Genomic DNA, 144179 nt, shown 5'->3' with positions numbered 1-144179 from the left:
AGGCTCTTCTCCCCTGATAGCTCAGTTTGGCCGGACGGCCAGCTCTAGGAAGGGTTCTGGTCGTCTCAAACGTCTTCCATTTAAGGATTATGGAGGCCACTGTGCTCTTAGGAACCTTAAGTGCAGCAGAAATTTTTTTGTAACCTTGGCCAGATCTGTGCCTTGCCACAATTCTGTCTCTGAGCTCTTCAGGCAGTTTCTTTGACCTCATGATTCTCATTTGCTCTGACATGCACTGTGAGCTGTAAGGTCTTGTATAGACAGGTGTGTGGCTTTCCTAATCAAGTCCAATCAGTATAATCAAACACAGCTGGACTCAAATGAAGGTGTAGAACCATCTCAAGGATGATCATAAGAAATGGACAGCACCTGAGTTAAATATATGAGTGTCACAGCAAAGGGTCTGAATACTTAGGACCATGTGATATTTCAGTTTTTCTTTTTTTTAAAAATCTGTCAATATGGGGTGCTGTGTGTACATTAATGAGGAAAAAAATTAACTTAAATGATTTTAGCAAATGGCTGCAATATAACAAAGAGTGACACATTTAAGGGGGTCTGAATACTTTCCGTCCCCACTGTATGTGTTCCCAACTATGGGCAATAATAGTAAACTATCAAGCAATAGGAGCACTTGCCTATTAATCTCTTCTGGTCTGGACTTAGCATATTTTAAATGAACAGAACCTGTGGTCTCAGAAGTTCTCTGTCTCCACTTCCTCCTCCTGGGGTTTCAAAGCCAGCCTCTCAGAGATAGGAAGTGCTAATACATAGTTATACATAACTATGATATTAGCAGTTAACAGTAGAAGGCAGCACATTCCTAAAGATGATTTCTGGTTTGTAGTTGTGAGTTTCTTCAGTTTGCATGTTATCATTGCTCTTTATTGTACCCTATAGAACATTGTTGATACCTCTCTTGTAATCTAGCCTTATCATTTCTATTCTAACCTTAATGAACATTTTGAGACTTGGTCCTGAAAAATGCGTCCCAATTTAAAAAAAATACCTTTCAGCATTGCCAATAAAATCTTGTTCCATTGGTAGGTAAAGTGTGGCCATCTATGCACAAGTTTATTTTGGTGTGCATACAGGTTGTTGAAATTGATGTTCTCTCTACTAATCTGGTTATTCTGCCCATTTGTCTTTCTACATTTTATCCTACATACATGAGGATATACATTACATTTTTGTACACAATGTTGTGTAACAGTTGTATTGATTATTTTTTTTCTTTTGTAAATTATATTTTTTCTTGCATTTATCCAAGAGTTTGCACAAAAAGAATAATACTTGCCATAACAAAAACAGTATCTCTGTGTACAAATACGAACATAGGCTACAATGTTGTCACATCATGATGAACAGAAACAAGTTCTATTAACAAAGGTAAAAAAAGGGAGAGTGGAAGAGAGAAGGGGAGGGGATGAGGTAGGATGAGATAGGTTGGAGAGGAACAATCGAAAACGATTGGGCAGACTGTTCTCTTCATTCTCAAACCTGCAGTACCGAAAAAAAAGGCCCCTCTCTGATGTAATTATACGGGTCATCTTGTAATAGTTTAGGACTATTATTTAAAAAAATCTAAAAATGTATATTTAAATTAAACCCTGGACTACACCTCTCTTCACCCAATCCCTGGCATAAAATAAAAATATACCCTAAATGCTGCTTTAGCTCAGCTAAATTCATAGCCAGGTGACAATCAAGTCCCAAGTCTTTGTTCTATGCACAGGAGGCAGGGTCCTTCTTCAGGTGTACATGTCACCACATATGTGTTTTGGACTTCAAGCGATGGGCTCATCTTTGGGTCCAAAAGCAATCATGTCAGCCCAAGGTGACAGGTGGGGACCGTCTGGTTTGGGCACATCTTTGTAATGCTTGCTTACTGGTCCCCATCAGTGCTGGGAAAAGGTCATTCAGTGCCCAGGTAGAAGATGCCATGATGCATCCCCATCCTCTGGTTTAGTATGTGATTACAGCAATGTGCAGAGGGACTTATAGTAAGTGGGGCACAATAGAATCACCCTAGAGTCTATTGGACCCAGGGATTTTCCCAGAATGTGGGACAAATAAAAACAGGAGCAGCAGAAGTAGCAAATATGACAGGTGGCCTTGCCATTCACTCCTCTCCCTCCCAACATGAAAATACTGCACGGAGGGCAGTTGACCCCTCCCCCCTTCCCCTTGTTCTGCTTCATAAAAATAAGCACTTTCTCAGCTGGCGTGTTGCAGTGCAATGCACACAGTGCACACTATCCACTACGTAGCACTACCCCAATAGGGGCTGCTTGGTAAGTGGCTCTCCTACTCCTGCACAGCCAGGCAACATGCATCCTCACTTGCATCCAGACACAAGAAGTCAGTCACTTGGCTTTGTTTTTATGTTCTATTTGGGGTAACAGCTTGGATGGGTGAAGGGACTTATGGAATGCCCAACTTTAATCAAGAATAACAACAGGGGACAACTTCCTTCTTCTGTATAAAAGGTCCTGGACTGCTTTCCTTCCTGTATATACACACAGTCCTTAGTGGATTTGGTGGCAAAAGTCCATTACAGACTAGAAGCTCTCAGCCCCTCTTGGAAATCGCACAAAAAGATGAGACCAACTGCATGCAGGAGTGTATCCTCTCCTTGTGTCAATCTGCTCCCAGCTACACTGCTTGTAGTCACTACCAGCCCTCCTGAAGATATCTCAGGGCAAGGTAATAAAAGGGTTAAGCACAGCGCTGTCCTTTTAGCAAGCTCGCTACATATGGCAGTCTCTCCCTTTGAATGTCCCTGGGTGTGCTGATGTACTCACACTGTCCTCCTTGCTCCCACTGCTTTTTAGGCAAGATTCCATGTCAAACTTCTGAATGGATCTCCCTGAGTCACCCCAAGCCCAGCCTGGAGCTGGGGCCGCGCCTAGACCTAGGAGATCCCTCCTAGGCCACCGACAGTCTCCTCAGCACTCCTCCTTCCACGAACCCCCCCCCCCCCTGGCATGACCCATCCATATTTAAGGGCTCACTCAGCCACTCTGCCAGGCCCACTGCCTGAGGATTGGCCAAGTTCCCCTAAGTATGCAGATAAACCCTTCTGGCCTCTGCGCAACTTCTCAAAATTTCTTCAAACTTTCAGAACCAGGGGGAGGCACCAGAGATCTGCCTGTATGAGTCATCCAAGTCATCCAGCCTGACCTGCAATAAACCCTGAACAGATTACAGACTCACACTTGCCATGAGTCAAATAAATTTGCTTGTGCTTCACTTCTAGCACTCTAGAGTTTGCTACATTTAAAAAAACAGCACCCCCACAATTTTGCTGAAGCTGAAATTCTCAATTTTGCTAAGTGAGCTCAGGTGGAAATGGCTTTTTTATGTTTAGTTTAGGGGTGTTAGTCTTTTTGGAGGGTGTATTTAGGATAGTGTCGGTTATTTTGTTTAGCATTTTTTTGTTGGTTATTTTTTTTTCCTTTTTCTTGTACTAGTTGCTTGTTGTATAAATTTAGTTTTAGATTGCATGCTTTTCATGTACTGACATTAAAAGAAAAAAAAAAAATCACTGTCTGTGGGTTTTTTTGTGTAAACATGTAAAATATTGAGGGTAGTGAGTTATTTTTTATTTTTTTTATTTAGTACAAGATCATGTCCAGAATAGTTGAAAGCATCTTCCGTAACCATCAGTGCCCAAACTTTTCACCCTATAAAATCCCCCACTTTTCACCAAAATTTCAGGAAAAGGCTAACTTAGTTTTGGTTATTCCTAGACATAAAGCATGCAAAGAGGGGCAGCTCTGATGTATATAAAACATTTTTATTAAAATGTATTAATTAAAAGAAAAACCCACTGAGAAGAGCCACTACATCAACATTACTCAACATTTCTTCTTCCAACTGTAGGGGTCACATAAAAAACACGTAGGACTGAACTGGGCGAGGACTTGGGTTACTATCTGATGTGTGTATCTGCTGCTTTTGTGTTGTATGTAGGTGCCAAAACTTTCATTTTGATGCATGATTTTTTTCATAATAAGATAGTATTACTGTCCTTTCTATTGCGTTCTAGTGATGACAATAAAAGCAGAAGATTTCCTTTCCTTTTACAAATATTAATACCCTGCTGTCATGCTGATTAAATGGCTTTAGTTCTTTCCCAGTCACTGAACAAGTATGTAGAATAGGAGTTCTGACTTTATATAGACTCTCCTAGTCTGCATGCAAGCACATTAAAGCTTTTATTTGTTAAAACTAGCAAGAAATTAGTTGTCTTTGAATGTATTCTTTTGCACGTTTATGACCTTTTAAAAATATTTTCTATTCTATCTTTTTATTATTCATTTGTGACTGTTATTACACGAACCACATACTAACAAAAGTTCAGAACTAAGTACATCTTATCATTTACTTTTCTGGGTAAATATTAACTGCTGTATTATGGTATCTACTGCTTTATTAGGTTTCTTCATAACTACTGATACTTTTGATCTTTGGAGACTCTATAGCAAAGGTATTAAGTTCCTTAGTGTTAACCCTGAGCATTACTCAGTCTTTAAATAGTATGTAAAAAAGATTAACCCAATGGGGTTGATTTACTGACGACAAATAGATTGTGCACTTTACAAGTGCAGTTGAACTTTGGAAAGGCATTTGCTCCAGAGCTTAGTAAGGGGACTCTACAGACTTCCATCATCCAATCATGTGCAAGCACAAATGTGTTTTTTTTTTTTTTTTATTTTGCACAGTTTATTTGCCTTTAGTAAATCCACCCCAAAGTGTATCTAAGGGTAACCCTTTTTACACACAATTCCAAGTCTGAGTAATTCTCAAGGCTAACGACAAGGAAGCTGGAAAAATTTCAGCTCTGAGGGGTGGATGATTGGTGAACATATGTTCACAGATTCTTCCACTGTTGTAATCCCATAGTGGTGTTCTGAGCACTTCCAGGTTCACCACTGTCAGGTCACTAAAGAGGGTCTTTCAGGTTGTCATTGTCAGCCCCTTGTGATTGTTATGAAATTAAAGTGGTATTAAATCCTAAAACAAAATGTAATATATTGCAACCAATCAATTCTTAAATGTTCTGGCTGTATTCTTTCTTTAAGGTTTTTTCCCTTTACTTTCACCTGGTAATCTGGCCAAAAACACGCTTCCTATATAGGATGGCTCCTCTCCACCGGATGCAGCATTGTCCGTCTGGGGACAGGTTATTTTTTGAAGCACTAGCAGATTAAAGTGATTGTAAACCTACATTTTTTTTTTAATAACAAACATGTCATACTTGCTTTGTGCAACCCTGATCGCCCCCTTTTGGGGTGCCCCTGGCTCCTCCTTCCTGCTGAGTGCCCCCATAGCAAGCCGATTGCTATGGGGGCACTCGTGAGGGCTCAATCCTGAGCCTTGCTCTGTGTCTCAATTGACACGCACAGCGTTGCTTAGCCCTGCTCCCGCTCTCTCCTCACTGGCTGTGATTGACCTCTATGGCCAGTAAGGAGAGAGAGACGTTGCTCTCAGTCACAGTGCCGGATTGAGATCGGGCTCAGGGGCTTGCTGAACACAGAAGGTTTTTTACCTTAATGCAGAGAATACATTAAGGTAAATAAAAAATAAAGATAAAAAAACCTTCTGCCTTCAGAAACACTTTTTAAGCAGTTACAGCAACAGTGATTTTTTTTCCTTTTGGGATAAAGTAAAACGTATGCACCCAGTGTTAAATGGTTTGATTCAACCCTCTAACTACTACTTTTGCTGGACAGCCTGGCCTGTTATATAACACACGAGTGACCCCATTGCGAGCAGCACGCTATGGGGGCACTCAGCAGGGGTTGAGGAGCCAGGGGTGCCGGCAGGGGATCCAAGAAGAGGCAGCTACTCTGTGCAAAACCATTTCACAGAGCAGATAAGTATGGCATGTTTGTTATTTTTAGAAAAAAAGTGTACCTTTAGTATCACTTTAATAATGTATAAAGTCACAGTTAGGACATTTTTGCCTAAGTATCTTTTGCACCAGTATTAAGCAGTTGAGAAGTTGTCACTCTCTCATCATGTCGTCTTAGCTCCTTCACAGGTAAATGCTGCTCGAAAATCTTTGTTTAACCACCTCCATGCTATGTACTGACATGGTGCAATCATTATGGTAAATGCTGCTTTAAAATCTATGTTTAATCATCCCCATGCTATGTACTGACTTTATGCAATTATTATGATAAATGCTGTTTGAAACATCATGTTTACCATCTCCATGCCATGTACTGACACTCTGTGGTAAATACTGCTTGAAGATACAACAAGAAACAACTATGTTTAACTCTGGACAGGCTGCAAGCAAACCAACATTTTGTAAAGCATCTCTTACAAGTCTGATTCTTACTCCCTCTACTTTACCCTTCTTCTCCACCTCAAACTTACATATATCACCCTCACTCCTAGCCTCTTGCAAATACTTAACCCGCATGCTGGCCGCCCAAACACCAGGACAATGAGGTACTGTATGTGAGCTCATATACATCCCGCTCTCATCTTACTTTCCTCACCCTCTTTAATCTCTGAGGGTATCTCCTCTAATCCTGGCCCTTAATTTTCTTACTGTCACCCTCAAACCCAGAATCTTCCTTCCTCTGCCAACAGCCACAATCCACTTAGTTTATCCTCTATCCCCCTGCTTCCAAAAATTAACCCCCCCCCCCCCCAAGTGCCCTTCGGAATGCCCCCGGAATCTAAGGATTGCAGTAATCTATCGGTTCCCTGGACCTGTGTCATGCTTCTTTATGACTTCCCTGCCTAAATTCCCTACTTTCTCTCCTTTGAAACACCCACCATCATTTTTGGTGACTTTAACATCCTCGTTAATGTTAACAGTCTGGCTACATCCCAGCTTCTCAAATTATCATCAAATTTTAACCTAACACAATGGACACAGTCCACCACTCATTCAGATGGTAACACACTTGATCTTGTATTCTCCCATCTTTGCACTCCCTGCAACCTGACCAATCCATGCTTTCCTCTCTGATCACAATCTCATCACATTCACTGTGTCCCTGTCAACCTGACCAATCCATGCTTTCCTCTCTGATCACAATCTCATCACATTCACTGTGTCCCTGTCAACTCCAGGCAGCAAATGATTACCCATAGAAACCTTCGCTACTTCAACCGGTCTCTTCTCTAATCCTTTGGATTCTGTTCCCTTGCAAATACTGCGATCACCCTCCTGATAAATCCAAGGCCCCCCCTCCCTCACCTTCCCATCTCCTCTAAAGCATGCATGATTACCCCCATACTTAAAAAGGCCTTACCGGGCCCCACCAGCCTGAAAAACTTAAGACCCATCTCCTTACTCCTCTTTACCTCTAAACTTCTAGAAAGCCTGGTCTACAAATGTCTGAGCTCCTACCTCACTGTTAACAACCTTCTTGAACTCTTTCAGCCTGGCTTTTGCTCACAACACTCCACAGAAACTGCCCTACTAAAACTCAATGGCCACTATGCCATACTCGTACTATTAGAACTTTCTGCTGTCTTTGTTACTGTTGACCACCTGTTCCTCTTCAAAAAACTCCATCCTGTTGGCCTACAAGACTCTCCTCTTTCCTGATTCTCCTCCTACCTATCACAGTTTTCCTTCAGTATTGCCTACAACTCTGTCTCCTCTTCTTCGCCTCCTCTTTCTATTGGAGTCCCCCAAGGTTTTGTCCTCAGACCAGGGCTGATCCTGGGCGGGTGCACGGGGTGCTCTGCACCCGTTTGCCGCAGAAGGGGGGTGCTGAAGTGTCAGAGTGCTCCCCTCCCTCCTCCTCTCCTTGTTCTGTGAAGTAGCATCACTATGGGGAAGGCGGCCGCGGTGCAGTGAACACAAGCGGCCGCGCTGTGACAAGGGGGAGGCTAGCTGCAGTATGTCAGCGTATCTCCCCCGCTCGCCCCCCCTTTCCTGTCAGCAGAGTGCGGCTCTCATCTTGTTATCTGCTCAGCTTGGTGCCCGATTTTCTTCCGTCCCCATTGTCCACAGTGAAGGGCCAATCAGAAGATGCTAGCAGCGCATCATGGGACATGAAGTCCTGGAAGATCTGCAAAGAAGTCTGTAAAGTGTAAAGGAACTTTGGAAGGCTTCCTCTGCGCTGTGCCCAGTGATTGCAGGTATGTGCAGGGGGAGGGGCGGGTGAGTGAGCCTGTTACTTTATCAGTTGCCAGCAGCAGGACAGAATGTCTGTGTACACTGCAGGCTGCTCAGAAGAACAGCCCGGGAATGAAAGGGGGAGGGGGAGAGTGAATGTACCTGAGCTCCTCACTGACTTCCCCCTGACTTGGCCACCCTTACCATTAATGTAGAAGGCTGTAAGGCTCGATTCACACCTATGCATGTTGCTTTTGGGCGTTTTTGGAGGTTTTTTTTTTCATGCTTGCCACGTTTTTGAGCAGCGTTTTTGCCGCGATTTTGCCGCGATTTGCGTTTTGCGTTTTTTTTGTTTTTTTTTTTTTTAAGTTTTTTTTTACAGTCTAAAAAAAAAATTTTTTAAAAATTAAAAAAAAAAAAAAACGGCAAAAACGCATCAAAAACGCTGCAAAAACGCTGCAAAAACGGTGCACTTGCGTTTTTGATGCTTGTCCATTGAATTCTATTACATGCAAAACGCTGCATTTTGCATGAAAAAAAGTCCCTGACCCTTTCCAAAAATGCAGAGAAACAAAAAGGCATTGATGTGAACATGTTCCATAGGAACCCATGTTAAAAAATTCCCGTGCATTTCTGCAAAATGCAAAATGCATCAAAAAACGCGCTAGTGTGAATGGAGCCTAAGGGGTGAGCAGTAGGCTGACACATTAGCAAGTCTCTCAGCTTGTCCACCTGACACTCCCCCCTTACAGACAGTGGGGTGTAAGAAGTAAGTCACACACAGTATGCTATACCATCTCTGAAGACTTGAGGGAGAGCCAGGAGTAGAGAAAAGTCTCTATTGGGGTAATATAAAGGGATAGTCTGTACTGGGAATGGGGAGGGGGCAATATTTTTTCCACACTGGCCAGTGTTTTACCTCTGTGCCATGTGAATGGCACACTCCTGAGCACTGTCTGAAACACACACTTGAACCCTCTACTCCATGCACTCCTCAGCCCAGCAAAACAATCAAACCTCAGCCCAACACCCGTACAATACGCATTCCTGAAGCCTCTGCTGTCTGTGAGTATCGCACTCCTGTGCTTTCTGTGCTAAACGCACTCCTGTGCTTTGTGCTCTGTGCAGTATGCGCTCCTTATCCCTATGCTCTATGTAACACACACTCCTGTGCCCTGCAGCCTGTGCAATGAATACTCCTAAGCAATGTGTGTTGCACACTCCTGAACCCTGTACTCTGTGCACTATGGGGGGTGAGTACCTGCACCTATTCTCTGAGAAGAAAAAAGTCCTGGGTTATGTTTGAAGTCTCTGTCCATCTCTTGTATCATTTATGCAGTCTCTGACCAGCTCTTGTATCATGTCTTCAGTCTCTGACCAGCTCTTGTATCATGTCCGCAGTCTCTGACCAGCTCTTGTATCATGTCTTCAGTCTCTTACCAGCTCTTGTATCGTGTCCGCAGTCTCTGACCATCTCCTTACTATGTCTGCAGTCTCTGACCATCTCCTATACTTTGTCTGCAGTCTCTGACCATCTCCTATACTTTGTCTGCAGTCTCTGACCATCTCATGTATCATGTTTGCAGTCTCTGACCATCTCCTGTATCATGTCTGCAGTCTCTGACCATCTCCTGTACTAGGTCTGCAGTCTCTGATCATTTCTTGTATCATCATGTCTGCAGTCTCTGACCATCTCCTGTATCATATCTGCAGTCTCTGACCATCTCTTGTATCATGTCTGCAGTCTCTGACCATCTGTACTATGTCTGCAGTCTCTGATCATTTCTTGTATCATCATGTCTGCAGTCTCTGACCATTTCTTGTATCATGTCTGCAGTCTCTGACTGTCTCCTGTACTATGTCTGTGGTATGTCTAGGGGCTCTTTCTACTAGACTTTCTAACAGAAGCCCTCTCTGTGTCCATCAGAGAGACCCCCCTCCAGGCCCCATTAGTGTACTCTCTTCCTGTAATTTGTTTATTGTTAAGAGATCATGGGAGGATCCCAGGGTAACGAAGACTCTTTAGGGGAGCATCTCTGTGTTTGAGTTGTTGACATGGAAACATTTGTAACGGGGAGGAGTTAGATGACCACGCCCATGTGAGGGCGCCAGAAATATTTCTGCACCCAGGCGTCGGTGACCCTAGGATCGGCCCTGCCTAAGACCCCTTCTCTTCTCCATCTACGTCTCCTCCCTTGGTCACTTGATAAACTCCTACAGCTTCCAATACCATATCTATGCTAATTACATCAAAATCTATCTTTCTACTCCCCACCTCACCCCTTTCAGTCTCCTCTTGCGTTACTAACTTATTAACTGACATATCGGTATGGATGTCACACCACTACCTCAAACTCAATCTTTCTAGAACTAAGCTCATAATATCCCCCCTGCCTGTGGCCCCTCCCTTAACTTCTCCATCAACACCAATAATACAGCTGATGGTCCCTCCCCTCATACCAGATTGCTAGGTGTAATCCTGCACGCTGACCTGCCCTTTCAGCCCCAAATCACATAACTATCCAAATCTTGTAGACTCCACCTCTGTAACATCTCCAAAATCTGTCCCTTTAAACTGATGAAACCACTAAGTAAATCATTGATTCACACCTTATCTCTTGCCTTGACTATTGCAACTCCCTCCTGTGTTGTCATGACTTTAGTAGTGACTTGATAGCCATAATATGGAGTTAGGTATATTAGCCCATATGTTGTTACAAGCTAAGGCTCTCTTCATTGATATGTAAATAAACCAGTTGAATAGGTTTTTGGAGCAGAGGACAGGAAGGTGGTGGAGGGGCCTGGGGGTCTTTTGAAAGAAGCGTGTGGTGGAAACAAGGGAGTTGTGTTTTGGAAAAGAAAGAGCAAGATGAGGCTGCCAGAAGCTGGAGAGTTTTGGAGACTTTTTAGGACATTACATCTTGAACCCTAAGTTGATTAACTGTTTAGTTTACTTAATGCATGCATATTGTACATGCTTAAATTTTGCTAGAAAGGATACTTGGCTTGTGCATGTTGTAGGCATATTTTGTGGGCTATGAATTGTGTTGTATTGTGTATCCTACAGTTGTATGTGCAGCTTTTCTGTTTAGTAAAGCATTAATACACTACAGAAGTCTAAGCGTCCTTGCTTTTACTGCAAGAACCTTGATAGACAGAAAGCAAAACACTATGTCAGGGGATGTTATACACAACATCCAATGCAGGTGATCAGATCGCTGGGCTGCACCAAGGAATCAGGGACAAACGAGTAAATGAATAAAAAAGGTATGTTTATTGTTAATGCTAAAGACACACGTGAAATCAAGACAGCAAACCAAAAACAAGTAAATGGTGAAAACACAGCAAACCCCCAAACCCACCTAACTATCTAACTAATATAATACACGAGCAAGGAAACAAACATGAAATAAAAAATAAGGCATGGGCAAAAGCGACAAGGGAACAGGAATCAGGAATAATGAAGCAGACCAAGGAGCAGGGAACATGAAACAGGACTCAAGGACAGGAACAGGATACACAAACGGGGTCCAGGAACAAACAGGAACAGGCTGGAACAAGAGCAGGTACTGGCAGGGACAAGGGCTTAGCAGAGGAATTCTGAAGCACTGAGGCTTAGTTCAGGACGGGTTCATATAGTGCAGCAGACCCATGACAGGTGTGCTGATGGCAAGTCTGAAGTCCAGGCAGGGAGACACCTGCTGGTGGCCACTGGAATTACACCCTTTTGGTGCTGAATGTAATAGTGCCACCAGCAGGTGAAACTGGAGATGACACCGTTCCTGACAGTTCCCCCCCCTAAAGGAGTGACCTCCGGACACTCCATTCAGCCCTGGGTACGACAGTCCGAGTGGGTGCAGAAACACCCTACAAAGCTTTCCTACTGAGTCTGTGGACTTCTTCGCACTTCCAAGGCCAGAGTCTTTTAGTTCACTGGGGAACATGCCATCAGAGTCTAAAAATAGGACACGCACCCCACCACCCGGGTCAGGAAGTTTGGATCCAGAGTTGAAAATTAGCAGGGTAACGGGAAAGAAACCATCGGAGGCAGACCACACAGAAGCATTACATTCAGGCCAGGCGACAGACAGGATTGACACAGCGGCAAGATGGCCATCAGTCAGGAACAGTTTTAGCAGGCACCATGTCATCCGGCTGAGCAGAAAGCAGAGGTACATCACGCTGGGCAGTGGTACACCTGCATCGAGCTGGGCAGCAGGCAAAGGCACTTCAAGCTGGGCAGCAGGCATGGGCACTTCAAGCTGGGCAGCAGGCATGGGCACTTCAAGCTGGGCAGCAGGCACTGGTACTTCTGGCTGGAACACTGGCACCTCAGGCTGGAGGGCAGACACCGAGACATCAGGCTGGAGGGCAGACACCGAGACATCAGGCTGGAGGGCTGGCACCGAGACATCAGGCTGGAGGGCTGGCACCGAGACATCAGGCTGGAGGGCTGGCACCGAGGCATCAGGCTGGAGGGCTGGCACCGAGGCATCAGGCTGGAGGGCTGGCACCGAGGCATCAGGCTGGAGGGCTGGCACCGAGGCATCAGGCTGGAGGGCTGGCACCGAGGCATCAGGCTGGAGGGCTGGCACCGAGACATCAGGCTGGAGGGCTGGCACCGAGACATCAGACCAGGCAGCAGGTACTAGAACTTCAGACTGGGCAGTAGGCACATCAGGCAGAACAGCAGGTGCTGGCACAACAAGCTGAACAGCAGGCACATCGGACTGGATAGCAGGTACTGGAACTTCAAACCGGGCAGCCGGTACTGGAACTTTAGACTGGGCAGCAGGCACTGGCACATCAGGCAAAACAGCAGGTGCTGGCACAACAGGCTGAACAGCAGGTGCCTTGGACTGGATAGCAGGTACTGGAACTTCAAACCAGGCAGCTGGTACAGGAACTTCAGACTGGGCAGCAAGCACAGACACTGGCACATCAAGTAGAACAGCAGGTGCATTGGACTGGATAGTCGGTACTGTAACTTCAGACTGGGCAGCAAGCACAGACACTGGCACATCAGGCAGAACAGCAGGTACTGGCACAACAAGCAGAACAGCAGGTGCATCGGACTGGATAGCAGGTACTGGAACTTCAAACCGGTCAGCCGGTACTGGAACTTCAGGTTGGACAGTGGGCACAGGTGCTGGCACATCAGGCAGAACAGCAGGTACTGGCACAACAGGCTGAACAGCAGGTACATCAGACTGGATAGCAGGTACTGGAACTTCAAACCGGGCAGCTGGTACTGGAACTTCAGACTGGACAGTGGGCACAGGTGCTGGCACATCAGGCAGAACAGCAGGTACATCGGACTGGATAGCAGGTACTGGAACTTCAAACCGGGCAGCTGGTACTGGAACTTCAGACTGGACAGTGGGCACAGGTGCTGGCACATCAGGCAGAACAGCAGGTGCAGTGGACTGAATAGCAGGTACTGGAACTTCAAACCGGGCAGCTGGTACTGGAACTTCAGACTGGACAGTGGGCACAGGTGCTGGCACATCAGGCAGAACAGCAGGTGCTGGTACAACAGACAGAACAGCAGGTACTGGCACAACAGCAGGCATCGGAACATCAGGCTGGGCGGCATACAGGAACACATCAGGCTGGAACAGATCAGCTGGTGGGGAGGCAGGATTGGATACTGGCATGATGGTATGGGTTGGAAAAAACTTCCGCTTCTTTTTGGTTTTAGTCACTGGGGATCTATAAGTGGGTACAGGGCTGTAGGTAGTGAATGCAGCTGGTAGAAGCGAAGAGTGAAAAGATGGCAAAACAGAGGGAGTAGGTTTTGAAGGGAGATTTAGTGGAGCTGATGGAGGCAGTTGAGAAGCAGCAGGGGAGTTAAAGGCAGGGTAGGTGCAACAGGAGGAAACAGGGTACTGGTATTTCATTGGTAGAAAGGTATATTCGGAGCTAACAGAAGCTGAATGGACTTGACCAGGCCTGTATTAATGATTGCACTGAATCAGGTTTGCACTTAGCTTGTCTGACCAGAGACTGCACTGATTCAATGCATTTTGCAAGCACCTGCTGAGGACAAGCTGAATATTGTTCAAAAAAAAATGCTGAGTCATCCTCCAACAGCCAAACTAAAGATTCTACCTGAGCTGCACTAAAAGGGGTTGTATAGTCATCACCTCCCCCAGCGACATCAGACAGGGCCAGCTCAGTACAGATCTTAATTAATGGTTGCACATCTTCAAACAAAAAACTGCCTTGATCAAAAAAAACATGAGCTAGGCGGATGCCTTCTAACAATTGTTCCCTAGTGTACTCAGCCAATGTCTGATAACAAAAGTCTCTGTCATCAGTTGCCAGGAGCGATAAATACAAAATACTTTCAAAATCCATTTTTCAACAATAGCTGGGACTCAGGCCCCAATTCCCAGGTGCAACCAATCTGATTGTATGGCTTCAGAATTCTGTCAGGGGATGTTATACACAACATCCAATGCAGGTTATAAGATCGCTGGGCTGCACCAAGGAATCAGGGACAAACGAGTAAATGAATAAAAAAGGTATGTTTATTGTTAATGCTAAAGACACACGTGAAATCAAGACAGCAAACCAAAAACAAGTAAATGGTGAAAACACAGCAAACCCCCAAACCCACCTAACTATCTATCTAACTAATATAATACACGAGCAAGGAAACAAACATGAAATAAAAAATAAGGCATGGGCAAAAGCGACAAGGGAACAGGAAACAGGAATAATGAAGCAGACCAAGGAGCAGGGAACAGGAAACAGGACTCAAGGACAGGGACATGATACACAAACGGGGTCCAGGAACAAACAGGAACAGGCTGGAACAAGAGCAGGTACTGGCAGGGACAAGGGCTTAGAGGAATTCTGAAGCACTGAGGCTTAGTTCAGGGCGGGTTTATATAGTCCAGCAGACCCATGACAGGTGTGCTGATGGCAAGTCTGAAGTCCAGGCAGGGAGACACCCACTGGTGGCCACTGGAATTACACCCTTTTGGTGCTGAATGTAATAGTGCCACCAGCAGGTGAAACTGGAGATGACACCATTCTTGACACACTGGAGGCTCATGGCCTGGATTTGTGCTAAAAATTCAACTGAGGCTTTTCTGTGGTGTGTTTTGTAGCTTGTGCTAAAGAAAAATGCTACATAGACAGTTTAGAAAGAATAAGGCTGCAAATGTTTCTGGTGTCCAGAAGGATAAGGCGTGTATCCTTCCTACCTGGGCCAGAGATAGTCAGTGGATGTCTGTTGCAAAGAAGATGGCTATATATGCTTCTTCTTTAACCTCCCTGGCGGTATGATTATTTCTGATTTTAGGCGCTGAAAGCGGTACAATTATTTTGCATGGAAATTTGGCGTTTTATATTGTCGGTCTGTAATTCTTAACAATAACACACTTAAATCTGTCCAAACAAGAGTCTAGTAGATATCCCGGGTATGATGAAGTTTGAAACACAAAAACATAAATTATAATATAATAAATAAATATAAATAATTAAAAAAATAATAATATAATAATAAAAAAATAAATTTCCCCACGATTCACTATCGCCCAATTCTGCAAGTGTTTTAATTTACTATTGCTGTTTTCTAGCTGGTCTAAAGCCACTTTTGACATAAAGGGACACTTTTTGGTTGCTATGGACAATCTCCAGTTTCTAGGCAGAAAGAACAGTATATATAACATAAAACTGCATGCAGGGCATTGGCCAAAGCACTGGGGACAAAAGGGGTGTGAAATAATTTCATACAGTACTGTAATCTGTTAGATTACAGTACTGTATGTGTTATGGTTTTTAAATTTTTTTGAATTTGTCGCCAGGCTCCGCCCCGTGCGTCGCGACGCTCGCAGGGAACAGAGCCTGGCACGGAGAGGCTTTGGAGGAGACAGAGTCCGCAGACACAGCGGGGGACATCGCAGGATCCTGGGGACAAGGTAAGTAGCACCGCACCAGGATCCTGCAATGTAATCCCAAATGTGGCTCGGGGTTACCGCTAATGGGGACTGAAATTTAACCCCGAGCCACACTCGGGAAAACCATCAGGGAGGCTACACAGAGCTTTGGGGGATGGAGTCTCTGATCTTTCTTCAGATTTTAGTCTCAAAAGTTTTGGGTTCAGTAAGGGAGAGATACGGGCAGTTGCTGTTTGGTATGCACTTTCTGCATGCTCTACATATTGAATCTGAAAAGATGGAAAAGGCAGAATTGGAAAGAGATTTACTGAAGGAGCAGCTTGCAGTGACATTCAAGTGTTTGGAGGAAACTGCAAGCAAGGTAAAAGATTTAGAAAGTAGGGTAATCAAAGTTAAACCTGCAGTGGCTTCAAAGTGTGTTCAAACCCCTGTAGGCAGAGCTGAAGATTTTAATGAGCAGTGTGCAGCCCTCATAAACAAGTCTAATGATGCCCTAACAAACGACAAAGGCCCTAAGCCTGTAAGCAAAAGTAGGACATGTGCCACTGGTACTTCCCATAAGTGGGAAGCATGGAAATTCGATCAGCTCAAATAGAGATGGCCAAGTTGAGTCAGATGAAAGTAAGGCAAGGCCTATGGTTTCCAGGAGACACATGTGGAGTGATTTACTTAAGGTGGGGGTCCCTACAGAGGAAATAGATGGGATTCCCACTCCAGCATTGCTTAAGAAGTGGAAACAAGTGGTTGGGAATGGTAGATTCAGTCACTTTAAGTGTTTCTGTTGCAATAAAATAGGGCATGTTGCTAAAATGTGCCATGCTGTAAAACCAGGCCTGTGTTTCCAGGACAGCACGGAGAGACATGCATGTTTATTCGTTCCATTGGAATTCAATGCCTTTCCGTGATAGTGTTTCAAGGCAACAGTGGGCACCCTACAATAGTTTTGCAGTTAAAAAATCAGCAGGTAGAGAGATGTAAGCAGTTAGCTATGTTTTTGCCACAGGTGGAAGGAAAATATAATATGCTTTGTCTCTTACTCTTTTAAGGTACTGAGCATCGAGAGGTGGAGCAGAGCAGATGACCAGGCCAGATGAGAATGAGGCAGACCCGAAGATCGGATGAGAACCTAAGGATTTCCTGACTTTCATCTGAGCATTTCCTTATGATCAGAAGGACAAGGGAGGAGGACAAGGGACTTACCTCATCCGGAACTTTCTTTCCACAGACTGCCAAGGACATTGTTGTTAACCCCGTTCAAAAGTAATGTTGCAGCCTTCCAGGGTCTGACTGCCCAGAAGATACGGGAGTCGAAAGGGAATTTTTTTCTCCCATTTACAATACGGGGGTTTATTTAGCTTTTTCCTGAACAAAAGGCTTTATGAGATGTTGGAGTTTCCTATATCATGCTATAAAGTCAAGAGGTGGTATGTTGCCATGGCTATTAGTAGTGACTTGATAACCATAATATGGAGTTAGATATATTAGTCCATATGTTGTTACAAGCTAAGGCTCTCTCCATTGATATGTAAATAAACCAGTTGGATAGGTTTTTGGAGCTGAGCAGAGGATAAGAAATTGGTGTATACAGGAAGTTGGGGGAGGGGCTTGGGGGTCTTTTGAAGTAAGCGTGTGGTGGAAACAAGAGAGTTGTGTTTTGGAAGAGAGAGAGAGCAAGACATACACTTTACTGCAAGAACCTTAATAGATAGACGGAAAGCAAAACACCTCCTCATAGGCCTACCTCTTCAAATGCAATCCCCCTTTCAGTCCATCAGGAATGTAGCTGCCAGACTCATCCACTTAACCAACTGCTCAGTGTCCGCCATCCCTCTCTGCCAATCCCTCCATTGGCTTCTGAGTGCGTAACAAATGGAATTCAAAATACTAATAGCATAACCAATCTTGCCTCAATATATCGCCCAAACCATCCTCTCCATTCCACCCTAGATCTCCTGCGCTTTAGCTCCCTTGTCTCCCCCCATGCTCATCTCCAGGACTTCTTCAGAACCGTTCCCATCTTCTGGAACTCTCTACCCCAATCTGTCTATCTCCTACTCTGTCCACTTTCAGGGGATGCCTGCAAACTCAACTCTTCAGGAAAGCCTATTCTGCCTTCAGCTAACTACTGAATCTTTTATTTCCCACCAGCTCATCCCTCACAGTTATTACATTTTGTTCCACTTGCCCCTCCCTATTAAATTGTAAGCTCTCAGGAGCAGGTTCCTCCCAACTCTATTGTATTCAATTGTATTATTGCTATATTGTCTCCCATTATATTGTAAAGTGCTGTGCAAACTGTTGGCACTATATACAACCTGCATATTAATAATAATACTACAATAAAAATAATGTACACCATTAACAATAACACAATGCATATTTAATAAAAGACTACTAATGTTTTGGGTGCAACTTCAAGAAAGATTCAGTATGTATAACATGTCCAAAGCAAAATTTAGGGTATATTTTAAATTGTTCTAATGAGAAACACACCACTTGCTATAATATCCTATGGGTCCTTTAAAATTTTTACTCATGGGTGGTCAGTAGGGTTGTCCTGATACCACTTTTTAAGACCGAGTATAAGTACCGATACTTTTTTTTAATGTCATGTGACAGTTTTCAAAGCACAATACAGTCTAATGATATCGTCTTTATAATTATTAAGAACTGTAACTCAAGATATTATAAAAGAATAAAACGCTTTTATTTGCTTGTCACAAAGTTGCAAAAAACCCTAAGAATTTTCACAGGACAGGTTGATAAATACAACAAATATCTTTTACAACAATAAAATATATTATTAGCAACAACATAAAAAATGTAAAATCGCACAACAAACCAAAAGTACAAAACAGTAAAAAATATAACAGTGCATTGTTTAATCATGGGAAACGGTATGGGCTAGATTAACAGGCAATCTAGCAATTAGAATTATTATTTCTCAAACGTTAGTGGCAAGTTTTTTTTAAGGAACAGAAGCACCTCTGTATGTTCAGCCATAAGCCTGTTTCTGCTATCAGTAAGGACGTTAGAAGCTAAGCTGAACAGTCTTTCACTTTCCACACTACTGCATGGGGCAGAAAGATATTTTTGGGCCATCTTAGCCAGAGTTTGAAATCTCACTTTATGAACTGGCCAGTACTTAAGGGGTCTCTCTGAACTAGGTACAGTGATCTCTCCCAGGTAAGCTTCCAGCTGTATAGTAGCAGCTTTTGGAGCACTGCTTTCAGATGTAGATGAACATTCACCAACAATTTCTGCAAAGACACTGTCCAGACTGGTACCTGGCTGGTCACAGTGAGGCCTTTTGGAAGCTGGTTCTTCATGCTCCTCCTTAGATACAATTGCCTCTTTAGAAATGTTTTGCAGATCCACTATGAACATTTCTTTTGCCTCCCTAGAAGTGTCTGAATTACAGAAAAATGTATCGTTATACCTAGAATGAAGAAAAAAAAAACAATGAATGAATGCAGCATATTCTTTCTGTGAATTAAGAAAAAAATAGTCAGAGCATTACGCTAAAAACTCAACAAATAACGCAAATAAAATTACTCTAGTTAGCTTGCTACATTTTAAAATGATGTTAAACAACATTACATTTTTTATGTCATTATTTATGAGCAAATTTAAAGCTTTTTAAAATATTTAATAGCAGAAAAATTAACATTACCCTTGATCGAGTAAAGTTGCGATATAGTAAAGTGGGTTTTGCGCAGTACCAGAGAAGCGCTTCTGCAAAGCAGAAAGCAAAGTGTTCTTCATTGTTTTGATACCATGGCCCTCATCCACTTTTGAAGAAACTTTCTGTAGCACTGTGACTGCAGGAATTACATCAGAGGCAAACACATCTGAATAACTCACTTGGCGAGTCATCTGTTCAAAGGGAGCCAAAATTTTGATCATCTTCTCCATCAGATTCCACTGGTTTGCAGTAATGGTGGCAGGGAGTTCATGTTCAGACATATACACTTCAAGGGCCCATTTCAGAGACTTCAGAATGTAAAATGTGCTGTTTCAACAAGTCTGCACGTCTTGTTGAAGTCTTACTGGCTGACCAAGCTGTATCTGGATGTCCTGCAGCCGAGAGTATGCCAGGTTAGAATGTTTGAAGTGGCCAATTATTCTGCGCCCGACTCCCACAGCATCCATAATGCTGCACTGTGATAACATTCCCTCTGAGACAGCCAGCTGCAGTGTATGTGCCACACATGAAATACTGGGAAGTCCAGCATCTTCCATAACTTTTTATCATGTTTTTGGCATTGTCCCGGACCACAACATGAACAGAACTTTTGGGAATCATCCAAGTCTGAAGCATTTCCTCAAGTATGTTTGCTATTGCTTGACCAGTGTGGGAGCCTTCAAATTTCATAGTGTGGAGCACGACCTGATACAGAGAGAATGCGCCATCTATCCACTGCGCCGTTAAGCTGATGAGAGACAGTGGACTCACTACTGCTCCAGGTGTCAGTGGTGAAGCTAATTGCCTTTATGTTCTTCTGCAACATGATGGTAATGTGCTTTTTAACACGTTGTGGATCTGTGGTAAGAGGACCTCTGTTTTGTAGTAGCGACTGGGAATGTCATACTTCGGCTTCAACACATTAAGAAATTGATGAAAACCCATGTTATCAACAATTGAAAGAGGTTGATCATCCAGAATAATAAATTGGGTGAGCGCCTCTGTTATTTTTACAGCTCTCGGGTTGTCTCTTGACAGCTTTTCTCTACTGGCTAAAGTTTGCTGCAGAGTTGGCAGCTGAGTGCTACTGCTAGCAATAGCGGTAAATTCTCCATGCTCACTTTTATGTTTTAATTTCAAATGCTTTATCAGATTACTGGTATTGTAAGAACTGATTTCTGTACCTTCTCTTGATAATTTTGCCAAACAAAGTTTGCAGTCTGCAATACGTGGGTTGTCCAGCTGGATAAGCCGCGATCGCGTGCCCATCGGTGGCTCTTTACCATGTGATCAGTCATGTCCAATCATGGCTGATCACGATGTAAAGAGGAAGAGCCATTTATCGGCTTTTCCTCACTCGCGTCTGACAGACGCGAGAAGAGTAGAGCTGATTGGCGGCTCTCCTGACGGGGGTCTGCGCTGATTGTTTTTCAGTGCTGCCCGCCCAGGACCACCAGGGATGGCCACCACACAGGACCACCAAGTATGCCACCTTAGACCACCAGGAATATTCCAATATTCCAAAAAATGCCAGTCAGTGCCCCCAGTGATGCCTATCAGTGCAATCTATCAGTGCCCATTTGTACCACCCATAGGTACCCATCAGTACAGCCTTTCATTTGTTTTTGTTTTTTTATTTGTGTAGCAAAAAATAAAAACCGCAGAGGTGATCAAATATCACCAAAAGAGAGCTCTATTTGTGGGAACAAAATGATAAAAATTTTGTTTGGGTACAGTGTAGCATGACCGCGCAATTGTCATTTAAAGGTGACAGCGCTGAAAGCTGAAAATTGGCTTGGGCAGCAAGGGGGGTAAGTTCCTGGTATTGAAGTGGTTAATCATCGCTGGGTTTTATTTTTTGCTATAAAAAAAAGTCTCTTAGTTTCTGTCAGAAAACTTTGTAAATAAGTACTTTTTCTCCTTCACTGATGTGCGCAAATGAGGGGGCACTGATGAGGCACTACTAATATGCAGCGCTGTTGGGCATTGATAGGATTAGGTGGCACTGAAGAGCACTGATGAGGAGGCCCTAACATGCAGCACTGTTAAGCACTGATAGGATTAGGTGGCACTGATATGCAGCACTGATAGGTGGCACTGATTAAGCAGCACTGATAGGTTTAGGTGGCACTGATGGGCACTAATATGCAGCACCGATGAGCACTGATTGATGGCTGGGCACTGATAGGTGGCACTGACTGATGGCTGGACACTGATAGGTGGCACTGTGATGGCTGGCACTGATAGATGCCACTGACTGATGGGCACTGACTGGTGGCTGGCACTGAGAGGTGGCACTGACAGACGGCACTTATGTGCACTGACAGGTGGCATTTCTGGGCACTGATGGGCAGGCACTGAAAGGCAGCCGGCAATAAATTACATGAGAGGAAAGGAATGCTATGCTGCCTGCGACGCCCATCTTGGTACTCCTTGCACTCGGCTGCATAAAAGCAGCAGCGGACATCTTGTTTCACCCAGCCCAAACTATATGGGCTGGGTGTAACAAGATGTCGGCTGCTGGCTTACTGCGGCCGAGTGCAGGGTGCACCAAGAGGGGGCGTCGGGCTGTTCAACCACTGATGGTGACACGGAACGTCACTTCCATTACCGAATATGACGGCTCCGGTCACCGATCCTGATGGATAATGCGGCTGCGCCCTGCATCCCTGCCAGCTTACCTAGTTCCACTGCTTGAGGACTCGCTCTATGCTCCACCTGCTGACTTCCGGTTGTGTCGCCTCTACCAGGTATCGGATTAGGCATCGGGAGCATTTGTGCAAGTTCAAGTACTCGCACAAATGCTCGGTATCGGTCCCGGGACAACCCTAGTGTTCAGCATGGTTTACCTTTTGCAAGTGGGCACATTGTAATGATGGTATTGTTATTAGCTCAAATCCAATCAGGTTTAAAATAAGATCACAATACAATTTTGTTGGCACTCCACTCAAAAATGATCTTTTAGTACAAATGAAGCCTGGTGGCTTGATACAGCCCCTGATGTCTCAAATGTTTTTGGGGACATCAGCAATGGAATTTTTATGCATCAAAGTGATGCTAAACAGAGATGTGTTCATTGTAAGAATTAATTCACATAAATCATGTATAGTACATCATGCCACTGTTTTTTGTTTTAGTTTTTTTCTCTAACTACCTTATTCCTGCAGTGCTGTTGTGTGGTTACATGATATTTTACTGTTCTTTGGCATCTGCAGGGAAGGTGTTTTGGAGGGGCTTCTATTATTTTGCTGATGTATGTTCTCTAGTCTACACTAGGAGTGTCTGTACTGCCCTGATTGGTGTCAATGACAAAAAAAAAAAGAAAAGAATTTCGGTAGAAATTCAAATTTAAATTATTAATATCAAAAAACTGTTTTACAGCTTTCTGTAAATCTTTATTGAACATCAAATGCATATTTTTTTGTGCATTATAATGGTGTAGGCAGGGTCAAAGTGATACTCGCTTTTATTTTGTTCAAATTGCATCTACATCCAAGGCTCTTTTTTTACATTACAGGTATGAGCAATTACATTAGCTATATTTAATACTGATTTATATTAAAGCAAAGCTTTTTTATGAGTTTCTTAGTAATGTAATCCATCAGCATACCATATCCTGCCCCCATAGCTGTTTAGATAAGAAAAGGGAGGAAATGAAGAGCTTAGAGGGGAACTGAAACAGAAGCATGCTCAGTAGATGGCAACAGCTCTTCTACTCAATTTCAGGTTGCAATGGGCACACAATGGGAGGGACAGCTGAAGGCAGGATCAACCAGGTATAATTCACTCTACACAAAAGGAATGCTTTAGTGGCTTTGTGAGTATGAACACTCTAATAATTCATCTGTCACTGTATCCCGCTTTTTAGGTGTTCCTGTCCATTTTTTGCATTTTCCATAATATAAAATAAAATATTCCTCCTCAAAAATTGCTAGAAAATATAATAAAAGAAGAAATAAGGAGAAGGTATAGGAAACTGAAAGAACAGTAGTGATGAATGAGAAATTGATGTGATTTCTATTGCAAATATTATTTATTACTTTTGACATGTGTGTTTGGTGTTTATTTAATGTCTATTAATTGATAAATAACTGTTTTTTTCTCATAATGTTATCATTGTCAGTGTCTTTTAAAGTGATTGTAAACTCTTAATTTTATTATTTTAACCACTTGCTTACTAGACACATTCACCCCCTTCCTACATAGGCCAATTTTCAGCGCTGTCACACCTTGAATGACAATTGCGTGGTTATGCAACACTGTGCACACATTCATTTTTTTAAAATATTTTTTACACAAATAGACCTTTCTTTTGGTGGTATTTAATCACCACTGGAATTTTTATTTTTTGATAAACAGAAAAAAAAATTGGAGAAAAAAACATTTTTTCACAGTTTGTTATATAATTTTGCAAGCAGGTAATATTTCTCCTTCACTGATGTGCGCAGATGAGTCTGCACTGATTGGCACGGATACGCTGCACTGATGTGCACTGATCGGATACACTGATGAGCACTGATAGGCTGCATTGATCAGGTGGCACTGATGAGGCTGCACTGATACTGATGGGCAGCACTGATGATGAGGCACTGATAGGTGGCACTGGTGGGCACTGATTAGCAGCACTGGTGGGCATGGATTAGCACCACTGATCGTGAAGGCCCTCCTGACTTTTTTTTTTGTTTACAAACTTTTTATTAATGTATTTGAGCAAGTACAAAAATATAAATGTGTGGAGAGTATAGAGTGTACATTCAAAAACCAACATATGTGGTATAGTAACATTGTTTAACCACCTCAATACCGGGCACTTATACACCTTCCTGCCCAGACCAATTTTCAGCTTTCAGCGCTGTCACAGTTTGAATGACAATTGCGCGGTCATGCTACACTGTACCCAAACTAAATTTTTGTCATTTTGTTCCCACAAATAGAGCTTTCTTTTGGTGGTATTTGATCACCTCTGCGGTTTTTATTTTTTGCTAAACAAATATTTAAAAAATAATAAAAGTTTTGCTTTTGTTTCTGTTAAAAAAATTTGTAAATAAGTAAGTTTTCTCTTTCACTGACGGGCACTGACATGCGGCACTGATGGGTGGCACTGATGGGCACTGATAGGCGACACTGATAGGCGGCACTGATATGAGGCACTGATAGGCATCCCTGGTGGCACTGGCAGTGGTAGGCATTGGAGTGGGCACTGATTGGCAGCTGCCTGGGCACATAGTGGTATTTCCCTGGGGGTCTAGCGGGCATACCTGGTGGTCCAGTGTGGATGGCTTCCCTGGTGGTCCTGGGCGGGATCTGAGGGGGTGCAGTGCTGATAAACAATCAGCACAGACCTCCCCTGTCAGGAGAGCAGCTGATTGGCTCTCTTCTACTCGCGTGTGATTGGACACGGCTGATCACGTGGTAAAGAGTCTCCGTCAGAGACTCCTTACCTAGATCGGTGTTGCGGGGTGTCAGACTGACACCCCGCAACGATTGCCGCGATGCGCGCCCCCGGTCAGGAATATCAAACCACTTTGCGGCCGTCATTTGGTAATAGGGCGGGCGGCAAGTGGTTAAAGGACTTGTCTAGGTAGGATGGGTGATTGTGTGTGGAAAAATTTCTTGAAGTAGTAGTATGTCTGCTTCCAAGGTTTTATAAGATCTGAATGCTTTTTTCCTTTTGTGTGGGGAATTAAAACCTTTAAGGTTATGGGAAATCACCTTAAGACCCATTTTCTACTAGGGGGGTGCAGCTAAGGGATCAATAGGCGTCCAGGTCGAGGAGTAGGCCCATAGAACAACCAGGCGATCCGATTCCTGTCCGAATTGACAATTCGCGCTGCGATATGCGAATTGATCTGGGGTTGTCAATAACTTTGTATTGACACTCACAGCGGGTCGCATACGACAGTATGAACTGCCTGCAAGTCAGGTGTGATGCGGGAACTCGCAGTGGATTTGCAGGGTTCCCGCATCACACTAACGTGAACCGAGCCTAAAACTAAAAGGATAACATTTCGGCTACAGGTACACTCTAGGTTTCTTAGTAGCATGAGATTAAAATCTCCTGCATGGTCAAGGGATGAGAGGTGAGTGTAGTGTTGCAGAAGGCTTGGTAGGAAAGGTCCAGAAGAATTGACTTTTTTTTTTAGTTTTGGATAGAGTGGAGAGGGATTAGAACACCTGTCAGGTTTTCATTGCTGACTTTGAACCCAGTAGGGAGATTCATGCTCTCTATTTGGCCTGTTTACTTTTATCATCAAAAGTAAAAGGAAATCCCAAATTTTAGGTTGACATGAGAATAGTAATAAAGAGGAAATTTTCCAATGGGGACAATGGTTCTTGTGATCCTGGTGGCACTGTGGGATTTCCTCACTTTTTATGGATTTCCTCTGACTTCGAATTTTAGCTTTGGGACAGGAAGTGAAGGGAAATTTCCCCAATAGAACACAGATGGCAAAAAATGACAGGGTTTAGAACCCTCCCTTACTCTATCCAAAATGAAAAGAAAAAAAGTTTTGCCTTTAGTTACACTTTAAATCCTTGAATTAATGGGAATAAAGACTGAGGGTGAAGGTGTTGTTTAAATGGTTGGTAAGGAAGATAGCTATGTTGCTGCATTCATGTGTGACTGAGGTTGCGCCAGCTTACTTAGTGGCAAGCCAAAAAGTAAAGATTTTCAGCATTTAATGCATATATATAATTAACCTTTAAATACCACAACTTTAAGGCACTACAGCAAAAAATAAATAAATACCTATCTCGTAATGAAAATGATTGTTTCATAGCGTTTATCAGTTTTTAATATTGAGATTCTAACTGAACTGTGTCTATAACATGAGATTTCTTGCTGCTTCATGAAGTTCAGTGTCAAAGTCTAAATGCTTACTTGGGAGGATGATTCAATGAAGAAAGCATTATAACACTCACACACACAGGTGTCCAAAGGTTAATTGGAGTATTTTGCATGGTTAACGGTACAGATATTTAATAGGAGGGAAGTCTATATAATGTCAGTCTGGAAAACAACAAAGTGCATGCACCTACAGTACCATTACAACGTACAGAGATGAAGGGGACACGTCCAATTGTTTTTACCTTATTGGCAGTAGCATTTTACATCACCCATTCCTGCGATGCAGTAGTAGTGGCTTCCCTTGGTAAGAACACTTTAATCTGATCTACGATCTATCGATGATCTACATACTTTTACATACAATTTGGTGTGTGTTGTGTACTTCTGAATCTCTGGTGGTGATTGCAGTTCTACTTCTTCAGAGTGGTAGGTACATCTGGCATAAATTATGCCTGAGTACTCCACATAGCTTTATAAATAGAATTGTAACTCTATCTATGACTAATTGGTTTTTAGATTAAATAAAAATAATATACAGTATATTATTACAGACATGAGCTGGCTGTATACAAACTAATTGATGACAACTGAGAACGATGGCATTTTTCACGGATGGCAGCATCTATTATTGGAAAGTAATTTTGGAAAATTTGTCCACCTAAAATGGTAATTAAATTCTGGGTCAATCTAACCTGCAGGTTTGGTTGACTACCTAAAACTTTGAGGTTAGATCACAGAAATATAGCCTTCCCACATTGCCTCTTTGGAAACACTTTTTTATCATGTTATACTGTCCACAAATTACAGAAAAAAAATCCAGCAGGTGTAAGGTGAGAACATTTTTTTTCAGAGTGGATTAGAGGTGAAAACCTCATCAAAATGTTTGTTAGGCTAGAAAGATTTCAAACCCAGCAGGGTATATCCATATACTGTATGAATATTCTGTTTTTCGGGGTCCTAAGGCTATGCATGACCCAATAAGAGGACAGAAATGTTTTCATTTAATAATGCAGTGCATAAACTCTTCTTGGAAGTAAAGCAACTTATGTTTTACCACCATGCATGTGACTACTGTCAATACACTATGTTCAAGAACAATGCCTCACATTGCCTAGTTAGAGAAAAAATTACAGGTTCTCCTTAAAGTATATGTACACCCAACATTTGTTTTTCAGTATGCTTTCTATTATGACTCCCTGTATATCGTTTTCTTGGGGAAATCATTTTTTGTGACTCTATTGGAAAGTTTTTTACCTGGAGATCCTGTCAGTAACAGCACTGCTTGCTGCAGGTTGACAACACTAAGCCACTGCTCTTCAGCATTTTCACCCTGCTCTTTCAGTTGACCAATCATCAGACTATCTATCAGTTGTAAACATCCTAACAGCTCCTGTCCTATCCTTCTTAAAGCTTCAGCTGAATGTGATAATTTGGTTTTATAAATAATGTACGTAATTGAACAGAGTATTGGTCAATACCTGGCATACTTGGCAAGCTTGTCTCCTTTTAAAAACCCGAAACAGAAAATGAAGTAAGATTGTGGCCCATATGTAAGCAGCCAGATTGTATACTTTATTTTCTTATCTCCACTAAAATAATATGACTACCGAAGTGTGGCTTCTAAGCTAATGTGATTTGATCTAGTGCTTGTAAATTATTTCATTTGAAATTTGTAAATGCATAAATGTACTTAAAATTAGATGACAACAACAATTTAATAATGATAGTTTAAGTATTTTCTAGCCATATTTAGAAATGGAATTCACAATATCACAATCAATACAAAGAGGTAAAATATACCCGGTTAGAATCTTGATCTGAAAGCTTGTAAAGACCTTGAAGTTACATTTTCCAAAAACTGGGAGTTTTATGCCATTTTGTACTATGTTGTGACCTATTAATATATAAATTAACTGTATCAGCACAGAATGTATGAGTGAGAATGTGAGTTCATTACAAACTTACCATTTAGAAAATTATGGAATATGATAATTTTCTGGCAAAAGAACATACCAGTGTAAGTGACTCAGAATGACGTTCTTGATTTTTGGGAGGGATATATACACTACGTACAGTATTGCCTATATCTGAGTGTTTGTAACCAGTGGTGTACCTAGCACATTTTACCAACCAGGGCTGCTAAAAAAAATTTAGCATTTTGCCCTCCCCCGAAAAATTGGCAAGAACATTTAAAGCAGTACGCTTTTGCATGCCATGCCAAGTTATGGCTGTGGCTAAATTGCAGTGGGAGAAGCTTAAAGGGGCATAGTTAAAGCATATCCTGCTATAGTATCTACTTGTCTCAATCCAGAGCACTAAGTGTCATTTTTGTCTGCTGCCTTGTTCCTTTGCGATCTGCCAAGTTTTCCTGACACCAAGAGGTAAAAAGGTGACAGGAGAAGAAGCTCCAGCACACATCCTGTGACTTACAGCCTCAGCTCTGTTCCTGTGTGCTATGTGAAGGGGGTGTGTCCTTTCCATCTAATCAGCTATCAGAGTTCCCCTCGCTGATCTCTGCAGTGTGTAACTTCAGTCCCCCGCCCACTGCATTCTAAAAGCGTAGACAAGCTGTAAAAATTCTGCACTTTGAATGGCTGTAGAGGAGAGATTGCTGCAGATAAACAGGTACAACTTATGTAGGAGGATTCATTTATCTCTGTGTATCACCCGAGGACAGTCACTTTACTGGGTATATGTAAGGGTTTACAACCACTTTAAATAAAAGCTGAGCCTACACCCCCTATACTCAACACACATATACCATAGTTCTTTTACCCACAAAATATGTTCTATTGACTGTGCCACAAATGAGAGATTAACAGACACATACAAACCTCAGCAAACATCCTAATAAAATGAAACCGTTCCATTACACTTGTTTTTCTATACACAGCCTTCCTTATAGAAGAACTTCAGGAGTAATGTACCTAGAGTACAATAGTCAAGAGATTGAAATGTAAAACATAGTGTCTATAGTACAGGGATCAGGAGTGCAGAACGCATAAGCCACTTTACAGAGTACAACCAAAATTACCCCCTCTTCCCAGTACAAATCACCCCCACAGTACAGATCTCTTCTAACATTCCTAAATCTCCCAACCTTGCCTACCCCCTCAGTACAGGGTCTCTGTCCAGCACAGACCGACCCTAAACACAGACTCCTCAGAACAGACCAACCCCCCTAGCACAGACTGCTCCCCCTCACAGACCCCTCAGTACAGATGCCCCCAGCACAAACCCCTCAATACAGACAGACCTCCTCAACATTTCTAAATCCCCCCCTCCCAGCTCCCCTTCCCAATACACAGCCCTCAGTATAGATGCCCCCCCCCCCCCCAGCACAGACCCCTCACTAAAGACCAACCCCCAGGCACAGACCAAACCCCCAGCAAAGACTGCCATCTGTCCCAGCACTGACCCCTCAGTACAAACCCCCCACAACCCCCTCTGTACAGACTGCCCCCCCCTAACATTCCTAAACATAAGTACCGACCCCTTAGTGCACCTACTCCCCATACCCCCGTTCCATACAGAATCCTCAGTACAGACACCCACCCCCATCCCATTCGGAAACCTCAGAACAGACACCTCCCATTCCTCCCAGTCCATACAGAATCCTCAGTACGGACACCCGTCATACCCCCCAATATCATATATACATATATAGTCCTCAGAACAGACATTCCATACCCCCATCCCATTTAGTGTCCTCAGTACAGACCATCCTATACCATATACAGTAGAGTCTTTAGTACAAAAAAATCACCCCCCCCCCCTCTTCTTGCAGCCCCGCATATAAAGTCATTAGTATAGACAGACAATTATAAGGGAACCACAATAGTAATATCCGTTTTAGCCATAGACACGATATCTAGGTTAGCAGGAAACACACTGGTGCTAGCTTACACTGAACTGGTATAAAAACAATGGTGTAAATTATAATGTAAAGAAAAAGAGGAAGAGAAAAAGAGGAAGAAGAAAGGAGAAAGAAGAGGAAAAGGAGAGGGGGAAGGGAGGTACCATGGGGAGGTCCAGGGCAAAATTGAAACCCCAGACGCCGTTGGAGATAAAGCAGTCAAAGTCAGAGGAAAATCTAAAATGAGACCATACTGTCCACATAGGTTTATGTGAGTCAGATTTATCATCATTCCATGCAATCATACATTACATGAGCTCGATCTTGTCCAATTCACAAGCCCATTCAGCCATTGATGGAGCCTCAGCCTGGCTATCACAGAATGAGCCGCTGTGAGAAAGTGCCTAATTAGGTTTCTTTTAATTTGTTTATAAGAGCCTTGCAACATGAATAGCACTGTAATCTGAGGTGTATTTGGGATGCTATCTCCCAACAATCGATCAAACAAGCGTAATATTTTATCCCAAAATATGATAATTTTTGGACAGGTGCCCCAAATATGGGTCATAGTGCCAGACTCCAGTAAACAACGCCAGCAAGTATCTGGGATAGATGGATCAAGTTTATGTAATAGTGTAGGGCAGTGATACCACCTAGATAGTCCGATGATGATCCGATAATTATGTTCTTGCGCGTGAGAAGATATAGAGAGTTTGTATAAAACAGCCAGTATTTTGTCCCAGTCCATATCTTCTAATGATATTTGCAGTTGCCTGTATTATGCCATTGTAGAAAGGTGGGAGGACGGAGACAGCCAGGTCTGTGCAATGAGCTTGCATGCAAGAAAACAGCAAACACATCAGCAGAAATTTGGACGAAGATGGTTCCACATCCTCAGGGATAATGCTCAGGAAAGTCAAACAGCAGTTGAATGAAGCGCGGGTCGTTGATAGTTTGGAAGACAGTTGACCAGTATCGAAGGACACCGCCAGAGCATATGAATTAAGATACTGTAGTGCCCTCTTCTAGTAAGTTGCTAAGTAAATTTAGTTTTTGGCCCTCATTGCAGTGAATGGGTTCTGTTCTGGGTTTCCTGAGTTGAGAGTTTGATTACACCCACTTGCTTCTAGAAGAAGTATCCAGAGCATAGGGCCGGGAGCTTCAAATGATCAGTTGAATATTTATCATGCTCCAGCCAAACCCCGGAAGGAGGTGTCCAGAAGGCAGCTGGGGAGGTGATAAATGTGCAGGAGGTCCGTGTTTTTTCCCTCAAGGGTTTGTGGCAGGTTATCTTAGGGCTGCTGCCCCTGGAGGCAGTGGATAGCAGCTGCTGGTCTGAGGAAGATTGCCTGATGATTACATTTGTTAGAGGGCTACTAAGAGAGTAGAGTATATGTTCCCTATTAAACCCTTTTTTGGCAGTACCTGACAGAGCCACCATTTTGAGGATTAAGGAAGGATTATAAACCATCTGGGATGAGTGTGATTGCTTATCTAAGGTGTGGTGAAGTTGTAGGTATTTGAAAGAGTGACTTGAGAGCTGGTATTGGTCGACAATGGATTGGAAAGACAACAATATGCCCTTATCATACAATTGGTGCAGATGGCTACATCAGTTTTTTTTTTTAGGCTTGCTTTCTTCTATTTTCATCTGGTGATCAAGGCAGTAAAGCTGATATTTTTCAACAGAAAAGCTCTCTTGCAGTTATAAGGATAAGACAAACCATTTAATGATCAGCTTTTTATTTATTTATCCTAAGAGGAAATAAAATGTTAGCTGTAAATTATAATAAATGATTACCTAGAATTCAGCTTCAATTTGCTAGAGTATGTAAATCTGCTGTTACTGCTAAGCCTCCCCTGCCCCCAGACTGACAATGCTGCTGTCCAAATCTGCCCCCTTGCTCCTTGATCCAGATTGGTGTCTGCATAACACAGGTGTGTTACTGGCCAAATCACCAGGTGAAAACCGAGGGAAAAAAGCCTAAAAAAAGAAAACGAGTGCAGCCACCACATCTAATGACTGGTTTTGAGTTGAATACTGCTTTAAAGTTTCCCACCCAGCAATCTGCTGGAATTGGGAGGCCAGATGATATAATTTGGGGTAAGGAACTGCCAGTCCTCCACCATCTTTTGCCGATAGGAGAGCTTCTAGCCTCATTCTAGGCCAGGGGTGTCCCAACTTTTTTCAAAGAGGGCCAGATTTGATGAAATGAACATGCGTGAGGGCCAGCCATTTTGCCTGACATTCTTTAAACCATTAAAAGTGTGTTCGTCCGAGCACTAATACACTGCCCAACAAGAATTCTCTTGCCTTTGTGGCTGTGTGTGTTGAAGAGATGAGCTTGGGCGTGTTATTTGGATATACCGTATTTATCGGCATATAACACACACCGTCACTTTAAGAGGAAAGTTTTAAGAAAAATTTTTAAATAAGGAACTGTGAAGCAAAATAAGGGTCAGTGCCCATCAATGCAGCCTAATCAGTGCCCATCTGCAGTCACAAGTGCCATGAATGCAGCCCCACCACTGACATGAATGCAGCTCCCACGTTGCCATGAATGCAGCTCCCCCGTTGTCATGAATGCAGCACCCCCGTTGCCATGAATGCAGCACCCCCGTTGCCATGAATGCAGCACCCCCGTTGCCATGAATGCAGCACCCCCGTTGCCATGAATGCAGCACCCCCGTTGCCATAAATGCAGCACCCTCGTTGTCATGAATGCAGCACCCACATTGCCATGAATGCAGCACCCCCATTGCCATGAATGCAGCACCCACATTGTCATGAATGCAGACTCACCATTGCCATCAGTGCAGCCTGATTGATGCCCATCCATCTGCAGCCTTGGAGGAGACATGGAGGGAATGGATGAGCGCCAACAGACATACAGGAGAAACTCTTGTTCTCTCGGCAGCCTCTTTAATAGAAAGTCCCATCTCCTATGATGGACAGAACAGTCGTCCAAAGGCAGCGCAGGAGACGGGACTTTCTTTTACAGAGGCCGCCGTGTAAACAGGAAATACTCCTGTATGTGCTGCACTCTTCCCGCCCCCTCCAAGGCAGCCAGCATATATATCTTTTGTGGCCCCCGGCACTCTGGGATTTGTTGGGGGCCGCAAAAGATATACATGTCAAAATTACCAGGCGGGCCATCCAAAACCAGAATACGGGCCGCGATTGGACATGCCTGTTCTAGGCCTCCTTCCTTTCCAAAGTAGATCCCTGAATATCTTAGGAACTTCAGTAAAAACAAATGTAAAGTCTGCAGCTACAAGTACTGTACTGTAAATACACTGAATTGTAAAGACACTTACTAGCCCAAAGATCAAGCGCTGTCCTCACCCGGGCCAGTTCCTCACTGGTCTTTGGGTCCCCAGCACCACTATGTTGACTATGCGATAATATGCGAGCCGTACTGTACTTTCTAAATGGCCCAACAGCCTCTTGGGACCTGTGACATGTCCCAGGAGGTGATATGGGGGGGGGCGCAAACTAGAATGCCTAGGCAATCCGAGCTCAAAACTAGGTACCTGTGCTCCCAGCAAAATATATAGTTACCATTAATGGCAGGGAAGGAGGAGTTAGAGCAGAACTGCCTGTAGTAAGTGGAAATGTAATAGGCATTGCAAAGCACAGATGCAAATAGAAGACAAATAGCTCGTTATAGATGACAGATTCTCAAATTACTCTACAGAATTGTGAGGGAGAATGAGTTACTACTGAATGTATAAGAATGGATGCACATATAATAGAAACAAATTTAAAGGTTTTAGATTTAGGTCTCGGGCTCTGCAGAGCCACACTAAAGCTGGACAGGACACTAGATGATTTTCAAACAAATATTTATATGAACATTTGTTCGAAAATTCTCAGTACATTCGATGACTTAATAAATGTAGTTCAAAAGTCATTCAAAATTTGCAGCATGAAGATCGGTATCCTGTGAAAAACAAATCCCTTGCAGCAATTGCTCCAGTTTGAAGCAAAAAACAAGCCGAGCGCAGAGCTGCTGCGGTCGAAAAGGTGGTATCGTCCTTATGAGTGGGAGATTAAGCATAGTGAACCGGAGAACTAGATGTCTTTGATTGGAGTCCTGTTTGGTGAAAAAGGGATAGAGACAAGTTTCCCCATCGGTGTTGCCACGGCGTGGAGCCATCCATCTGGTGCTTGATGCTGGTGCTGCTATACAGATCCTGGTTATATGCATGTTTTTTCTCTTCTTCTGGTAAGGAGATTGAATTTATACTGCGGTGCGGTGTGCTGCAATCTCACACTGAAGCAGTTGCTGGGTTCTCATCTCTTCCTTTTACTAAACTCTTATGGACTGCCATTTATTTGTTTTTTTAGCGCTGCATATGGACTTTTCATGTATTTTAATTTGCTAATCAAACAAATTGAAAAATATTGAATATTATTCTACTAGGAAGAAAATCCAAAGCACACAGTTGAAGGCAGGGTTGGGGGGGGGGGGGTACTGAGTTGGAACCGGACTGGAGAATCTTCATCACTCGAACAGGACCCACAGTTAGTGATCCATGCTGGGCATTTTATAGCTTCTTGTTCCCTTTTCAAACCTACAATCAAAGCACCCAGCAGAGGGATATCTTCTGGTCTTCCAGCACCAATCTCTTTAGGCTCTGAGATGTCATGTGATGGAATGCCAAGAGCCGAAAAAAAAAAAAGACGCTGATGCTGAAAGGTGTGTAAAACCTAGTTGCCAATATTTCAAAAAAGTGTTTCTGGGACACCATTTTTTCACCTTTGCACATCCATTATACGTGGAGAATGTGCTTTAATCAGGGGCAGGGCATTCATTTAAAATGGGCATAGTTCTACAAGAGGAATATTGTTCCCTAATGCCACATATATAAGGGTACTTGTACACGGTACTGATGTTTGAACATTAGTATTTCTGGTTGAAATGTCTTCCTTTTATTTTGCACATACAGGTGCATCTCAAAAAGTAAATTTATTTCAGTAATTCAGTTCAAAAAGTGAACTCTGTGTTACACACAGAGTGATATATTTCAAGCATTTCTTTCTTTTACTTTTGATGATTACAGCTAGTGAAAACAGTATAGTATGCACTCAATACTTAGTCAGGGACAGGGCTCCTTTTGCATGAATTACTACATCAATGCGGCATGGCATGGAGGCGATCAGCCTGTGGCACTGCTGAGGTGTTATGGAAGCCCAGGTTGCTTTGATAGCGGCCTTCAGCTCGTCTGCATTGTTGGGTCTGGTGTCTCTCATCTTCCTCTTGACAATACCCAATAGATTCTCTATAGGGTTGAGGTCAGGTGAGTTTGCTGGCCAATCAAGCACAGTGATACCATGATTATTAAACCACCTCAGCAGTGCCACAGGCTGATCGCCTCTATGCCACGCCGCATTGATGCAGTAATTCATGCAAAAGGAGCCCTGGCCAAGTATTTAGTGCATACTATACTGTACATGGATATACTTTTCAGTAAGCCAACATTTCTGTATTGAAAATCTTTTTTTTTTTATTGGTCTCATTAATATTCTAATTTTCTGAGATACAGAATTTTGGGTTTTCACTAGCTGTAAGCCATAATCATCAAAATTAAATGAAAGAAATACTTGGAATATATCACTCTGTGTGTAACGCATCTAAATAAAATACATGAGTTTCACTTTTTGAATTGAATTACTGAAATAAATTAACTTTTTGATAATATTCTAATTTAATGAGATGCACCTGTATATGCGTGTACGCAAGTAAAATAAACCTAAGCTCACAGAATGCAATTTTACCTTTTCATACCAAATTTTACGCGATATGCATGAGCAACATACTGACCAGCAACTCAGATTGCTTTGTATTTTTGTATTTTTTATACCCATCTGTATGCAGCACGTTTACACATCTGTGTGTACAGGCACACTGAAAACAATGTGCTGCATTTAGTAAAAAAACCAAAACAGTGAGTTTTTAAACAGCAGCGTGTAAGAGGCTTAAGAAAGCTGTCATTATAGGGCAAAAAAACAGCAAAAATAGACAAAACAGTAAACACAGATCCAAGGTTTTAGTGGAGGACCGCAGGCATTACCAATCATTCTGCACAGTAAAAAAGTGTAATAACACTACGTACATTAAAATGAAATTGAAATTTAGCTAAAAGTTATTTTTTGCTTCACAGCTTTAGTGATCCAACATATTGTAATGAAAGTATGTCCCACATCATGCAGGCAGCTGGATCCTGGAGAAATATTTACTAAGGGATGCCTGTCCTCTTCCTGTCTTGGAACCACACCTCTGCACCCTCCATCGATCTGCCACCAATGTCCCTCCACACACCTCTGTACTAACACACCTCAGCCACCATTGCAGCACTGTACTCCTCAGCACATGTCTGCCACTTCTGCACTCCCAGTACACCTCTTCCAACAATGTCTCCCCTGAGCACCTCTGTACCCTAACACACTTCTGCCACAACTATACCCTCCAACAAATCTTTTGTCACCATTGTCCCACCTGCACACCTCTGTACCCCCTAACACACTTGTGCAACCACTGTGCTCCCAGCACATCTCTGCCACCAATGTCCCCTCAGCACACCACTGTACCCCTAACTCACTTCTGCCGCCACTGTACCCTCCAGCACATCTCTGCCACCAACATCCTCAGCACACAACTCTGTATCCCCTAGCACATCCCTGCCACCACTGTACCCCTGCACACCTCTGCCACTAATGCCCCCCAAGCATACCTCTGCAGCCTCTCTAACCCCCCCCCCCCATCCGCACACTTGCTCTACAGTCACTGTAACATTCCATAGTGGGAGCATGTGCTCAGTGGGAAAGGGGGAGGCATGGATGTGGTGGCCAGCTACCTAGCTATAAATGACAGAACTTGGTGCTAGAACAGGGACACTGCAGCTGTCTCTGTGGCCCTGATCCCAGGAAAGTTGGTAAATAGGCAGCATTCACTGATGGCACTGCACATCAAGGATGGAGAGGGAAGTCCTGGGCAATGAAGTGTGTGGACTGTATTATTACTGTCAGCAATGAGAGCCAACGCATGTGCAGTAACACTTAGCGAGCCTCATGCTGTGAAACAGCTATCATGGGACAATTAACTCAAAAGCCGGATTGTCCTGTCAAATTCAGGTCAGCTGAAAAGTATGATAAAGATATGTTACAATTTCACAAAAAAAACATGTTCCTCAGGAGCACCCACCTTTCCTCATTCCTACCAATCATTGAGACACCATGGCACACTTTTCTTTATGCAGCTCACAAAAATCTGTCTGTACAATGGGAGGGCTATCTAGTTGTGTTTGCCCTCCGGGCCAAAGGTCGCCAGTCCTCTGGGTCCCAAGGCAAACCCTTGGTAAGACATTTGAAAGAAAACAAAATGGCAGTCTATAACATGCATTCAAAATTTTACTGAGAAAAGCAGTAAAGCCGTAAGACTGATGCAGAAGCGTTATCAGACCACAAAGTAGCAAGCCTTGTTAACGATGTACAGTACAGAAATAGGTGGTATATCTTCTATAACATATCACTGAAGAGTTATATGATTTTAAATTCTCATGACCTGTAAAGAAAGTAATATACATTTTTTTCTAAGTATTTTTATCTCTTTAACATCTCATTTACAAATGGACTAAAGGACATTCCATTTTTTTGTGACTCATCTTTTTCAGTTTATCTGTAATTTTTCTTTTTAAACCAAAGGTCTCATGGAACAGGGCTTGTTGTCTTATATATCACACATAACCTCAGTAGAAGAGTAAAGTGCACAGATAAGTTCTGGGAAATTTAGGTTAGGTTCACATTATTGCGATCTGCATTCTCAGTGGGGGCGGCAGCCCATTCAATTTAAATTGAATTGAATGGGCTGCCCTACCCACAGAAACATGGGGAGAAATACCCAACCCGTTTTTTTCTTTTTAAATAGCGCAGCACTGAACTGCATAGTGCATGTTTGCTGATCAGGATTAAGGGCACCCAAGTGTTTGCTAAAGAGCAGCGAGTTGACCTGCGGTTTTATGCATGTTTTTAACCCGCAATAACCCATCTCATACTTTTTAAAGGCCAGCAGTTTATCAAGGCCATCATGAATAGATGGAAGGAGGGCTTTGTATATATTGGATAAAGGCTTTGCATACAAGTAATCTCGTAGTATGCTCTCCATTCCAGATTCTACAAAAGTAAGTTGAAGTGGAGCTTGGGTCAGTAAACAGTTCCAAGAATGACTAGTAGGTAGGTCTGCAATGCCACACAATACACAATGCCACGAAAATGTGAATAATATGAGAGATAAATTGTGCCAACCAAAAACAATTGTACAAGGTTGCCAGGTAACACTAAACTGTGAAGACAACATAATAAACCCCCTACTAACTAGCTATTACCCCAACAGAACTGACTAGTCAGTTGGTCCCAAAACAAGTTCAACAAGGTCCTCTTCTTCTGTGAATTGTGCAAAATGTACCCAGCGAAAGTCCCTCCATTGGTTGTAGATGAGTAGGACAAGAAGGCCAAAGATTCGGAAGAACATGGGCACCTGAGAGAGCTACAGTAATGGAAGGATCCTAAAAATGTCCCCTTCTCCGAAAATCAGGCCACAGCTTAGCAGCAATGTAAGAACATACAGAGTAACCAAGTAAACTGTAACACACATAAGACATTGCGACCCTAACTCCTTCCCTCCTAAAAAAAACAACCCAGGCGTGGACAAGCTTACGCACCCAGTGAGGAGGGAGATAGGAATAACATTTCAGTATTTGAAGGTTTTCCAAAATTTGGGCAGTGTCTGTAACCAATAACTGAGATGTCTTAACCTTCCTGGCGGTATTCCCGTGTGGCTCGGGGTTAAATTTCAGTACCATTAGCGGTAACCCCGAGCCACACTTGGTATTGCATTGCAGAATCCTGGTGCAGCATATTTACCTTGTCACCAGGATACTGTGATGCCACCCTGCTGTGTCCTCCGCTTGGTCCTCCGCCCGATGTCCTGTGTTCTGGGCTCCGTTCCCTGCGAGCGCCTCGACGCATGGGGGTGGAGCCTGGTGGCAAATTAAAAAAGTACATAAAACATACAGTACACTGTAACCCTACAGATTACATTACTCTATCAAATAATTTCACATCCCTTTTGTCTCTAGTGCTTTGTCCAGTGCCCTGCATGCACTTTTATATTATATATACTGTTCTTTCTGCCTGGAAACTTGAGATTGTCCATGGCAACCAAAAAGTGTCCCTTTACGTCAAAAGTGGTTTTAGACCAGCTAGAAAACAGCGATAGTAAAAAAGAACACTTGCAGAATTGAGCGAGTAGTGGGGAAATTCATTTTAGTATTATTTTTTTATAATTATGTATACAGTAGTTATTTATTATATTATAATTTATGTTTTCGTGTTTCAAACTTCATCATACATGGGATGTCTACTAGACTCTTGTTTGGACAGATTTAAGTGAGTTATTCCTAATGCCCCGTACACACGGTCGGATTTTCCGATGGAAAATGTCCGATCGGAGCGTGTTGTCGGAAATTCCGACTGTGTGTGGGCTCCATCGGACATTTTCCATCGGATTTTCCGACACACAAAGTTTGAGAGCAGGAGATAAAATTTTCCGACAACAAAATCCGATCGCATCAATTCCAACCGTGTGTGGCCTGTTCCGACGCACAAAGTGCCACACATGCTCAGAAGAAATTTCGACACGGAAAAGCTCGGTCTGGTAACATTAGCGTTCGCAATTGGATATAGCACTTTCGTCACGGTGCAATGTTAAAAATGGTTTAATACAGCGCACTCTCTTCTTCTTTATAATGTGACAAGAATTAAGTAGTTTTGCTGCTCATATTCACACACACTTCTCACAAACTTCTTTTTTTGTTTTTTTCTTGGGATTCCCTTAATATATTGTTATTTGTCACATCTAACAGAATTTTTTTTTTTTTTTTTGGCTTTAAAGCCATTTTTGGTTTAGATTTTATGTTTGTATTTTTTCCAAGGCTGATCTTTGTTTAATCTTATTTTTATTTTTACTCCAGACTATTTTTGTGTGTGTTTTGTGTGTCAAGTTACCACAACACCATTGATATCTTTTATTATTTAATCTCAAGGAGATTGTTTGTTGTTGGTGTCCCTTGTTAATTTCACATTGTATTTTTGTTATGTACCTGAATCCTCACAAACCAACTGTCCTTTTTCAAGTCAAACACACATAGGAGAGTATAATTCCAAACAAAAATCCTTTATTAAGGGCTCAGAACCAAACAAAGAGGGAGGCAACACTGGATCAACAGGAGAAATTAGCGAAGCCTGGGACCCCCAGGGCAGACAACAATTCTTGAACATCAAAATTGGTGGCCTGAGGAGTCCATATGTAAGGGAGGGCAGTCTGGTCCAGAAGTCGCAGAAATCCGGAAAGCAGCAGATGACATCTGTGTCCCCAGGCTGTGGTACCCCAATGGCTGCATCTTTTGGCCGACCAGACTGGATCCAGGGTCATCACTTTCTGGTCTTCCTTCCACGCTTCATTCCGGGCTGTGGCTGTGCTGTTGGAGATGTGGCAGGAGGAGGAGTAGGACCTGGAGGAGGAGGACGACTGGGAGGACCTGGAGGAGAAGGAGGAGGAGGAGGACCTGCAGGAGGAGGAGGAGGACCATCTGTGAGTTCGCAAAGGTGTGTCTGAGATGTAATTTGGCCCCTCATACCTTTATTAAGAGCCTCCAATATGAGCGACTCACACATGAGTTGTTGTCCCTCCTCCATCCTCTGCATTTTTGAGGCAATGATGGCAGCAATGTCCTCCTCCACGGTGTGTGGTGCTCCCAGGGCCTCTGTAGCCCTCCAAAAGAGGCCTATGGCAGCCTCCTCTAGGGCACTCCTCCTCCTGCCACTTTCTCTTTCCAGGTGTAGGGGAGGGACCGGCATATCAGGCAGCCGGCTCGGCCCGGCCACCTCCTGGCTGCGACTTCCCTGTGTATGAAAAAGGGACATGGTTTTAGTTTTTGCATCATCAATCACAATCATAAATTAGTACTCCAAACTAACATCTAGTTAACATCATTGATTGGACAACCTGAACTATTTAGAGGAATGCTATACCTGGCTCAATCTGGGCTCCTCCACATGTTGTTGCCTGGAAGGCCCAGGTTGGGCGTCAGAAGCCTAAGCTGGGGGGGAAGGAAGCGTGGAAGGAAGACTGGAGAGGGATGGCCTGGGTTCAGTCTGGCCTGCCAGAAAATGCAGCCTGTCATAGTACCACATCCTGGGGAGATAGATGTCATCTGCTGCTCCGGATCTCTGCGAATCCAGGACTTTCTGGCGCTGCCCTACAAAATTGCTCCTCAGGCCACCAATTAAGATCTTCAAAAATGTGATGTCTGCTGTGGGGATCACCTGCTTCACAATTTCCAACAATTTATCTAGTGCTGCCTTCCTCTTTGTTTGGTTCTTGTAATGTGGGTTGTTGATCTCCCACAGACATGGCAGCTCCCTTAACATATCAATGAATAGTGACATGAAGTCATTATCTTTTAATAAGATATCCATGTTCACTGCAAGACACAACACAAGACAAAGCCTAATGTCAGACAAAACTCTCCTAATCTTGTTACAATATAGGCCTCAATGTAGAAGCAGTATAGGCACAAGTTTGGCTCTTACCTTCGTTCTTACGATCGGCGCGTCCAATGCTCCTTCGTCCGCTCACAGATCGTACGTACTACGCATGCGTGTTATGCTTTATACACACTGCGCATGCGTGTAACTCCGCCCCTGACATTCTTTCTAGTCTATTCCCCGCCCCTTTTCGTTCGGCGCAGTAGGTGAAGAGCACATGGCGGAGTCAGAGCAGGTGCGTTCTAATTATAGCAACGAGGAGGAGGAGGAGGAAAGCCCGGATCCGGACACGTCCCGATCCAGAAGGAGACGATTTAAGGCCACAAATATGTCCTTTGGGGAGATGTTGGAGATGGTGGACATCCTGAAGAAGGCCGACTATGACGGGAAGTATGGGCCTTACCCCAACCCCAATATCAGAAAGGCCAAGATCATGGCGAAAGTGGTCAAAAGTCTGCACAGGAATTTCGGGGTACGACGATCGAAAGATCAGCTCAGGAAGCGGTGGTCAGACCTCAAATTAAGAGAGCCCGAGCAGTACCGAAAGATCCGGAGAGTGCTGCAAAAAAGTAAGTAGTTGTGCTGTGTTCCTATTCTTTTTGTGTTTATTACGTTCGTGCTGCTCCATATGCTTTTCTTAATTGTACAGTTTAAAATGTAAATTTTAATGTTCATGGGCCCATTATTCGTTCGTATCAAACATTTTTTTTTCGCCCTCTAAAACACCATTGTTTAGGCCATATGCATTTGCCAACATTTTTTAGGGCCTACTTGGATGCAAAATATTTGGTTGTGTAGATGGGTTTGTTACTAGAATGAAATGCAAACTAGATTCTGTGTAAGGAGAGGACACTGAGCAGCTGTTTTCACATCTGGACACTGGAGCACTAGTGTGGGACACAAGAACACCATTTTTACAGGGGGGGCACACAGGTGCTCCAGTGTATACTATAGGGGGGTCTCCATCTGTGAAGCTTGTACTAAACAGGTAAGTATTGCAGGTTGACAAAGGACAATAAAAAAGCGACATCTTGGAACTCTGCTAAAATTGACAATTGTACCCCACTTCCAAGCAATGTTTCTTATTTATAGTTCTGCCATCAAATCACTGTGTGCTAATTCTACCATTTTTGTTTTACATAGGGGAGAAAAGACTCGGAGGACACCCCTCATCCGAGGAGACCAGAGACCCCCCCACCTGTGGAAGAAGGTGAAATACCCCCAACCCAAGTGGAGCAGGAGGAGGAAGAAGATGTGGTGGAAATTGGCACCACAACAGGTGAGTGTCTGCGACCACAGACTCAGGTAAGACATGGATGCTGGCAGATTTTTGATACCTGTTTTTGTTTGGTTTCTCTCTTTTTAGGTGATCGTGATGTTAGGGATCGAGATCCTTTCACATCAGAAAGTGCCCAGATCTTGATCGGGGAGATCATGGGGTGTAATTTAGAATAAAACATCAAGACAAAAATCAATGATGTGATTCAAAAAAATAATAACATCATTGATGTTTTGGGGCGAATTTAATACCCCACAAAATCACTTTTGTTTTTGTGTGGTACAATGTTAAAATTTTTTTTGCAATGTTTCGAAAAGAAAAGAAAGAAAAATTTCTATGCAAAACAATGTACCGCTTTGAGATTAAAACATCTGACATAATTATACCGCCAGGGAGGCTACATGTGATTCTCTCGCAACAGAAACAGGAAGAAAGTCTGGCACGCTTACTGCAGGGTAGAAAGCCAGGCATCCGCCTTGGCTTGGGATTTAAAAAATCGGACTGATCCAAAGTGTTGAATCTGGAGGCAACTGGGATACAGCATACTATATTAGATGTTCTTCTTCCGGAGATGACGACGGACATCGTTAAACGTTTTCCTCTTCCTCTGCAGCTCTGCTGAGAAGTCGGGCAACAGGAATACAGAGGTATTACTGTAGGATAGTGTGGGATGTTCGCTTGCTTCTAAGAGGATTTTGTCACAGTCCTGGTGGTTGATAAACAAAATCAGGAAGGGGCCAGGATTATTACCCAGAATGTAGCCTCTGATAGGTACACAGTGAGCGCGTTCTACCAAATATATTGGAGACAACTCTGTAAGACCTAATAGGTCTTAAAAGAAGGATTCCATAAACTCTGCTGGAGAGTCTCTTCGCTTTTGGAAGCTCCAGGAAACGCACATTATTGCACCTCAATCGATTCTTGGTGTCGTCCAACTTGGCTACTAGGGCATCTCCTGTGAGTGGCCGTCAGATCCTTTGTGGCAGAGATGTGGGTCTCAGTCTCTGTAAGTCCGCCCCGAATCTTATCCAGATCACTCTGGATAAGATTGCACTCCCGCCAGATGATCAATGCGCACCAAAAATATAGATCTTACTTTGTTCTATGGCCCAAAAGAGGAAGCCACACCCCCCACCTATAACTGGCCATTGCAGCAAGCAGTATTGAAAGGCAACATATTTTTAGAAAAAAAGCCAAGGATAAATCTAAGGAAAACTCCAAGTTCACTTACAGACCAGCCCGCGGACAACCAAATTGACCGGTCTAACAGTATGCGGTAAAAACAGGGGTTTAGTCTGCACACATTTGCAAATACATGCGTAAGCTACAGGCCCCGCCAAGGCACCCTGGTATCTGTAGTCCTATCATTAGCTTATGAGTGACTCCACAATGGAAGCACATGCATTCTGATGGATAGATGGAGAGCAGATGGACTGAAGGGAGTCCACCCCTTCTTAAAGGTACAGGGGCACACTGAACACCCAGCACATAGCACAATGGCTGCAAAGGTGTCAGTGCATTGCCTGACCAATATAACAATAATACAAAAAAGGAAGCCACTGCCCCCACCTATAACTGGCCATTGCAGCAAGCAGCATTGGAAGGCAACATATGTTAGAAAAAAAGCCAAGGATAAATCCAAGGAAAACTCCAAGCTCACTTACCGACCAGCCCGGGGACAACCAAATTGACCTGTCTAATAGTATGCGTTAAAAAACAGGGGTTTAGTCTGCACTCATTTGCAAATAAATGCATAATCTACAGGCCCCACCAAGGCACCCTGGTATCTGTAGTCCTATCACTAGCTTGTGACACCACAATGGAAGCACAGGAACAGTGCTGTCCCATCCTGATCAGCTGGGGCTGGCGCCACGGCTGCAGATTTCCCGTCGGTCTCCATCCTGGTTTCAGCCACTGTAAGCACGTTCCCAATCTTCGGTTTGTCCTCCAAGTGAGTCACCAGACCATTTTGAGAAACTAGCCTTCCCCTTGGCTCTCTTCAGCAAGGTGCCTCCCCTGGGTCTTCTCCTTGGCCCAGCTTCCTCCAGACCAGGCAGGACAACTTCAGGACCACTTCAGCACGTTAGGCCCCAAAACAGGCTATCGGGCCTTACAGCAGAGCTCCAACTAGCAACACTTAGTGGATATAAAAAGTCTACACACCCCTGTTAAAATGTCAGGTTTCTGTGATGTAAAAAAATGATTCACGTGCTTAAAAAAAAAAAAAATCCCGCATTGGAATCCATGTGTTCGGCACCCCGCATGTAGATCAGTGCACCCCTAATAAACAGGCCGCCACTGGTCTGAACTAACTACAGCCCAGCCAAAAACTAAATTGTCATAGCAGTCCCTGTTTAGGACAAGGATGCTACACTAGTAAAAATGGAATTTTTTATGCCAATGACCAGTCAGAGGGGTGTAAGGGAGGGATGGTAGGGCATTAATGTTTTGACCAGAGTTGGAGTATAATTTTCCTTGTACATGACAATTTTTTGCAAAGTGAATTTTCACCATATTCACGAAAAAGTTAAAATTTCCCTGCAAAGTGAACATTCTGCTTTAGTAAATCTGCCACAATGAGTCAATGGAAAAAATCTAAGGATACCAAAAGTTTTTAAATACTTATACTCATACAACAATACCAGTGTCAGTAGGAATGGACAATTGGGCTGTAATAGCTAGGGGTTTGCAGTGCATATACATTTGTATGTAGGGAAAGGCAGCAATTTTGTTGTAATCTATAGTGTAATACCTATTATCATATTTCAAGCTGTTTTAGCTTGACGCTATGCGTATTTTTGAACATGCTACAAAACTGGTGAGAATTCACTTGAAAGTTTGTAAACTCAAAAAATATGATTTTTTTGAGTTTGTAAACCCACTTTGTGATCAGGGCTGTAGATATGGTGATGGCTTTTGGAGTCCAACCCCCCCCCTTCCCCTGAGTGTCTATCTGTGGTGCAGGCACAGCAGCTAGGTACATTCATATTGCTCACACAAGTGGTTTTTAACCACAGGGCTGGGGCTTCCCTTTTGCCAGGCTATGAAATGTGCTGTCAGAGGTGAGCAGTGTTGGAGGATGGTGGCATGAGGCTCACAGGTAAGAAGCGTTGAAAGTGTGTGGCAGGCAGTGCAGTGGTGAGAACCATTGGAAGACGATGGTAGGGGATGCAGAGGTGAGCAGTGTGGAAAGAGGATGGCAGGGGACGCAGACTTAAGCATCAATGGAAGAGAGTGGCAGGGGATGCAGAGGTTGGCAGCACTGGAAGACAGTGGCAGGTGGTGCAGAGCTAAGCAGTGTTTTTAGAGGGTTGCAGGGGATGCAGAGATGAGCGGTGTTGTAAGAAGGTGTCAAGAAGTTCAGAGGTGAGCAATGCTGGAAGGGTATGGTTGTGGATTCAGAGGTGAGTGGTGTTGAAAAAGGGTAGCAAAGGGTGCAGAAGTAAACAGTGTTGGAGCAGGGTGGCAGAGGGTGCAGAAGTGAACAGTGTTGGAAAAAGGGTGCCGGTATAAACCCTGTTTCTAGGTTTGTTCACAGTGTCTCAGAAGCTGAGTTTTGGACTGTCCCAAGGTACCAGGTTCCCCTCTCCACCTGCAGTGGCGTGATTACAGGAATGACACAGGGAAGACCTACAATGAATGATACAAACCTTTCACTGGATTAGCTGTACAGATATGTCGCCTGCTTTGTGTTTGCTAAGTTTATCTATTATTAGCAGTCATATAATGATTACAGACATTAGAACAACAGACATACACAGCAGACACAAGGCAGGCGAAAAAGTTTATATTCATGTAATAAAAGTATGGGAATACAACGTACATATTTTGCATTCCCATATTTTATGGTATGAATATAAATAAAGGTTTTGGAATGCAAAATATGTGTTTCCATACTTTTGTAGTATTTTGAATTGGCTGCCTTAATTTAAGGGCTAAATTCACCTTTAATAACATGTTACACCCGTATCCAGGGTGTAACATGTTACTCAGCGAGCAGCCTTGACTTCCCTGCTGATTGCGGGTGCAATGCTATACAGGCTCCTAATAAATGAATAAAAAATTTTTAACCTGCAAAAAAGGCGTTCATTCATTATTTTTTTTTATCAAAGGTGAACCTATCCTTTAAAGCGCAACATAATATTTTTTAATGCACTATGATGAAGTAGATGGGCTCTTACTGATGAGGCATGGAAGGTTTTCGAAGCAAAATACCAGGCCCTGATCTCACTAAAGCTGAGAATCCCTGCTCTTTACCTAGCATAAAATGACTGCCTAATAAGGTCCGAACAGCATACTACAGCGTAGTAGTAGGTCACGAAGTTTAAAAGCTGGTACTATTGCATGCAGACACTTAAAAATACCCAAGCACAGGGCACCCAAGGTCTTCAAGTTCATTTCTAGGGAAAATATATAAAATATTAGAAAAGCAACATGATCCATGTTGGGTAATTTGAGCAATCTGTCAATAAACTTCGGTATATGATAAACACATCATTGAAAACATCACATGCAATATACAGCATTAATAACTATACAGCTTTAACAAGTGTTTGACTTGTGAGATAAAACAACATGAAACCATATAGATAAAATGGCTATTTTAGGTGCATTGGTATCTCAGATTCCTATCATACAGGAATGTGAACCTGGTGACATATGAGGTCTCTGCAAATCTTCAATAATAGGTGATCTGTACTTTGATATGATCTACACAAGGTACAATACACCTGTCTGTGAACTGTCTGACATCTTCACTTGGTCTGGCCTGTTCTGTCTATTAGGATGATATCTTATGTGGCAATCCTTGTATACAGTTGAGATAGATCTCTTATAAAGATTCCATAGTATAAGGGGAACGAAGGACGCACTACAGACATGGGACAGCAGTAGGAATGAAGAGAAACTTGTTACTAGTGCTGTTTTTCAGGGCAATGGTTTCTTAAATGAAATACATTTCAGTCACATAATAAATAAATGCCTGTGATAGCAGGATAGCCATCCTAATAGGCACTGTCTTTTTTTATTTTTTTTGTAAAAATGACCTTTCCTTTACAATCTGCAGCTCTGTCATTTTCTGTAAAGTGCAATGCAATATGGCTACCTGGAGGTGTTCTGTACACAGTATGTGGCTGTGTTATGATGAGCAGTTCCGTTAAAACAAGGCAATACATCCCTTGCTGCAGTGGGATCATAAAGATCTGAGCCGGAGGAATCCTGCTCAGCTGAGTCGGAGGAATCCTGACGACCTTCAGGAGGCTGGACTGGTGATGATGAGCCGCCCGTGAAAGGAACCGGTTATTCGCTGTCCCGTTTGCGTCTCTGACCCCCAGGACTGGTGTGCCCGCTGTAGCTGTGTAGCTCCTCTTCACCCCCCCGCTGGTGGGCGGGGCCATGCTGTGCCAACCCAAACTGGAGGCCCTCAGATCCCAAGTGGATCTGGGTGTGATGGGGTCACCGGTCGCTCTACCCGACTGGCCGTGACCCACGGCGCGACTCCTCCCCCGCTGAGCTGATCCTGGCACTGTTACCGGCAGGGATGGGGCCGCACTCTCTCCGGTCTTGGACTGGGGGTTGGGTAGGGCTGCGTACCCGTCCTACTGAGGTCCGCCCCCCCCACAGGGATTCCTCCCAGCACCCGAGCCCATTCCAGCCAGGGGTGGCTGGGCCAGCTGGGCTGGAGGGTCCGAGTCCGGGCTCCCATTATGGCTCTGAGCTTGCGGGGATTGTGAGGGGCTGAAGCGCTCCGGGGGGCGCGCCCGCAGAGCACGTCTCACCTGGGTGCCGGACGGTGCCACGGTGGTCGTCCCCTGCAGGGCTGCGATCTGGCTCTGCAGCCAATCGGTCCCCATGGGTTCCGCCATCGAGCGGAGCTGCTCAGCCAGGCACTGTGGATCCTCCATCAGGAACGCAAGGGAAGGGCTCAGCACAGAACGATTTCCTCCTCGTGTCTGCTGGCCGGATATCCTGTCACCCCTGACCTCCCTCACTCCAGCTCCTGCAGTACCTCCCCCCACCACTTCATTGGCCAATCTATGGCCTGCTCTAGTTGCCTAGCAACAGTATTAACCCCACTAGCCTGTCTCCCTTGTGCCGCTGTTCATGCAGCCATGCACTTTTATTTTCTTTATTTTGCTACAGGCTGTGCTGCAGTCATCGTTTTTGGTTATATTGTGAATCATTGTTTAACTGTGCTGATTGTTTTTCACATATATTGAACCATATCTGACCACCCCTCTATTTTAACTAGGTCTCCTGGTAATGTTGCTATATCCTGTAGTAAAGCTATTGCCCTGCTTAGTTTTGTGTCGTCACCAAACACCGAAATTGAACTTTTTATTATACTTCTCTACAATAATACAATACTTCTCTATATTGTTTATGAACAAGCTAAACAGAATTGGCCCCAAGACAGAGCCCTGGGGCACCCTGCTCACAACTCCAGAGCATTCAGAAAATATGCTATTAATCGCTAGTCTCTGGATACGCTCCTGCCATAAGTGTTCTATCCAGGTACATACCATATCATAAATGCTAAAAGACCTTAATTTGTAAATTAACCTTTTGGGGTACTGTATGATATGCCTTAGCAAAATCTAGATACATACTATTAACAGTCCTTCCTCTATCTGAATTAGAGCTCACCTCCTCATATAATGTTAAAAGACTGGTCTGGCAAGAATGGTTCTTGATAAAACCATGTTGGTTACTACTAATGATACTATTTTAATCAGAAAATTCTTGGATATAGTCCCTTATCATTTCTTCCAATAGTTTACATACTATTGATGTTAAGCTGACTGGTCCGTAATTTCCAGGTGTATATCTTTCTCGTTTTTGAATATTGACACCCCATTTTGCTTTCACCCCATCTGCTGGCACCATTCCAGTCAGTAAGCTTAAAGAGGTTGTAAAGGCTGATGTTTTTTTACCTTCATGCATTCTACGCATGAAAGTAAAAAAACCCTCTGTGTGCAGCCCCCCTAATACTTACCAGAGCCCCAAATTGATCCAGCGATGTGCACAAGAGCAGCGGCTCTCCTGGGTCTCTCTCTTCTCATTGGCTGAGACACAGCAGTGGAAGCCATTGGCTCTCACTGCTGTCAATCACAGCCAGTGAGACCATAGCGGGGTGGGACAGAGCTGCGTTCTTGGTGTCTTATGAATACACACAGGTGGCTCGGGAGTGGGCAGGCACGAGTGCCTCCATAGCAAGTGCACAAGTCCAGAAATCCAAATAGAGAGAAGAAAACACCACCGCTCCAGGCAGATCCACTGAGACAGATAATTCTCTTCTAGAGACAAAGAGCCCCAGTTGCTTGCTAATGCATGTACAAATGAAGATAAGCAGAAAAACTCTGGACAGCCGCACTCCAAAGAAAGTTTCTTGTGCCTTTTATTGAAAACTTGGGATCACATAGTACAAACCACAGCAAAGCGATACAGGAAAAACTGACGCGTTTCACACTATAATAAGTGCTTACTCATAGCTCATAACCTCATAGCTCACAAGAAAATGTCTTCGGAGTGCGGCTGTCCAGAGTTTTTCTGCTTATCTTCATTTGCCTCCATAAGAAGCGGCTTGCTATTGGGGAACTTGGCAAGGGGGAGGGGCCAGGAGAGCCAGTGGGGGGGATCCAAGAAGAGGAGGATCGGGGCTGCTCTGTGCAAAACCACTAGACAGAGCGGGTATGTATGACATGTTTATTATTTTAAAGAAAAAAAAACATGAGCCTTTAATATCATTTTAAGGTTTTCTTTAAAAATTAGGAAAAATGGTTAACATGGCCAAAAAGCTTATCCCTTTCTTTACATTTGTAGCACCCTCTAGTTAGGTAGGTGCTAGAGGTTAGATTTTTCTTTTGAGCAGCTGGTGGCTAGGCCTGTTTGTTTTCATTCTGGGCTGGGTGTGGCTCAGGGTAGGGCTAGGCGACTCACAGGTAGCATCACTGTCACCTTCCTCTTTTCTGGAAGGTGCTAGAAAGAGAGGAGGAGAGGAGAGGGGGAGCTGCCTGGGGTATTCTCAGGAACCTTGCCCAATCCCCAACTTGAATTAGCAGGGGGAAGGTCTCCTTAAATACCCAGAGTCAGCCCAGCTGGGGAGGAGTTGTCGGGTGGAAGAGCTGGAGTGAAAGAGTGTGGAGGCTGTCGGGGCCCACAGGGAGCTCCCCAGTCTAGGGGGGTGACCTTGGGCCTTGGCTCGGGTGTAGCCAGGAGGAGAAGAGATCCTGGAGGAGAGGCACATGAGAGAGCATAGAGAGGACAGCGGGAGAGAGCACTGCTAAGAGACTCCAGAGAGGACAACTGGTCCCAGCCAGGAGGCCTGGTGAGTGAAGCACAGTCAGGCATGCCTGAAAGAACTGTGAGTTTGCAGTTTAAGATGGGTGCAGAACCAGAAGAGTGGACTGTGGGAAGGGCAGTGGAAAGAGGCAGCTGCAGCCAAGAAGGCTGGCAGGGACTGAAAAGGGTTTACTGGGATCAGTAGCCGAGTTGAGGACAGTTAGCACCAGAACTATTTCTACTTCATAGGGGCCCAAGGCTTCAGGCCTAACCATGTGGTACTAGCTGGTCTGGGAATCTACAGCAAGTGAAGTGCTGGAGGAGTAACGTTCTGCAGCAAATGAAGTGCTGGAGGAGTAAGGGAAAGAAGCCTTAAGCGTAAAAGAGTTGTGCTTGAGAGAAGACTGGGGTGTATATACAGGTGTGTATATAGTAGTCCCAAGCAATCTTTCTAGGCATCCCATAATTTCCTTTTCCCATCCAAGTTCAATCCCTTCAATAAAAACAAAAAACAAAGCTTATGGACTGTTCTATGTCTCTGAGTGCCTGAGAGATGGATACCAGGCTGGGCAGGGTGACAGTGAACCACAATATTCAGCAACCCCTACAGGGGTATGGCTACACATTAATAGAAGTCAAAAAATGCTAACGTGAATAACATGGTATGCACTTACTCATGCTATAAGGTCAGAACAGGATACTACAGCGGTAGGGTCACAAAGTTTAAAAGCTGGTACTATTGCATGCAGACACTTAACCACTTAAGGACCGCCTCACGCCGATGTACGTCGGCAAGGCGGCACGGGCAGGCAGAATCACGTACATGTACGTGATCTGCCTCCCGCGGGTGGGGGGGTCCGATCGGAGCTTTTGACCAGCTGGCTTTTGACCAGCGGCGATCGGAGGTGAGGGGGAGACCATCCGTTCGTGGCCCCCCCTCGCGATCGCCGCTGGCCAATCAGATCATTCCTCTGCTGCTGTATGCTAAACAGCAACAAAGGAAGTGATGTCATCTCTCCTTGGCTCGGCATGTTCCGTTCCGGCGCCGAGGAGAGAAGACTTCAATGTGAGTGCACCAAACACACACACACAGTAGAACATGCCAGGCACACAAAACACCCCCCTTTACCCCCAATCCCCCCCGATCACCCCCTAATCACCCCTCCCCCCCTGTCACACTGACACCAAGCAGTTTTTTTTTTTCTGATTATTGCATGGTGTCAGTTTGTGACAGTTAGTGTGTTAGGGCAGTTAGGGTTAGCCCCCTTTAGGTCTAGGGTACCCCCCTAACCCCCCTTAATAAACTTTTAACCCCTTGATCACCTCCTGTCGCCAGTGTCGCTAAGCGATCATTTTTCTGATCGCTGTATTAGTGTCGCTGGTGACGCTAGTTAGGGAGGTAAATATTTAGGTTCGCCGTCAGCGTTTTATAGTGACAGGGACCCCCATATACTACCTAATAAATGTTTTAACCCCTTGATTGCCCCCTAGTTAACCCTTTCACCACTGATCACCGTATAACTGTTACGGGTGACGCTGGTTAGTTCGTTTATTTTTTATAGTGTCAGGGCACCCGCCGTTTATTACCAAATAAAGGTTTAGCCCCCTGATCGCCCGGCAGTGATATGCGTCGCCCCAGGCAGCGTCAGCGCCAGTACCGCTAATACCCACGCACGCAGCATATGCCTCCCTTAGTGGTATAGTATCTGTACGGATCAATATCTGATCCGATCAGATCTATACTAGCGTCCCCAGAAGTTTAGGGTTCCCAAAAACGCAGTGTTAGTGGGATCAGCCCAGATACCTGCTAGCACCTGCGTTTTGCCCCTCCGCCCGGCCCGGCCCAGCCTACCTAGGTGCAGTATCGATCAATCACTGTCACTTACAAAACACTAAACGCATAACTGCAGCGTTCGCAGAGTCAGGCCTGATCCCTGCGATCGCTAACAGTTTTTTTGGTAGCATTTTGGTGAACTGGCAAGCACCAGCCCCTGGCAGCGCCAGGTTAGCGACAGTACCGCTAACACCCACGCACGCACCGTACACCTCCCTTAGTGGTATAGTATCTGAACAGATCAATATCTGATCCGATCAGATCTGTACTAGCGTCCCCAGCAGTTTAGGGTTCCCAAAAACGCAGTGTTAGTGGGATCAGCCCAGATACCTGCTAGCACCTGCGCTTTGCCCCTCCGCCCAGCCCAGCCCACCCAAGTGCAGTATCGATCGATCACTGACACTTACAAAACACTAAACGCATAACTGCAGCGTTCGCAGAGTCAGGCCTGATCCCTGCAATGGCTAACAGTTTTTTTGGTAGCGTTTTGGTGAACTGGCAAGCACCAGCGGCCTAGTACACCCCGGTCATAGTCAAACCAGCACTGCAGTAACACTTGGTGACGTGGCGAGTCCCATAAGTGCAGTTCAAGCTGGTGAGGTGGCAAGCACAAGTAGTTTCCCGCTGCCACCAAGAAGAAGACAAACACAGGCCCGTCGTGCCCATAATGCCCTTCCTGCTGCATGTGCCAATCCTAATTGGGAACCCACCACTTCTGCAGCGCCTGTACTTCCCCCATTCACATCCCCAACCAAATGCAGTCGGCTGCATGAGAGGCATTTTCTTTATGTCCTCCCGAGTACCCTTACCCAAGGAACCCCCCCAAAAAAGATGTTGTGTCTACAGCAAGCGCGGATATAGGCGTGACACCCACTATTATTGTCCCTCCTGTCCTGACAATCCTGGTTTTTGCATTGGTGAATGTTTTGAATGCTACCATACACTAGTTGAGTATTAGCGTAGCGTACAGCATTGCACAGACTAGGCGCACTTTCACAGGGTCTCCGAAGATGCCATCGCATTTTGAGAGACCCGAACCTGGAACCGGTTACAGTTATAAAAGTTAGTTACAAAAAAAAGTGTAAAAAAAAAAAATATATAAAATTAAAAAAAATAGTTGTCATTTTATTGTTCTCTCTCTATTCTCTCTCTATTGTTCTGCTCTTTTTTACTGTATTCTATTCTGCAATGTTTTATTGTTATTATGTTTTATCAAGTTTGCTTTTCAGGTATGCAATTTTTTATACTTTACCGTTTACTGTGTTTTATTGTTAACCATTTTTTTGTCTTCAGGTACGCCATTCACGACTTTGAGTGGTTATACCAGAATGATGCCTGCAGGTTTAGGTATCATTTTGGTATCATTCTTTTCAGCCAGCGGTCGGCTTTCATGTAAAAGCAATCCTAGCGGCTAATTAGCCTCTAGACTGCTTTTACAAGCAGTGACAGGGAATGCCCCCCCACCGTCTTCCGTGTTTTTCTCTGGCTCTCCTGTCTCAACAGGGAACCTGAGAATGCAGCCGGTGATTTAGCCAGCTGACCATAGAGCTGATCAGAGACCAGAGTGGCTCCAAACATCTCTATGGCCTAAGAAACCGGAAGCTACGAGCATTTCATGACTTAGATTTTGCCAGATATAAACAGCGCCATTGGAAAATTGGGAAAGCATTTTATCACACCGATCTTGGTGTGGTCAGATGCTTTGAGGGCAGAAGAGAGATCTAGGGTCTAATAGACCCCAATTTTTTCAAAAAAGAGTACCTGTCACTACCTATTGCTATCATAGGGGATATTTACATTCCCTGAGATAACAATAAAAATGATAAAAAAAAAAATGAAAAGAACAGTTTAAAAATAAGATAAAAAAGAAAAAAAATAATAAAGAAAAAAAAAAAAGCACCCCTGTCCCCCCTGCTCTCGCGTAAAGGCGAACGCAAACGTCGGTCTGGCGTCAAATGTAAACAGCAATTGCACCATGCATGTGAGGTGTCACCGTGAACGTCAGATCGAGGGCAGTAATTTTAGCAGTAGACTTCCTCTGTAAATCTAAAGTGGTAACCTGTAAAGGCTTTTAAAGGCTTTTAAAAATGTATTTAGTTTGTCGCCACTGCACGTTTGTGCGCAATTTTAAAGCATGTCATGTTTGGTATCCATGTACTCGGCCTAAGATCATCTTTTTTATTTCATCAAACATTTGGGCAATATAGTGTGTTTTAGTGCATTAAAATGTAAAAAAGTGTGTTTTTTACCCAAAAAATGCGTTTGAAAAATCGCTGCGCAAATACTGTGTGAAAAAAAAAAAATTAAACACCCACCATTTTAATCTGTAGGGCATTTGCTTTAAAAAAATATACAATGTTTGGGGGTTCAAAGTAATTTTCATGCAAAAAAAATAATTTTTTCATGTAAACAAAAAGTGTCAGAAAGGGCTTTGTCTTCAAGTGGTTAGAAGAGTGGGTGATGTGTGACATAAGCTTCTAAATGTTGTGCATAAAATGCCAGGACAGTTCAAACCCCCCCCAAATTACCCCATTTTGGAAAGTAGACACCCCAAGCTATTTGCTGAGAGTCATGTCGAGTCCATGGAATATTTTATATTGTGACACAAGTTGCGGGAAAGAGACAAATTTTATTTATTTTTTTGCACAAAGTTGTCACTAAATGATTTATTGCTCAAACATGCCATGGGAATATGTGAAATTACACCCCAAAATACATTCTGTTGCTTCTCCTGAGTACGGGGATACCACATGTGAGACTTTTTGGGAGCCTAGTCGCGTACGGGACCCCGAAAACCAAGCACCGCCTTCAGGCTTTCTAAGGGCGTAAATTTTTGATTTCACTCTTCACTGCCTATCACAGTTTCGGAGGCCATGGAATGCCTAGGTGGCACAAAACCCCCCCAAATGACCCCATTTTGGAAAGTAGACACCCCAAGCTATTTGCTGAGAGGTATAGTGAGTATTTTGCAGACCTCACTTTTTGTCACAAAGTTTTGAAAATTGAAAAAAGAAAAAAAAAAAAGTTTTTTCTTGTCTTTCTTCATTTCCAAAAACAAATGAGAGCTGCAAAATACTCACCATGCCTTTCAGCAAATAGCTTGGGGTGTCTACTTTCCAAAATGGGGTCATTTGGAGGGGTTTTGTGCCACCTGGGCATTCCATGGCCTCCGAAACTGTGATAGGCAGTGAAGAGTGAAATCAAAAATTTACACCCTTAGAAATCCTGAAGGCAGTGATTGGTTTTCGGGGCCCCGTACGCAGCTAGGCTCCCAAAAAGTCCCACACATGTGGTATCCCCATACTCAGGAGAAGCAGCTAAATGTATTTTGGGGTGCAATTCCACATATGCCCATGGCCTGTATGAGCAATATATCATTTAGTGACAACTTTGTGCAAAAAAAAAAAAAATGTGTCACTTTCCCGCAACTTGTGTCAAAATATAAAATATTCCATGGACTCAACATGCCTCTCAGCAAATAGCTTGGGGTGTCTACTTTCCAAAATGGGGTCATTTGGGGGGGGGGTTGTGCCATCTGGGCATTTTATGGTCTTCAAAACTGTGATAGGTAGTGAGGAGTGAAATCAAAAATTTACGCCCTTAGAAATCCTGAAGGCGGTGATTGGTTTTCGGAGCCCCGTACGCGGCTAGGCTCCCAAAAAGTCCCACACATGTGGTATCCCCGTACTCAGGAGAAGCAGCTGAATGTATTTTGGGGTGCAATTCCACATAGGCCCATGGCCTGTGTGAGCAATATATCATTTAGTGACAATTTTTTTTTTTGTCATTATTCAATCACTTGGGACAAAAAAAATAAATATTCAATGGGTTCAACATGCCTCTCAGCAATTTCCTTGGGGTGTCTACGTTCCAAAATGGGGTCATTTGGAGGAGGTTTTGTACTGCCCTGCCATTTTAGCACCTCAAGAAATGAGATAGGCAGTCATAAACTAAAAGCTGTGTAAATTCCAGAAAATGGACCCTAGTTTGTAGACGCTATAACTTTTGCGCAAACCAATAAATAAAAGCTTATTGACATTTTTTTTACCAAAGACATGTGGCCAAATACATTTTGGCCTAAATGTATGACTAAAATTGAGTTTATTGGATTTTTTTTATAACAAACAGTAGAAAATATCATTTTTTTTCAAAATTTTCGGTCTTATTCCGTTTATAGCGCAAAAAATAAAAACGGCAGAGGTGATCAAATACCATCAAAAGAAAGCTCTATTTGTGGGAAGAAAAGGACGCAAATTTTGTTTGGGTACAGCATTGCATGACCGCGCAATTAGCAGTTAAAGCGATGCAGTGCCAAATTGGAAAAAGTCCTCTGGTCCTTAGGCAGCATAATAGTCTGGGACTGAAGTGGTTAAAATACCTAAGCACAGAGCACCCAAGGTCTTCAAGTTCATTTCTAGGGAAAATATATAAAATATTAGAAAAGCAACATGATCCATGTTGGGTAATTTGAGCAATCTGTCAATAAACTTTGGTATATGATAAACACATCATTGAAAACATCACATGCAATATACAGCATTAATAACTATACACCTTTAACAAGTGTTTGACTTGTGAGATAAAACGACATGGAACCATATAGATAAGATGGCTATTTCAGGTGCATTGGTAGCTCAGATTCCTATCATACAGGAATGTGAACCTGGTGACATAAGATAATTGCGGTTTCTGAAAATCTCAGTCTTCAAAAATAGGTGATCTGTACTTCAATATGATCTACACAAGGTACAATACACCTGTCTGTGAACTGTCTGACATCTTATCTCGGTCTGGCCTGTTCTGTCTATTAGGATGATATCTTATGTGGCAATTCTGGCATACAGTTAAGACAGATCTCTTATACAGATTCCATAGTATAAGGGGAACGAAGGACGCACTACAGACATGGGACAGCAGTAGGAATAAAGAGAAACTTGTTACTAGTGCTGTTTTTCAGGGAAAGGGTCTCTTAAATGAAATACCTTTCACTCACATTGATCAAGACCCCAGAAATAATGCCTGGGATAGCAGGATAGCCATCCTAATAGGCACCATCTTTTTTTTTTTGGTATATTTTTTGTATATACTTAAAGGGTAGCTCCACTTTCATGGGGGAAAAAAAGCAAATAAAAAAAATAATATAGCATATACAATTGGGACTTAAGTCATATTGTAATTGAATGTTATTAAAATGACCTTTCCTTTCCAATCTGCAGCTCTGTAATTTTCTGTAAAGTGCAATGCAATATGGCTACCTGGAGGTGTACAGAATGCTCCCCCAAAAACATAATTTTCTGCTTGTGTGACTGGCTCACTAATTTTCCCAGAAGTCTGCCTACGATACAAGTCAGATTTTTGGCATCCCCTGCAACAAAAATTTATTTTTGGTAAGATACTCCCAATAGGAAATAAAGTCTAAAGGGATGCAGACCCTGCAACTTTCCTCATTAGAGCCCTGATTCTGCAGCAGCTGGTTGATAATTATGAAACCACTCCCATTAGACTCACTTAGCACAAGGGCACAGAGGAACAAACAGTGATTTCTTCAGAATAACAAAAGGTAGGAATCTGCAACAAAGCTTGTTAAAATCCCAGCAATGTACATAGATCACCCAGAAGGGAATGCTTTTTTCTCAACAAAAGTAGAGTTACGTTTTAAAAATAAATTTAATAATTTTCAAATTAAATTGCATTGGCATGATATTTAGAAGTAATTATAAGAGTTTTAGGGATTACTGTGTCATGATTAAACAAAAAAATTTGAAAAATTAATATTATGGTCTAATGGGATATTTTGTTGCTTGTATTTCACAGAGGCCGAACAAACACCCAAGTACTGGTATGATCAGGCCAAGGAAACTTTAGCAAATGCTATCAAACTGCAACCCAATACCAATAAAGCAAAGAATCTCATCTTGTTTCTAGGAGATGGTAAGTGCAAAGAAAATACATATGCTGTATATGAACCGTGAGCAGTAAAAATATACTTGTCAAATGAAATAGTCATCAGGTTATACTAGATAGACTACCCAAAAGTAATACTGAGTCAGAGAAGATCATGGTGTGTGTTAGTATTGCTGTTGGTTGAATGAGGACAGGCTAATCTCTATACATTTTTTAGGGCTGGGAAAATTAAAGATTAATTCCTCGATTAATCGTTAATTTTTTTGATCGATCAAAATTCTTTTGATCGGTACTCACCTCTCCGCCGGCTTCCGGGTCTTCAGGGAGTGCCATCGGAGATCCGGTGATGTCACGGACATCGACGTCACCGGACTCCTCCCCCCTTCCCCAAGTGCCTCCGTCTGCTAACGAAGGGAAGGGGGGAGGAGTCCGGTGGCATCGATGTCCATGAATTATAAATTGAGGAAGACAGATCGTAATGATTTGATTGATCTCACTGGTCAAAGTATTCAGATAAACATCTATGTAAATCCTGGACTTGGCTATGAAAATCAACATATCTGAGGGCTTTCCTGGCTGTAAGTCAGTTTGACGGTAAAATGACATTGATTGGTTATCCAGCAATCAAGGAACATTTATGATGAGGGCACTTTTTTTCCAAAGAGCTGACACTTTGCTGTCTCAGCAGGTGATGGATGTCTCTGGCTCTCCATCGGTCCCCCTGATGCACAACGGTGCTATTTAAATAGACTGTAGGGTGACGCCGTAGCCCCGCCCTGCTGAGGAAGTTCTGATTGAACGTAACGCGTACAGGGGAGGAGCTACGCATGACGTCAGCTAAAAGTAGTTGGATCTGTATGTGCGTTATAATTAATCAAAATTAGACGATTAATTGATTAAAAAAAACTGATTAATCGAACACAAAAATTTTAATCAGTAACAGCCCTAAAATGTTTACATTCTTGTGATAGGTGTGCTCCTTTATAGCTACCCCTACAATATTATCCAAGTCACCCAGTATTGACCAGATTTTAAGGCCGGTTGTTACAACCCAAAAAGCAGTTTCGCAAGACATTTACATTTTTATTCTTCCTTTTCATATACCAAAATAAGTATATATTCATGAGGTAATGGGCATATAGATGTATGGATTACTCCTGCGCTAATGGGTAATAAATACAATCATCACAATCTCTTATTAAATACAGTTCATATGTGAATATATATGTGAATTCTTGATTGCTGTGAACATCCGTTCATAAATCATCCACCGCAGTGCTCCTCTCATTCTCTATAGATAATGCTGCTTGTGAATTTGTGCACACCGCCACCAGCCATTATACCTGCTCACCTCATCAATGAGTCAGACAGACTGAGATCAAAATCTTTACTCCCACTTCACTATGGTCGCTCTCCTCCACAACTGACCAGCTCCCTTAACTTCAGCTCGGGTGATTCCAATGGATTAAATCAATAATGATCTCTCCTGCATAGATCCCCACTTCCGGTTCTGGTTTTTTAACACTTGTTACAGCGATTTTACATGCGAGTGGATATTGTTTGTTTTATGTTACCAATAAACGGAATTATGCTATATTGCTTTCTCTGCCATCTGTTCACATCTCATGATGGTACATTGAGAACCACCCACGCTCAAGGTCAAAACACAGCCTGTAGAACTACAAAGCGCAACCATTTATACAAGCTCTTGTGACTTCTGTCATGGCAGTCAGACATCTGGGGGGTGAGGATGCACAGAGGGGAGCACGGATCGCACAGACTGTGGTTTTTCAGCACTTGGCACTTTTATTGCATAATTGAATATTTGAAACTGCACTGGAAAAATATGAAATTATATTTATCAACTTTATAAGAATTTATGATTTTTTTTTATGGACTAATTAGTTATGATTATGGTTTGTTATTAATTTATTGCACTGTGGTTAATGATTTGTTAGTAATTAGCATTGGGTAGCGCTCTTATATTCTAAGTATATATTCATCTTTACCATTGTTTTGCTCAACCTAAAGGGTCTACTTTATAGCCTTGTATTGGCAATTGATGTATTTATAACATCAGATGCTAGAAAATTCAATTGGCCATATTGGCCATACATATTAGGAATGGTACAATAAGTAAAATATGTTATAAAAGATAAGATGGTTATAGTCTCTATTTTCTGCATCCATCTCTTTATTGCTTGACGTTTTGTTATAGGAATGGGTGTCACCACAATATCTGCAGCTCGTATATACCAGGGACAATTGGAAGGGCAGCCTGGAGAGGAAAACATTTTGGAGATGGAGAAATTTCCTTATGTTGCACTTTCTAAGGTAAACAGTGCTGTAAACCTCTTACAGCATCCTCATGGATTATTGTCGGATCATGATTTCTGTGGTTCTTATTATGTTATTTTTAAATATGTACTTGCAAAAGTGTGTCCATTTATTGCAGGGAGTGGAATACACTGTACACTCATCACACCCCACTATGCACTCCACATTTATCATTCCTCCCTGTGTACCCTATACACTCAGTCCACTCCACTGTACATTTAGCTCACCCTACCATGTACTAATATACCTTATATACATTTTATTATCATACCCGAGAACTTGCTGGAATTGACCTGGCCATGCAGGACTTTTGCTCCAGTTGATGGGTCATTGCCAGAATCAATTACATCTCCAGAACGTTGATTCCGGAGATATAAACAATGCAGTGCACCTCTATGTACTCAGCACAGAACACCATGCACCCCTTGTACACTCAGCACACCCATTATGTACCCATATATAGTCAGTGAACCCCACCATGCACCTTTACTATACTCAGTACACTTTACTGTGCACCCCTATACATACAGGGCTCCTGTCAGAGGATCACCAGGCTTACCTGTTCTAGGCAGATCAGTATATCCTGCCCAGCTGCCTTCATTTTTTTCAGGCTTCTCTATGACATGACGTTCCTACACCTGACTTTTTTGCCCCTCCTAGTCTTGTTCACACTAAACTCAGTCAAGTAATGCCCTGTACACACGGTCGGACATTGATCGGACATTCCAACAACAAAATCCATGGATTTTTTCCGACGGATGTTGGCTCAAACTTGTCTTGCATACACACGGTCACACAAAGTTATCGGAAAATCCGATCATTCTGAACATGGTGACGTAGAACAGGTACGTCGGGACTATAAACAGGGCAGTAGCCAATAGCTTTCGTCTCTTAATTTATTCTGAGCATGCGTGGCACTTTGTGCGTCGGATTTGTGTACACACGATCGGAATTTCCGCCAACGGATTTTGTTGTCGGAAAATTTTATAGCAAGCTCTCAAACTTTGTGTGTCGGAAATTCCGATGGAAAATGGAGCCCACACACGGTCGGAATTTCCGACAACAAGGTCCTATCACACATTTTCCGTCGGAAAATCCGACCGTGTGTACGGGGCATAAGAGTGTGTAGTGTGTAGTGCTACCTCTCATTCACCTTTTAGTTTTTATATTTAATATAATTATGGGATTTTTGTATTTTTGCATTAAGGCTAGATTGTGGACAAATAGTATGAGACAAATTCAAATATAACTTGAAACAATGGGGTTGATTTACTAAAACTGGAAAGTGCACAATCTGCCGCAGCCCTGCATAGAAACCAACCAGCTTCCATTTTTTTTTTTTTTGTCAAAGCTTAACTAAACAAGTGGAAGTTAGAAGGTGATTGGTAACTTGGTAACCCGTCGTGAGCCACAATGAGTGGAGTGGGCAGATGACAGGTCTGTGTCCACTTTGCACATACAGAGCGGACATGGACACAGCCCGCTCTCCTCTATGGGTCCTCCAATCCAATCCACCCAGACGGAAGGGAACGAATCCCCTTCTGTTTTTTTTTTTTTATTGGATTGGAGGTAGGTGGGTGTAAACAGACACCAGTTCGTTTACATTTGCCTCTTCATAGAGATGAATGGAGGGTCTGACTGGGTCCGCCTGAAAAACGTACAGGTGGACCCGATCGAGACAGTCATATAAAAAGGGACCTAACGCTGCTTTCATACTGATGCGCAGCGGTTTACATATACAGCAGGTGCAGCGCATCTGTGGCTTTCCTGTGGGTTACCTGCACTTTGCAATAGAATTCTATTATATCCTGCAAGTGTGGCGCACTTTCTGAAAGCGTACTGCATTCAGGAGTTTTGATGCGCTTTTAGAAAGCACAGAAAATTCTCAGGTAATAACAGAAGTCTATGGTTTAGAGCAGGCAACCCACAGATCATTTTGAAAGCAGCCCAGAGTAACGAGTGTAGAGAACAGATATCCTCATTGCTGTTTGATTTTAATAAGAAAATTGGCCTCAATCTTACTCAGGATTCCTACAGGTATCTGTCCCAAGCTGTTGCTGTCCCAGGCAAAGTGCATTTGATATCACTCTGCCTGTGACAGGAGGCAGCGCTATACCAGAAGCATCTGCTATGCTCTCTACTGCAGCCGCATGCTTCTTCTACCGCCGACTTCATTCTTACCACTGATGCTCTGGGTTGGATTGGGTCAGGAACCCAAAATCTGGGCTTGCCAACCTGCTATCCCAGAGCAGGAGGTCCAGCGGTTGGACACCCCTGCATTAAGGAAATCAAAAAGCCTTCACTCTAATCAGTGCATAGCACAGTGGAGCCTTCTTAAAACAGAAAGTATTCACATGTCTCATTCCATCACATATCTGAAAAATAAAAGGATTATTCCTCGTTTCAGGACAGTGGTCAGAGCCATAAAAAAATCATTGCTTTTCACCCCAAACAGCCAAATGTACATTCAGAACTGTTGGTTTATGGTGCAACTATAGCCTAATATTATACAGTCATTTATACCAAACGGCATCCAGTTGTTTCAGGTAACAAATTTTAGAACAGTGGGTGTAATCATGCAAATCATTCTTTTATGCTCCAAACAGCCAAATGCACACCCAGAACTGCAAGCGTTTAGTGCAACTATAGCTGAATATTATAGAGCCATTTTTTTTCTCTTTTTCTCTTTAAAAAAAAATGCCTTTTTTTAAAAAGTTATTTTTAAAAAAAAGGCATACAATACACTTTTAAGACATCAAATTTCATAAATAACTTATCCTGGAGGATGAGGGTGTGGGAATGATATCTAATATCCTGTAAAATCATAATAAGATGAGAGGGCCTTATGAATTACAACATTAGAGCATTAAATGGTCGGAAAAGAACTTCTAAAGCTAGACTACTTCATGGGAGCCTCTTCTAGCAGGCCTTTTAAAGAGAGAAGATCCTCATCTCTCCTTGACACCCCTATTGGGATCATACTGTGCCCGGGGAGGGAATCTCCAGTCTCCATCTCCTGTAGCTCCAAGAGCCTCTCATCCCAAAAGGTTTGACTTAATAAACAAGGTTCCAGTTCATCTTGTCCATAACTTTGCTTTCTAAGAGGTTAAAAAAAAACTGTGTTCCCCAAAATCATTTCCAGGAATCCCATCTTATAATAAAAAATTAAAAAAAAGAAGAAAGAGGATAGAGGAGGAAAGAAAAGGGGAAGAGAACTGAAGGTACGTGCCTAACCTGAGACTGTTGTGGATTAAGGGAATACTGGAGCATCTTAAATTGAGAGATATCCCAATATAACTAGCCCATGGTTCCCAATTTTTTTCAAATTTTGGGATTGTGTTAATATACTAGCTAATTTTCTTGGGTCATTATCCATTATATTTTCTGTTTGGCTTCTGAGAGAAAGGGTTTAGGTTTCTTCTACAACTTAGCTATAGTTATCTTGGCTCCTGTGAGAATAAAATGGATTAATATTTGCGTAGCCTTAAGTATTTGAGGTATATGGGCATTTAGAAGGGTTACAGACGGGGACCTGGGAATCTGATAATCAGTCACCTTGAGGATCAAATTAAAAACTTTGCTCCAAAAGGGGCGTATCCTAGGACATTCCCACCAGATGTGGGCCATTGATCCTGAAAGTTGACAACCTCTATAGCAAGACGGGTCTACTAATGGGTATATGGCTGCTAATTTAATGGGGGTATAATACCATCTGGTTAAAACCTTGATATTAGCTTCCATTAGGAATTCAGGATTCCCTTAAAACACTTAAAGCAAGCCTCATGCCAGGTATCTATTTCTCAGCTGCATTGTAAGTCTGTCTCCCAAGCTGTCATATAAGAGGATTTCGCTGTAGGGTGAGTAAGGGACGAATATATCACAGAGATGCCTCCCCTTAGCTCCATGGCCTGTTCACACCATGTTTCGTATTTTGTGAATTGTGGCGGTAACGGTTTATCCCTCCAAAGTTGATTTAAGAATTGTAAAATTTGACTAAAGCAAAATCTTTCAGAATCTGGGAGCTCCAAATTTTTGATGCAGTAGTTAAGGGTTATAGGACCTCCAGAGTTAAATAAATTTCCTATACGGTATAGTGCCTTGTCCACCCACCATTTGAATGCTGTGATATCTAATCCCGGGGGAAAATCAGGGTTATTGAATAGGTGTGCTAGAGCGCACCCTGCAGAGATAAGAGCCGGATGATTCCTAAAGCTGTCCCATAGCGCAAAAGATTGAGAAGGGGCAGGAGCCCTTATGGATGGCCATTTTTTGGGTGGACACCATAAAAGATAATCAAGGGAAAAACAGGGTACTGCCTGGTTTTCAATATTGATCCAATCAGGTTTTTCAGACTTGGAGTAGGTCGAGGAAAGCTGTGCTAATCTAACTGCTATAAAGTATTTGTGTAAATCGGGAAAGCCTAGTCCTCCCTTTCGTCTATGAAGAAATAGAGTGTTTTGGGGTATACGATAGCCCGAGGTTCCCCAGATATATTTGAGTATCTTGCTCTGAAGTGATTTCAAGTGATTTTTTTTTTGATAGGGATGGGGAGAGATCTGAGGGAGAGATCTAAACAAATAAAGAATTCTTGGGAGCAAGGTCATTTTGATTGAGTTGATCCTGCCTAACCAGGACAATTCATGTTTGGACCAGGTTTTAAGATCATTTTCCAATTTCTTATATAGTGGTGGATAGTTGTGTTCATAGAGTCTACATGTGGGCTGTCAGAGTGATGCCTAGGTATCTGATTGAAGAGTCATTCCATTCAAAATTGAATGATTGCTTCAATAGGGAAACACTTGAAAGGGGGAGCGAGACGTTAAGGGCCTGTGATTTTGTGAAATTTACTTTAAGGCTTGATATCTTAGAAAAGTTATTTAGGCTTGGCAGATGTTTGGTAGTGAGATCAGTGGAGATGTTACAAACAAAAGAATGTCATCTGCAAACAAGCCGCATTTATGAATTTGGTCTCCACAGGTTACCCCCTGAATGTTTGGATTCTGACGAATAGCTATTACTAAAGTTTCTTACTATATCTATTGGTTTAGAGTAATGTCCTTGAAGACAAATTAGAGCCTTAGGATGAGAATAAAGGGAATACAGTAGACCCTTGAAGCGTTCTCCAAAACCCCAGCGTTCTATGAGAGTGAATATATAAGGCCAAGAAACTGTATCAAAGGCCTTCTGAAGGTCTAAAGCCAGAAGAAACCCCTGCTGTCTTGCACCCCCCTCCCAGTTAGATTGGAGTATTGACATCACATCTATCGCCCGTCTTATTTGATCTGGACCTTGTCTGCCTGGGATGAAGCCTACTTGGTCTTTATGTATGTATGTATTGATAAAGGAAGCTAAACGATTGGCCAGAATTTTAGTCATAATCTTCACATCATTATTGGGAAATTGGGCGGTAGTTGCTAATTTCTGCAGGGTTTCTATCGGGTTTAGGTATAATTGTGATATATGCTGTGTTGAGGTGGGTATCTAAGGGTTCTCCCAGTGTTTTAGCATTAAAAAATTTGGTCAAATGCGGTGCTAATGTTTCTGCAAAGGCCTTATAATAGGGGATGGACAAACCATCAGGACTTGGTGCCGAGCCTGTCTTGAGGCCTTTAATGACCTCTATAACCTCCTCTACTGTGAAGGTTGATTCAAGTAAATCTCTGTGAGAGGTGTTAAGGGTTGGGATAGGAAGGTCATCTAGGTATCTATTGATTAAGTCCTTATCAAATTGAGAGAGTGAGCTGTAGAGGTTGGAATAAAAGTCTTGGAAGGCATTTAGAATTTTGATGGGGTTGGCTGTGGGGGGTTGGCCAGATATTCTGATTTTAGGTATAGAGTTAACCCTGACTCGGGGGGAAAGTTTAGTAACGAGTAGAGACCCCATTTTATTTGCATGTAAATAGAATTTGTTGCTGGTCCAGCGAATTGCCTTATCTGCTTGTGTAGTAAGGATTAAGTTAAGATCTATCTATAAGGGAAATGAGTACCTTGGAGGGATCTTTTTTATTAATGGCTCGTAAGGATGCATACTCCATTTCTAAATGCTCTATGTCAGCCTTGCGTTCCCATTTAATTTGTGTGGATATCTGAATAATTTTACCCCGAATGAGGGCCTTGTGTGCAGCCCAAAGTGTTTCAGCCGAGGTTTCTATGTTGTCGTTAAGAGAGAAGTAATCCTGAAGAGCCTTATGAATTTCCTCAACTCAAACTGGATTAGAAAGGATGGATTCGTTAAGTCTACAAATACCCCTTTTTCTGCCTAGTGCTTTAGAGCGAATAGATATGATTACCAGCGAGTGATCTGAAAGGGCCGTGCCTTAGATATGAGCACTAAGTATGAAAGGGAGAAGGGGCGTAGGGGTTAAAATATGGTCTATTCTGGCATATGTATTATATGGATTTGAGAAGTGTGTGAAATCCCATTTTGAAGGGTTCAGTTCCCTCTAGGAGTCGGTAAGATTGTGTTTTGGCAATTTTGTGGCTTTCTCTGGTTGGTCGAGTTAGTTGGGCCCTGGGGGGTTTGGATTTGTCCAAAACCTAATCAAATGCAGTATTTGAATGTCCCCCAAAAATGATCATGCCTTCAAGCATAGGGTTAAGTGTATCCATCACGGTTTTAAAAAAGGCAGCTCGACCCTTATTGGGGACATAGCAGGACACTAGAGAATAAAGGTGTCCCTCTATGGTACCTTTTATTAAAAGAATTCTCCCTCAGGGTCAATGTACTCAAAGGTCTTCTCAAATTTATAATACTTTGAAAATATAATGGCTACCCCTTTGGTTTTATTTTTTGCACTAGCTAGATGAAATTGTGGGAAATGCGGATGTATGTATTTGGGACTATACCGTATAGGAAAGTGCGTCTCTTGGAGTAGGAGTATATCGATTCCAAGAGATTTATAGTAGTCTAAAATGTTTCTCCTTTTGGTTGGAGAATTTAGTCCCTGAACATTGTGCGAGGCTATTTTAAGGTTAGATTGTGTGGTGTCAGCCATGGAGATCAATAGGGATGCACTCATTATAGACATTCCCACTCACCCTCAGAAGTCTTCTGTCTGGAAATAATTTCAGGTCTTCCACTATCAGGTAAGTAAGATGTATGATGACCATTGTAAGCCTTAAATTCGAAGTACTGCAATATATTTGCAAATTAGGCACGTAGAGAAAAGGGGAAGAGCAAAGAAGGGGAAAGAAGGAGAAAAGAGAGAGAAAACAGCAAAGTCTCCTAGCATATAAGCCGGGGTTCGGGAGGGGAGACATCCCCCCCAAAGCCCTACAATAATTAAAATCAATGTCTGACCCTTGGGTGCAGACAACCTATCCCTCAGAAACCAACTGGCCACCAAGGGGTAGGTAGAGGCACATGTGGACCACCCTTGCACAGTGCGCCCTTAAAAGAAGTTAAATTTAAGTAACAACACGGCAATACATTTTTTGGTCTGAACTCAAAAAGATGTCCCCCGTAGACTTGTGAAAAATCTGTGAACCAACCCCTTTCAAAAATTAGGGGGGGGGGGAGGTGCTAGGTGTCCCTGGTCTTGCTTTATAATTGCGCATAATGATCAATATAGAAAATGATCCTTCGTTGAATCTTCACAGTGGGCCGTGGAATCTTGTTCTTTAGCCTTGTATGGTGGGTGTTCTTCAAAGACATGAGGCTAAGATCATGAAGAATACATAGTTTGACCAAGTGATCTCACAGTAGTAGTAGTTCAAAAACAACAAAAGTTGAAAATGTGAAAAGTGAGTTCACAGAACTGTGAAAAATCACGGAGCAGACATGGGGGGCATATTGAACATGTAAGGGGGAGAACACCAAACAATAATCACAGATGGGTGATCAGACTCTAGGTTTTAGATAGAATCGTGGTAAAAAAGTAGGAAAAAAAATTCTTCGACCAGGTGGGTCCATTGTCCTTAACTTTCTTTGCCTTTCCTCTGTTCAACAGGGGGGATTGTGGACTTGTCAGAGTGGGTCTTTTAGTCGCTTGATGGGAAATTAACTTTAGTTGTAGTAGTAGTCGTTCCCCTTCCAGAAGATTGGAGAAGGAATAAGATCTCCCTTTATCAGAGAACTTGACTGCAAATGGGAAAGCCCATCTGTATTTGATTTCCTTCTGTGTCAGGACCAATAATAATGGTTTTAATGCCCTTCTGCGCTGAATAGTAGAGGGAGAAAGATCCGTGAATAATTGGATTGGGTGACCTTGGAATGTCACTTGAGGGGAGAATCTGGCCTGTTTCATAACTTCTTCCTTCACAGAAAAAAAAATGGGTCTTGGCAATAATGTCTCTGGGTTTTCCTTCTTTCCTAGGGGGTCTTAGGGCTCTGTGGGCCCTATCTAGTTCCAGGCCGTTGAGGGGGTGTATTAAGAAGCATGGCTAGGAGTAGGTCCTGGACTGCCGTGGAAACATCTAGAACAGTTTCTGGGAGCCCCCTAATCCTGATGTTATACCTGCGGGACCTATTTTCAAGGTCATCAATTCTGGAGATGGCATAATCCAGTTGTTCCTGGACTGTGTGTGTATATGTTTCATATTTTGGTTAGATGCAGCCATTGTTTCTTCCATTTTATGTTCAATTGAATCAATTCTTGACCCCAGGTTTTGAAAATCAGCTTTCAGATCCTTTGTAATTTTGGCAGCTGTTTGTGCCAATCCCTTTTCTAGTAGGTCTGAAAATTTTTGAAATAAGTCCGCCATTTGAAATGTCTCCTCTCTATGAAAGGCTTCTGAGGTAACAGAAATGGTTTGGACTGCAGTATTTTGCCCCAAGGAGGAAAGTGTATATTCTGGTAGTGAGTGGCTATTGAGGGTCTCAGAGGTGGCTGGAGTAGTGGTAAGTACCTGAACAAGTCCCACCTGGGGTCCTGAGGTGAAGGTCGGTGCTGCTGAGTGGGTAGCCTGCCTTTGTTCTGTGAGGTAAAGTGTACTGGAGACTGAGTGCTGTGACGCGCGGCCATTTTGGATTTTTCGTCAGGTATTAAAAAGCGAAGTTGTGGCCGTAAATCCTCATTAGCCGAGGTTTTATGTATATGGGGGTGTTCTCCGTTTACCCGTGAGTCAGGTGTGTCGTGTTGGGGGTTGTGGAGTCACCGTATAGGCTGTCGTGGGTGCTGCTGTAGTCGGCTGGAGCGGAGCTCTCGGCTCAGGCGGCCATCTTCAGAGCTCCACGCATGCGCACTTGAGACATTTTTTTTAAACTACATACAACAGTTTAAAGTGGTTGTTAAGGCATTATTATAAGTCTATGCCAGCTCCTCTATTAGAGGCTGGCATAGCACAATGTGTAAGTTGTACTTAAAAACGAGCGCTGTAAATACTGAATATCAGCTGTCTTCAGGCCGGTCACATTACTTGCGCCAGCTCTGATAGATGTCTTCTGCGGGATGGCCGTGATCTCCCTCTGACGTCAGAGGGAGATCATGTGGCCGCTCGTCTCCTCTGCAGAAGCCACCCACCGGAGCTGGAAACTGGCCGCGAGTCAGGTGACCGGCCTGAAGACAGCTGATATTCAGTATTTACAATGCTCGTTTTTAAATACAACTTACACATTGTGCTATGCCAGCCTCTAATAGAGAGGCTGGCAGTAACAAATTATATATTTTAATATTTAAATAATAGCAACGGGGCCGGGCCGGAGACAGACAGAGAGGGCGCTGACAGGGAGGAGGGAGGGGGTGAAGGGGGAGAGAGGAGAGCAGAGAGCAGGCAGCCTATCAAGGAGGGAGGCACTTTGACCACGGTGATCAGGGCGGAGCTGCCCTGGTTATCGTGGTCTGTTTAGAGAGGGCATACAGGACGTGGTAGGTTTAGGTTTTTTTTTACAGTTTAGAGGGAGGCAGATTACATAGCACAAGCACTGTGCTGTGTAATCTGCTTTAAGGGACCAGAATTTACTCTTTTTTTTGGGGGGGGGGGGGAGGGGGGGTTAACAAAAGCTTTAAGGCTTTCTGGCCATCATCAGTGCAGTGTATGGAAACCATGACTTCTATGAAGTAGGGCCTGGGACCCAAAAAGACAGTGTATCCATACAGGTAATGGTGAGAGGGAACTAATGGAATCAAAAAGCCTATACTCCAATCAGTGCATAGCGCAATAAAGCCTTCTTCAAATAGAAGGTATTCATACTTCTCATTCCATCACATATCCCAAAAATAAGAGGATTTTCCTCATTTCAGGGCAGTTGATGATGCCATGCAAATCATAACTTCAAATTCCAAACAGCCAAATGCACATCCAGAACAACTGGTGTATAGTGCAAATATAGCCTAATATTATAGAGCAATTTATCCCAAAAAAAGGAAGAGTCCTATTATCAGAGTTCAGGTTCTGGCTTCATTACCTTGACTGGGTACCATGTGTTCCTAGGAGAGCTACAAACAAATGGCCACTGCCCCTACCTAGGAGAGCTACATCTTGCAGCAGGCCCTCCTGCTAGTTCCCATGTGGAAGAGCATCTCTCTAAAGTTATGGGCCACAGAGACAGGACCATGAACACCCAGGATAACAACTACCTTCCTACCTCTCTGGGTAGCCTGCTAACTCACATTACTGTACAGAAAACAGTAAAATAGACATTTACCTAATACCAGAAGTGTTACCAGTAACATGTTACACATACTATAGCAGTGCCAATACCACATATAGCAACACAAATAAACTTTATTCTACACCCTAACACCTGTAAGCACCTGCTTACAAGGGTGCTGTTCTGAAAATTTTATAGATAGGCAATGCCTATCCTCATATTTATCAGTGGTTCCAAATTAATAATACCTACTGCAGTAGGGAACAGACACAAAAAGCTACACTCAGCATCTTTACAAATAACTGTTCTGTTTATTAGGCACAGTTGAACTTTCTTATACACATGCTTGTGTAGGTATCACATTAATATTACGATTGTACTTTTTAGGTAACAAGAGGAGTTACATAGGCAGGCTAATTTCTTATCAGGACTTGAAAGAATGCAAATACGTAATCAAAACATTATTAGTGCCATGTGCAGCATTAGTGCAGTGTGCAATACATATGCAAAGCTTAATTTCTTTTACAGGTGCCAACCTAGCTACACAGCAGCAAGATTGTCAAAAAATTGTAGTCATTCAATCGATGCATGTTGTTTTTTTTTATTTCTGTTATTGTAGGTGTACAATGTAGATGCACAGGTTCCGGACAGTGCAGGTACAGGAACAGCCTATTTGTGTGGGGTAAAGACTAATTCTGGGATGCTGGGTGTGAGTGCAGCTGCACGGCATGGAGTCTGCACTAGTGCCAACGGAAATGAAGTGACCTCCATACTTCACAAAGCAAAGCAAGCAGGTGAGTGGCTACTATGCAAATCTGTTATCTCTACAGACAGTGATCTTTTAAAACCATTTCCTGTTAGTATTTTTTTTGTCCTGTTAGAGCCAAACAAATGTGGGCATGCACAGAACTGGGAATTATGGTATGGAGATCTTATAGATATTGCTGCTTGGGTGGACTGACTGCTAAGAATTGCACGATCATCATTATTTATGGACTTGAAATACAGCAGGATTTGTGACTCTCGACCAACTATGGTGGAAAAGAGTTGCAAGTATATACAAGGGCATGCAGATGAATTTCCTATTAACTGCGCTGTCTACCCAAATATTGATAAGGACACATTGTTCTAAACAATATAAAAGGTGGACAGTGCTGTTGACTGAAAAATGTTAACACTTCATGTCTGCATAGGCAGTGTGCGATGAGTTGGATCCACCTGAGACTACCTGCAAATAATTGCCAGGAAAAGGGGTAAAGGCAAGACTGCTTTTCTTCTTACATCCCAATGTCATGTGATATATCACATGTTAAGCAGGCAGACAGAGGGTACAGTTTAACATCATTCCCAGATAGGAGCCCATTCTGGTAGGAGTTCTGAAAAGTAATGTAGCACCTCAGAGCTTGCCCCCTTCCCAAGACCCTGATGAAAGAGAGGTGTTAGTTCCTCTCAGGACACCATATTCCTCCTCCCCAGATTTCTTCCTCCTACTGACATCACCAACACATTCTAACAGTGTGCACCTAGTACTGTCTCCACCATTGAACAGCACTGCAACTGTGGACTTTGCCAATGTGACCACCACTGCAAGCAGACATTCCAGTCTAAAACACATTATTGATTTGTCAGAGTTCCCTCACGCATAGGGCTCACACATACAATTGAAGACTTTAGCTAGAACTGGGTGAGCTGAGCATTTTATCTACAAATTTTCACCCATTTATTGCAACATATGGTCATTCATGTTTTTCCTATGGTCTTATTTTTCCAGGTAAATCAGTTGGTATTGTGACAACCACTCGTGTCCAACATGCCTCTCCAGCTGCGGCCTATGCTCACATTGTCGATAGAGACTGGTACTCAGACAATGAGATGAATGAAGCTATGATTAGCAGTGGCTGCAAGGATATTGCATACCAACTGGTGCACAACACGGATATAAATGTAATTACACTGGACAAATGGGATTTGGTGAAACACAGTGACTAGACTTTATTTTTTAACAAAACACATAGACATTTTAGTAGTATTGTTGATCCTTTTAAGAAATTTGTTCAATATACAAATTTATAAGAAGGTTATCCTAGAATGTTGGTAGGGCTGATGTTACATATTTGGCAAGGTTGAATACAGACACCAGTCAATCCATGTACACTAATAGGTTTCTTTTTTTAAATAATTTAGACATTTATTTTCACTTTTTAATGTTCATTTCCTGTAGGTGATTCTGGGAGGTGGGAGAGCATATATGAATGCCGCGAAAACACCTGATCCTGAATACCCAACCAGCACATCAAGTCAAGCTCTTCGTAAGGATGGGCAAAACCTAACCAATATATGGCTGAGCAAAAGACAGGTAACTTAACAATTCCGGAGTGCCATATTTATATTTGTACTTTCCTCCTATCTATGGTTAGATTTGTTTATCTTGTTTATATAGTTATAAATCTGCATGTTCTTTATTTGCCCATCTCTCTTTCTTCTTCCTCCACCTGTGTTTTCTTTTGTGGACCTTGCTTTTACTTACACTACCACAGTGTCCCCTATCGGTTATGTGACCAACCTGGTAAAATGATATTAGTAATCTATCTAGATTTAGGATTTAGGATAGAGAGTAATGCCCTTGTGGCTGCTCTGCTGCACTTAGCTAGAGAAACTAGAGAATGTTCTGTTGGTCCAGGATAAGGTAAAGCCACCATGCTTATGTGTGCTTCTCACTGCTAATGGAGGAGGAGGGGGGAGACATCACTGTCATCATTATCAACAGAGCTCAGCAGCTTCACATAGATTTAACCCCACAGCTGCCAGGGAGAGAGCTGAGCAGGAGGATACAATTAACCCCTCAATGGCTGGGCACTTTTACTGTGTAACTACTACTTGAAAGTGCCCAGCCATTGAGTGGTTAATTGTATCCTCCTGCTCAGCTCTCTCCCTGGCAGCTGTGGGGTTAAATCTGTGTGAAGCTGCTCGGCTCTGTTTGGCTCCCTTACCATTACAGTCAGTCAGGTCTTGGCATACAAGCTGAGCTAGTGTGATTGCCAGGGGAAGGGGCAGTGTACAGATGGGAAGGGAGTCCTGTGATGTGAGGACTCCGCCTACCGAGCTCCTGCCTGTAGACACGCTCATGGACTGGTGTTTTTCAGAGGGCTGTGACAGGCACAGGAATGAGAAAATGCAGGTACAATGAGGCCTGGTTCACACCTATACAGGTTGCAGTTTGCATATTCCGGGTGCTTTTTGCGTTTTTCAATACACATTTTTGATCCATTGAAGTCTATAGAACCAAAAACCAGAGAAAAAGTCCCTGGCCCTTTCCATAAAATGCACAGATGTGAACGTGACCCATAGGAAACAATGTTAAATGGACTGTAGTGTGTTTCTGCAAAACTGAAAATGCACAAAAAAAAAAAATGCATAGGTGTGAACCAGGTCTTAATGTACTTTTGATCTTTAAAGAAAGGGCTAACCCATGCTGTATGTATCTCTATTTGTTGAACATAGGGTTTACATCCACTTTAATATTAAAATAAATCAAATAAATTCATCAAACCAAATCCTCATCAATGAAAAAATGTGTGCAAAAATAAATAACCGCCCAATTAATGTATATAGTCCATGTTTAAAAGTTCTATATACAAATAAAGTGCAAGCGCAGTCCTTCAACCAGGTGGTTTCACTGATGTCCAAAAAAAATGTGTCATTAGATGGAGTCCAAAAACAAAAAACAATCTCCTTTTATCTATTAACACACTAACAGTTCCCTAATCTGATGGAAACTTCCTCTGCAGCTCACATAATCCTCTCCAGCAGTGGCGGCTTGTAATGCAGGGCACATAGGCGCCGCCTCCCCTATCCATGTGTCTGGCCCCCTAATCTGCATGCACGGCGTCAGACGCATTGATTCCAATCAGGGTTTTTTTTTTTTTTTTTGAAGCACATGATCAGAGCCAGAGGTTCTAATAGGCTTCAAAAAAGGGTGGGCTCATAGGGCAGAGCACTGCACCCCAAGCCCACCCAGTTGTGTGACAATAGCAAATATTGCTATTGTCACTCTGATTCTCCTCCTGGCCAATCAGGAAGCGGGTCTGAGACCCTTTTTCCGATTGGTCAAAAGGAGAAGTGTTCCAATTGGCCTGGGAGGAGGGAGGAGACATACGGCGAAGGCCCCCCCCGCATCATAGATGCGGTAAGTGCGGGCCTCGTAACCGACCTCCCAGGGGGTGGAGCGGGTGATGCTGAAAGGCGTATAGTGTGGTTTGGATTGTGACGTTACCCCGAACAGCCTGTCCAATTGTGGCTCAATGTTACCACCACCAGAGCCAGCAGTGCACAGAAAGCAAGCGTGTATACCTAAGTGTTGGGCTGACACTCCAAGATGTAGGTGGAATACTTTTTCATGCAAATAAAAATGTAAAGCTTTTTTGCACTATGAGCGCTCTCTTCTCCCCTCTATCTCTGCATGAGAGTTAAAGACACAAGTGGATAAGCTTATTTCCATCTTTGCTATGTTGGAGGGGAACATGAGGGCTGAAAGTGAATGAAGAGCTTCTTTACCCTTTATGTACTGGAGAAGATTATGTGAACTGGAGAGGAAGTTTCCATCGGATTAGAGCACTATTAGGCAGACCATAGACAGTTTGAATCTCACCCGGCTCCTGCTGAACCATTAATTTGAATCATTAATGGGCTAGCTGAATGTACCAAGTTGATCAATTGATCAACTTGGGTACAACCAGCCTGTCGGATTCACTTACAAGCGACTGCTGTAGCCTCTAGCGATAATCACTGTCTTCTCCCGGCGGGGATGGCTTCCGATGTACATTAATTGGACAATTAGTTATTTATGCACATGTTTTTTTCATTGAGGATGATTTAGTTTGATGAATTTATTTTAATATTATGGAAACATTCATGTGTAGATAGTTACATATAGTGCGGTTGCATTTGATATTATTTACAAACACCTTTGGGTCACTAGTAACTGCAGCTTATTTTTATTTTTGCTTCATTTTTCACACTCACCAATTGATGCAGAATTTCTATTTTATAGATTGTTCAATTTAGCATATTTGAATTACACCACAGAAGGGTCACTGCAGATAGAGTGCATCCACCCATTAAGGCTGCATTCACACTTCAGCGTTTTCAATCGCGGGCAGATTTGAAAGCATTGATGTGTGAATGACAAATCACGGGACTCACATTTGAGATGCCATTATTTGAATGACACCTCAAATCACGGTTCGGGTCTGCCACGATAAATCGCATTGCAATAGAGGAAAAACCACATTGCGGGAAGCATATTGTCCAAAAAAAGTTCAGAAGCTACTTTTGGGCGACATGCTTTATTTAAAAATAAAAAAATAAAAAAATCCCATGTACAGTGGGAACGTAAAGTATTCAGACCCCCTTTCATTTTTCACTTTTTGTTATATTGCAGCCATTTGCTAAAATGATTTAAGTTCATTTTTTTCCTCATTAATGTACACACAGCACCCCATATTGACAGAAAAACACAGAATTGTTGACATTTTTGCAGATTTATTAAAAAAGAAAAACTGAAATATCACATGGTCCTAAGTATTCAGACCCTTTGCTCGGTATTTAGTAGAAGCACCCTTTTGATCTAATACAGCCATGAGTCTTTTTGGGAAAGATGCAACAAGTTTTTCACACCTGGATTTGGGGATCCTCTGCCATTCCTCCTTGCAGATCCTCTCCAGTTCTGTCAGGTTGGATAGTAAACGTTGGTGGACAGCCATTTTTAGGTCTCTCCAGAGATGCTCAATTGGGTTTAGGTCAGGGCTCTGGCTGGGCCATTCAAGAACAGTCACGGAGATGTTGTGAAGCCACTCCTTCCTTATTTTAGCTGTGTGCTTAGGGTCATTGTCTTGTTGGAAGGTAAACCTTCAACCCAGTCTGAGGTCCTGAGCACTCTGGAGAAGGTTTCCATCCAGGATATCCCTGTACTTGGCCGCATTAATCTTTCCCTCGATTGCAACCAGTCGTTCTGTCCCTGCAGCTGAAAAACACCCCCACAGCATGATGCTGCCACCACCATGCTTCACTGTTGGGACTGTATTGGACAGGTGATGAGCAGTGCCTGGTTTTCTCCATACATACCACTTAGAATTAAGGCCAAAAAGTTCTATCTTGGTCTCATCAGACCAGTGAATCTTATTTCTCACCATCTTGGATTCCTTCAGGTGTTTTTTTAGCAAACTCCATGCGGACTTTCATGTGTCTTGCACTGAGGAGAGGCTTCCGTCAGGCCACTCTGCCATAAAGACCAGACTGGTGGAGGGCTGCAGTGATGGTTGACTTTCTACAACTTTCTCCCATCTCCCAACTGCATCTCTGGAGCTCTACCTCTCTCACTAAGGCTCTTCTCCCCCGATAGCTCAGTTTGGCTGGATAGCCAGCTCTAGGAAGGGTTCTGGTCATCCCAATCATCTTCCATTTAAGGATTAAATGCTCTTAGGAACCTTAAGTGCAGCAGAATTTTTTTTGTAACCTTGGCCAGATCTGTGCCTTGCCACAATTCTGTCTCTGAGCTCTTCAGGCAGTTCCTTTGACCTCATGATTCTCATTTGCTCTGACATGCACTGTGAGCTGTAAGGTCTTATATAGACAGGTATGTGGCTTTCCTAATCAGGTCCATTCAGTATAATCAAACAAAGCTGGACTCAAATGAAGGTGTAGAACCATCTCAAGGATGATCAGAAGAAATGGACAGCACCTGAGTTAAATATATGAGTGTCAGAGCAAAGGGTCTGAATACTTAGGACTATGTGATATTTCAGTTTTTCTTTTTTAATAAATCTGCAAAAATGTCAACAATTCTGTGTTTTTCTGTCAATATGGGGTGCTGTGTGTACATTAATGAGGAAAAAAAATGAACTTAAATGATTTTAGCAAATGGCTGCAATATAACAATGAGTGAAAAATTTAAGGGGGTCTGAATACTTTCCATCCCCACTGTACGTAAGTATTCACAGCCTTGCTCAATGCTTTGATAAAGCACCTTTGGCACCAACTACAGCCTCAAGTCTTTTTGAGTATGATGCTGCAAACTTGGCACACCTATTTTTGGGTAGTTTTTCCCATTCTTCTTTGCAGGACCACTCAAGCTCCATCCGGTTGGATGGGGAGCGTCAATGCACAGCCATTTTCAGATCTCTCCAGAGATGTTCAATCAGGTTCAAGTCTGGGCTCTGGCTGGGCCACTCAAGGACATTCACAGAGTTGTCCCGTAGCCACGCCTTTGTTGTCTTGGCTGTGTGCTTAGGGTCATTGTCCTGTTGGGAGATGAACCTTCGCCCCAGCCTGGGGTCCAGAGCGCTCTGGAGTAGGTTTTCATCAAGGATGCCTCTGTACATTGGTGCATTCATCTTTTCCTCGAACCTGACTAGTCTCCCAATTCCTGCCGCAGATGGTATTGGCCAGGTGATGAGCGGTGCCTAGTTTCCTCCAGACATGACACTTGCCTTTCAGGCCAAAGAGTTCAATCTTTGTTTCATCAGACCAGAGAATTTTGTTTCTCATTCTCTGAGAGTCCTTCAGGTGCCTTTCACTAAAGGGTGGCTTCCGTCTGGCCACTCTACCATACAGGCCTGATTGGTGGAGTGCTGCAGGGATGGTTGTTCTTCTGGAAGGTTCTCCACAGAGAAACGCTGGAGCTCTGTCATCTGCCATCTGGTTCTTGGTCACCTCCCTGACTAAAGCTCTTCTCCCCCAATCATTTGGCTGGGTGGCCCGGTCTAGCAAGAGTCCTAGTGGTTCCAAACTTCTTCCATTTACGGATGATGGAGACCACTGTGCTCATTGGGACCTTCAATGCTGCAGAGATTTTTATGTACCCTTCCTCAGATCCGTGCCTTGATACAATCCTGTGTTGGAGGTCTACAGACAATTCCTTGGACTTCATGGCTTGGTTTGTGCTCTGACATGCACTGTTAACTGTGGGACCATATATAGACAGGTGCGTACCTTTCCAAATCATACCCAGTCAACTGAATTTACCACAGGTGGTCTCCAATCAAGTTGCAGAAACATCTCAAGGATGATCAGTGGAAACATGCACCTGAGCTCAATTTTGATAGTCGTGGCAAAGGCTGTGAATACTTATGTATAAACAGAAATGTCAGTGCTACTACCCATACACCACATAGATAGCAGAGCTCCCAGGTGCTCGTTCCACAGTCGCTGGCTGAGTAGAGTAATGTAGTAAAGTGAATACTTATGTACATGTGAATTTTTTTGTTTTTTATTTTTAATAAATTTGCAAAGATTTCAAACAAACGTCATTCACGTTGTCACTATGGGATATTGTTTGTAGAATTTTCAGGAAAATAATAAATTTAATTCAAGGCTGTAACATAACAAAATGTAGAAAAAGTGAAGCGCTGTGAATATTTTCTGGATGCACTGTAAAGTAATTGGGAGCAGAAGAACTATTGCATATAACACTAACCATATAGATGCACACTAGTACAGAAATAGTGCAAGCTTTATATAAGAAAAGATTAATAATAGTACACACATGTCCAATGTACAAACCGGTATTATTAGCAAAGGGCCCAGCAGGAGTCCTGGTGGAATGGCACATATATACCTGGATATATACAGTATCTCACAAAAGTACACCCCTCACATTTTTGTAAATATTTTATTATATCTTTTCATGTGACAACACTGAAGAAATGACACTTTGCTACAATGTAAAGTAGTGAGTGTACAGCTTGTATAACAGTGTAAATTTGCTGTCCCCTCAAAATAACTCAGCACACAGCCATTAATGTCTAAACCGCTGGCAACAAAAGTGAGTACACCCCTAAGTGAAAAGGTCCAAATTGGGCTCAAATGTCAATATTTTGTGTGGCCACCATTATTTTCCATCACTGCCTTAACCCTCTTGGGCATAGCGTTCACCAGAGCTTCACAGGTTGCCACTGGAGTCCTCTTCCACTCCTCCATGAGGACATCACGGACCTGGTGGATGTTAGAGACTTTGCGCTCCTTCACTGTCCGTTTAACCTCCCCGGCGGTATGATTATTTCGGATTTTAGGTGCTGAAAGCGGTACAATTATTTTGCATGGAAATTTGGCGTTTTATATTGTAGGCCTGTAATTCTTAACAATAACACACTTAAATCTGTCCAAACAAGAGTCTAGTAGATATCCCGGGTATGATGAAGTTTGAAACACAAAAACATAAATTATAATATAATAAATAAACATAAATAATTGTAAAAAATAATAAAATAAATTTCCCCACGCTCAATTCTGCAAATGTTCTAATTTACTATTGCTGTTTTCTAGCTGGTCTAAAACTACTTTTGACGTAAAGGGACACTTTTTGGTTGCTATGGACAATCTCCAGTTTCCAGGCAGAAAGAACAGTATATGTAACATAAAACTGCATGCAGGGCATGGGCCAAAGCACTGGGGACAAAAGGGATGTGAAATAATTTCATACAGTACTGTAATCTGTAAGATTACAGTACTGTATGTGTTATGGTTTGTACAGTTTTTTGAATTTGCCGCCAGGCTCCGCCCCCATGCATTGCGACGCTCGCAGGGAACGGAGCCTGGCACGGAGAGGCTTCGGAGGAGACACAGCCCGCAGACACAGCGGGGGACATCGCAGGATCCTGGGGACAAGGTAAGTGAAGCCGCACCAGGATCCTGCAATGTAATCCCGAGTGTGGCTCGGGGTTACTGCTAATGGGACTGAAATTTAACCCCGAGCCACACTCGGGAATACCATCAGGGAGGTTAAGGATGCCCCACAGATGCTCAATAGGGTTTAGATCTGGAGAAAAGCTTGGCCAGTCCATCACCTTTACCCTCAGCTTCTTTAGCAAGGTAGTGGTCGTCTTGGAGGTGTGATTGGGGTCATTATCATGTTTGAATACTGCCGTGTGGCCCAGTCTCCGAAGGGAGGGGATCATGCTCTGCTTCAGTATGTCACAGTACATGTTGGCATTCATGGTTCCCTCAATGAACTGTAGCTCCTCAGTGCTGGCAGCATTCATGCAGCCTGAAACCATGACACTCGCACCACCATGCTTGACTGTAGGCAAGACACACTTGTCTTTGTGCTCCTCGCCTGGTTGCCGTCACACACGCTTGACACCACTTGAACCAAATACGTTTATCTTGGTCTCATCAGACCATAGGACATGGTTCCAGTAATCCATGTCCTTAGTCTGCTGGTCTTCAGCAAACTGTTTTCGGGCCTTCTTGTGTATCATCTTTAGAAGAGACTTCCTTCTTGGATGACAGCCATGCAGACCAATTTGATGTAGTGTGCAGCGTATGGTCTGAGCACTGACAGGCTGACCCCCCCCACCCCTTCAACCTCTGCAGCAATGCTGGCAGCACTCATTCGTCTATTTCCCAAAGTCAACCTCTGGATATGACGCTGAGCACGTGCACTCAACTTTGGTCTACCATGGTGAGGCCGTGTGTTAGGGACCTTAGATTGTAAGCTCCATGAGGGAAGGGGTTGATGTGAATGTATAATATATATGTAAAGCACTGCATGAATTGATGGTACCTGTAATAAATAAAATAACTAAAAATTGTGGCAACCCAAGTCCTCCCATGTTAGGGATGAGCAAAAATGCCTAGGTTTGGTTTGCGGGAGAATTGAGGAACCCAGTGTGTCTGCGAACACTGAATTTAGCACCGAACCCCACTGAAGTCCATTACCTTTTTTACATGTGCTTCAGCTTGTATACCAGCAGTGTGAACAGCAAGCTTTTATGAAACTTTCAGCATGCTTTTGCAAAGCCTTTGGTAAGATGCAAACAATTTTTTCTAAGCCTTTAAAGCTCCCTTCAGCTCTTGTTTGAAAATATTAAACACAGGCCTTAAAGAGAGTGCTGATTATCACTTTAAACAAGCAGCTAGCAGACTTCAGCAGGCTTCAAGTAGTGTTGAAGCCTGCTAGCAGCTTGTTTAAAGTGACAAGCAGTACTCCCATTAGGATTTGTATTCAACATTTACAAACTGGAGCTAAAGGTTGCCTTAAAAGCTTCAAAAAAGATCGCTAAAAGCTCAGCAAATGCTTTCACTGGCAGCACATATACGGCTGTGGAATTTTTTTTTTTACTTTAACAATTAGCTTGGCTTACATATAATAGTACACCAATCTTATTTGTTGCATTTTGGGTATAATAATGGGGTCCTGCTTAAGATTCCACTAAGACCCTTATCCGGACGTGCAGTCTAAGTGGCCAGGAAAGGGAGGACAGCGAATGTGCACCCCCCACCAGACCAGGCTACATGCCTTTCAACAGTGTGAGGTGGTTGGCAAAGCCACTGTCCGATTCCCCAAGAAGAAAGTCAGGTAATATGGGGGGGGTCTTATAATCTGGAAGATTTTTTTATATTAGGTGCACCCAGATATCCACCCCCTCCCAGGGAAACAAGTTCATGGGTAGAAAGACTTAAAGTGGATTTCCACCCCCCTCCGGTGTCACATTTGGCACATTTCAGGGGCGAGCAGATATCTGTCTAATACAGGTATTTGCTCCCACTTCTGGCGATAGATCCCGGCAATCTACGCCATGTCCGGCCCCTCCTCCGTTCCCCCCGCTGTCTTCTGGGAGACACACAGGTCCCAGAAGACAGCAGGGATCAGTGAGGACGTGCAGCACGACTCATGCATGCGCAGTAGGGAACCAGGCTGTGAAGCCGCAAGGCTTCACTTCCTGATTCCCTTACTGAAGATGCCAGATCCTGCACCTGGGAGCCGAGGGACAGATCGGCTTTGATTGAGGACATCCCAGGTGCCCTGGACAGGTAAGTGTCCTAATATTAAAAGTCAGCAGTTGCAGTATTTGTAGCTGCTGACTTTTATTTTATTTTTTTCGGCGGAACTCTGCTTTAAACAAGTCTTTTAACTGAAATAAAACATAAACAATAAACATTTTACAAACAAACCAAAAAATATTTTATTAATGTCCCACAAAGTAAATTCACATCAATCACATCTTCCAGCGAAATCCACATCAATCACATAAATTAAATCTCTTTGGTGAATGACATGGTACTTTGTTTCTAGCACTTTATTTCCTTCCAGCTCTCCACAATGTCATTTAGCTGTCATTTTTGCTTTTAGATTTGTTATCTAAGTATTCACTGAGGGACCATCCAAATGCCTTTCTCATGAGAAGTTGGTCCCCCCATTCATGAGCTGTTTGTGAAATTTTACAAAAAGTCAGAACCCTAATTTCGGCACTCACAAACAAAAGTGCAGTCAGAAGGTTTTTCATTATTTCTTTAACACCAGTACTAATGCTTACCATGTACCATATGTTCATGTATTACTGCAGCTAGCTTATCCCTGGGCAGCAGAGGGATAGACAATGTCTTGTCCAGGTAACACAGTGTCCAGTGCATTCCTCGCCACCCTTTCTGTGTAGCATCAGAAACGTGGGAGTGCTAATTAAGGATGAGCCCGCGGAACATTGGGAGTTTGCTTGTTCTAAAACGAACCGAACATATGGGGTGTTCGTGGGAAATATGAGCGCCGCGGAATGCCCCATAATGCACTGCAAAGATCGCAGTGCATTGCTGTATGATGTTTGATTGCTGTCTTTTGTCATTTTTACTTTTTGCACTTTTTTTGGTGAATGGGTAGGAGTACAATGTACCCCATACTTATTCACATGGGGGGGCCGGAATCTGGGGGCCCTCTTGTTAAAGGGGGCTTCCAAATTCCATAAAGCCCCCCGCCCGCAGACCCCCACAACCACCAGGCAAGGGCTGTGGGGTTGAGGCCCTTGTCCCCATCAACATGGGAACAAGGTGCTTTGGGGGGACCCCAAAGCACCCTCCCCATGTTGAGGGTATGTTGCCTGGTACGGTTGGGGGGGGGCGCTCTCTCGTCCCCCCCTTTTCCTGGGACCTGCCAGGTTGCATGCTCAGATAAGGGTCTGATGTAGATTTTGGAGGGGATCCCCACACCATTTTTTTTTACATTTTTGCGCGTTTTTTTGAATGATTTTTTTATGTATATTGCCGGAATCCGGCAATACATTACAGCCGCAAACAATTTTAAATGACATTTTTTCCTTTAGAAATACCATTTTGCTGTGGGACCGTTATGAACATGGGAAAAATGCACTAGTTTACAGGCAGACTAAGGAGACCCCCCAGGCACGATATTTAAAGGAATATTTCATTTTTATTGTTTAAGCATTTTTAAAATCACTGCTCCTGTTCGGCTCATTCCTAGTGATAATGTGATGAAACACATCATGAAGGACTGAGAGATTGTGGGGTATGTAGTTTTTTTAAAGGAAGTGTCAGGTAGAACAATACAAATAGCATAGCTCCCAACTGTCCCTGATTTGGAGGGACTGTTCCTGATTTGGAGCAAAGTCCCTCTGTCCCTCTTTCCAGCTCATCTGTCCCTCATTTTGATCTGATCTATATAGATGTATTTAAAATGTATTTTATCTTTCAAAAATCTTAAAAAACAATACGACAAGAAACCAATTGGGACATTGCATCGATAGAAGACACAGTCCAAATACAACGACCCTAAAAGATTCTTAAAAGGACAAGAGTCAAATAATGCCATCTAGTGGAAAAATAAAACTAAACAAGACTCAAAAATTAATTAATTGATAACAAATAAAAATAGACCGATAGGGTAAACGCAATAGGAAATTAATCGCATTGAGTATAGAAATAAAAAATAAAAATAAAAGAAGATGAAAATAAAAATAAAAATATGGAAAAAAAATGTAAACAAGATAAAAAAAAAATAAAAATAAATAACAATAATAATAAATGTTTTGTGATCACTTATTATTATTGCTAGTCATTTTTTGGTGATCGATATATTTCCTCTTTTTATGTGGGTTATTCTGGCAACCACTATTTATGATCATTTCATTGGATTTTGTTAATTTTTTATTGAAATTTTATTATGGCAGCTATCTGCTGCCATAACAACAGTATTCCACTTCAAACAGTCGACTTTCAATGACGGTGGGCGGTCCACAAGTAGTTAAAGTTTATTATTGGATTTTGTTGTAGACCACCCAGTGTTAATGAGGGTGCACAGATAGAAAGGACTACAAGGGCTGGGACAGCGATGATAATGGGGGATTTTAAATAAACCCTGAAATTGACTGGAGTAATGGCACTGCTTGAACAGTTAAAGGGGAGAAATTTCTAAACCTTTTACAAGATAATTTTATGGTACAGTTGAAGGAAGCCCCAACTAGAAACGATGCTGGACCTGGTAATCTCAAACTATGCATAACTTATTACTAATGTTCGGGAAGCAGTGACCATAACATGTTTTCATTTAATGTTATCTGTAAGCAACAAGCGCATACTAGAAAGATAAAAATACTTACATTTAAAAGAGCAAATTTTCCAAGGCTGAAGGTTGGGCTCCAAGAAATGGGAATACTTCAAAGCGACTGTATGCAAACAGACTGCAAAATATATTCACATGTGCAATAAGTTTAAAATGCTAAAAATAAAACCTATGTGGTTCACAACTAAGTTAAAAAAGCTATAAATAATAAGAAAAGCAGCTTTTAAAAAAATATAAAAATGAAAGTACACTGTCATCATTTAAAAATTACAAAGAATATAACACAATATGTAGAAAGGAAATCAGGGCTGCAAAAATTCAAAATGAATGCCAGGTTGCAAAATAGACTAGGACAAACCCAAAAAATGTTACAAATACATTAACAGTAAAAAGGCCGGGTCTAAACATGTAGTCCCTTTACAAAATATTTTAGAGTTGGCGACTGAGGGGAAATTGAAGGCAAATTTACTAAATAAATGTAAAAGTTATATACGCGCTAGGAACTAAAATTTAATAAGCAGCTGTGCACTATAACTCAGACACCAGGCACAGACAATATATGTAAAAAGAGTGCAGCACTAAAAATAAAAAAATATATATATATAAAAGGACATTCATTCGAATGTAAACAAAATATACTAATATGCAGACAATCAATTATATATAAATAATAATAATTGTGAATAAAGTTTGAAGACACATATGCAAAATTACATCACATGTGAGGAAAGTGCAATAGTGCAAACAAAAAATTCATATAGAACTGGATTCCATCAAAGAAAGTCCCATGGGAGAAAAGAGTGTTTGGAAATGATGATCATACACTGTAACTCTGTAATTTACCTGTGCACAGCCATGGTGAATTGCTCATGTTTCCACAGAAATGTGAAAATGTAATATTCTATAGTTCTGTACAGGGCCACAAATGACACCATGAAACGACATGATCAATGCATTTCTTATGCAGGTGAAAAACACAAGGTGCAGGTGGGAATCTTTACCATGCCTTTAAATGATATGAGCCAACTAAACCCCTAAAGTGGAATTTTATTATTTGGAGGCCCCAGGGGCTCTTGCCGTAATTTGCATATTTACAAAGAATACATTAGGCCACACTTACCTGATATTATGTCACCCTCCTCCAGAAATGCAACGTTCATGCTCCCCTTCACTACCACCACTACCATCTTCACCATATTTTTTTCTTTATGCTCTGTACACGCGATCGGACATTGATCGGACATTCCGACAACAAAATCCATGGATTTTTTCTGACAGATGTTGGCTCAAACTTGTCTTGCATACACACGGTCACACAAAGTTGTTCTGAACGCGGTGACGTAAAACACGTAAGTCGGGACTATAACCACTTGCCGACCGCCTCACGCAGATATACTGCGGCAGAATGGCACAGGCAGATAGAATCACGTACCTGTACGTGATCTGCCTCCCGCGGGCGGAGGGTCCGAACGGACCCCCCCCTGGTGCCCGAGGCGGTCGGCTTCTGACTGGGAGTGTTCAGAGATGAGGGGGAGGCCATCCATTCGTGGCCCCCCCTCGCGATCGCTCCCAGCCAATCAGATCATTCCCCTGCCTCTGTATAGTACACAGAGGCAGAGGAAATTATGTCATCTCTCCTCGGCTCGGTATTTTCCGTTCCGACGCCAAGGAGAGAAGACTGCAATGTGAGTGCCCCAACACAACACATCACAGTAGAACATGCCAGGCGCACATTACACCCCCCTTTACCCCCCCGAGCACCCCCCAATCACCCCTCCCCCCCCCCCCGTCACACTGACACCAAGCAGTTTTTTTTTTTCCTAATTACTGCATTGGTGTCAGTTTGTGACAGTTAGTGTGTTAGGGCAGTTAGCCCCCTTTAGGTCTAGGGTACCCCCTAACCCCCCCTAATAAAGTTTGAACCCCTTGATCACCCCCCGTCGCCAGTGTCGCTAAGCAATCATTTTTCTGATCGCTGTATTAGTGTCACTGGTGACGCTAGTTAGGGAGGTAAATATTTAGGTTCGCCGTCAGCGTTTTATAGCGACAGGGACCCCCATTTACTACCTAATAAATGTTTTAACCTCTTGATTGCCCCCTAGTTAACCCTTTCACCACTGATCACCGTATAACCGTTACGGGTGACACTGGTTAGTTTGTTTATTTTTTATAGTGTCAGTACCCGGCGGTGATATGTGTTGCCCCAGGCAGCGTCAGGTTAGCGCCAGTACCGCTAACACCCACGCATGCACCATTTGCCTCCCTTAGTGGTATAGTATCTGAACGGATCAATATCTGGTCCGATCAGATCTATACTAGTGTCCCCAGCAGTTTAGGGTTCCCAAAAACGCAGTGTTAGTGCGATCAGCCCAGATACCTGCTAGCACCTGCGTTTTGCCCCTCCGCCCGGCCCAGCCCAGCCCACCCAAGTGCAGTATCGATCGATCACTGTCACTTACAAAACACTAAACGCATAACTGCAGCGTTCGCAGAGTCAGGCCTGATCCCTGCGATCGCTAACAGTTTTTTTGGTAGGGTTTTGGTGAACTGGCAAGCACCAGCCCCAGGCAGCGTCAGGTTAGCGCCAGTACCGCTAACACCCACGCACGCACCGTACACCTCCCTTAGTGGTATAGTATTTGAACGGATCAATATCTGCTCCGGTCAGATCTATACTAGCGTCCCCAGCAGTTTAGGGTTCCCAAAAACACAGTGTTAGCGGGATCAGCCCAGATACCTGCTAGCACCTGTGTTTTGCCCCTCCGCCCGGCCCAGCCCAGCCCACCCAAGTGCAGTATCGATCGATCACTGTCACTTACAAAACACTAAATGCATAACTGCAGCGTTCGCAGATTCAGGCCTGATCCCTGCGATCGCTAACAGTGTTTTTGGTAGCATTTTGGTGAGCTGGCAAGCACCAGCCCCAGGCAGCGTCAGGTTAGCGCCAGTACCACTAACGTACGCACCGTACACCTCCCTTAGTGGTATAGTATTTGAATGGATCAATATCTGATCCGATCAGATCTATACTAGCGTCCCCAGCAGTTTAGGGTTCCAAAAAACGCAGTGTTAGCGGGATCAGCCCAGATACCTGCTAGCACCTGCGTTTTGCCCCTCCGCCCGGCCCAGCGCACCCAAGTGCAGTATCGATTGATCACTGTCACTTACAAAACACTAAACGCATAACTGCAGCGTTCGCAGAGTCAGGCCTGATCCCTGCGATAGCTAACAGTTTTTTTGGTAGCGTTTTGGTGAACTGGCAAGCACCAGCGGCCTAGTACACCCCGGTCGTAGTCAAACCAGCACTGCAGTAACACTTGGTGACGTGGCGAGTCCCATAAGTGCAGTTCAAGCTGGTGAGGTGGCAAGCACAAGTAATGTCATCAAGAAGAAGACAAACAGGCCCATTGTGCCCATAGTGCCCTTCCTGCTGCATTCGCCAATCCTAATTGGGAACCCACCGCTTCTGCAGCGCCCGTACTTCCCCCATTCACATCCCCAAACAAATGCAGTCGGCTGCATGAGAGGCATTTTCTTTATGTCCTCCCGAGTACCGCTACCCAACGAACCCCCCCAAAAAAGATGTTGTGTCTGCAGCAAGCGCGGATATAGGCGTGACACCCACTATTATTGTCCCTCCTGTCCTGACAATCCTGGTCTTTGCATTGGTGAATGTTTTGAACGCTATCATTCACTAGTTGAGTATTAGCGTAGGGTACAGCATTGCACAGACTAGGCACGCTTTCACAGAGTCTCCCAAGATGCCATCGCATTTTGAGAGACCCGAACTTGGAACCGGTTACAGTTATAAAAGTTAGTTACAAAAAAAGTGTAAAAAAAAAAATATATAAAATAAAAAAAAATAGTTGTCATTTTATTGTTCTCTCTCTCGCTATTCTCTCTCTATTGTTCTGCTCTTTTTTACTGTATTCTATTCTGCAATGTTTTATTGTTATTATGTTTTATCATGTTTGCTTTTCAGGTATTCATTTTTTTTTATACTTTACTGTTTACTGTGTTTTATTGTTAACCATTTTTTTGTCTTCAGGTACGCCATTCACGACTTTGAGTGGTTATACCACAATGGTGCCTGCAGGTTTAGGTATCATCTTGGTATCATTCTTTTCAGCCAGCGGTCGGCTTTCATGTAAAAGCAATCCTAGCGGCTAATTAGCCTCTAGACTGCTTTTACAAGCAGTGGGAGGGAATGCCCCCCCCCCACCGTCTTCCGTGTTTTTCTCTGGCTCTCCTGTCTCAACAGGGAACCTGAGAATGCAGCCGGTGATTCAGCCAGCTGACCATAGAGCTGATCAGAGACCAGAGTGGCTCCAAACATCTCTATGGCCTTTTTTTTCATGTAAACAAAAAGTGTCAGAAAGGGCTTTGTCTTCAAGTGGTTAGAAGAGTGGGTGATGTGTGACATAAGCTTCTAAATGTTGTGCATAAAATGCCAGGACAGTTTAACCCCCCCCCCCAAATGACCCCATTTTGGAAAGTAGACACCCCAAGCTATTTGCTGAGAGGCATGTCGAGTCCATGGAATATTTTATATTGTGACACAAGTTGCGGTAAAGAGACACATTTTTTTTGTTTTTTTTTTGCACAAAGTTGTCACTAAATGATATATTGCTCAAACATGCCATGGGAATATGTGAAATTACACCCCAAAATACATTCTGTTGCTTCTCCTGAGTACAGGGATACCACATGTGTGAGACTTTTTGGGAGCCTAGCCGTGTACGGGACACCGAAAACCAAGCACCGCCTTAAGGCTTTCTAAGGGCGTAAATTTTTGATTTCACTCTTCACTGCCTATCACAGTTTCGGAGGCCATGGAATGCCCAGGTGGCACAACCCCCCCCCCCCCCCCAAATGACCCTATTTTGGAAAGTAGACACCTCAAGCTATTTTCTAAGAGGTATAGTGAGTATTTTGCAGACCTCACTTTTTGTCACAAAGTTTTGAAAATTGAAAAAAGAAAAAAAAAAAGTTTTTTCTTGTCTTTCTTCTTTTCAAAAACAAATGAGAGCTGCAAAATACTCACCATGCCTCTCGGCAAATAGCTTGGGGTGTCTACTTTCCGAAATGGGGTCATTTGGGGGGGTTTTGTGCCACCTGGGCATTCCATGGCCTCCGAAACTGTGATAGGCAGTGAAGAGTGAAATCAAAAATTTACACCCTTAGAAATCCTGAAGGCGGTGATTGGTTTTCGGGGCCCCGTACGCGGCTAGGCTCCCAAAAAGTCCCACACATGTGGTATCCCCATACTCAGGAGAAGCAGCTAAATGTATTTTGGGGTGCAATTCCACATATGCCCATGGCCTGTGTGAGCAATATATCATTTAGTGACAACTTTTTGTAATTTTTTTTTTTTTTTTCATTATTCAATCACTTGGGCCAAAAAAAATTATTATTCAATGTGCTCAACATGCCTCTCAGCAATTTCCTTGGGGTGTCTACTTTCCAAAATGGGGTCATTTGGGGGGTTTTGTACTGCCCTGCCATTTTAGCACCTCAAGAAATGACATAGGCAGTCATAAACTAAAAGCTGTGTAAATTCCAGAAAATGTACCCTAGCTTGTAGACGCTATAACTTTTGCGCAAACCAATAAATATACGCTTATTGACTTTTTTTTACCAAAGACATGTTGCCGAATAAATTTTGGCCTAAATGTATGACTAAAATTGAGTTTATTGGATTTTTTTTATAACAAAAAGTAGAAAACATCATTTTTTTTCAAAACTTTCGGTCTTTTTCCGTTTATAGCGCAAAAAAGAAAAACTGCATAGGTGATCAAATACCATCAAAAGTAAGCTCTATTTGTGGGAAGAAAAGGACGCAAATTTCGTTTGGGTACAGCATTGCATGACCGCACAATTAGCAGTTAAAGTGACGCAGTGCCAAATTGTAAAAAGTGCTCTGGTCAGGAAGGGGGTAAATCCTTCCAGGGCTGAAGTGGATAAACAGGGCAGTAGCCAATAGCTTTCGTCTTTTAATTTATTCTGAGCATGCGTGGCACTTTGTACGTCGGATTTGTGTACACACGATCGGAATTTAACCGATCGGATTTTGTTGTCGGAAAATTTTATAGCCTGCTCTCAAACTTTGTGTGTCGGAAATTCCGACGGAAAAAGTCAGATGGAGCCCACACATGATCGGAATTTCCAACAACACAATCCGATCGCACTTTTTCCATCGGAAAATCCGACCGTGTGTACAGGGCATTAGAGTCTTTTTCTTGACCTACAACAGATGATGTAACTCACATGCATGTGCATAGGAGTAACTTTGTCTCGGCACATGTCACTTGTAAGATGCCAGGATTGTAAACTTCTTTGCGTATTTGCAGCTGCGCAAAGGAATTTAGGAAAAAAAAAATCTAGAGGGAAGGGAAAGAGTTTCTCTGTCTTCTATCATAAAAAAAAACCTGGTGTCAATAGAGAGCAAGGAAAATGGACATTGAGACCAGAGTGTTTACCAAATTGTTCCACCCTAGACCGCAAGCCAAGCAAATACCTTTCTGATCCTGCCAAATAAACAAGTGCATCATCTGCTCAAAGGCACTTTTTCTCTCGTTGGCCCCTTTTTATCCCCCGGCAATTACAAATAACAGGGACAGCCCTTTCTTTTACCCCATTCACAGTGGGAAAATAGCAGAACTGTCTCTATTCAAGTCTTGCTAAAGATACAAAAGTTGGATTAGTTTTAAGAAAGTTACTCAAAGATAACCTCATTCTACAGAGTCAAAATACTTGTGTATGGCGAAAGACACCACAAAACCATCTTTCAAATCCATCTATGCTTGGTAGATATATTCTGAAGTCTTTGCTAAAAAATGTACTTTTCCGAGACATGATGCTTATGTGATTTGGTTCTGTCAAGAAAAGTTTACTTTGGGTAGGCCTTTTTCTAGAACTGTGGCAATATATGAAAATATATATTACTATCCATATTAAGCTGTGAAACAAGCCTTTAGTATTTTTATCGGTTTTGGGTAACAACACTATTGGGACGTCTTTCACTAAGGAGGTTAATGCTTACAGCTTAATTTAGGTAACATCACACACAGATTATAACAGTGGGGGAATTCTTGCACCTTTGTCTTGTTTAGAAACAGCATGCTACGATATGGTTTTCTCCTTTATTTCAATAGGCATGCGATACTGGAAAGTAGTAACTCTTTGCTTTTCTTTGCTGAACATCTCAGTCTTTTCCTATTGAGAAAAACACATCAGTAGATTTCTGTTTATTTATGAAAGTATACTCTCTTGTACATTTGGTGGGAGTATCCAGAAATTAAATGGTTCTGATCTAACATCTACCAATTGGTATACACTGTACCTTGGTAATTAAGGGAATTCATAAATCACCAAAAGAAGTATTGTTGAACCTAAAGCCAGAGGACTGCACCAAAAATCAAGCATCTCCTTTTGACTTTTCTCTTCACTACAGCGAAACAGACTTTGGCAAAAGCATGGTGGTTCTCTACCAGACATTAACACAAACATGTCTTGGTACTGAGTTCACGAAAAAAAAGGGATCCTCCCTGCTGTATCGATCAGCTCCTCAGGCTCTCTCCTTGCAGTTCTTGGAGCTCTCTACAGCGACATCTGTCAGTGTGTCTCTCTAAATCTCAGATAAGGCTCAGAGGAGCATGTTGACAGTGGAGGTATCGAGGGCCAGATGCATCTCTGGGGGTCACAATATGCCCAGGTTTGAGCTGATCGGTACAGCGGGGAGGCTCAGTCCGGTGGGAGATTGTTGCCTAGGAGACATCCCAATAAACTCTTGCCACTCTGCTACCTAGCCAAATTCTTCATGTGTTAGCATCTACATGCTGCAATCCCCAGGAGCCATGCACCTGTTCTTCACTCCAGGTCAGGATCTTTAGAAATCCCAGTTTAATCGATCTCAGGCTCTCTCCTTCCAGTCACAATGCTTTTCAGAGGGCATTTGACAGGCAGTAAGGTGATATTATGTCACTTCCTTACTGCCTGAATTAACACTATAATGTCGTACCATCTCTCCACAATCCTGTGCATTGCACATGGTTGCAGCATGGCCCTACTGAACTCAGTGGACAAGTTTGACAAGTGGTGCAGCTTGTCAAACTCTGCACTCTTATGCCGCGTACACGCGGTCGAAATTTCCGACAACAAATGTTCGATGTGAGCTTGTTGTCGGAAATTCCGACCGCGTGTAGGCTCCATTGGACATTTGCTGTCGGAATTTCAAAACAAAATCCATTGTCGTAAATTCCAAGCGTGTGTACACAATTCCGACGCACAAAATTCCACGAATGCTCGGAATCAAGCAGAAGAGCCGCACTGGCTATTGAACTTTATTTTTCTCGGCTCGTCATACGTCTTGTATATCACCGCGTTATTGACATTTGGAATTTCCAACAACATTTGTGTGACCGTGTGTATGCAAGACAAGTTTGAGCCAACGATTTTGTTGTTGGAATGTCCGATCGTCTGTATGCAGCATTAGTTAAATGCTGCAAAGCGAAGCATCACAGCCAGAATGAATAGGCCCATATAGCTGTTGTTTTATTTGGGTGGGCGGCCGGGGGACAGAAAAACCGCAGCTCAGCAACTCGTTTTTACTACTCCCCAACTGCCGGTCTGAAATAAACCTATTTCATGAGCAGTTCTTCCTATTTTTCCTAGAACCAAGTGTTTGTTTTCTATATTTTTTGTACTTACAGACCTTCCCACATCCAAAATTAATATTCAGAAGAATTGCAGTAAGTTCGGACCTCCACAATAGTCCCAATTTCTCATATGGCCCCCTGGAAAAATTAATTGCCCACCCCTGCTCAATTGCATACACCCCTGCAACAGTATTTAAAACTTGAGAGCTTCAATAAACGTATAAAAAAACAGCAGCAGCATTAGATGCTGATCTATTGTTGCTTTTTGTCTTCTGATGTTAGGTGTATAATGTATGGATACATTTTAATTATTGAACTCTAGTTAGAAAGATCGTATAAAAGTGTCTCTTTCAACAGACTGCAGATCTGATTGTATACTGGAACTGAAATGAGAATGATGTGGTACTGTAAGACCATCAACCAATCATTTTGTTGTATACTGCAAATTATACGAAGTACACAAACTGTTTGTTCTTAATTAAAAATGTATTTAAACAGAAAATGTAATTTTTACAAAAAATATTGTTTTTATTACTTTTTTTTACAGCGGGCACATTATGTATGGAACAAGGCGCAGTTTGATGCTATACATGAAACTAACACCGATTACCTTATGGGTAGAGTATTTTTTTGTCATGTATACTGATAAATATCTAAAAGAACATAAACCTGGTATATCTTTGATATGTGTACTTATCACATAACAAAAGTGCATATTTAACAGGATTTGCCAGTACATTTACCAACACATTCACTGGTTAACCTCTAGTCATAAAGCACATTTACCGGGTAAAAGAACATGCTCCCTGAATTTCTCCAAAATATGCTCTTCAGTAGCAAAATGTGCTAACTTTAACAGATAACTTGCTTAAAAAGGGTTAATGTTACATTTCATGAACAATGACTGCACATTTGCTAAATACATTTAAAAACCAAATTTGGAAGCCTAAGATGGCAAATCATTGCATTTTCGAATGAAAATCCAATGATTACCTATAGAGACTGCTAAAACAAATATCCCCCTAAAGGCATGTTGACTGTTCTTAAGCCCTGTACACATGGGCCGAATGATGGGTTGCATCAGCCGCTTCCATAGAAACGACCGACATTCGGCTCATGTGTATTGCAGCCGGTCCGGCAGAAGCCGGGCGAAGGGGCATGACCGAAAAAGGTCTGCCGACCAGCTCCAGGTCAGCACTCTCAGCCAATGGCTGAGAGCACTGATTGGAGTGTTCTGGTTAGTAGGGGGGTCCCCTTGCCAGAACACAATAGAACAGCAGGGGAGAGCGATGTACTAACATTGGATTGTTAGTACAGTGGCTCTGACCTGAGCTGTCAGGGTTTTTTTTTAATCCAGCCTGCTGGGTTGACTGGAAAAAAACTAGCAGTGTGTACTAGGCTTTAATCTGGTGACACCTTGCAAACAAAACAATAGCTGAGGTGCACCAGACTCCTTTACCTGATAGACATTGCTACCTTACAGACTGAAACACTGCAGAATCACTCATTTGCAAGGGAGCAGTGATGGAGAGACATTTCATTGGTTCAGGAATCAGAAGGTGAGTGGACTCACCAATCCTGTCACTGACAAGTTGTACAAAAAGAGCTTCAGAATGCCCAATATCATACTTTGCTAAATTAAGTCAGCTCATGTTTTCCATGTAACAAACAAAAATGGTATATTATCTGACTTGTAAATATTCCAGGTCTTTTTGAACCAAAAGACATGAAGTATGAACTGGCCCGGAATAAGAGCACTGACCCATCCCTGGCCGAGATGACTGAGAAGGCCATCAAGATCCTGAGCAAGAATCCCAATGGGTTTTTCCTTTTTGTAGAAGATAAGTACACAGAATTTAATTTTTAAAAACTTGACAGAAAATAAGATACAAATCCATTTTAAGGGATGTTGAAAAATTGGAATCATCAATAAGCTTTGACATATGTTTGCAATTATCTCATTGCCAAAATATTTCTCATCTGACAAAGAAATGCATGCTTACATCAAACAAATGCGTATGTCTTTATGCCCATCAGACAACCTTGTTTTCACTGGGAAACAAAAAAAAAGTCCAACTAAAAGGATAGCTTGATCACCTCAAGATCGGTCTGCAAAGGGTATTTTCTAGCCATGAACATTAAAGTGTTACTAAACACAGTAATATGAAAATAGTTCAACCGCCCCCCACAGTGCCCACAGCTTATGAATCTTCTTTTTACATTAAAATATTGCCACTATATACCTTTTTGGATGATCTGTATACCACGATTACATTATAAACTGCACAGTTTCTCCAGTGCTGAGAGTTCAGGAAGGTGGAGATTTCCACTTCAGCCTGTATACACGCCAACATGTGTGATCCCAATATCATGTGACCTGGCTAGCTCTGAGAACTAGTAAATGTTCTCTCCAGCATAAAAGACACAACTGAGCATGTGCAGGTCGGCTACTCTACCCGCGTTAGCTGGCTTTCCCCAGGAGGGGAGGATCTGTGCATTTAGCATCAAATAGCCTTTTTACACAGTGCAGAGGATTAACCCCTTAAGTTTCACAGTGAGTATAACAAGCATGCTATCCTACCTATACAGACAGATTTTACTGTTGTGGGTTTAGTAACACTTTAATAGCTTGCATTAACAAAAATAATGATAAACTAGCTGGGTGTGCATTAATGCAGTTAGCAGTAACCCCTCATACCCCTTTATATCCATAGACAAAGAACATTATTTGATTGATTCACACTTAAAATTATTTGGCTAGGGAATATCTAAAGTAATTTCTATATCCATAGATCCATAAACTAATTTCCTGAACAATTTTTTATTGGCCAGATTGGGTGATAACTATTTTGTGTCGTTAAAGCAGAACTTCACCCAAAAGGTATTTTTAAATTAATTTTTTACATTGTTATTATTTTTTCAATTTTTTTTAGGAGCCCCATTGGGGGGCTTTGGGGAAATGTCAAGGGTCTAAAGAAGGGGTGTTCAAACTTTTTTCAAAGAGGGCCAGATTTCATGAAGTGAACATGCGTGAGGGCCGACCATTTTGCCTAACATTTTTTGAACTATTAAAATTAAATGCAAATTAAATATTTTATGCAAAGTTTATTGCAATTGGCATACTATTAATTTCATAACATTGATGACAATATATGAAGACATATAATATATATAGCTTCTCATTTCTGCTCAGGGTAACAATGAGCTCAGGCGTGCTATGTTTAAAAAAAAAATACATCTCTCTCTCTCTCTCTCTCTCTCTCTCTCTCTCTTCTCTTTCTCTTTCTCTTTCTCTTTCTCTTTCTCTTTCTCTTTCTCTTTCTCTCTCTCTTTCTCTCTCTCTCGTTATGTTTTTTTTTTTGCTGTTAATATATCTATCTTCTTTAGTCTGACAAATCCCGAGCGCCACGCACATTCTTAGTATGACCTGGGGCGTGTGGCTGGACGTGTTCACAGGTCTATGCGCCCGAGCCCGCAAGGAAGCTGACAGTGCGCAGCGCCACCGTCAATCACAAGCACTGCGACATTTCCCCGATCTCTGCATCTGCAGTCCGCAGATGCAGAGATCGGGAATAATCACAGTGCCTGTGATTGGCTTTTCAGCTTCATAGTAGCGTGTCACCTGCCACATCGCCTGCCACCAGCCATCCGTCCTTGCATCAGGTGTCCCAGCAGAGTCCGTCCTTGCATCAGGTGCCCCCAGCGGAGCCCCCCTTACATCAGATGTCCCCAGCGGAGCCCCCCCTTACATCAGATGTCCCCAGCGGAGCCCCCCCTTACATCAGATGTCCCCAGCGGAGCCCCCCTTACATCAGATGTCCCCAGTGGAGCCCCCTTACATCAGGTGTCCCCAGCAGAGCCCCCCTTTACATCAGGTGTCCCGAGCGGAGCCCCCCTTACATCAGGTGTTCCGAGCGGAACCCCCCTTATATCAGGTGTCCCCAGTGGAGCCCCCCTTACATCAGATGTCTCCAGCTGTGCCCCCTTTACATCAGATGTCCCCAGCGGAGCCCCCCTTACATCAGGTTTCCCCAGCGGAGCCCCCCTTACATCAGCTGTCTCCAGCGGTGCCCCCCCTCACATCAGGAGTCCCCAGCGGAGCCCCACTTTACATCAAGTGTCCCCAGCAGAGCCCCCCCTCACATCAGGTGTCCCCAGCGAAGCCCCCCTCATATCAGGAGTCCCCAGCGGAGCCCCCCTCACATCAGGAGTCCCCAGCGGAGCCCCCCTCACATCAGGAGTCCCCAGCGGAGCCCCTCCTCACATCAGAAGTCCCCAGCGGAGCCCCTCCTCACATCAGGAGTCCCCAGCGGAGCCGCCCTTCACATCAGGAGTCCCCAGCGGAGCCCCCTCACATCAGGAGTCCTCAGCGGAGCCCCCCCACACATCAGGTGTCCTAGTAGGAGGGGGTATACAAAATACTGTCTCCCTCCGCCAGTCGCATGGTTACAATAGAACCCCCGCCCCTTTCCATAACAGACCGGCAGCGGGGCGGGGGTAGGCGAGGCGGGGCGGAGGGTGGGTTCCATCTAGCCCCCTAGCCGTCTTCCTGGTCTTCTTAAAAATGGTGGCCGGCGGAGACAATGTCTCCGCCGGCTGCGGACCTCTAGCGGCGGCGCCAAAAATCCGTGAAGAACCGGATTTCTCGGGACATTTTCCGGGAAACAATAAAATCATAAAATCAGACCGGCAGTGGGGCGGGGGGTAGGCGGCACGGAGGGTGGGCGGCGACGCAGGAGCTCCAACTAGCCCCCCAGCCGTCTTCCTGGACAATGTCTCCGCCGGCAGGCGGCGGCGCCGAAAATCTGTGAAGAACCGGATTTCTCGGGACATTTTCCGGGAAACAATAAAATCGGGAATAGAGTCTAAATCCCGGGAGTGTCCTGGGAAATCCGGGACAGTTGGTAACTATGATATTGCATCAAATTAAATATTACTAAATAAACATTTATTTTCTGAAACTTCTTCCTGAAAATGGTTGTGATTTGCAGACCTGGAAAAGAGCAATAATAACTGATAGCATTTAAGTAAAGTACTGAAAAGCCAGTTATCTTTCTTTCCTCCAATTGTGACACTTTCATTGTTAATGTGAAGTGATTGTAACAAAGTTTGAGATTCAATTAAAACACAGAATTTATGAGTTATTCTATTAAAAGAATTTAACAAAAAGCTAACATTATTTAATGGTTTACGTGGCAGAATTGACCATGGTCACCATGATACGAATGCCAAGAATTCATTGACTGAGGCTGTTGAATTTGACAAAGCCATCCGCAGGGCCGGACAGATAACATCTGAAACTGACACACTAACTGTTGTAACTGCTGACCACTCCCACGTTTTTACCTTTGGCGGATACACAGATCGTGGCAACAGTATTTTGGGTATGAATTTTAACATTTTAAGTATTTTAGAGAAGATTTATTTGTAATATTTTTAATTATAAAAGTAAAAAAGGGCAACATAAAACGAGTGCGATATTTGACACTGTTTTTGCTAAACCTATGCATTAATATCTTTTTCTATGGATGTACAGTAGTAGCAATTCTCAATGAATTCTCAAGGTGCTTATCAGATGCTCTTGTTCTTGTTCTCTCTTTGCCCTTTGTGTGCTTTATCCTTGAAAATAGTTGCTCAAATAGAGGAGCTGCTAAAACCTGATGTTATGGATAAGGCATGAATGTGAGGAATAGGATATTTTACGTTTGATTTTGAAGTGAACGGACTTTCCCAAACCAACACCAATCCACAGTTAGAAAGTTGTTAGTTCAAGAACAATTATCCATCCTGCCCCTTTTGAATTTTCTCATCATTGTGGCAGTAAATAAATGATCTTAACCACTTCCATACAGGGAATTTTCACCCCCTTCCTGCCCAGGCCAATTTTCAGCTTTCAGCACTATTGCACTTTGAATAACAATTGCGCGGTCATTCTACACTGTACCCAAATGAAATTTTTATCATTTTTTCCCCACTAATAGAGCTTTCTTTTGGTGGTATTTGATCACCCCTGCGTTTTTTATTTCTTGTGCTATAAACAAGACAAGTTTGAAAAAAACACAATATTTTTTACTTTTTGCTATAATAAGTATCCAAATTGTTTTTTTTTTTTTAAACAAATTTTTTTTCTCAGTTTAGGCCGATACATATTCTTCTACATATTTTTGGTAAAAAATATCGCAATAAGCGTATATTTATTGGTTTGCGCAAAAGTTATAGCGTCTACAAAATAAGGGGATAGATTTATAGCATTTTTATTTATTTCTTTTTTTTTTACTAGTAATGGCTAGTAAAGTGACTGCGATATTGCGGCGGACACATCGGACAATTTTGACACATTTTTGGTACCATTCACATTTATACAGCGATCCGTGCTATAAAAATGTATTGATTACTGTATAAATGTGACTGGCAATGAAGGGGTTAACCAGGAGGGGGCGCTGTAGGGGTTAATGTGTTGCTAGGGAGTGATTCTAACTGTGGGGGGAGGGGATTCACAAGGGGAGGAGACCGATCGGTGTTCCTCTGTACAAGGAACATACCATCGGTCTCCTCCCATCTGACAGGACGTGGATCTGTGTGTTTAGACAGTTCAGGAAAAGTCCGGGTGATATGTCCCAGAAGTTTGCAGTCAAAGAGACAGAGGGCCAAGCTGGGAGATCTGAGCGAAATCGGGAGTAGGTACCTATCAAAACTAGGTACCCCCCCCCCCCCACAAAAAGTGTCCAAGAGTGGGAGAGCAGGGGGGAAGAGGTGGAAAAGCTGTTGTGTAAAAATTACATGGTGTTACCTAAAAAAAAAGCTTTCTAAAACCGAATTGAGTTTCTTTTAAAATGCAAATACAATGATGTTATCAGCTGTGCAATGACGTGTTATTATAAATGTAAATGCATCATGATGTGTATTGACATTCAATGCACAATGCATTACAATGCACATTAAGAACCCACAATAATGCACATTATTGTTGTCTCTATTAATATCCATGAAGAACACTACGGGGTAATAATGCATCAGTCTGAATCCAACTTTATACTTTATGTAGCGCCCACCTACTTAGGTGTGTGCTAAAGTAGGCAGATAGGATTAGTGTCAGGTAAAATTGCCAGTCTTTTATCCTGTTGGTTTAAACCTGGTTGGGTTAAATTGGTTGGGAGAAATTACAGAATAGTAGGAGGGTGTGACCACCTGTATTCTGTTTGATTGATGCCCTGTTCTTCCAGTGAGAGGTTCTGGAGGGAGCATGGGTTGCACACAGGATGCAGTTAGTTTGTGTAGGTCACCCTGAACCAATCGTTAATTTGAATGGGCAGGGGCTTTCAGGCCTATATAAACTGTGGGTCACATGCTCAAGGGAAGGATGGGAATTGTAAGGGAAGAAGACAGCATGTAGGGGCTGGTGCAGCTCAGGAGCTCTCCCCTCTGGGGAGGGGAACCTGCCATGCGGGGAGGAGAAATGGAGGAGACATCAGGAGGAAACTGCTATGTCTAACAGGAGGAAACTGCTATGACTAACAGGAGGAAGACTGGGTGTTCAACATTCTGTGGCAATCATGGACTGTTGATAAGGAGTACAAGTGAGTGGAAACCCAGGGAAACAGTATTTTCAAAGACTGGAGGGTGTTAAAGTGCGGGTCTTGAAGGAGGAGGTGCAGATCTTCGGCCTTAGAGAATCAATGCCTCAAAAGAGTGTTGGAGTGCGGGTCAATAAAGAAGTCTGTGCAGGGAGTTTGGCCTTAAAGAATTAATACCCAGGAGAAATCCAATCAGTCAGCCTAAGAACTTTATTCAGAGTAACGTTCTTTGGACATAATTTGGAAGTGCTGTACAGTTGGGAAGTAGCAGTAAACAGGAGGGAGGAAAGATGCAAAGCATAACGGGAAGTGGCTGTCAAAAGGATGCGGTAGATCGGGGTATGCCCGGACTTTTCCTGAACTGGCATGGTGGGATCGCAGGAATCAACATAGGCAGGTGAGGCCTGGTACTTCTAGCATCCATTACCAAGTGTTTTTCAGAGAGGCACTGTTCAGTTCGCTAAGGGAAAAGGTTATAACTACCATTGCAGGAACCAAAGATGTAGAGGCAACTCATACTTCTTGAAGATACAGAGTGTACATATTGCACATTCTTTTCTGCCATGCATCAAGAGAAAGGAATAAAGTTAATGTTCTACTGTTCTGGAGTGTTTTCTGTATGATTCATGCAGGGAAGGGGTAATGGGGTCACGCTACAGAAAAGAACAAACTAATTAGCAGCTCCTACGGGGATAGTGCGCTACAATTACAATCCACTGAGCCTGAACTAAAATGCTTCCAGCAACGCCTCAGAGTTGTGCTACCACCCGCTGGGCACTGCATCACTACTGTGTCCCTGCACAGCTGTGGTGATGTAGCAGTCGGTGGGGATAGCTGAAGCAGCCAGCACTGTGAAGTTCACAGGTTAGGGATAGCTGAAGCATCACGGAGGCCGGTCCTGGGCTGAAACATCCCAATAAGTACGCCCTGTTGCATGATGTTGGGGAGACCAGTCAAGGACCAGCATTGCTGGAGCAGAGCGACGCCCCTAGTGGTAGGGGATTCAATTATTAGACGGACAGAGAGGGCAATCTGTCACAAAGATCAAAATCACCGAACAGTATGTTGTTTACTGGGTGTTCGAGTTCAGCACATTGTGGATTTGCGATTGAAGAAGTTAGAGGAAGATGGTAAGTCCTAAAAAATGATTTCAGGGACTTAGGAGCTAAATTGAAGAGAAGGACCTCCAAGGTAGTATTCTAAGAAATACTACCGGTACCTTGAGCCATGCTAGAGAAGCAGCAGGAAATTAGGGAAATTAACAAGTGACTGAGGAGCTGGTGCAGAAAGGAGGGGTTTGGGTTCCTGGAGAACTGGGCTGACTTCTCAGTCAGTTACCGGCTCTTTAGCAGGGACGGACTGCACCTAAAGGGGGAGGGTGCACTTCTGCTGGGAGAGAAGATGACTGACAAGTTAAAAAGCTTTTAAACTAGGTGTTGGGGGGGGGGGGGGGGGGGTTGGTCCAGATGTAGAGCTAGCCAACATTGAGCAAGGTTCAGCGGGTAATATTGGGGGCATTAGTGATAGGGTGACTAGAATATCAAAATCCAAGGTAAGTAAGTTGGTAAATCCAAATTGCAGCCTCATAATAACTAATAAGGAAATAGTATGTGATTGGACAAAATTACGAGGCTTGTACACTAATGCTAGAACTCTAGCTAATAAAATGGGGAAACTGGAGCTGCTAATCTACGAGGAGGATTTCAATTTTGTGGGAATTACAGAAAATTGGTTTGACAGCTCACACGACTGAGATAGGGAGGGTAGGAAAGGGAGGGGGGCATGGCCGTCTTTAACGCAGGGCAAAAGGGGCAGTTGCCCTGGGCCCTGTCATTGCTGTGGGGCCCAAAGCAGCTGCCACTTAAGCCCTGCGCTGCCCGCAGTTTTTGCGGAGTAGCGGGGGGAGCCGATCCCCCCCCCTGCTCTCCCAAGCGGCTACATTAATTATACAGGAGAGCGGGACAGCTGCGGGCTTCATGTGTTTGAGCCCGCTCGTCCCGCTTCTCCCTCTGTCAGGAGCTGAGCACCAGAGTCAATGACAGAGCGAGAGCGGCACTCTGTGTTCCTCCCGCCCCCACCCCCGCCTGGCAGACCTGTGTAGCACACAGCCGAGTGAAGTTTTCTGGCTGTGTGCTGGGTCTGATAGGCGGAGACTGTGTTGCACCGCCGTGTGATCAGGTAAGAAAGAACAACGTGGAGAGAAGGGGCAGGGGATCCATATGTGCAGACTGCAGAGAATTGCTGGCACAAAGGTGGACATGGGGGGGGGTACAGAAGTGAGGGATGGACATGGGGGGTACAGAGGTGGACATGGGGGGTACAGAGATGGAAGGGGTACAGAGATGGACATGGGGGTTACAGAGGTGGAAGGGGTACAGAGGTGGACATGGGGGGTACAGAGATGGAAGGGGTACAGAGATGGACATGGGGGGTACAGAGGAGGAAGGGGTACAGAGATGGACATGGGGGGTACAGAGATGGACATGGGGGGTACAGAGGTGGAAGGGGTACAGAGGTGGACATGGGGGGGGTACAGAGATGGACATGGGGGGTACAGAGGTGAAAGGGGTACAGAGGTGGACATGGGGGGGTACAGAGGTGGAAGGGGTACAAAGGTGGACATGGGGGGTACAGAGGTGAACACAGGTGGACGGGGGAACAGAGGTGGTGAGGGGGTACAGAGGTGGACATGAGGGGGTACAGAGATGAACATAGGTGGATGGGGGTACAAAGATGGACATGGGGGGGTACAGAGGTGGACATGGGGGGGATACAGAGATGAACCCAGAGGTGGACGGGAGTACAAAGGTGGACATGGGGATGTACAGAGGTGGAAGGGGTACAGAGATGGACATGGGGCGTACAGAGGTGGAAGGGGTACAGAGGTGGACATGGGGGGGTACAGAGATGGAAGAGGTACAGAGATGGACATGGGGGGTACAGAGGTGGACATGGGGGGGTACAGAGATGGAAGAGGTACAGAGATGGACATGGGGGGTACAGAGGTGGAAGGGGTACAGAGATGGACATGGGGGGTACAGAGGTGGAAGGGGTACAGAGGTGGACATGGGAGGGGTACAGAGATGAACATGGGGGGTACAGAGGTGGAAGGGGTACAAAGGTGGACATGGGGGGTACAGAGGTGAACACAGGTGGACGGGGGAACAGAGGTGGTGAGGGGGTACAGAGGTGGACATGAGGGGGTACAGAGGTGAACATAGGTGGACGGGGGTACAAAGGTGGACATGGGGGGGATACAGAGATGAACCCAGAGGTGGACGGGAGTACAAAGGTGGACATGGGGATGTACAGAGGTGGACGGGGGGGGGTACAGAGGTGGACAGAAGGGTATAGAGATGAACGTGGATGGGGGATACAGAAGTGAGCTGTGGAGGGGGGTACAGAGTAGAGAACACAGGTGGATGAGGGGTACAAAGGTGGACATGGGGGGTACAGAGGTGGAGGGGGGTTACAGAGATGAACCCAGAGGTGGACGGGGGTACAAAGGTGGACATGGGGATGTACAGAGGGGGATGGGGGGGTACAGAAGTGGACGGAAGGATATAGAGATGAACATGGATGGGGGGATAAAGAGGTGGATGGGGATACAGAAGTGAGCTGTGGATGAGGGGTACAAAGGTGGACATGGGGGGGTACAGAGGTGGACAGAAAGATATAGAGGTGAACATGGATGGGGGGTACAGAGGTGGACATGGGGAGGTACAGAGGTGAACACAGAGTTGGATGGGGGGTACAAAGGTGGACGGAAAGATATAGAGGTGAACATGGGGGGGGTACAGAGGTGGATGGGGGATACAGAAGTGAGCTATGGATAGAGGGGTACAGAGGTGAGCTGTGTATGGGGGGGGAGAAAGAGGTAGACAGGGAATACAGAAGTGAGCTGTGGATGGAGGGGTACAGACGTGAACGTGGAATACAGAGGTGAGCTGTGGGTGGAGGGGGGTACAGAGATGAGCTGTGGATGAGGGAGCAGAGGTAAGCAAAGTGATGTGCAGAGGTGACCAATAGATGGTAACTTTGCGGGAGGGAGGAGGATATGCAAGTACTGCCCCTTGTGCTGATTTTTTTCTGTGCCCTGCATGATACAAACACCTCAAAGTACACACCCCCAATCCCCGTGTGTCATCCTGGACTCCTATCTCCCCCTTCCCGCCATCATCTTGAACTCCCCCATCTCTCCCCCCCCAATCATCCTGGACTCCCGTATCCCCCCTCCCCCCACCCATAATCCTGGACTTCTCTATCTCTTCCCCCCATCATTATTATTATTATTATACAGGATTTATATGGTGTCAACAGTTTGTGCAGCGCTTTACAACATGAGGGCAGACAGTACAGTTACAATACAATACATAAGTTTACGTGTGTGTTTTGTTTTTTAGAATGTTGGGGTGGAGAGACAATTTGCATGGGGGGGGGGGCCAAGAATTTTTTTTGCCCAGGGCCCAATCAATAGTAAAGACGGCCCTGGAGGGGGGTATGCCTGTATAACAAGAGTGATGTGCAAGTGAACTTGAGGGACGACATCACTAATGGAGCTAGGGAGGAGGTGGAATCCTTGTGGGTGGCACTCCAAAGGGAGGAAAATATTGGGAAAGTAATAGTGGGTGTATGCTAAAGGCCCCCTAACCTGAGGGAGGAGGGGGAGGCGGACCTCCTATCATAGCTTGGAATGGCGGCAAGGCTGGGCAATGTCATTATAATGAGGGATTTTAATTATCCAGATATCGACTGGGCAGAAAGAACCTCTCATTGGTCTAAGGCTCGCCAATTCCTATATGTCATGTCTTCAGGATCATTTCATGGGTCAGTTGGTGAATGCACCAACAAGAGAACGCATTACTAGACCTACTGATTACAAATAATACAGACCTAATCGCGAATGTGGAAATACGGGGCAACTTAGGAAACAGCGATCACAGGTCAATTAGATTTAGTATAAATCACAGAAATAAAAAGCACAAGGGTATTACAAGTACATTGAATTTTAAAAGAGCCAACTTCCTTAAACTGCGCTCTTTGCTAGATGATATTAAATGGGATAAGATCCTAGAAACAAGGAACACTAAGGAAAAATGGAAGAGCTTTAAGAGCATACTAAATACAGGCATTGGCCAGTGCATTCCAATGGAAAATAAGTTTAAAAGAGTTAAAATGAATCCTGGCTAAACTGTAACGCAAAAATGCAAAAAAAAAGCAAAAGAAAAGGCCTTCAAAAAATATAAGGCTGAGGGGTCATTGTCAGCATTCCAATAACACAAAGAATGCAATAGGAAATGTAAGCATGCCATCAGGGCTGCTAAAATAGACCACTAAAGGCACATAGCAGAGGAGAGTAAAGAAAAAACCCCAATACATTTTCTAAATATGTTAACAGTAAGAAAGAGTGAGGCCGGAAAATAACAGGGGAGCATATGAAGGTCGAACCCTGGGGATGCCTATTTCATAAAACTGACAAACCTATAGCACAATACAGGAGATCTCTGGTACCACACCTGTTAAATGCAGCTAAAGGCTTGATTACCAGGTACTGGCAAACACAAAAAACCCCAAGCACAAAGGAATGGATACTAAAAATTGATCAGATATGCTCCATCGAAAAGACAATACATGCAGGGGAAGACCTAATAGAGAGATATAACAATACTTGGGGAAAATGGTTGGATTTCAAGAAATCGAAGAAGTATATAGAATAATGCAATACAGGAGAATGAGAACACATGGGAATATTAATATCCTGAGAATGTAGAGAATTGGCTATTTGGGGAAGACTAAAACGTAAAAGGTGGGAGCCTAGAAGGGAGAGGGGGAGGGATCGGGTGTGGAACGCGTATATATATATATATATATATATATATACGCATACACATGTACACACTGAGCAAAATTATATATGCAAAGCTTTTGTGTTTGCCCCTATTTATCATGAGTTGAACTCAAAGATCTACAACTTTTTCTATGTACACAAAGGCCTATTTCTTTCAAATATTGTTCACAAATCTGTCTAAATCTGTGTTAGTGAGCACTTCTCCTTTGCCGAGATCATCCATCCACCTCCCAGGTGTGGCATATCAAGATGCTGATTAGACAGCATGATTATTGCACAGGTGTGCCTTAGGCTGGCCACAATAAAAGGCCACTCTAAATTATGCAGTTTTACTGTATTGGGGGGTCTGGGGGGTCCGAAAACCAGTCAGTATCTGGTGTGACCACCATTTCCATCTAACAGTGCAGCACATCTCCTTCGCATAGAGTTGATCAGGTTGTTAATTGTGGCCTGTGGAATGTTGGTCCATTTCTCTTCAATGGCTATGCGAAATTGCTGGATATTGCCAGGAACTGGAACACGCTGTCGTATACACCGATCCAGAGCATCCCAAACATGCTCAATGGGTGACATGCCCGGTGAGTATGCTGGCCAGGCAAGAACTGAGATGTTTTCAGCTTCCAGGAATTGTGTACAGATCCTTGCAGCATGGGGCTGTGCATTATCATGCTGCAAAATGAGGTGATAGTTGTGGATGAATGGCACAACAATGGGCCTCAGGATCTCGTCACGGTATCTCTGCGCATTCAAAATGCCATCAATAAAATGCACCTGTGTTCGTTGTCCATAGCATACGCCTGCCCATACCTTAACCCCACCGCCACCATGGGCCACTCGATCCACAATGTTGACATCAGCAAACCGCTCATCCACACAACGTCATACACTCTGTCTGCCTTCTGCCCTGTACAGTGAAAACGGGATTCTTCCTTGACTAGAACCCCTCTCCAAAGTGCCAGACGCCATTGATTGTGAACATTCGCCCACTCAAGTCGGTTACGACGACGAACTGCAGTCAGGTCAAGACCCCGATGAGGAGGACAAGCATGCAGATGAGCTTCCCTGAGATGGTTTCTGACAGTTTGTGCAGAAATTCTTTGGTTATACAAACTGATTGTTGCAGCAGCTGTCCAGGTGGCTGATGGCAGATGATCTTGGAGGTGAAGATGCTGGATGTGGAGGTCCTGGGCTGGTGTGGTTAAACGTGGTCTGCGGTTGTGAGGCCAGTTGGATGTACTTCCAAATTCTCTGAAACGCTTTTGGAGGCGGCTTATGGTAGAGAAATGAACATTCAATTCAAGGGCAACAGCTCTGGTGGACATTCCTGCAGTCAGCATGCCAATTGCGCGCTCCCTCAAAACTTGCGACATCTGTGGCTGTGTGAAACTGCAAATTTTAGAGTGGCCTTTTATTGTGACACACCTGTGCAATGCTGTCATGCTGTCTAATCAGAATCTGGATATGCCACGCCTATAAGGTGTGTAGCAATAACTCTCGGTGGAGCTGCTGATTTAAACGGGCTTGTTACCTTCACTCTCGACACCCCTGTTTCACCGGCACCGGGTCTAGGGTTCCGTTAAGTTTATCTCTGGACGATGAAAGCACCAACACTTGAATACGTTTTCAATGCTTTATTAATCCAAGTAACGAAGGAAGTAGCAGGAAAGAGGCAGGAGGGAAGCTACAGGGAAGCTCAAATACCTTTCTTTAAGATTCTTGAGAACGCCCTTTAAAGTTGAATATTGTAATCCGATGCAATCCCCTTGTGGGACACAATCTCTGCTCGCCTGGATAGGCCTCTCTCACTTGCCTAGCAGCCAGTACGTAGCACGAACAAAAGTCTCTGCCACAGACTTGCTTGAAATAAATCTGTACAATCCTCTGCCACAGGATATGTTAAATTTTGCGGTAAATGTCAGACACAGTACTTGGACCTCTAAGCCAACCCGGCAGTACTATGCTGTGGAACTATTTTAGGATACGTCCTCCAACCGAGTCACCAGGCCCCTCTCCAGACCAGCACTCTGCGTAAACCTTCGATGACGGGTCCTCCCCTGGGATCTCCTCGGTTGTCCAGCTTCTTCACTCTGGATAGACAGCTCAGGACCATTCCTCGGCTGCTGTGGTAGGCCCCAGACATGCTTCTGGGCCCACCCACGCGCCACAGCGGCGCGGGCCTCCGGAACGGAGGACCACGAGGTAGCACTAACGCAAACCTGTCGGCCAGGAGGGCCAGCAGGTGGCTGTAAAACGACCCCAAAATATGGCGTCTGTCCCATAAATACCCTCTCCCGGAATGCAACTCGGAGGACCACCTCCACCGAGTTGTCTCCAGGACAGAAGAGCACCCATACGCTTAGACACATTGCCTTTCCAACACTAACCAGTGGCAACAGCGACACCCACCTGCTCAATATGGAAACACATGCAATGTCAGCCAAGCTGGAACAGAGGCAAATCTAACTTCCCTAACGAACAAGTTACTAAATTTACCTATCAGTGGGTAGATCATAAATCTACCAGCGCTACAGGTGGATGGATTATCTCAGCAAAGGAGAAGTGCTCACTAACACAGATTTAGACAGATTTGTGAACAATATTTGAGAGAAATAGGCCTTTTGTGTACATAGAAAAAGTCGTAGATCTTTGCGTTCAGCTCATGATAAATAGCACAAAAGTGTTGCGTTTATAATTTTGCTCAGTGTATATACGGTATCTCACAAAAGTGAGTACACCCCTCACATTTTTGTAAATATTTTATTGTATCTTTTCATGTGACAACACTGAAGAAATTACACTTCGCTACAATGTAGAGTAGTGAGTGTACAGCTTGTATAACAGTGTAAATTTGCTGTCCCCTCAAAATAACTCAACACACAGCTATTAATGTCTAAACCGCTGGCAACAAAAGTGAGTACACCCCTAAGTGAAAATGTTCAATTTGGGCCCAATTAGCCATTTTTCCTCCCCGGCGTCATGTGACTCATTAGTGTTACAAGGTCTCAGGTGTGAATGGGGAGCAAGTGTGTTAAATTTGGTGTTATCGCTCTCACTCTCTCATATTGGTCACTAGAAGTTCAACATGGTACCTCATGGCAAAGAACTCTCTGAGGATCTGAAAAAAATAATTGTTAGCTACATAAAGATGGCCTAGGCTATAAGAAGATTGCCAGGACCCTGAAACTGAGCGGCAGCACGGTGGCCAAGACCATACAGCGGTTTAACAGGACAGGGTCCACTCAGAACAGGCCTCACCATGGTCGGCCAAAGAAGCTAAGTGCATGTGCACTGCGTCATATCTAGAGGTTGTCTTTGGGAAATAGACGTATGAGTACTGCCACTCATGCATCTATTTCCCAGAGGTTGAAGGGGTGGGGGGGGGGGTCAACTTGTCAGTGCTCAGAGCATACGCTGCACACTGCATGAAATTGGTCTGTATGGCTGTCGTCCCAGAAGGAAGCCTCTTCTAAAGCTGATGCACAAGAAAGCCCGCAAACAGTTTGCTGAAGACAAGCAGACTAAGGACATGGATTACGGGAACCATGTCCTGTGGTCTGATGAGACCAAGATAAACTTATTTGGTGTCAAGTGTGTGTGGCGGCAACCAGGTGAGGAGTACAAAGACAAGTGTGTCTTGCCTACAGTGAAGCATGGTGGTGGGAGTGTCATGGTGTGGGGGCTGCATGAGTGCTGCCGGCACTGGTTAACTACAGTTCATTGAGGGAACCATGAATGCCAACATGTACTGTGCCATACTAAAGCAGAGCATGATCCCTTCCCTTCGGAGACTGGGCCACAGGGCAATATTCTAACATGATAATGACCTCAAACACTCCTCCAAGACGACCACTGATTTGCTAAAGAAGCTGAGGGTAAAGGTGAGGGACTGGCCAACCATGTCTCCAGACCTAAATCCTATTGAGCATCTGTGGGGCATCCTCAAACGGAAGGTGGAGGAGCGCAAGGTCTAACATCCACCAGCTCCATCATGTCGTCATGGAGGAGTGGAAAAGGATTCCAGTGGCAACCTGTGAAGCTCTGGTAAACTCCATGCCCAAGAGGGTTAAGGCAGTGCTGGAAAAAAATAGTGGCCACACAAAATATTGACACTTTGGGCCCAATTTGGACATTTTCACTTAGGGGTTGTTGCCAGAAGTTTAGACATTAATGGCTGTGTTGAGTTATTTTGAGGGGACAGCAAATTTACACTGCTATACAAGCTGTACACTCACTAATTTAAATTGTAGAAAAGTGTAATTCCTTCAGTGTTGTCACATAAAAAGATAGAATAAAATATTTACAAAAATGTGTGGGGTGTACTCACTTTTGTGAGATACTGTGTATATATATATATATATATATATATATATGTCATGAACCTTGGAATACTGGATTGTCATGAAGCTTGGAATACTGAAGTATTTCTCTTTGATTCTAATACACAGTGGGGGGTCTTCTGCCCTGTCTTAAGGCTAACCCCCTCCAGACGGCTCCATGGTCTGGAAGGAGGGCATTGTTCTGTGTTTGACCATTTGTTTATGTACTTTAATTACCCCCTGGGGTTTCTCTGTGTCATTATGCATATCAGTCCTCCTATTCTAGCTATCGGACCAATCCCTGCTGACCCTGTTTCAAGTCCTCATTTGCATGGACAAGAGGACCTGAGTGAAGACTAGTGTACTTTGCAATTGACCAATAGGAAAGTGGTTGTTGGGGGCAGGGTGTTCAAACTGCTGTGTATAAAAGTGTGTTGTGTGCATCAATAAAAGTGAGATTCCTGTTTGAACTTACATACAGCCTGCCTGGTGTTTGTTCTGAGCTATCACAACTGGATTAGAACGGCACATAGCTGTAGTTCGAATCCCGGAACATCGGATGACCGAACCATCAGATGTTGCGATCTGCAAACTGATTCAGTAGCCGCAGAGGAGTGTCGGGAGAGTGGAACCGAGGGAGCAGGGGCTCGTTACAATGTATATATATATGTGTGTGTGTGTTTATGCGTATGTGCATATATATGTATGTACATTTTTTTTTCTTCTCTTTCTGTTTTTTCTTCTGTTTATTATTAGGTGGGGGGGGGGCGCTAAGAGTTAAGATTGTGAATTGTATTTTTACATAAGTCTGATAATGTTTGCCATGATATCCTTTTGAAAACAAATAAAAATTATTGAATATAAAAAAATTTAAAAAAAAGAAAGGAAGGCCATAACTTGTTGGCCCCATAAAGGATGATGAAAGGAATTTGGTTACAAAAGACAAAGAGAAGGCAAAGGTTTTAAATGCATTCTTCTCCCCAGTCTTCACAAAGGAAAAGAGGGATATAGTTACATAGTTGGTAAGGTTGAATAAAGGCAACAGTCCATACAGTCCATAGTAACCAAGACTGTAACGTTAACAATACGTCACAGAATGCACCCTCATAGCTAACGGAATCAAATATCATAAATAGGGGGGCGTGGCCGGGATGTGAGAGAGGAGAGACGTGTTCGGCTTGGGCTCCCACTATCCGTGACATCCTTCCGTCTCCATCCTGGGTTTAACTCACTGATCCTGCTCAGCAAACACCTTCCTGCCCCCCCCCGGTCCTCCCCATGGCTGGTAAATATAAATCCACAAAGAAGGCAGCTGCTCAGGACTCCCGGTCTGCTCCACTGAATACTGGATCCGGCGGCCATCTTGCTTGTCACTTCTCTGCCCTCAGCATCAGTGGGGATACAGGCGGACTCACTGATGGCGGCTCCCGTGGCTCCAGACTTGGCTGCAAGAGGAACACGCTACCACTGTGATCCTGCGGCCATCGTTGCAAGTAAGTCCTCTGTGGACGGGAAGGTAGATACCCTGACCATCGAATGTGGCCTGATTAGGCAGGACATGGATAAGTTCAGGGGTCGCCTTACTGAAGCAGAGCAGCGCATCTTGGTAATGGAAGATGCCTCTGTGTCCACTACAAAATCTGTGGCGGGACTGCAGCAGCAAGTTAAGATTCTTATGACCCGCTCGGAAGATGCTGAGAACCGCCTCAGACTAAATAATGTCCGGATGGTCGGGCTCCCAGAGGGCGAGGAGGGCCTTGACCCTGTAGTGTTTGCCGAATCCTTTTTCAAACGGCTCCTGGGCCTGCAACACCTGTCCCCACGGGTCGGAGGCCTGCTGGTGCGTGGCCGCATGCTTTTCTGGTTCGCCTGCTTAATTTCAGGGATAGAGATCTAATCCTGTCCAAGGCTCGTAAGCACCCTGAGCTAAAGTATGAAAATGCTGTGATATATCTATACCCTGATTTCTCCCAAGACCTGTAGAAAAAACGATGTTCCTTCACTGATGTCCACAGATGCCTGAGAGAGAAAGGCCTGGTGTATAATATGCTGTATCCTAGTCGCCTGAAAGTTATTCATAATGGTTTTGCAAAATTTTTTTAATCCCTTGTGGATGCAGTAGATTGGTTGGATTCCATTGCACGAGGATAAGGTTGGGCTAACCGTGCTGCCAACCTTGTGCCTGTGATCTCTGGGCACCTGTCTACTTACCTTTTGCTATAGCAATTCTGTTAGTTATTGTTCATGGTGTTGCAGTTCTCCGTTGAAAATGTATTCCTCTGTTACAGCAGTTTTCCATAATAGGTGAACTATGCTAAGGAATCCGGAATCATCCATCCGTCTACTGCGGGAATCCAAGGTACTGTTTCTGGACACTTTGACTTATCTATTCCTCTCCACTTCCCCCTTTAAGTGCGGATGAACTCTTGGAACACTCCGGTGATGTTCTTCACGTTTTTGGGACTAAAGTTTTCTCCGAGAGTTTTTTTCTGTTTCCCCAGTGCAAACAGGGAGTTGGGTTTACTTCTGTTTTTTTTTCTGCACTTCTGGATTTTTTTCACTTTTATTTTTTCGTCTTTTTTACAATTTTTCCTTTTTTTTGTGTCTTGCCCAGAGGGATCGCACTGATGGGCCTTATGTTTGCCTAGTATAATATACAATGTCAGTATTCTATAATATTGGGGTGTGTAGTTCTATGCATCCGGGCTCCCACCCTTGGCCTCCTCCCCTGCACTGTTCTTATCCTGTCTTCATGCTGAACAACACCTTACTTTATGAGTGAGCTCAAACTTATTTCATGGAATGTCCCTGACCTGAATTCCAAATTCAAGAGAGCACTGGTTCTTCGATATCTCAAATCCCAAGACCCTCATATTGTCCTCTTGCAAGAGACACATTTGATGGGTAGTAAAGTGCTCTCTTTGAACAGGGCCTGAATGCAGAGAGCCATACATTCAATGCATTCATCGTATGGGTAGGGGGGTAGCTATCCTAATCTACAAGAAGTTGGTCTGTTCCATAGAACATGTTGTAACAGACCCTCATGGGCAGTATGTCATAGTGAAATTAACAGCTGAATCCCAACTATTTGCAATAGTAAACTTGTATGTTCCGCCCCCTTTCAAACACGAGGTACTATATAAGGTGGCCACCTTTGGCCCATTGAAGTTGTTGGTGGCGGGTGATTTCAACAACACAGTGGATTATGCCTTGGATACCTCTAACCCGACCCGGGTGCGTAATCTGGATCTGGGACATTGTGCAGACTCGGCGCCTCCTCCTCCCGTATCGATTTAGCCTTTGTCAACCCAGCTCTGTTGCCCCAGGTTATGGAGGCTTGCTACCGGGCCGGGGGGACCTCTGATCATGCTCCCTTACAGGTTACATTGAGCCTTACCATGCATAGACAGGCTGGAATCTAGAGGTTGTATCCGGGTTGGGTGACAGAGTTTCCAGGAGAGTCCTCGGTCACACTGCTCCTGCAGGAGTACTGGGAACATAATGAGGGCGCAGCGGAACGACTGGTAGTGTGGGATGCCTTTAAGGCCTCCACTAGGGGACTGTATGTGTCGGCCATTAAAGCTGCCAGAGTGGAAAAGAATTCTATTTCTGAGGAACTCCAGGCTCATAAAATACAATGTCCCCAGACCCACGCTGATACACCTTCCTCCTCCTTCTCCTTGGCTGAGTTGCAGATGGCTAGGAGGGCATTACTGGTTCACTTCCAAAATCTCACGCAGTGTACATTGAGAACCCAAGCTGAGGAATTGTTTGAGAATGGTGACAAAAATGGGAAACTACTGGCTTATCTGACAGCAGATGCTCTGGCGCACACTGCAGTCCCTTGCATTTCTTCATCAGAGGGTACAGTTGTGAGAGATAGAGAGGGTATCATGCAAGCATTTGTCTCTTACTACTCAGAATTGTACTCTGCCATCCCGCCCTATGAACACCAAGTTCTTGAGGATCTGCTGGATTCCCTTTCGATCCCGATGCTCCCAGATGAGGTGGCGACCAGGTTGGATGCACCCTTCACTGACAAGGAACTGGCGACCGCTATCGCTTCTTTTCCTAATGGTAAGTCGCTGGGCCCGGATGGGATCCCCGCAAAATGGTATAAGCGATATTTAGATCTTTTATCTGCCAGACTCTTAAAACTGTATGGGGACTGTTTTGAACTTGAGACATTACCACCCTCCTTCTACGAGACCCATGTAGTGTTACTGCCTAAACCTTTGTACAGACCCATAGGGGGTTATTTACTAAAGGAAAATCCACTTTGCACTGCAAGTGCACTTCAAAGTGCACCGAAAGTGCACTTGGTAGTAAAGTCGCTGTAGATCCGAGGGGGACATGCAAGGAAAATAAAAAACAGCATTTTAGCTTGCACATGATTGGATGATAAAATCAGCAGAGCTTCCCCTCATTTCAGATGTACCCTTCAGATTTACAGGGACTTCAAGTCCAAGTGCACTTTCAGTGCAATTTTAAGTGCACTTGCAGTGCAAAGTGGATTTGCCTTTTGTAAATAACCCCCATAGCTCTGCTTATGGGTCTCAAGATCCTCACCAAAATGATCACTAATAGGTTGATGCCAGTTCTAGATCACTTAATCTCGCCAGATCAGACCGGATTTATGCCTAAAAAGGCTACAGACATTAACCTTCAGAGGGTATACACTCATACTCAATTAGATATGGAGAGAATGTCTGGGGGGGCTCTGGTGTTTTTTGACCTGGAAAACGCGTTCAACATTGACTGGGGGTACATGACTCATGTATTACAACGTATGGGGTTCAGCCCCACGTTTCTCAAGTGGATATTACTGCTGTATGATCGTCCGGTAGCGGCCCTCCGTCTTAATGCTGAGGTGTCGGATGCCTTTCCAGTGTCCAGAGCCACTAGACAGGGGTTCCCCCTTTCCACAGGGTTATTCGCCTTAGTAACGGAACCCCTTGCGATTGCCTTACACTCCTCTCAAATACATGGGATCTCTGTAAGATACGTTAACAGAAACAATGGCCCTATATGCAGATGACCTAGTTCTTTTCCTTAGTGACCTTCCCTACAGGCTGTGCTGTTACTTATGGGTAGGATTACGATAGTCTCTGTCTTCAAGGTAAACTGGACTAAGTCCAAGATACTTCCTCTACGTTCCCTTACCGTACTGAGTCAACCCGATCCAAATAACCCCCTACAATGGGTCATGCAAATTAAGTATTTGGGGCTTTTCATCACAAACTCTGTGACTGACTTTATTAACCTTAATGTCTCCCCACTGCTGATCATTCTAACTAAGAAGTTCCACGCTTGGCAAACCCTTCCCTTGTCCCTCATTGGCAAAATAAATCTAATTAAGATGAAAATCCTGCCTCTACTGTTATATATATTCAGAAATTCTCTAGTGTGGATCCCAAAGACAATCTTTAAATCAATAGACAGTATGATGTCCTTTTTGTGGCAGGGGGGAACTCCTCGCCTTAAATTGGCCATACTGCAGCAGCCATGGTGGAGAGGGGGGCCTAGCGGTACCAAGTTTCTGTAAATACTTTCTGGCAGGCCAACTGACAATAGCCCACCGCTGGCTGACTACTCCTCCGGATGACTCCTCTGTGTCCCTGGCTGCCTCTATGGGCTCTTACGAAGCACTCTCACATCTGGTCTATAGAGGCTTGAGATCTCCCTATTTACTTATGGCTTCTATGCGGTCAGTGATTAGGGCATGGTCTGTGTCACGGAACGTCCCACACTCCGCTTGAGTGCTTCCGTCATATACCACTTCCTCCCAGTCTGTATACAGATATCCCAGTCTGTATGAGCACAAAACAAGGCGACACTTGCTTGTTGGAAAAAATATATATAAAACACAAAGCGCTGTGATGCTAAATAGCTGATAATTACATATAAAACCAAGTGAGGCTGCTATCAAAAGAGAGTGTTTTCAGAGTCACTTAAAAAGAATAAATAATTATATTTGAAGCGCTTCACAATGTGCATGAAAATGAATATATAAGAATAAATATAAATAGTAAAATAAATCCAGCGGTGAGTAAAAATTCCTAAAAAATCCAGCAATCAAAATAGTGTAAAATTATAAAAAATTAGTGACACCAAATGTGTAAAAAAAAATTCACATAAAAAATCCACATAAAAATAAATATATAGGGATGTATTCAGAAGGTTCAATTATACAGGTGTAGAATCCTGATTGGTATAGAGCTTTTGATCACTAGCAAAGCTGTTTAAAAACACTTGCTTAATCAAGGTGCTCATTGACCTTCATAGTAACAATGTGCTTTTTGCTTCTATTCACAACCAATGTGAGAATCATAAACAGGCAGATAAGAGAAAAAAAACAATCATTGTGCAATAGTTAGGATACCAAGGTACACAGGCAAGCTTCAATCCACTCACATGTGCCTTATAATGATAAGGCATATGCAGGTTTTACTATAGCAGTCAGCCACCTTAGACAGGAGCAGATTCAGTGCAGTACACTGTGTGATACTGCTGATCTGCACAGAGCGTCCTTGGCTCCTCCCACGCGTTACATCACAGTCACGTGACTTTTTCAAGGATCCTTGAAAAAGTCACGTGACTGTGATGTAACGCGTGGGAGGAGCCAAGGACGCTCTGTGCAGATCAGCAGTATCACACAGTGTACTGCACTGAATCTGCTCCTGTCTAAGGTGGCTGACTGCTATAGTAAAACCTGCATATGCCTTATCATTATAAGGCACACGTGAGTGGATTGAAGCTTGCCTGTGTACCTTGGTATCCTAACTATTGCACAATGATTGTTTTTTTCTCTTATCTGCCTGTTTATGATTCTCACATTGGTTGTGAATAGAAGCAAAAAGCACATTGTTACTATGAAGGTCAATGAGCACCTTGATTAAGCAAGTGTTTTTAAACAGCTTTGCTAGTGATCAAAAGCTCTATACCAATCAGGATTCTACACCTGTATAATTGAACCTTCTGAATACATCCCTATATATTTATTTTTATGTGGATTTTTTATGTGAATTTTTTTTACACATTTGGTGTCACTAATTTTTTATAATTTTACACTATTTTGATTGCTGGATTTTTTAGGAATTTTTACTCACCGCTGGATTTATTTTACTATTTATATTTATTCTTATATATTCATTTTCATGCACATTGTGAAGCGCTTCAAATATCATTATTTATTTTGACACTTGCTTGTTGCTAACATGAACTGTTTATTTTAGAATCAAAATTACAAGACTTTATATGCCGTTGGAACCTCCTCTAACAATACAACTGTAACCAAATTAACCTAATTAACATGAGCTAATTAACTAATCCTTTATACAGCCTACTGTAGGTGACTGAGACATGACCTATTGCCCAGACTGAGTTAATTATCAGAAGACATTTTCTCACAATAGCAGCAGCTCCAATAGGAGTCGTCCCGTCTCCTACATTCTATAGAGGACAATGTGATCAGCTCATTCAATTATCATAAACACAGGTAGTTTGAGTTGATGACACCAACATCTCCTCACAGGATGTGTCTCAACAGTATAATTCAGTCTTATCATTCTAATATGGCATATAAAGGGTTCCCAGTGTCTGTGTGTTTTGGGGGGACATGGAGCTGAATCCAAAGTAACACCAACCCCAGGGTCCCCAGGCATACAGCTCACAGAGAGCACCATTCCCCCAAATGCTAGGGCCCATAATCAAAAGGCAACAGGCTTGCATTCAGTCTTCTCCAACAGCCTCTGTCCCGGCTAGGTCTGTCACATTTCTCCCCTTTCGGCAGGAGACTAACACAGGATGAGACCCCAGATGGGTTGACTCCGAAGTTAGTCAGTAGTTCCAGTCCTCTACTGCCTGTACCCACACAGTACCCCAAATCAATTATTCCAGAGTATTACTCACCCAGCCAACCTCTGCCTCTCTCAGAGAACATATCTGCCGCTGGGGAGAGGCCTGGACTGGCCCTTCTCCCTGGTGTCCTTTCTGCCGCTGGAGAGATGACAGGGGGACTGAGCTCACTCCATCCCGCTGTTGGGGATCTGGGCTGACTGCCCAGCATCCCTGGGGTATACAGGTGGGAACTGAAGTCCCATCCACCGACACCAGATCAAGCTGCAGTTGTGAGGTGATGACTGCATTCTCTCCTTGGATCCTGATCTGCAGATCGCGATAGACTGCCACCTCCTCAGCTTGGGCCTCCACAATTGCTGCAGGTGTGAGGCAGAGATCTTGGACCCTCTGTCCGGTTGCCAGCACTTCTGCTGGGGATTTGCTAGGTGGTTCCTCCTCTACAGAAACGTCTATAAAATCCTCAGTCTCTGGAATTGCTAAAAGTGTGGGACAAAGGTCTTGGACCCTCTGTTCAGTTACCAGATCTTCAGCTGGAGAAGTTTGTTGTAACTCCATAGATGCTGCTGGCAGAAAATCACATGTCCCTGTCAGTGTTGTGGGAGAAAGGCCGACTACCTCTTCTCTCAAGAAGGCCGAAGCCACTGTTGGTGCTGGGCAGAGCACAGTGAACTTTGGCCCTGATAGCAGCTCTTCTGCTGGAGGCTCATCAGGTTGTTCTTCCTCAGCAGAAAAGTCTATCAAATCCCATGTCTCTGCAACTGATGTCTGGGGATGGAGGTTCACCATCTCCTGTCCATGGAAACCAGAAGATGCTATCAGTGCTGGGCAGAGGTTAGCAGAGCTCTGCCCTGTTGTCAGCACTTCGGGTTTTGGGATGGCAATCTCCAGATTTTCCACTGCAGATTTTCTGGCATGCTGCTGGACAGGCACATTCCTCCATCCAAGATCATCCCATGCAGAAACAGGATCATCAAGGTCAGGCAGCACTTGCTGCATCCGCCATAAGACCTCCGCCTCCATAGCTGCAGGGGCAGGTTGGCAAAGCACACTATTGCTCTGCCACATTGCCGACTCTTCAGCCAGGATTTCAGGGTTGTCAGCTGGTATTTCCTGATAGTCCCAGGCAAAGGGAGCCCAGCCCTGGCACTGAGCAATGTCTAGCAGCCGTCTGTAGGCGATCTCTAGCTCCCATTCCTGAACGGCCAGAAACTCCAAATCTTCCTGTGCCCAGTGCACTTCCGAAATGTTCAGTAGCCCTTCTCTGAAATTCATGATTTCGTCCGCCCGCCACTCCAAATCACTCCCAAAGTTAGAGTCCCCTGTCAGCTTCACATACAACAGTCCGAAGCCGCCATAGCTTAAGCCTTCCGTTGGGCTGTCATCCGCTATCCAGCGACATGCTTAGGATACATGCCACCGGAGGGCTCTGTAGCTCTCATCCAGCTTTATCTCTGCCCAGACCAGCCTGCTTAATTCAGCTGTCTGCTTCTTGTGTGGTTTTTCTCCCAAAAACCGCACCCGCAGTCCATACTGCGACCAGTACCTTTCCTCGATGGAGGGGAGAACTTTTCCCTGGTGTCGCTGCTAGCGCTTCCTTCCAGAGTTTGCAGCGAATAGAATCACACCATCCCAGCAGGACCTGCTCTGATACTGGTCCTCTGTGCTGTATCTGCATCTCTCGCAACCTCCTTCTGAATTCCTCATCCATGGCGGCTGGTATCTGTACCTCTCCTCTCCTGCTATCTGGACCTTGGATCCAGATGGAAGTTTGGATGTCCCAGACTGCAGGAAGCTTTCCCGCTGCTTGCCACCAATGTCACGGAACGTCCCACACTCCGCTTGAGTGCTTCCGTCATATACCACTTCCTCCCAGTCTGTATACAGATATCCCAGTCTGTATGAGCACAAAACAAGGCGACACTTGCTTGTTGCTAACATGAACTGTTTATTTTAGAATCAAAATTACAAGACTTTATATGCCGTTGGAACCTCCTCTAACAATACAACTGTAACCTAATTAACCTAATTAACATGAGCTAATTAACTAATCCTTTATACAGCCTAGGTGACTGAGACATGACCAGACTGAGTTAATTATCAGAAGACATTTTCTCACAATAGCAGCAGCTCCAATAGGAGTCGTCCCGTCTCCTACATTGTATAGAGGACAATGTAATCAGCTCATTCAATTATCATAAACACAGGTAGTTGGAGTTGATGACACCAGCATCTCCTCACAGGATGTGTCCCAACAGTATAATTCAGTCTTATCATTCTAATATGGAATATAAAGGGTTCCCAGAGTCTGTGTGTTTTGGGGGGACATGGAGCTGAATCCAAAGTAACACCAACCCCAGGGTCCCCAGGCATACAGCTCACAGAGAGCACCATTCCCCCAAATGCTAGGGCCCATAATCAAAAGGCAACAGGCTTGCATTCAGTCTTCTCCAACAGCCTCTGTCCCGGCTAGGTCTGTCACAGTCTGTGACCCAGGGGATGTGGCAGTCAGGCCCCAATCGGCTTTCCCCCAATCTACCGCTGTGGAGAAATCCCAATTTCCCATATTTCTTTAATTACCCCGGACCCAGTGGTGTGGACCAAACACGGTATAAAGACTCCATATTGTGCAGAACGGCGATCTAATATCATTCAGTGAATTAAAAACACGCTCTAACTTACCCAACTCACATTTTTTTTTTAGATATATCCAACTGAGACATGCCTTTTACTCTCAATTTGGCAAGGAATCCCTCGTTCTTGAACCCAGTGACCTGGACACACAGCGACTCCTTGACTAAACCACTCTCGAGTTTATATAAAGAACTCTTTCAGGAGACGACTGTACTAATGCAGACCTGTAGACTGGCCTGGGAGACAGTGGCCCCGGGGCTAGGCAGAGATGACTGGGACGATATGTGGGGGACTGCATTTCAGTGCCTAGTCTCTACTAGGGATTGTCTGATCCATTATAAATTCCTGCATAGAACATACCTTACCCCAGCCAGGTTGGCCAGGATGTTTGGGAATCAACACTCTCTCTGTTGGAGATGCTCGGCACCCCTTGCAAAGTCTATACATATATTTTGGGATTGTCCCCAGATTAGGCCCTGCTGGCAAACTGTAGCTCAATGTATTCAATCGGTCACCTCAATCTCGATTCCCATATCAATTGAAGTGTGCTTATTGCATTTAGTGGAGCCTCTGGATACTACGAGGGCTATATGAACTCTTCTCACCCTCCTATTGTTTTATGCCAAAAATCGGATTATCCTGTCATGGAAGAGCTCTTCTGCCCCAACTCTGGCATCCTGGAAATCACTAATCAATAAAGCAGTACATTTCTACAAAGCAACATACTTGGGGGGCCATGGACAAGTTTGACAAGGTTTGGGGAGGCTGGATGGCATCGGTGGATACGGTCTCAGATTAACTCACAGGCTGAGCAGTTACAATAGAATTCAGGTGGTAGTAAGGATTTCTTTGGCCTTTTGATTTTCTAGACCTTAATCTCTCATAGGGGGGAGGGGGGCTGGGGAGCCACAATGTAGGTATTGTTCGAGTACAAAAAGAGACCATGCCTTAAATCACAATGCACTTCATTCAGTGGGAGGTTCGAATTGCGTATATCTGTCTGGGCAAGTGTTGATTATTTTTGTTTATATTTACCCTTTTTTTTTCCCTGTGTTTATGTCACTGTTACGCACTGGAATTTTACTGCAACCGGTGACTGTTGCCCGCAACTGCGGCTGAAGTTGTATGTATATTATAAATCTCAATAAAAAGTATTTACAAAAAAAAAAAAAAAAACTATTTTAGAAATAGACTTGAAAAACTTAACATAAATAAATCATCAGGACCAGATGGCTTACACACGAGCAGGGGCGTACCTAGAGCATTTGGCACCCGGGCGGCTCCCATATCTGGCACCACCCCCACTTTAAAATGTAAAAACACCCCACTGTCCCCCCTGCATACCTCTGCATCCCCCAATATCTCTTTGTCACTACTTTGTACCCCCTCTCCACAACTGGACCCCTTTACATTACACAGCCCTCCCCCGCAGCTCTGGACTCCTTTACATTACACAGCACCCTGCACCCCTTTACATTGCACAACCCCCTGCACCTCTAGACCACTTTACATTACACAACCCCCTGCACCTCTGGACTCCTTTACATTACACAGCACCCTGCACCCCTTTACATTACAAAACCCCCTGCACCTCTGGACTCCTTTACATTACACAGCACCCTGCACCCCTTTACATTACACAGCACCCTGCACCTCTGGACCCCTTTACATTACACAACCCCCTGCACCTCTGGACCCCTTTACATTACACAACCCCCTGCACCTCTGGACCCCTTTACATTACACAACTTCCTGCACCTCTGGACCCCTTTACATTACACAGCCCCCCCCTGCAGATCTGGACCCCTGCACATTACACAGCCCCCCTCAGCTCTAGACCCCCTGCACATTACCCCCCCACAGCTCTGGACCCCCTGCACATTACCCCCCCTACAGCTCTGGACCACCTGCACATTACCCCCCCCACACACAGCTAGGTCCACCTAGCAACCAATTACCTGCTACTCCTCCAGCATTTCCTGTCCTCTATTCAATGCTGCCTTACCGTCTCTCGCTCTCCCTCCCCTGCTGTACAAGAGAGCAAGTCTTGGTGTTTTTCTTTTCTCCTGCTCCAGCGGCCGTTCCTGTGTGTCACCCAGGTAGTGGTACAGTCCGAACCCGGCTAGGGCACCCCCACACCCTGTCACAGCTGGGCTTCCCCTGCACTGTCAGGGTGTCACATAGCCGCTGCACTACCACGCCATGCTCGCGCTGTCACTGATTCATACAGGGGACTTGGAGGACAGAGGTGCGCCCGACACCCCCCAGTGTGTGACACCCAAGGCGGACCGCCCCCCAGTTAGTACACCACTGCACCCGAGGGTCCTTAAGGAACTCAGTCAAGTGATAGCTAGACCATTGTTCCTAATTTTTATGGACAGTTTACTGACTGGAATGGTACCTGCTGATTGGAGAAAAGCCAACGTGGTACTGATATTTAAAAAAGGGTCGAGATATATCTCTGGAAACTACAGGCCAGTTAGCCTAACATCAATAGTCTGCAAGCTATTGGAGGGGACGATAAGGGACTTTATTTAAGATTTTAGTAATGAAAACGGTATCATTTGTAGTAATCAGCATGGATTCATGAATGATCATCTTGACAGACCAATCTATTAATATTCTATGAAGAAGTAAGCTGCCATCTAGATAAAGGAAGGCCTGTGGATGTGGTATATCTGGATTTTGCAAAGGTATTTGATACAGTTCCCCACAAATGTTTACTCTACAAACTGAGGCCTGTCAGCATGGACCATAGGGTGAGTACCTGGATTGAAAACTGGCTACAGGGGCGAGTCCAAAGGGTGGTGATAAATAGCGAGTACTCGGAATGGTCCATTGTGGTAAGTGGGGTCCCCAAAGGATCTGTTCTGGGACCAATTCTGTTTAATTTATTTACAAATGATATAGAGGATGGGATAAATAGCTCAATCTCAATATTTGCAGATGATACAGAGTTAAGCAGGGCAATAACTTCTATGCAGGATATTTAAACCTTACAAGAAGACCTAATTAAAATAATGGGTGGGGCAACTACATGGCAAATGAGGTTTAATGTTAAAAAATGTAAAGTAATACATTTGGGTGCTAAAAATACGAACACAAGTTATTCGCTAGGGGGAGAACCTCTGGGGGAATCTAGGATGGAAAAGGAACTAGGGGACCTAGTAGATGACAGGCTCCGCAATGGCATGCAATGCCAAGTTGCTGCAAGCAAAGCCAACAGAATATTGGCATGCATTAAAAAGGGGCTTCACTCCAGAGATAAAACGATAATTCTCCCACTCTACAAGACTCTGGTTCGGCCGCATCTTGAGTATGCTGTCCAGTTCTGGGCACCAGTCCTCAAGAAGGATGTGCTGGAACTGGAGAGAGTCAAGAGAAGGACAAGAAAGCTAATAAAGGGACTGGAGGATCTCAGCTATAGGGAAAGACTACAAGCATTGAACTTATTCTCTCGGGAAAAGAGATGCTTTTGAGGGAATATGATAGAGATGCACAAATACCATACTGGTGACCTTAGTATAGGGGAAGAACTATTCAGTGAAAGGGAGTTTAAAAAGACACATGGCCATTCACTGAAATTGGAAGAGAAGTGGTTTAACCTTAAACTGCGTAGAGCGTTCTTTACGGTCAGAACGGTAAGGATGTGGAATCCTCTTCCACAAGCAGTGGTATCAGCGGGGAGTGTCGATAGTTTAAAAAAAACTATTAGATGGGCACCTTAGCGATCACAACATACAGGGATATATGATTTACTATTGACATAAACACAAACACACTCACACACCACAGGTTGAACTGGATGGACTGGTGTCTTTTTTCAACCTTACAAACTATGTAACCATGTAACTATGGACACAGGCATCCAACACACCTGGAAGCGACAGATGCCAAAGATTCTCTACCCTGTCTAGCTTTGCAAATTAATAACGCTTAGAGGTATGGGAGGCTGGACAGGTCAGTGTTATTACTGTTCTTGTACAGGTGGTCAGCTCATCTCTCAGCTTTATATTTCATAGCTGGACGTAATATAATAATAGTGTAATCAGTCTTAGAACATGAAGTCAATCAAAAAACAGTTTTAGTGACTGGTTATTATACCACAGCAACAAACAAAAGAGAGGCCCAGGTTGGATGCACAAATAACAACCAATGTATGGGTCATAAAGTATGTACTAAACACAGCACGTGTATTAAACATATGAAGGCTCTGTCAGCCTATCTCTCTGATTCCAATTATGGGTCAATACTGCAAATATTCTCAAAGCACCTGCATAGAGGAGCAGCTGTGCACCTGTGAGTACCAACTGAGATGACATATTTTGATCTGATGTATATTGAAGGTGCTAAATAATCACAAGTTTGTATGTCTTTTATAAGATCGAATTTAATTGTTAAAAATTTTGACTTTTGCAGGAAAGGCCCCCAGCAGAGCTTCAGATCGTATGCCATATACGAGCTTGTTGTATGGCAATGGACCTGGCTTCAAAATTGTTAATGGAACTCGCGAGAATATTACCAGCGTTGCCATAGGTAAAAAATATTGAGTTTTTGTCCACATATCACTTCTGTCCCTGCTTTCAAGTTTGACAAGCTAATATCTGTAAGGCAGACTTGTGTACAAGTATTAGAGCCTATAAAATAAAGGGCCCCAGATAGAGTTTATTACAGCACATATATTCTACCATTCATTCAGAAATCGGGATGAGCTTCAGATGCAGACCATATTTTGATATAGTGGTAGATTACTACCACTGCTAAATGTGACAACCTCCTACCAGGCTAGTTGTTAGGGAGCTGGCGGTCACTGTCTTCCAAGCAACCAGTGCTGCATCTCCACCTAGGCTATTTATCTGGAAGCTGGGGATTCCTGTCTGACAGGTGAATATAAATGAAGGAGTGGGGATGATGGCTGACATCGCTGACCAGGTATGGTCATGGGAATATTTGATAAATTACATCATTCATCATCCCTTCTCCTTTGTTTTCATTCATCTTGTCAGGAAGTTTACATGATTAATCAAGTCAGTGATATCAATTATTTCATTGATATGCAATAGGGCCTCTAGCTTTTCGACATAAAATAAAATTAATAAATATAAATACACTGACACAATTAATTAATATTTACTCACATCTGATTTAGGAGTAATATTACCAGTTAACTAATCAAGTCAAGTCAAGCTTTATTGTCATTCTACTACATGGTGAGGACATACGGTAGAACGAAATGTCGTATCTCACAGGGCCACGGTGCTACATACAAATTAAACATAATTAGAAATAAATATACAAAGAATAAAAACACAGCGAAGAAAAAAAAAAAAAAAAAAATTATTATAAACCTATACACATCTGAGAACTACGTAACTGTACATATACTGTATATTTCTAAAAGTCTTTGTAGCAGCGTTTATAAAAAGTGTCTAGTACATATTCAGGGATAAAAAGGAGGGGAAGTGAGATGTTCCTGGTCACAATATATAGGTTGTAGAAGAGGTTTTGAAGAGGATTGGAGTTGAGGGCTCTCACAGCATGGGAGAAAAAACCGTTGAGCAGTCTGACAGCCTTGGTTTTGATACTTCGGTACCTTCTACCTGATGGCAGGAGCTGGAAGAGACTGTGGGAGGGATCCTTCACGATACTGGTAGCTTTGCTGGAGCATCGTGTATGGAAAATGCCCAGGTTGGAGGGGAGAAAGACACCAATAATCTTTTCAGCCGTCTTAACTAGCCCCTGCAGGGTCGTGCGGTCAGCAGAACTTCAGTTTCCATACCAAACAATGATGCAGCTGGTCAGCACGCTTTCAATGGCTCCCCTATAGAATGTAGTAAGGATAGGTGGAGGGAGACTAGCTTTTTTTAAGGCAGCGGAGAAAATATAGGCGCTGTTGTGCCTTCTTGGTTAGTGACGTGATGTTGGTTGTCCAGGTAAGATCCTCTGAGATGTGCACTCCCAGGAATTTTATAATGCTTACTCTCTCCACAGTCAAGCTGTCAATGGTCAGTGGGGGGTGATCAACATAATTTCTCCTGAAATCCATCACAACCTCCTTTGTTTTACTTACATTAGGGAACAGGTTGTTTGTACTACACCGTTTAACCAGTTGTGCCACTTCCTCTCTGTAGAGTGTTTCATCATTGTTGCTGATGAGACCTACCACAGTTGTATCATCCGCAAACTTGATGATATGGTTGGAGCTGAATTTGGCAGTACAGTCGTGGGTCAGCAGTGTGAAGAGCAGTGGGCTGAGCACACATCCCCATGCAGCACCCGTGCTCAGTGTGGTAGTCCTCAAGGTGTTGCAGCCAACACGGACTGACTGAGGTCTTCCGGTTAAAAAGTTCAGGATCCAATTACAGAGGGGCGGGTTGAGGCCCAGCGAGTTCAATTAAGTGATACGTTGCTGTGGAACTATTGTATTAAATGCTGAGCTAAAGTCAATGAACAGCATTCTAACATATGAGTGTTTCTGTTCTAAGTGGGTAAGGGCCAAGTGAAAGGTAGAGGATACTGCATCGTCCGTGGAGCGGTTTGGACGGTATGCAAACTGATATGGGTCCAGTGTGTTTGGAAGTCTGGACTTAATGTGATGCATGACTAATCTCTCAAAGCACTTCATCATTATTGGAGTCAGTGCTATGGGACGATAGTCTTTCAAACAGGACACAGGTGTCTTCTTTGGCACTGGAATTATGGTGGTGGATTTCAGACACGTAGGGACAACTGCCTGGCTCAGCGAAATGTTAAAGATATCTGTAAGGGCATCTGTCAGCTGTACAGCATAGTCTCTCAGCACACATCCAGGTATGTCATCAGGGCTAGTAGCCTTCCGTCGGTTGATCCTGAACACGGTCTTAATTACGTCGGCTGGAGAAAAGCAGAGCGCCTGGTCGTTTCGGGATATGGGTAGTTTTTGTGAAGGTGTTTGGTTCTGCATCTCAAACCATGCATAAAAATGGTTGAGTGCACCGGGGAGAGAAGTATCATTATCACTGGCCTGTGGCAGGGGCTTGTAGTTAGTGATGGTCTGGATGGCTTGCTACAGGGCCCATGTATCTTTGCTGTCGCTAAAGTGTTTATTGATTTTTTGAGCATATTGTTGTTTTGCCTTCTTGATGCCATGAGACAGATTGGCTCTAGATCTTTTGAGAGCTGCTTTGTCTTGTGATCTAAATACCTCATCTTTGGTCTTTAGCAGCCCACGAACCTTTGCTGTCATCCATTGCTTCTGGTTGGCACGTGTGGTGATAATCTTTGTGACTGTCACATCATCTACGCACTTTTTGATGTAAGCAGTCACTGTTTCAGTGTACTCTTGTAAGTCTGTACTGTACTGTGATTGGTTTTTGAACCGGTTTCGCAAGTGTAAGCAACGGTTTGTATGCTGGAATTAGTATAACAGAGATATGATCTGAAAGCCCAAGGTGAGGGTGGGGTTCAGTGTTGTTTCCCTTTGTTGCAAAATTCACATGTTGTTAGAACTTCGGCTAAACTGTCTTTAAAGCATTATTCCGCCCAAAAAAAAAAAAAATTAAAATCCAGCAGCTATACATACTGCAGCTGCTGGCTTTTAAAAATAGGACGCGTACCAGTCCTGGAGTCCAGCAATGTTGGCACCGCAGCTGATGTTTCTATCAGCTGTCGGGTGCTGCCGCCGCCATTGCGGGTAAGGGTACCCGGCAGTGCAGCCTTAAGGCTGCACGCCGGGAACCCTACTGCACATGCGCGAGGCCCCGCTCCTCTCTCCTACTGGCCCGGCGACAAGGAGAGGAGGGAGCTCCGTGGTGATGTCACGGGCTGCGGCCCGGATTCCCGGAAGTGGGAAGAGGATACCTGTCAAAGACACCATCAATAATGAAAAAGCCCTCAGGGTTTTTTGTTTAATGTCCACCGATAGAGCTGTAAAATTCGTGAAGTGCGTCCTTAGCGTTTACACATGGGGGAATGTAAACTGCGACAATAATAATGGCTGTGAACTCCCTCGGCAGATAGAATGGTCGACACTTCACAAACATAAACTCTACCAGCAATGAGCAGTGTTTTGTTACTACCACAGCATTGTTACACCATTCTTTGTTGATATACACACACAGACCACCTCCGCGAGTCTTACCGGACAGCGATGAATCTCTATCCACTAGCAGGTTAGCCCGTGTAGCTGAATGGTGGAATCCGGGATGTTGTTATTTAGCCATGTTTCAGTGAAGATAAACACACAGCAATCCCTTGTCTCATGTTGTGTAGACCGACTGAGTTGAATTAAGTCCAGTTTATTTTCCAGCGAGCGAACATTAGAGAGCATAAGTGTTGGAAGAGCCGGTCTTGTGGGGCTAGCCCTTAGCCTAGCTCGTATACCTCCACACTTACCGCGTTTCCGTCTCCTCTCACACCGCTTGTGTCGCTGCCTTGTGTGGGTAGCTTCAGTAGGCTAAACTGCGGTCTCAGGGTCAGGTTTCAGTGAACAGAGGTCTCGTAGCTTCTCGATAGCTGCCGGTGAAAGTTGATGTTTGTGTATAAAAGACTTTGGCAATCGTAGTTATGTTTTACAGTAGTTTCCAGATGACTTTGTGGTAAAGTAAGACTATTTGAAGACAAAGAGACGACATTAAAAGATATAAATAAAAGCTCCGTCTTTCGAACCCGGGGTAGCCGCTGCGTCTAACCGCGCCACCATCTGTAGCTGGAGGTGATACACACACTGCAGAGACACAGGCTGGATTGTAAGGCCTGTAGCTGGAGGTGATGAACACACTACAGAGACACAGACTGAACATTGAGGCCTGTAGCTGGAGGTGATGAACACACTGCAGAGACAGTCAGTGGTTTCACTGGTCCACCGGATGATGCACTAAGACTAGGGATCCCTATATTGGGTCTTCTAGAAATAAAATCGGAATTTACTAAATTAGAATTTATATTGGATATAAGATTTTTATCCCTGGATTAATCTTACTTCTGAAAACATATATTGTGAAATTCTAGCTGTGATTCCATTCTGAAAACTATAACACATATGACACATATTCATATTATTTTGATATGATTCATGGGGGCATAAATTAATGTCCCTTACTTAACCTTATGTTTTTCTGAGTATATATTACCCACAGATCTGGGCTGTCAATAATTGACCTAATGCCCATCTAGGTCTAATGTTGGACCATGCACTAAGCTGACACTATATAGAAAGAGTCTGGTCTCTGGCTAGCTGTATAAAGAGTGAGTTGTAAAAGCTAGTTGGAACTGTTGGAATAGTAAACTCCTCCATTGTTTCTCAGCTTGGAGTGTCTATGGGTTTAACCACTTGACCTCCGGAAGATCTTACCCCCTTCATGATAGGCCATTTTTTGCTATTCAGCACTGTGCTATTTTAACTGGCAATTGCTCGGTCATGCAACACTGTATGCAAATGAAATTTATATAATTTTTTTTCACACAATTAGAGCTTTGTTTAGGTGGTATTTTATCACCACTGGGTTTTATATTTTTTGCTATATAAATGGAAAAAGGCCAAAAATTATGAAAGAAAACCCTTTTATTTTAAGTCAAATTTCTCCATAGTATTGGCCAAATGTATTCTGCTACATGTGCTTGGTAAAAAAAATCCCAATAAGTGTATATTAATTGGTTTGTGTCAAAGTTTTAGGGACTGCTAACTATGGTATATGCAGTATATTCGAAAATTGATCAATCCTGATGGACAGAAGACCTCATTTCTTGAGGCCCTAAAATGCCAGGAGGGTACAAATTCCCCCTAAATGACTCCTTTTTGGACAGTAGACAAGCTGAAGTACTTTGTAAGAGTTATGGCAAACTTTTTCAAGTTGTAATTTTTTGTCACAATTTTTGGGAAAATTAAGAAATTAAATACTTTTTTTTTTTCTTTACATACTGTCACCGGTGCAGTACAGCGTCATCATGTGACTGGTATGGCGGTGATCAGGGACACTGACTGGTGACAGTATATAAAAACAATTATTTAATTTCTTTATTTTACAAAAAATTGTTACAAAAAAATTACAACTTGAAAAAGCTTGCAATGCTTCTTACTAAACACCATATTTATCGGCGTATAACACCCACTTTTTTCTCCTGAAAATTGGGGACAAAGCAGGGGTGCGTGTTATACGCTGACAGCGTACCTCACTGAGCCATCATCTCCTCTCCACTCGGCTCCTCGGCTTTCACTTGGCTCTCACATCACACACACACACACACAGTCCCACCTCCGCCACCAGCATTGGACCAGTGTTCTGTCTATCACAGGAGCTGGTCCAATGCCGATAGCGATACTGTGCGTGTGTAACATGAGAGCCGAGTGGAGAGGAGATGACGGCTCAGTGATTTCCTGATTTAGGCTGCTGGTGAGGGACATGGTGAGGCTGCAAATGACGGTAGTTTAAAAAAGGCATTAATCAGGCTGCATTGAGGACTTTATTTGGGCTGCATTTAGGACATTATTCAGGCTGCAGATGGAGATTGATGGGCACTGACCCTTAATTTGCTTCAAAGTTGTTTATTTTAAAAATATGTTTTTTTCCTAAAACGTCCCTCTTAAAATTAGGGTGCATGTTATGCGCCGATAAATATGGTACTTCAGACTGTCTACTATCCAAAAAGGAGTCATTTGGGGGCATTGGTACTCTTCTGGCATTTTAGGGCCTCAAGAAATGAGGTCATCAGTACATCAGGATTGATCAATTTTCTAATATACTGCATACACCATAGTTAGCAGACTTGATTACTATTGTGATCCATGACTCTCTAGAGCTACTCACATGGTGCAGGGTGCTGTGATTGGCACAGCTACCATGTGGGTCATTCATAACAGTTGTGTTTACATTGTGGTCATGTGATCGCATAGCGATCACATGATATGCCAGCCACTCAAAGCGCCCACATACCGGTAACAGTAGTAACGGTGTCCACCAGACACAGCAGTCACAGGAGCGGCACACTGGGCACACCCATGTTGCAGGCGACGTACATGTACAGTCAGGTCCATAAAAATTGGGACATCAACACAATTCTAATCTTTTTGGCTCTATACACCACCACAATGAATTTGAAATAAAACGAACAAGATGTGCTTTAACTGCAGACTTTCAGCTTTAATTTGAGAGTATTTACATCCCAATCAGGTGAACGGTGTAGGAATTACAACAGTTTGTATATGTCCCTTCCACTTTTTAAGTGACCAAAAGTAATGGGACAATTGGCTGCTCAGCTGTTCCATGGGCAGGTGTGTGTTATTACCTCATTATTCCATTTACAAGGAGCAGATAAAAGGTCCAAAGTTCATTTCAAGTGTGCTATTTGCATTTGGAATCTGTTGCTGTCAACTCTTAATATGAGATCCAAAGAGCTGTTACTATCAGTGAAGCAAGCCATCATTAGGCTGAAAAAACAAAACAAACCCATCAGAGAGATAGCAAAAACATTAGGTGTGGCCAAATCAACTGTTTGGAACATTCTTAAAAAGAAAGAACGCACCGGTGAGCTCAGCAACACCAAAAGACCTACTAGACCACAGAAAACAACTGTGGTGGATGACCGAAGAATTCTTTCCCTGGTGAAGAAAACACCCTTCACAACAGTTGGCCAGATCAAGAACACTCTCCAGGAGGTAAGTGTATGTGTGTCAAAGTCAACAATCAAGAGAAGACTTCACCAGAGTGAATACAGAGGGTTCACCACAAGATGTAAACCATTGGTGAGCCTCAAAAACAGGAAGGCCAGATTAGAGTTTGCCAAACAACATCTAAAAAAGCCTTCACAGTTCTGGAACAGCATCCTATGGACAGATGAGACCAAGATTATCTTGTACCAAAGTGATGGGAAGAGAAGAGTATGGAGAAGGAAAGGAACTGCTTATGATCCAAAGCATACCACCTCATCAGTGAAGCATGGTAGTGGTAATGTCATGGCGTGGGCATGTATGGCTGCCAATGGAGGTGGTTCTCTTGTATTTATTGATGATGTGACTGCTGACAAAAGCAGCAGGATGAATTCTGAAGTGTTTCGGGCAATATTATCTGCTCATATTCAGCAAAATGCTTCTGAATTCATTGGACGGCGCTTCACAGTGCAGATGGACAATGACCCGAAGCATACTGCAAAAGCAACCAAAGAGTTTTTTAAGGGAAAGAAGTGGAATGTTATGCAATAGCCAAGTCAATCACCTGACCTGAATCCAATTGAGCATGCATTTCACTTGCTGAAGACAAAACTGAAGGGAAAATGCCTCAAGAACAAACAGGAACTGAAGACAGTTGCAGTAGAGGCCTGGCAGAGCATCACCAGGGATGAAACCCAGCGTCTGGTGATGTCTATGCGTTCCGGACTTCAGGCTGTAATTGACTGCAAAGGATTTGCAACCAAGTATTAAAAAGTGAAAGTTTGATGGATGATTGTTAATCTGTCCCATTACTTTTTGTACCTTAAAAAGTGTGAGGCACATATACAAACTGTTGTAATTCCTACACCGTTCACCTGATTTGGATGTAAACACCCCCAAATTAAAGCTGAAAGTTTGCAGTTAAAGCACATCTTGTTCATTTCATTTCAAATCCATTGTGGTGGTGTATAGAGCCAAAAAGATTAGAATTGTGTCGATGTCCCAATATTTATGGACCTGACTGTACATTCAAAATGACTGTGGATGGGACAGCAAGTGGTTAGTTCATCAGTACACAACTTCATTCATTGAACAAACTCTTCTGGTATCTGCATCCAGAGACAAGTAAATATTCCTGTGACATGTTGGTCTTGGTTTATCTGAAATCCAGGCATTTTCATTGAGAAATTATATTTTATCATTTCAAATCAGAAAAACCCTAACAATCTATCAGCAGGAAAGCTGTTATTCGTGGCAGATTGTCTTGGTGATTGCTTTTTAAATTTTTTTTCGTGGGTTGGGGCAACGTTGGTTATCGTGATTGGTGAGGATATGCATCACTGGACGACGTGATTGACAATAGTTTTACATAGTGGGATTTTTTTTCGAAATAAAGGATTAGTCATAGTATGTGGTGTGATTATTTAGGCCTCATGCACACGGACGTTTTTACAGCTGCTTTTTTGAGTGTTTTTTGCAGCTTAAAAAGGCCTGTCTATGTTAGTCTATGGCTTCATGCCCACCTAGGAGTTTTTGAGCTGCAAATGGCATAGGCGTTTTTAAACTGTAAGTCCTCATGCACACGGACGTTTTTACAGCTGCTTTTTTGAGCTTTTTTTGCAGCTTAAAAAGGCCTGTCTATGTTAGTCTATGGCTTCATGCCCACCTAGGCGTTTTTGAGCTGCAAGTGGCATAGGCGTTTTTAAGCTGTAAAAAAAACCCAGGACCAGTGGGTTCTGAGAGACGTTTTTCAGCTGTAAAAACACTCTAATGCTGAAAAACGCTCAAAAACGCTCAAAAATGTCATTCACCAACGTTTTTTAATGTTTTTGATCCATTGAAAAAAAAAAAAAAAAAAAAAAAAATTTGAAAAAAAAAAAACGCTAAAAAACGCTAACGCGGAAAAACCCTCAAAAACGCTCAAAAACGCTATTGCAAAAACACTGAAAAAAGTTAAAAAATATCACTGCAAAGATACTGGCGTTTTCATAACGTTATTTTAACAGCCTGTGTGCATGAGGGCTAAAAAAACCCCAGGACCAGTGGGTTCTGAGAGACGTTTTTCATCTGTAAAAACGCTCTAACGCTGATAAACGCTCAAAAACGCTCAAAAACGTCACTCACCAACGTTTTTTAATGTTTTTGATCCATTGAAAAAAAAAAATAAAATAAAATAAAATTTTGAAAAAAAAAAAAAACGCTAATGCAGAAAAGCGCTAAAAAACGCTAAAAAACGCTATTGCAAAAACGTTGAAAAAAATTTAAAAAATCACTGCAAAGATACTGGCGTTTTCATAACGTTATTTTAACATCCTGTGTGCATGAGGCCTTACTGTTAACTTTTAAATTTGTGATGGAGTAGATAGTCAATGTACCCCATAATCATTCATATGGAGGGGGATATGGAGACCGCATGCTCATGCTCATGCTCGTCTTCTGGTCAGCCAGACTGCATGTATTTTGAGGGTGCTCCATATAATGTTTTCAATTTTTTTGCATGTGGTCCCTTGTTAAATCCAAACCAGACCCTCATGAAATATAAGAGTCTGTTATGCAGTTTTAGGGGGAATATCAAGGTGTATTTTTTGGGGTATTTATTTTTTGTTCCTATATATTTTTTTAAAAAAGTAAACCAAGCTGGCAAGGAAATAAAATTTTCAATTTAAATGAAATGTTTTTGTTTGTAAATTTCACTTTTTCTGTATTACATTGTACAGTGCTTTGAAAAAGTATTCATACCCTTGGAGAGTATCCACATTTTGTCATGTTACAACTAAAAACGTAAATGTATTTTATTGGAATTTTATATGATAGACCAACACAAAGTGGCACATAGTTGTGAAGTGGAAGGAAAATGATAAATGGTTTTTAAAATGTTTTACAAGTAAATATCTGAAAAGTGTGGCGTGCATTTGTACTCAGCCTCCTTTACTCTGATACCCCTAACTAAAATCTAGTGGAACCAATTACCTTTAGAAGTCACCTAATTGGTAAATAGAATGCACCTGTGTGTAATTTAATCTCAGTGTAAATACAGCTTTTCTGTGAAGCCCACAGAGGTTTGTTAGAGAGCCTTAGTGAACAAACAGCATCATGAAGGCCAATGAACACACCAGACAGGTCACAGATAGGGTTGTGGAGAAGTTTAAAGCAGGATTAGGTTATAAAAAAATATCCTAAGCTTTGAACATCTCACGGAGCACTGTTCAATCCATCATCCGAAAATGGAAAGAGTATGGCACAACTGCAAACCTACCATGACATGGCCGTTCACCTAAACTGACAGGCTGGGCAAGGAGAGCATTAATCAGAGAAGCAGCCAAGAGGCCCATGGTAACTCTGGAGGAGTTGCAGAGATCCACAGGTGGGAGAATCTGTCCACAGGACAACTATTAGTTGTGCACTCCACAAATCTTGTCTTTACGGAAGAGCGGCAAGAAGAAAAGCCATTGTTCAAAGAAAGCCATAAGAATTCCCATTTGCAGTTTGCGAGAAGATATATGGGGGACACAGCAAACATGTGAAAGAAAGTGTTCTGGTCAGAGGAGACCAAAATTGAACTTTGTGGCCTAAAAGCAAAATGCTATGTGTGGCGGAAAACTAACACTGCACATCACCCATCCCACCATGAAACATGGCAGCGTCATGGTGTGGGGATGCTTTTCTTTAGCAGGGACAGGGAAGCTGGTCAGAGTTGGAAGATGGATGGAGCTAAATACAGGGCAATCTTAGAAGAACAGAGCTGTTCGAGTCTGCATAAGACTTTGAGACTGAGGTGGAGGTTCACCTTCCAGCAGGACAACGACCCTAAACATACAGCCAGAGCTACAATGGAATGGTTTAGATCAAAACATATTCATGTGTTAGAATGACCCAGTGAAAGTCCAGACCTAAATCCAATTGAGAATCTGTGGCAAGACTCGAAAATTGCTTTTCACAGACACTCTCCATCCAATCTGACAGAGCTTGAGCTATTTTGCAAAGAAGAATGGGCAAAAATGTCACTCCCTGGATGTGCAAAGCTGGTAGAGACATACCCAAAAAGACTTGTAGCTGTAATTGCAGTAAAAGGTGGTTCTACAAAGTATTGACTCAGAGGGGCTGAATACAAATGCACACCACACTTTTCACATATTTATTTGTAAAACATTTTAAAAACCATTTATGATTTTCCTTTCACTTCACAATTATGTGCTACTTTGTGTTGGTCTATCACATAAAATCCCAATAAAATACATTTACATTTTTGGTTGTAACATGACAAAATGTGGAAAATGTCAAGGGATATGAATACTTTTTTATTTCAATAAATTTTATGAATACTTTTTTAAAGCACTGTATACATTTTATTGTTACAGTACTTGAAGGCAGGTTCAGGGTATCTCACAAGCTTGTTCTTTAACCACTTCCCGCCCGCCATATAGCAATATGAGGTGCGCAAAGTGGTTGTGTTATCCTGACCAGACGTCATATGACGTGATCAGGGCAAGCAGCATGGCGATCAGTGATGCTGTGTGTCAGTCTGACACACCGCCACACCGATCTCGGTAAAGAGCCTCTGACAGAGGCTCTTTACCATGTGATCAGCTGTGTTCAATCACAGCTGATCACGATGTAAACAGGAAAAAACGCGTATTGGCTTTTCCTCACTCGTGTCTGAGAGACGCGAGTAGAGGAGAGCCGATCATTGGCTCTCCTGACAGGGGGGGTCTGCACTGATTGATTATCAGTGCAGCCAACCCGAGGATGCCCTCCCAGGACCACCAGGGATGCCACCAGGACCACCAGGAATGCCCACCACTGATGACCACCAGGTATGCCCCCCATGGCCACCAGGGATGCCAATCAGTGCCCACATAAGATGCCAATCAGTGCCCATCAGCAATGCCTGCCAGTGCCTCCATATCAGTGATGCCCATCAGTGTCATCTATTAGTGCCACCTATCAGTGCCTATCAGTGCCACCCATAAGTATCCATTAGTGTAGCCTTTCACTGCCCATCAGTGTCGCCTATCAGTGCCCATCAGTGACACCTATGAGTGCCCATCTGTGCCGCCAATGAGAGCCCATCAGTGCTGCATATCAGTGCCCATCCATGCCGCATATCAGTGCCACCTCATCAGTGCCCATCAGTGCAGCCTCATCAGTGCCCATCAGTGAAGGAGAAAACGTACTTATTTACAAAATTTTATAACAGAAACAAAGAAAAACTTTTTTTTTCAAAATTTTCGGTCTTTTTTTATTTGTTTAGCAAATAAAAACCGCAGAGGTGATCAAATACCACTAAAAGAAAGCTCTATTTGTGGGAACAAAATGATAAATTGTCATTTAAAAAGCGACAGCGCTGAAAGCTGAAAACTGGATTGGGCATGAAGGGGGGAAAGTGCCTGGTATTGACGTAGTTAAAGGAATTGGGAATTGTTTTATTGTTTCACTTTACCTTTTATTAAAAAACACTGTTCCCCATCTGTATTTTTAAAAATGTTCTTTATTAGTATATGTCCTCCAGGGCAGTTCCCAGCCCCCATGCTATTTGTTTGACAGTCCCTTGCCTAATAGAATTGAACATGGCCAGAAATGATTTGGCTCATGTTGATTTCAGTGGGGTTCAGATTAACCAATCCGTATAACACACACATACGGCGGCAAGGCGGCTCTTCTGCACTGAATCACGTATTAGTTACATGATCTGGCACTTCATGGTAGGGGGAGCACGCGTGCCCTCATCGACCTGGTTGTACTCTGATTAGACACAGCAGGTGCCAATCAGCGATAGAGCAGAGCTCTGGTCCTGTCAACGGGGAAACTATGGATATTCTTTCACTTCAAAGCAGGGAATAAAATCCATCACCTCCCTTAGTAAAAACACCAAAACATTGGCTAGGCACACATTTAACCCTAGCTGTTTAACCCATTCCCAGCCAGTGTCATTGGTACTGTGACAGTGCATATTTTTAACACTGATCACTGTATTAGTGTCACTGGTTCCCAAAAAGTGTCAGTTAGTGTCAGAATGTTTGCTGCAATATCACAGTCCCGCTATAATTTGCTAATCGCCGCCATTATTAGTAAAAATAAATAAAAATTCCAGTATATATCCCATAGTTTGCAGACGCTATAACTTTTGCTCAAACGAATCAATATACACTTGGGATTTTTATTTTTTTTTACTAAAAATATGTTGCAGAATACATATTGGCCTAAATTTATGAAGAAATTTGATTTTTTAAATATTTTTTTGGATATGTTTTATAGCAGAAGGTAAAAAAATATTAATTTTTTTCAAAATTGTCAGTCTTGTTTTGTTTATAGCGCACAAAAAAAACCCAGTGGTGATCAAATACCACCAAAAGAAAGCTCTATTTGTGGGAAAAAATGTGATATATTTTATTTATGTACAGCGTTGCATGAATGCGCAATTGTCAGTTAAAGTAACACAGTGCCGTATCACAAAATATGACCTGATCATGAAGGGGGGTAAATCTTTCGGAGGTCAAGTGGTTAATGTTCAGAACATCAGCACAGTTCAACAAACCTCCCTCTAACTGAATCTGAATCCAGGTACATTTGGCTCATCCCTATTCAGAAACAAGGATTGCCAACTTACAGTGCACGTCCAGTATTGTAGAATTGATATCATACAAAGCAAAATAATAAGGAACATAGACACCATCATTTTCCAATTATTTAAACTTTCATTATAATTTAAAAAGGTAAAATTGCAGCGTTAGCAAAAACCCTCAAGGAGAAAAATGACTATATTCCTCATATTCTAGTATGTTTGCAGTTCCTTTTTATTTATTTTTTTGGGAGGGGGTAGTAGCATGAAAAAGAGCCATTGAAAGCTCTGGATTTGTAATTTCCACCCATAGGGAGACTACACTGCCTTGTTGGGTCTCCCTGAAGCACCAGCTGATGCTCTGTATGCTCACACACACAGGCAGCATATAGAGACTCTATTCCAAACTATTCTTGTCCTTACACAAGGGCTTGAATTGACAGTAGCTCTTTTCAATGTGATATCCCTAGCTAGTGCTCTGCAGTGTGTGTGCTACTTGATGTCCGGGGAGGGGCCACAGAGAGGAGATGTTTAAAACTAGAAAAGTAGGTGTTTGGGACCAAAGGAATGATAACTACATAAATCTAATGAGTGTATTTACAATTAGTTACATTAAAGTGGGAGTAAACTCCCATGCATGATTTTAACCTATAGGTAGGCCTATAATAAAGCTTACCTATAGGTACTGTAAATATCTCCTAAACGTGCGCCGTTTAGGAGATATTTACTTTAGACATCACTGGCGCATGCGCACTGAAGGAACGGCATACCCGTGCTGTTCTTTCAGAGTCCTGTAAATTGCAGCTCTGGCCTGCACACACGGGAGTGACGTCACCGCAGCTTCGGCCACTCACACAGGTGGAGTCTGCGAACCTGGAAGGAAGACCAGGTGAAGCGGTGACAGCAGAGGGCTTAGTTCTAAGGTAAGTTTTACATAATGTGCTAGCATGTGATGCATACTAGCACATTATGACATTGCCTTGCAGGTTTAAAAAAAAAAAAGCCAGCGGTTTACTACCGTTTTAAGCACTTTTAAATGAACATGAGCGATTTACCATATTGCATATTTCCGACTAGCAGGAATTCATTCCCAAGGGTCCTCAAAGATAGGAAGGCACACTCTGAAATCTAGTCAATGTGTAAAAAATTAGAAACACCAACATCAGAGTGATGGCTTTACTCACTTTCTTAGTGATTTTTGAAAATTATTTTTTTTTATTTGCAACACACATGGCTACATAGCTGAACGAATGCTTCTTTAAAGGGCATCTACTACTTGTTCAGAGTATGTACATACTTGAGTGTGAATGCAATTTTTTTTTGTTATTATCACATTGAAACTGATCATGAGACTATAGCACAGACCTTGCCACTAAGCTAAGTGATGGCTGGAGGTCAGAAACAAATGAAATACATAGTTTGTCTAATCAGAAATAGCAACAGGAAGAACTTTGTAATGAAGTTTGTAAAAATCTATTTAAAAAAACTAAAAATGACAGTTACATATTTCACTAAAATCTTCAATCAGGAGCCATATTTATTTCTTGCCTTCTTTCAAAGCCTTGGGTTTGCCAATAAATTACAGTTGTGTATAATCATTTAGAATGACTTAACATCAATTATTTCCGCTTCATTTTGTCTACAAACTTCCTATTTAACCTTGCAACCTAATGTCCTGAGGAAGGGATACTTCCCCTATGGGCACACAAACAACAAAAACAACCTGAAGACATTTCTAAGGTTTCCCCACTCTATCCATTACCATTAATAATTAAGGTCTTTGGCGAACTTAAACTCTATCCGAAACTATTGTAAAAAATTTTAGGTGGTCATTAAATGTCAACTGCTTCACCATCTTTTATTGTGTTTCTCACAGATGGAGATTATAGGCAACAAACTGCTGTCCCACTTTCATCAGAGACACATGGAGGCGAGGATGTCGCTATTATGGCAAAAGGACCTTATGCACATCTTTTCCATGGCATCCATGAGCAGAGCTATATTCCCCATGTAATGGCGTTTGCAGCTTGCTTGGAACCTTATCAAGATTGCCCTCACGGTTCAGGTGTTCTCACCTCTCCTTCCATCATGCTAATTTTGATCAGTGTATGGGGAGTTCTCTTACAATGAGGGTGTCAGTTCCTTTTATTTGATGACCAGAACTTCGTGGCTTACATTTAAGATCATTGTTTCTCTGACATTTATGACTAATTAATTGTATCACATATATTTGGTTAAAAGTCAATAGCAAGCTGGCGTTATATTTATATTCTTGCAATTTGTTTCCGATTCTGTACAATAAATGATCCTGCCATTGAATCTGCATTGCTTTTATTATTCATACCAATATGAAATAATGTAACAATATTCAGTCAAACAAACAGTTAGATATTTCTGTTCAGACAACTTAAAGTAATAATGCTCTGCATATCTGCCATAGGTCAGAAGGCTGTAAAAAGGTAAAACTCAAAGTCTGAATGTGAAATGAAAGTGGGAAAGCACTATGGTAACACATTTATGATTATTATCCTTAGGTTCCTGCACTATTTTGGTCCAACTTTTGTCCTACTTCAGCCCATTGAATATCCTTGAAGT

The 144179-nt window shown here is 43.3% G+C and overlaps 1 protein-coding gene across 1 annotated transcript; it reads left to right on the top strand.

The window, feature by feature from the left end:
- The first annotated feature begins 26669 nt into the window (after positions 1–26669).
- LOC141139905 (alkaline phosphatase-like) lies at positions 26670–143902 on the top strand. The gene is made up of 11 exons (XM_073626478.1): positions 26670–26841; positions 59212–59328; positions 61520–61635; positions 72789–72963; positions 73941–74113; positions 74391–74525; positions 95721–95790; positions 96880–97014; positions 100366–100557; positions 127822–127938; positions 143461–143902. The coding sequence occupies exons 1-11, from the start codon at positions 26751–26753 to the stop codon at positions 143712–143714; spliced, it is 1575 nt and encodes a 524-aa protein (XP_073482579.1). The 5' UTR covers positions 26670–26750; the 3' UTR covers positions 143715–143902.
- The last annotated feature ends 277 nt before the right edge of the window (positions 143903–144179 follow it).

This window comes from Aquarana catesbeiana, linkage group LG04 (assembly GCF_042186555.1).
Source record: "Aquarana catesbeiana isolate 2022-GZ linkage group LG04, ASM4218655v1, whole genome shotgun sequence".
Lineage (NCBI taxonomy): Eukaryota > Metazoa > Chordata > Amphibia > Anura > Ranidae > Aquarana > Aquarana catesbeiana.
Note: the sequence above shows the minus strand (reverse complement) of the source record. Positions and strands in the feature narration are given on the sequence as shown.

What these genes read in the sequence shown, in the direction of transcription:
- LOC141139905 (XM_073626478.1), top strand. Translation starts at nt 26,751, where the DNA reads ATGAAGGGGACACGTCCAATTGTTTTTACCTTATTGGCAGTAGCATTT. An exon ending in CTTATGTTGCACTTTCTAAG is followed by an intron (nt 61,636 to 72,788) that starts GTAAACAGTGCT and finishes CTGTTATTGTAG; the next exon opens with GTGTACAATGTAGATGCACA. An exon ending in GTTTTTCCTTTTTGTAGAAG is followed by an intron (nt 97,015 to 100,365) that starts ATAAGTACACAG and finishes TTAATGGTTTAC; the next exon opens with GTGGCAGAATTGACCATGGT.